The sequence below is a fragment of the Rhipicephalus microplus genome, chromosome 9, assembly GCF_043290135.1.
Source record: "Rhipicephalus microplus isolate Deutch F79 chromosome 9, USDA_Rmic, whole genome shotgun sequence".
Taxonomy (NCBI): domain Eukaryota; kingdom Metazoa; phylum Arthropoda; class Arachnida; order Ixodida; family Ixodidae; genus Rhipicephalus; species Rhipicephalus microplus.
In genome coordinates, this window is record NC_134708.1 from 60,966,084 (window position 1) to 61,110,262 (window position 144,179).

Genomic DNA, 144,179 nt, shown 5'->3' on the forward strand with positions numbered 1-144,179 from the left:
TATTTAGTGTTAGATGAAACAACTCCAACTTTAGGATTATGGTCAATTCGACATGATATGTACTGAGGTTGTAAAAGCAGTTCAGCATGGAGAGAAGCATGGTAATAAACCTTATGAAATAAAGTTAGGCGAAAAATGCGACGTCGTGACGCTAAAGATGGGAGGTCAATACTACTTTTCATTGCCGTTACACTTGCCGGTATACGCTCCCTGGATTTCGTGCCGACCGGTTGTGCGCCCGCGCGCTCCGCGCGCTCGCGACCTTCGGCGTCATCGTAGCGCTGGCCGACTGGGCTCGCCCTACGTCATCTCCTGTCGCCGACGACCTTCGACGACAGCGCAGCTCTGATTTACTGGTCCTGCTCTACGCCATCTACAGACGCCGACACCATCTCTCGCAAGTGTACCCCGTCCTCGGACTCCAGTGACCGTTCTTCCATCTTTCCTGTCTCTCCTATCCCCTCAGTTTGTTGTTGCTTCTTCTTCCTCTTTCCTATACCTTTACTTCTACCCTTTTATCCCTCCTTACCCCCATCCCTTTGTGAGCTCTGTGGCGGTGTCGCTCACTGAAGCAGACAATAACGGGGCTCACTTTTCTCTTCCTCTCTCTCAAGAACCACTTCAGTTATATTGTAATTTGATAGAATGAAACGGGCTGAATTATTCTTAACAATTGTGGTGAGTAAGTTGGTGAGTAAGTTGTCGTGGCAAGGATCCCATACTGGTGTTGCGTACTCTAGTTTTGATCTGATTAGTGTTTTGTATAGAAGAACTTTTAAAGACGACGGGGCTGAAAAAAGTTTTGACGTAAATAACCTAGCATGCGGTTTGCCTTGTTATTAATGTATTCGAAGTGTTTCGTTCAAGTTAAATTGTTGGTAATATGAACACCTAAGTACTTGTAATACTTGTTCAGGTAATATATAGGCATACAACTAGTAGTTCTCGATACACGCATTACTTTACATTTAGTGACATTAGGTTCCATTAACCATTCTTTGCACCAGTTGCTTACACTAATTAGATCTGATTGCAGAGTAGGAGTTGTTGTCAGCAGTTATTTCCCGAAAAACTACGCAGTCGTCGGCAAACAAATGAACATTAGAGGATATAAGAGATGGCAGATCGTTAATGTAAATAAGAAACAAAAGAGGTGCAAGAACAGATCCCTGGGGGACACCAGAGGAAACCTGGCTGAGTGAAGAGTTATGATTATTAGCTGAAACAAATTGCGAGCGATTTTTAAGGAAACATACAATCCACTTCATTATGGTGTCATCAAGTTGGAGTTTGCTTAGTTTGTGTAGTAGCAGCTTGTGGCATACGTCGTCAAAGGCTTTGGAAACGTCTAAATAAACACAGTCAGCTTTTGATGATTGGTCTAAAATGCGATGTAGCTTGTGAGTAAAAGATATTAACTGTGTTTCGCATGCGAGCGATTTGCGAAAACCGTGCTGTGCAGATGTAAAAAACGAATTTGATTCAAGGAAATTGACTAGATGTGAGAATATGATATGTTCCAGTAATTTACAGCAGGTACTAGTTAAAGATATAGGACGGTAATTTGCGGGGGATGTTTTTTGGCCAGATTTGAAGAGTGGAACCACCTTACCTATTTTCCATTGTATGGGTAGCGTAGATGTGTCAAGTGATTGCTGGAATATTTTTGTTAAAATAATAGAACTAAATGAACTTGTATTCTTCAAAAACTTCGAGTCTATTAAATCGTAACCTGGAGAAGAATGGTATTTAAGTCCAGCAATCAACTTAGCCACACCTGGCGCTTCAATACAGATGGAGGACATTACGGGAAAATTATGTCTGCACGCTAGGAGCATTAATTGTGGAAGGAACAGAAAAGTTTTTCGTGAATGTATCATTGAGCACAGCCGCACAATCACTCAAGGAAATGGAATTGCCCGATGCGTCTTGTAAGTAAATACTGTTATGTGGCGGATTTATGACTTTCCAAAACTTTCTAACGTTATTATTAAGCATTGATGGCAAGGTTTGGGATAAAAATGAATATTTAGCAGCTTTTAGTGCAGATATGTAAGCGTTCGATGCTAATCTGTAAGCTTCCCATCGGGAATCAGTTGGCGATTTCCTGGCAGAACGATAAAAGCGCTTCTTACAGTTAGACAGCCTTTTCAAGTGGGCGTTGTACCACGGGGCCCGATGATTACAGGTGATAGTGCGTTTCGGTATGAATTTTTCTGTTAGATCGTAAACTTTACACGCAAATATGTCCCAGTTAGTTTGAACAGGTTGATCATCGAAGTTTGCCAAAAAAGTATCAAGAAAGATGGATAACTCGTGATTAATAGCCTGAAAGTTCGCCTTTTTGTAGTCACGAATTACTTTTTTGTTGTTTGAAACTTTTGGGAATGATGCATTAAAAGAAAAACTGAGAAGAGAATGATCGCTGATTCCGGGCAAGTACGTTATGTCGGAAGTAAAATCGGGCCGCGTAGTTAGGTTTAAGTCAAGAGTGTTAGCTGCGTGAGATGATATTCTAGTTGAATGATCTACTAATTGCGTTAAAGAAAAGATAGAGCAAAAGTTAAAAAAATCAGAAGCTTGTGTCGAAAAAGGAGAAATGGAAGCTGGTTGTGTAGTCCAATTTATGTTCGGAAAGTTAAAGTCGCCGAGTAAAAATAAGGGATAACTGGGGAAACGTGTTACGATGTGCTTCATAACGTCGTGGAGTTCGTTAACAAATGTTGAGAACGACGAAGGGGAACGATAGCATGCGCCTAGGACAATTTTTTGATGGCCAATAGTGAGCAAAGCCCAGATAGTTTCAAGAGTGGTGGTAATGTGTATGGAAGAAGAAGATTTGTTTTTGGATATCGCTAACAGAACACCGCCACCCCGATGCGCAGTTCGATCACAATAAATTGCAAAATGACTCGCTTGATTAAAATTTCTGAGTCCTGGACATGCGCGCGAGCCACGTTTCCGTTAGCACAATTATTTGTGCATCGCAGGTATCTATTGCGGAAGATAAAGAATCATATTTGTTAAGAAGGCTTCTTATGTTCGTGAACAGAACAGAGATCCTTGGGTTAGATTTAGGGCCACTACCCCTCGCGCGTTCCTAGGAAGGGACACGTGCCTGGATGTTACTTTCTAAACCTCGACCAGGCCGTTCTACTTCAATAACTTGTCCAGCGTTAATATCAAGCATGTAGCATTTTTTGTTAACATATAGCTTGTTGTAACGTAAGTTAAATTGGGGGGATTTAGGCAGCTTCGCCCCTAAAACTCTGATTACAAGCCGCCTTTACGCATCGTGAGGTCATTGCAGTCTGCCTTGTGTTCCTTCTTTTGGTCTGGCGGCACTGAGTTGGTTTCTCGTGCGGTGTTAAGGCAGCAGCATTCCCAGGGAGGTTTTGCTTTCCCTTCGGTATCAATACGCTGCCGGCTATTGGGCCTGCGCTTCCTGTTGCGCCTCGTACAAGGAGAAGAATCCCCCGCGCGATCTCTGGCATATTATTTTCTAGGCACTCACCTTCGGTATTTATTGCCTAATGTGCGCCTTAATCAAGGCCCACAATCATTAGTACTTCCTTAGTTTTACGCAACAGCGGTCGCGTTTTTTCGTCATATCCAGTTGACTTGCCCTGATTTAGATGTGTTAGACAATTCTATCGTTGACACAACAGCCGCGTTGTTGCTCCCATTAGTTCCTCCAGCACGCCGCACCCGCTCTAGTCGTGTGTCTTGGAGCACGCTGACGGCATCATTTCTACCTGGCCACCTCCGGGACTTTATGTGGCGGCTTGGGTGGGGCGTTCTTCCTACCCTTGACCGCCTAGAAAGGTGGAGAATGGTCCAGTCATCAACATGTCCGAACTGCTCCTTACGGGAAACAAATCAGCATGTGTTAAGGCAATGTGTCGTTGCTCGTGTTTTCTGGAGGGCTGTGCATGCAGGATTTCGTGGCCTCGGAGTAAACCGCTTTGTTTCTTCTGGACGTTGTTCTCGAGGCCGCTTTGCCTGCCTTCTTATTGTTGCTGGTGCCTACTGTCTTTGGCGTAATTAACCGTTGTGAAGCTGTTGCAGCAGGTAGTCGCCGCCGGGCTCTCTTCCCGATTTTGGAGCGACTGTACAAAGAAATAATATCTGTGTTGTCGAAGGAACTCTTCTTTCTGGGTGAGGAGGAATTCCTTCGACACTGGTCCTGCCGTTTTCTGTTCATCTGTGAGAGACGTGTAATGCTTCTTTTCAGGCCTGCCTGGTATTGGTAGGTTATTCTTTGTTTAGTACTCGTACAAATACCTTGTAAATACTATGTAAATATCTGACATGTTGATCTCTACATTTCATTTGTGTGTTCTTCGTTTATCACGTATTGTGCATATGTAGACATTGTTTTTGTAACAATTCCTGTTTAGTTGGGCAAGTTGTGTATGTTGTGTTCCGTTTACATATGTACACATATCTTTTTGTAACAACTTTTGGTGTGTCTGTGGATGTTGTGTTCTGTCGCAATGTTCTGTTGGATTGTAATTGATGTTCACTGTCTGTGAGAATGAATTTCTTTAAACACAAGTGTTTTTCAGTGTTTATCAGCGTTTTTTTTTCAACGGGTAACATTTCCTTCGTGCTACGAGAAAAAAGGCACCACAAAAACGGTTGTTGGTGCCTTTATTATAGTGTTCTTCTCTCGCTTTTTGTTTTTTCTCTTTTCTCTGTATTTTTGTCTTTTTATGCGTTTGCAATCTTTTTTTTTCTTTTTCTCTCTTCTTGAAATTTCCGGAGCCCTCCACTACGCCATTTCTCATAACCATACGGTGGTTTTGGGACGTTAAACCCTACATATCAATCATTTCTTCTTTTTCTCTTTCTTTCCTGTACTTGTGTCACCCTGTCTATATATTTGTCACTTCCTTGCTTTTCTTGCTGTTCTATTTTTCTTTATTTTTCTTTCGCTTTCTCATTCTCTATACGCCATATTTACCTCTCTAGAGACCCTCCTCATTTCCCTCGACAATGAAGGCTACTTGGGCAACACTATATTCATCTCTAAGTGACTTGTATGACTACGCCCCCCTCCCCCCAGTGCTCGCTTTGACGCCAGCTTTCGCACTCCAGTGCAACAGCCTAGAAAGTCTGTGATTCTTCTCTCCATTGAAGATAACTACGCGGTACAGAGATAGAAGCCTGTGAAATCGGAGTGAAGCAGGCATTGAAGGATAAGAAAAAGAGAGCACTTGTCGGTTCATAATAATTGAAGGTTTGATTCCGTAAGCCGTCTTAGGCCGAGGCTAAAACAGCCTTGCTGTCAAATATCGTCTTTACCACCTTGAGGTTCGTGTTTCTCACCATCACAACCAAGGGGCAGTATTGGATAAGGGGTTGCGCAAGAGTTATCTTTTCCACTCTCTTTATCGACATGACATGGTTAGTAGAGAAAGATTTGTTTATAGACAGGGTTCTCCTTTTTGAAACTATAGGGCTCGCAGTCGATTGCGCTTTGCAGCTTCACAGCTTATGCGGGACCTCGGGTGTGCCAACTTACAGATAACGCTATATGCCACTTCGCATTGACCATTTTATTGTCTCTGCCAAACGAAATGAATTGGCATCCGCTCAACTGTACATTGAGCCCCGCCGATGCACCACTTTCAATCCTGACGCTTTCTTCAGTATGCCTCGTGCCGCAGGCCATTAGCACTATTCGTCACCCTGAGCGCGACCCGAATGCCCCATTACGGCTTCCGTAATCTGCGTGGCCGTTTCCACAAGCCTGCAGCCAAATAAACATTTGAAGCCCATCGCTGTGCTGCGTCTGCTAAGTATCCCGCTGTGGCGCCTGCCAGGGATCCTCAGTTGATTGGCCGCAGGCCCCATTACCAATTCGCGTATTACTTGAGTTTGTTTACTCGCTACTTCGCTCGTTCGTTTTTTTTTTTTTTTGTGGGGAGGGGCGGGGGTTAAATGGGGTACAACGGTCTCGTATTCGATGCACGCCGCTGAGCGTGTTAGGTCGGCCCCTCTACCCTTAATGGTCATTCCAAGCAGTGAATGTTGACTTGATAGGAGAGGATGGGCAACCCTGTCACATAGCAGTGAGCGTATCTATCTAGCCACCTACGGCTTTTAGCTCTCCTGGCTGTTTCTATAATGGTAATGAGACAAAACTTGCTATTGCATAACATGACCATATGAAGAACATAATTGACTAGTCATAACATAAATATCATGATATGTATGCCATGAATGTTTTGATTTACATTTCATAGTCCTGATGCTCTTGCGGTGGTTTCGTTCACATGGCATATTGCAAAACTCGTATAGTGTGATATGATTGCTTGACGAACACCAGCGACAGACCCTAACATGAAAATCATGACATGCGTGCCATGTAACATGACTACACACTACGCTCATAATGCGCTCGTGGCCGTTTCGCTAGCGTCACATATACCAAATTTGCTATTACCGTACGTGAAGGGATGTCGAAGGTTTGTGAGTGATGCAAACATGATAATTATGAGATTCGCGTCATGAGAGAACATGACTACATGTCACAGTCAAGGCGCAAATATATTTCATGACCCGGTGCGCGTGCTCACTGGCGTCCATTTCGTCGCATCACGCTGGCGTTGCCATGCACGTTGCGGCGCGTCCATCGTCCCTCCGCACCGAAAAGAGGGAGACGCAGTGTTGTCTAGATGACGCATTGACGCTAAATGCAGCATGTCGCATTTCGCGCCGATTGCCGTTGGGCCGCACCGACGCACGCTGCTCGCACCTGGTGTCAGACTATAGAGTGCTCGCGTTTTGCTCACGTAGCATTGCTGTGTCCAACGTGCGCGTGCGTCAACGTTACATTGGAGTATATTGGGCCCTTCATGATGCACTCACGGTCGTTTTGCTAGCTCCGCATATACCAAATGTGGTGTTACCGGACGTCAATCGATGACGAAATATGACTGGTGCAAACATGATAATCCTGACACGCGTGTCATGTAAGAACATAACATACCACGCTCATAGCATGCTCGCGGCCGTTTGGCTAGCTCCACATACACTAAATTTGGTATCACGGGACGTGAATAGATGACAAAGGTAAACGACACATCCAAACATGATATTCTTGAGATGGACGTCATGTACGGCATTAATTACCTCCACCTCGTAACATTGTGCTGAATTTAGTCAACATATCAGCATTTCTCATTCGTGCTTCGCATATCATCGATTCCCACTGTACGTGGGATCTGCTAATTTTTTTATATGGCGGTCTCATCCTTTGCCGGGGGCACTTAGCGTTTCACGATGATAGAGTTCACTGTTGTCTGCGTGTGAACGAAATATTTTTGATGCTGCCCGTAGCAACTGAAGCGTTGCGCCAGCACGTGTGTTTAAGGACCAATTCTACAAACGGAGGAAGGAAGCATTTAGGAGGGGGCATGGCGTAATTAGACAGAAAGAAAGAAAGAAAAAGAAAGAAAGAAAAAAGAAAGAGAAACAGAAATAAAGAACGAAAGAAAGAAAGAGAGAGAACGAGAGAAAGAAAGAAAGAAGATGGAAAGAAAGAATGAAGGAAAGAAAACTAGGTGAAGCGTCCGTGTGCCGAAGCTCTCTTGCTCCTTTGTTTGCAATATTCGAAGGGCTCCTGTATTGTTTTGCTTTAACTTTAGCTATGAAATTTGCTAGGAAAGTTAGTTGGCCCTTTGTTTGCATTGGCCTAACAAAGGCACTTAAGGAAACGTAAGGAAGACTTTTAATGACGAAGCCTAATGTCAAAAAGCAAGCGCGATGATATAATTCGAAAATTATAACACCATCTGGTGACTTTTTATGGCCAGAGTGTTACGCTGGTAAGAGCAAAGGCACGCTTTTGTATGCCGACCACAACACCCACATTTCAATCGGCGTGGAAGACAAAAACTCCCAAGCATTTCCCCGAGGGTGAACATGGTTATGTGCGAATACACGGGGTGATGCTATGAGGGGTATTTATTAATTCGCACTATTATATTTATTAATCACACTATGGTGCCTTTATGGTGTAATGGTTCCTGGGAATCGCAATTTGATCACACGGGGGAGTTTGATCACACGTTAACTCACTGGCGAATGCCAACGGATTTTAACTTTACTCCCCCTCACGACCCGCTCTTGACGGGAGACTGAGAGAGAAGGCAGGCGCGCGAGAGAGGAGGTGCGCGCGCAGCTGCAGCGAGCGAGGAGAGCGAAGGAGCGAGCGAAGGGGGGGGGGGGGGGTATAAGGCGCGTTACTGACACCGATATCAGCGTCGCGTCCGTGGCTTATTCGGTAGAGCGTCGCGCTGCGGCCCGCCAAGTTCTCTTTCTTTTAAAGATAGAGAGAAGACTGCGGACGCCGCCGACGGCAGTGGATGGTTTGGGGTCGCTTATAAAGTGTATTCACACTTAAAAGACTCCCGTATTCTTAAGATTCACACGCAGTTTACAGGTTCGTGGGCGTGCAGAATTGTTCTGGCGTTCACCAAAATAGCACGCTTCACATTCATGTCGTGTTTTGTGAGCGCATGATTTCGAAAACATCCACCAGTTACACAGTGAGCTAATATTATACACAAAACCCACTGTCACTACTTACCGAGAGTGCTCGCTTGGTTTGTTCCCGACGCCGAACTTAGGTGGAGCTGCACGACTCTCGGGAGTTGAGTTTTTCAAGCGTGATTGAACAAGCCCTCATCTTCCGTCTTCTCTGCAGGTTCAACTCAAAGAGCAGGTGATGACCACATAGCGAACCGACTGACTATTTTCTTTATTCATCTCAAGCTATTTCACAACCTTGGCGAGTTTTCAAAGAGAGCGCTTGTGTATGGCCTGCCATACACAATGAAACGCCGAGATCACTGTCAATCGATTGAATACAAAGCGTGGACTAGCGATACACATGCTGGAACGAATACTGAAAACTTTCCTCGGAGTCGGAGCCAACAATTAAAAGGCAGTCCGGAGGGCCCAAGAACTGGCGGAACGCTACCACGTTTCCGCCCTGACTCGGGAGTCTCCTACAGCAGCGGCTGTTGGCATGTCCCGCATGGACACCCTAGTGGCTTAGACTCCTCAGGATTATTTAGTAAAGTTCTTGACTGACTGAATCAGAATTGCAGCTGGACCATTTCCACTTGCACCACGTATTGTCGTCCCCTGCAGGAACTAAAATCAAGAGAGTTTGCATTGCATCAAGCATGAGAATATCAACCAAGTGCCGTAAAATAATAATATCCAAAATATCATACCTGCAACAAAATACATCAAGTTCGCTCAATTTGAAAGACATTTTGAGACTGCAACGCTTACATATATAGGTGTGTGATACTCAACCACGTCTACACAAAAATTGACGAAGTGTTCACAATGACGCGGATTCTGTAGTTTAATCGGATTATTCTGGTGTAGTTGAATCTGATGCAAGTAATAAAATATTTTTTGAGGTTGTACCTAGGTTGTTGCTAGGCATATGTAGGTAATGGAATGTTGTTTTTACTTTGCTTCTAGATTGTTGCCATACTGGTGATAGAAAGTTGTTTCTAGGTTGCTTCTATGTTTTTGTAAGGGGCTATGTAGGTGATATATTTTTGTTTCTATAGGTTACACCTAGGTGGTTCTTAGGCTTTGTGCAGATAATAAAATGTGATTCATAGGTTGCTTCTAGGTTGTTCTTAGGTTTTAGCTTCAGTGATGCTAATTTTTTGTAGGTTGCTTCTCAGTGCAGAGACGTTCAATTTAAGCCACAGAAATCGTGAGAGACATGGCATTCATGTCCTAACTATAAAGACAGAAACTTGAGCTCAAATCGAGTGTTCACACCTCCCATAGACCTACGGCTACGTTGTCGTTGCCATGAGATTTCATCGTTTCCGTGTCTTCTAGCCATTTCGGTGCCTTTTATCATTTCTGAGTATTTCTCTGGGTATTTTCTCGTTGTACTTCCCGCTGAAGCACTCCACAAGGATGCATGAGTGGGGCTGAAAAGTGTGGCAATCGTGTTTATCGGCGAGTTAATAACGGAATTAGAGCAGTTTATTTCTTTTTCAATTACCGGTTTCCTCTGTCTATATGTCTTTAATTATTGTTTGCTGACCATCTCTTGCCTACTTATACGATAGTTTTTTTTTGGGGGGGGGGGGGGGGTGACGACAGACACTTTACGGTGAGCTTGGACGGCTTGAACGGGTATTAGTCATTTGTTAATCTCTTTAGAGATACATTGTGCGTGGCACCGGTGCCGTGTCTCTGAGACCAAACCACATCCGGCGTATCTGCCAACATTTTCTGGCGTTGCGTTTCTCAGCGTCGTTCCATGAACTCTGCCAGAGTGCGTGACCGACATGTGAAGCGCTGAGGCCAGTGCCTGCGCGGTGTCACTTGATTGATATGTGGGGTTTAATGTCCGAAAACTACCATATGATTATGAGAGATGCCGTAGTGGAGGGCTCCGGAAATTTCGACCACGTGGGGTTCTTTGACGTGCACCCAAATGTGACCACACGGGCCTACAACATTTCCGCCTACATCGAAAATGCAGCCGACGCAGCCGGGATTTGATCCCGCGACCTGTGGGACAGCAGCCGAGTACCTTAGCCAATAGAGAACAGCGGCGGGGCTGCACGGCGTCACATATTGTGACCAGAAAGAATGAACCATACATCTCGCCAGGGGATGTGCATTTTTTTTTCGTCATGGAACCAACAACAAATATTCATGATTATAGCTTTGATGTCTACCTTGTGGTTTTGTAATGTGAAAAACAAGCTACACTGCAACCGAAAGGTTTGTCTTTTTTTAATTTAGTTGTAACGCCAGCTGCTAATATTAAGAACCACAAAATCTAAATATATGGTCCCTGATCATGCGGTCTCACATCTTTGAGGATGCGTATTCGGCCACGCACTCGTTCTTGCTAAGCGTATAACGATGACCTTGAGTGTCACTCTCGAAAACGCTCTCACGAGCGCTTTGCTGTCGGAGCTTCGAGGGAACAATATAGGTCAATCACAAGCAGAAAACTCTTACGTCACAAAGTGCACGACGCCATATAGATTCGAGGGGTGCGGTAGCCATTCCGGTAGCAGTGACGATACGATTACGTAGCAGCAAGTTGCTACCAGCCGCACGCTGATTGGATCTGCGTCTTCTGAACTGCTTCCAGCGTCGATGGCGACACTGTCGATGTGTGGGACTAGCTGAAGACCTGACCACACGTACGCACTGCAGTGCATCAGCGTGTGGCTTTAGAATGCAGTGCCGCGCCCTCTCCCTATATAAAAAGAGGACACGTGGCTATAGGCGAAGCTGTGCTCCCTTTCTTTTCATAGGGGAGAGGGTGCGGCACTTCGTTCTAAAGCAACACGCTGATGCAATGCAATGCGTACGTGTCGTCAGATGGTCGTTTCATGCACTGCTGGCAGTGGCGTCGACGCAGAGTTTCCCAGGAACGAAGCGTCGGAAAAACGTCGCAAAAGGCACTGCATGTGGTTCGGCCCTACACAGGACTGTCTGCACGTGCCTTTGGCTATGAAGAGAAGGCCAATGCATATCACTCCATTGAACATACGACGTGCAGGGCAATGTTAAAGGTTTGCTTTTTATGCGGAGCACGATTGCAGCAATGGGCCTCTAGTGTCAAAGCAAGGACTACACAACAAGAAGCTCTACATCACAACGGAGTACATTAAGGTATTATTTTGGCTGGAAGTGCTGAAGCGTGCTGGGGCCGCGTCGAAAATATACGCTTCACAACGTGATGATGCGTCGAATTGCAACGCAGAAGCTCTGATGAAGAAAAACGGTTAACTTCTTTATTACTGACGTATCAGAAAACGCTTTCGACCTGCTTCTGTAGAGCATAGAAAACGGCTGTGCACTTCAGTTCTTAGATCTTGTCTTGCTCGAGTATCCTACTCTTATCTCTCTGTCGTATCACGTACCCAATGAACAATGCAGGGCTGCTTCTGCATAATCGCTTTTAATAGTGAGCATAGCGTGTTTAAAGTGTAGCCTTCTCCTTCTCACAAACACTGTTCCTGTATATAGGACAGAAAACTAGACAAAATTAAGTTGACTAACATCAAGCTTGTAGCCACTGTTCATGAGAATTTTCGCATTGTGCTTTCCTTCTCTATACTTTTGTTCCCTCCCGCATGCCGAGTAGAGAACCGGACGATGGCCACAGTCAACGTTTCCGTTGCTCTCTCTGCTTCTCTCTTTCTTAGCAAGTACGATTTTTGACTTCTTGTGGTCATGATCTTTAAAGAACTACTTCGAATCGTTTGTCAGGAGATTAAGTCAATGTTGAGCAAAGACTTCATGCGAAGTCTCCAGCATGCAGTGTCATTTATTGTGGCGCTGCTCACCTTCAGTCAAACACGCTTCGCATATGAAGAAAACATCACACTGAGCTCATCAACTACAGTAAAAACTCCTTAATTCAAAGTTTGTGGGGTTTATAAAATTTTCCAAATAAAGCGGAGTTCCAATTTTATGCCGGACCCTACAATGAAGGGACATTACGCCCCACTGAGTGGGCAGAAACCAAAAAAGCCACCTTCGGCCTCGTTATTGCGAATAAGGCACACTAGACGTTTGTTACCGGTGATCTTGTGAATTACGTTCATGTAGCTCTAGCTATGAACAGAATTAATTGGCCAGACAGTGATACGTCAGAAATAAACACCGGCATGTCTTCAGTTTTATGACAGAGTTAACCCAATCAAAATTTAAAGTAATCCGTAAACTGCATTTGCTTCGTTTCTTCAGTCACGATTTAATGAGCGTTGTTTGCTCTACTTTCCCATGAGATCAAGCGCAACGTTCAATTTATGATATCCTGAGAAATGCTGTTGTTTTGTTGTTTTGAATTTCTAGTAAGCTTGATTTAGTTTCGTGACACGTTGTGATAATTATGTGCGGAATTCTGCCAGGAGCGGTAAAACTTAGGGGTTCCTAGTTTAAATTGATCGTTGTGAACACCGAAGCGTTCGAATTATCGTCAGTTTTTCCTCATAGAAATACACAGGACGAAACAGGGACCAAGGCGTCAGTTATGATGAAGTGTAAGTTCGAAGTAACGAAATTGTAATTAAAAAGGATTCACTGTAGTCGAATGACTGGCATGAAAATAATCGTGATTGGATTGGCGCTTCGCTTACTATTGTGAACGTGCAACACTGAAGAACCGCAATACTTGGTTCGTAAGATGTTCTTTTTTGCGTCTGAATTACAAAGACAGTGGCATTACACACACAAAAATGAACCATCTAAATGCCACAAAAACGTCTTACATTACTGTATACCGGTGGCTTGTATCGACGTCGCTGAAACCACCATGTTGGAACACTAACATGTAGAGACACGATGTTTGCGATGTCACAATAGTGTTATCAAAACATCCAATGCAGGTTCTTTTGTTATTTTCTCGCCCACTTTTTCTATCTATTTTCATGTGACCACCTCTTCCCAATGTAACTGCTGCCTCGCGCAAAGCGCACCCGTGTGACTGGGAACAATCGAAATCATTCGTAAACCTTCATTTGCTCACGTGCTCAACACGAACATTAGAGTTCATGCTCCAACTTATAACCCTGTCACACAACACCGGTAATGCCATTCGCTGCAAATGACTCTTGGTGTTAATGTCATCTTTCTTGCTGCTACATGGGCATATTGAATGACATTCACACTCAATGATATTCGCCCGTTGTATGTGTTCACTGAACTCATGGAAGTGCGGCATGTGTACTCTTGTCAACAGGCGCTTGACAAGAGATTACAAAATCTCTTGTCAAAACCTATGGCATCTCCCCCTTACAATCTCCCATCATTCCCGTTCTTCATAAGAAGGTAAAAAAAACAAAAAGGTTAAAAGAAAAGAAAAAGACATGGCATAGTCGAATGACCTTCCGCTCTCACCGAATCCACTTTGGTATTTAAAAAGTGTCCCTCAATTTATTTCTTTAAATTTTTGCCTGTGTTATTGTTTAGGTATGGTGATAATGGTGAGCAGCGTGAGCGTGGTAGTGCCGAACCCTTTTAGTCGCTTCACTTTTGTATCCTTTTACCTTTTTAAAAATTTCACTTCATTCCGAATACCATCGTAAGAACAGACTAAAAACTATCAGTCTGCCAGGGAATCATGGGGTGCTGCGAAACCGGTGGTGCGCACCTTTCACTGGTGACCACCGGACTGCGCTCACTGCACATTTGGTAATGCTTGGTTCGTAGGCTCCCCTGTCCGCGCTTCATTTGACCTCAATAGTACCATCATTGATTATCATAAGGCACACGACGTCATTTTCATTCCTCCCGAGTTTAGGATGGTGAGGCAAACGTGCGTTGCAGTTGCTCTTTCGCTTTGTCCCAGAAACGTGTCAAAACGCCGCTACACAAACTGTCCGTCAGAGTGGTACCGTGCAATAAGAAAAAAAAAAGATGAGTTCTATAGTGGCTTTGGTGCTTTGCGGCCGATCCAGATTTCGCGGATTTGATCCCAGCCGTGGTGGTCGAATTTAGGTGCACTATAGAAGTGCTAGAAAGCCGTGTATTGTGAGATGTCGCTGAACGAATATGGGCGCACCTTACGAAGCCGTCACCTATGGCGTGCCCCATATTAGCTATAGATAAGGGTTACCGTGGTAGAGGGGTTATCATCATTAGCCTGACTGAGCCCCTTGCAGGGCAAAGGCCTCTCTCATGTTCGGCCAATCAACCTGGTCCAGCGCTTTCTGCTCTCACGTTATAACTGGAAACTTAATCTCCTTTGCCCACCTAATTTGTGTCTCCTCCTCACTCACTTGCCTTCTCTGGGAATCCAGTCTGTTACCCTTAATGACCTGTGGTTATCCTGCCTATACTTGCTGCGTACCCTGCCCATGTCCATTTCCTCTTGATTTCAACTTTGATACCATTAACCCCCGTTTGTTCCCCGAGTTGCTTCCCTCTCTTCCTGTCTCATAAAGTTATACCTATCATGCTCCTTTGCATCTCTCGCCGAATGATCCTCAATTTAACATGAACCCTCTTTGTAAGCCTCCTGGTTTAAGCCGCGTAGGTCAGTACCAGTAATATGACGCTGTTATAAATCTTCTTGAATAATAGTGGTAGTATCATTCTTAATTTGCGAATGCTTGCTGAATGCCATCCGCCCCATCCTTATTCGACGAGTTATTCCAGTCTCATGGTTGGGCTCCATGGTTATCACCTGCCCTAAGTGAACATAATACTTTAGAGCTTACCGTGTGTCGCCATCCATCGCAAAGCGCTGTTCTCTGCCGAGACTGTTCCACATTGCTTTAGTTTTGTGTATACTAATTTTAGTACCTGCTCTTCTGCTTTCCGTGTTCAGTTCTGTAATCTTGAGCTGTTATTCATACCGTGAGTTACTGATGAGTTACTTCTGGGAGTAGTTTTACGATGATGTAAACGTTCATGGCAGACAGCACGTTTAAGTACAGCAGAATAGCTTTTACGTGCCCAAGCTTGCGTTAAAAAAGTTGAAAGAGAAAAACTGAGAATGCTTACCTGTATCCAACACACGCAAAACCACTATTCCAGCCATTAACAATAAAAGTAAATATATATGAACCGCACACAAAAGCGAATTTTTATGTTGCGGAGATGTTGAAACCGATCTTCTAGTTAGACCTAGGGAGGTCAGAAATCGGTACTTATCTCCAATATTTTATATACGCTGAGTTATCTGCAATACGCGGTTGTCGAAGCTACCTGAAGTATGATCCCCGATGGCAAGGGACCCTAAATTCATTTAGAAACAGGCGCTCAGAAACACCACCATGTTTCACGCATACTAAATTAGCCAAACAAACACAGTAACGCAAAATCTAAAAAATACGAGCGTACGGTAATTCCTACAGGATGTTTCAAGCACTGCTCAAGTGCATTTCAATCCCAATATTCCGCTCAGCCCGCTAAATTGTAACTGCTTTACATTACGCCACCAAACGTAGCATTTCAATAATCCTCTACTGCTTCTCAATATTTATAATAATTAGACTCTTTCCGTGGGAACCACCGAGTAGAGTTTAACCTTTCGTGCGCAACTTAAAAACGTGTTTTCGTCTGGTGAGATGTAAATTAGATGATGTAGTTACTCTAAATGTAGAATCACGACACGTTGCTCTTCACGTTACGCACTTCTTCGCAAACTATCACGTAATAGCAATTATTATTACTTTATTACGGTTAACAGTTCTCTGTGAACTATAGTTCTTCAATATACCTTACCTTCACAATATAGTCATTCATTCGTAATAGATCTTGGTCGCGAGAACTTCGCACCCCTTGTTCTGTCTCTAACTTCTCACAAATCCGCGAGGTAACAACACTGTCTATCGAGGGCGGGACTCGCCCCTTTTTCTTTCCTTTTTTTTTTCTTCCCGATTACCGGCTTAGCCTGCATGACCAAGACGGCAATATCGCAAACAGTAGCCTCCCAGCGACATCTAGCACCAATTAAGATTCATACGCGCAAACTACGTGACATGTTCAAAGCTTCTATGCGGTAATAGACAATCTCGAAAAAGAATGCCAGTGAAGTGTATGCCATACTTGTCAAATTAGTCTGCGTGGCAGCATCCTACTGAAATCTTCATTGGTAGCCTGCGGGAAAGCATTGATTGGACGGGTTTTGACACACAGTAACCAGCAGCTTCTGCTAGTAAGGACAAAAATTCACTTTTCTAGTTTTTGGCCGCAAGCTGATGGCAGTTCAATCGAAATAACAATCATACTTATATATAGCAAATTACTTCAGGTAAATGTTACTACAAATAACTGAAATAACAAGTTGATACCCAAAGCATGTAAGCTAGAGAAAAACCTTGCTAAGACGTGGGCTGTGTTGCTTGCCCAGTGCCTGATGTCTTTCATTCGCCACATGCTTATAAACTAAATTTAGTAGTTTGAACACAAAAACATGAGCTATTCACATTCATTTTGATTCAAAGTATATCCGAAATACATTACAAGACAATATGAAACTGAATCTGAATTAACAAATGAACCTCCTCGCTGCTGTGATGCAACTCTAGGGTGAAATACAGGGGGCAAACAACAAATATTTAGCAGCATTTGCGTAGGAACTCAATTTTATTACACAACATAAACTAAACAAAGTTTACAAGTTTAACGCCAGCGCTTATCCAAGACTGTACATGCAACGCTTGTAATTAAGAACACAGACACAATCAGTAAGAACATATGTTCGTGAAAATAAGCCAACAAAATAACGTGAAGAAACACATGAATTGTAGTCAGACACTTTAGGCCCAAAGGTAGCAATGCATGCTCACAATTGGCTTGTCTACTTGACAACAAAACTCAGAGCTTGTATGTTAAATTAAAGTAAGCGTTGTTTCCAAAAGGTGCCCAACCTTAGCACCAGTCTTTTTAAGTACCAGACATGTTGAGCACTCTTTTCTATGTACACGCTTCAAGACACATTGTCATAAATATTTGAGGCTCTCAGTTGGAGAAGTCTTACAGATAAGTGCCACTGCAGCCAGTGCAACTGGAAGCTAAAATGTATTCAAACTAACAAAAATATATCAAAGTAAAAGCAGTCCAGTGAAAGTTCAGTGCCTGGAGTGTTGTTTGTCTGCAAGGAGTTGAAATATTCCCAAAGAAAAGAATGCCCAACAAAGATAATTTTTAACTATACGAAGAATTGTGAAAAACTACAATGCCATGAAGGAGCACTGTTGTGCATTCTTACCAGAGTGTTTAACTTGAATCATATTTTGTTAATATTATAGACAAGCTGGGAATCTTTGTAGATAAGAACACACAAAAGATATCAATGGGTAGCTATTGTGCAATTTTTCGTTGCAACTATTCCCGACAAGAAAAGTGATGAGGTGCCAAGCTTCCGAGATCCTTGCTCTTGAGAGTAAGGACGGGTCATGTACACACACAGACCTTCAAGGCGTCTCAAGTAATGGCGAAAAGAACCAACCTGAATGAGAGAGCTATCGACAAGAATGGTGTATGAACGAATAAATACATGCGTGAATAAATAATACTATGAATACAACGACCATCTTGTTAAGGAGGCATAAATATAGTACAGATGTATTTGCATGACATGCGAAAAAAAAAGAAAAAGGTCAGGTTAAGTTTTTTCGTTGTGTACTTTCAAGTATCGTCACATGCTGTAAGGCTTGCACATGTGAAAAGGGTATGCTTCTGTCAAAGCATGCATCTTGTAGGCTGGGTTTAGTGGTAGCTGAGATTCGGTGCCATCTGGAATGAACCACTGAAGCTGGAGTGATTAATACAATGCCTGCTGCCATGTGGTCATTTCTCTTCGAATACCTTCGCAAAGAGGCTTTAGTCACAGTGGCACCGTCAATGTTGTCTCGCTAGTAGTTTTTTTATTGGAACTCCACTCAAGGTGAGCAAGGAAAGACTTCTCAGTCATTTGTGATGGCATGGCTTTACGGCCGATTTGGGTCTCTCCACCATTTCTCTCATGTAACCATGTTGTACGTATGATTGCCACGATGAAATCTCATCTTACTTGTGCCACCACATTAAAGGAAAAAAGACAGTAGCATTGTCATTTTACGCCTCATAGTGACTTCACCACACTCTCGCACTCTCTAACACACGCAATGTTCGAACAATCACGTTACACGACAAAAAAAAAAAGCTCTTTCGAAAGATGAGCAGCAATAGGACTTAAAAATTCAACATACATGCACACACAAACATGTAGACGACTTCACTTTCATACACAATGCGTAATTTGGGCACTTTAATGATTACACAAGAACACCTTAAAATACCTGATGTGCCTAAATTGAAACAAAAAATTAGGGGGCGATGGAGGGGGTACTAGAGCATGATAACTCGACAATTACTTAATTGTAATGTAATGTGTTCTACATAGTTCTCGACTTCACAAAACGGAATGCTTCGTTCGTGTTGTGTTACTGGAAGCCAAGCAGCCAATCGCCAATGTACAATTTGAAAGCCGAATGGCGCACTATTCCACTTCACACAATACGTTGACCGGCATGTCGTCACGTGTGAACTGCCAGTTCAAAAGTGAATAAAAAAAGAACAGCCACATGTAAAAGTTTCGCGAATACTGCGAATTTCCACTTGTTAACTATGTAACCTTATCGCAACAAGCAAGAGAACAATACCTCTGCGGAACAGTCTGCAGTGTAACGCATGTACTGAGAAGGCCATGTCCACATTGTACCCAGCCAACTTTTATCAAGCACTCAATTAAAACAGTTCAACATCGTGATTGAATGGAACACTCTTTCTGCATCAATCAATAAACGTTCATAAAGCTAGTGCTTTTCAAAAGACGCAGTACTCGATGAGCTTGATTACATGAACGTAAATAATTCAGTTTGATGCAATAGTGCTAAGAACTTCCACCCCGTGTGTCGTGTACAATATTACTTACACAAGTTCCATAATTATTTGTCAACTCAGACTACAACAGCATGGTTGTATCTTGCATGTCTTCTTCACCCGTTCAGCCACATTGCTTACTCTACTCAAGCTAACAAGACAATGGGTTGAGCGCCTTAATATATCAAAGCCGAGGTGTACGTACAAAGCAGAATTTCTCGAAGAGCTCAGATCCAAACTCGATTAAAAACCAACAACTATTACTGACACTTGGGACGTAAACGCGGTTAGGTAAGCAATTCCTTCTCACTCATTGATTTTTGTAGCGGTATATTAGCATTTTAGCAGCATTTTTTTTTTCTAAAATGACCTTCTTAGACAGCAACCAGTTCGTCGATCTTGTTCTCATGTTTTCTCTTATTTTCTGTTCTGAAACATGAGGCCAGCCTCAAAACTTTGACGCAATATCAGGTCACTGTACGTGCCCAGTATGTTTCTCAACAGGTTTTTGTTCACTCTTTCAACAATTCCTTCACATGTGAGCCAAAGTAGTTCTGTTGGATGGAGGATCACCTCTCAACAGCATTCAAGTAGCCAAGACTCGCTAGCAACAGCTACTGCAAGTTTGTTCCTTGAACACGTCTGCGAGTGCTTCACTTCTTCTACCACGGTGTTCATGTGCCAGCTTGAAATAATAACAGAATTTCAGTTCGTCCATCGACTTCTTAAAGAGACGCAACGATTAGGTCGATGTTGACAACTGAATTAGCGGTCCATAAACCTTAGTGTTACTTTTCTGCCAAGTAAGAGTTTACTTTAAAATACATTTAAGTTTTGGTGGTCCGAATCGGGTAAGCGCTCTTCAAATTACTCACCTGAAGAAATGGAACATCTTACGTTACTGTTGCCGTGCACAAAAGTGCCCAGCTTTACTGCCCGGCTGCCGACACTAGTAGCAGCAATTGAAAGCAGCGGAAGCCACAGCACTAAAAACGGCCTTTAATCAATTTTCTGCAATTGGCTCTGAGAAGGCAGACATATTTTGGTTCAACTGGGCAACTAGATGGCACGAACTGTCTGGTTTAACCACGTGGAAACTAAATTTTCGAACCTCTTGCATCATTCCCTATAATAACGTCCAGCGGTTCTTTTTTTTTTTTTCATGAATCGAACAGAAACGAATAAGCAGCATTTTATTGCATCTCTTGATGCACGGAAGGTTCTTGATTTAGTGCAGTTAGATTGTTCACTAGTGTGTAACTGCAGGCAGTTCGTCTGATGTCATTGGGATCATTTTCAGAATGTTCTACTTTGGCGCATGTATTCTTGTGCATAAATCTTAATTTCTCGGTAAATAAGGCACTGCTGTTGATAATATTATGCTTTTGTATGTTTTCACACATTGAGCTTTCAGTCTGAAGTAAACTGCTATTTGGATTTAGTGCCCTTTTAATATTTGCGTATGACGGGCCACAGGAAAAGTATACACAATAAGCAACACTGCAGTAACTCCTGACGATGCAGGCATAAGGTACGCAATGTGAATTAAATATTGAAGTTTACTGTGAGCGTTAAGCATTGATAGTGACATATGCGTTAAACCATAGCATCCGATTTTTCGTCTATGCCAAGAACACTGACACGACTAGAATTCAGTAGCATTCTAGCTGTATGAAGTTCCGCGAGATGTAACTACCAATTCTGATGCTGTGACCATCGGATCCAGTGAACCGGCATCTGCAGAAGTTAATGAGCTTACGACAGACTACAGCTTTATTTCTTGTTTGTCCAACTTTGTTCTTCTAAACTACCGCAGAGGTACCAAGAATCGGAAGATGCACACTTGTTGGACGCATCAAACACTAATCAAACGCCCTTACGCAAGAGGTGTTCACTCGCTTATGTAGATTTCCTGGCCTGCGGACTCATCGCGAAGCAGTTCACACCTTTAACACAAGTCTTTTCACGCGAGAATGAACATTCGAGTTCATAATGACTGTCAACCGGCCACACCACAATCACCTCCAGTGCGGCCGGCCATACAATGCTGCCACGTCATTCACGGTAATCTCGTTGGCCTCTCGATATCCCTCGAGAGTCCGAGACGCTGTCACGACGTGCGGGTGGTCTAGCGTCTCAATGCGCGGTGCCTTGTGGCCAGCGGCCCCGGCGTCGTAGCGCAGGTTCTCCCAGGCGCGCTTGTAGTGCCTCTGCAGTCCGTGCTCGGCGTAGGCGCCCACGGGAGAGTGCTCCAGAGACGAACAGCCACTCGATCCTCCCGGCGGCACCTTGGAACCGCGACAGCGGTCGACGCCGTCGCAGTCCCCTTGCCTCGCACTGTGGTGTGAAGGGATCGGCCCCGTGTTGGTTGGTTCGTCGCATTGTTGTGTGAACAGGGAGGGCGGGGTGGGGCCTAAACACCGATCTACCGAGACCTGTTAACGTGCAAAAGTGGAGAGGACGGGAAAAGGGAAAGGAGGAGGAGGGCACGCAGGCAAACCACGAAGGATTCAGTTCAGTGAGGGTTAATTCCACGAGCTCGCGAACGTGATGCTAGTATTATAATGTCTCTACACCAAGCCAAACGAGGTATAGGCACTAAGAAAGGGGCTAATGACTGGGTTACTGATTTTTGCACTGATGAAAGTTTGCAATTTCCCATTGTCGAAAAAGCTGTAGAGAATCTTGCAGATGCACGAAAGGAGGAGCCCTCTTAAAGATATCCATCAGTTCCTGAAATAGCATAACGTCGTTTTGCCGGAACTCTGATTTGGTGGTCGTGCTGGCCACAGGCTGTTTTGTGTCCTGCAGGTCTTTGTCGTGTTCTATGGTACACTTGCATTGTTTCAATGTTTAGTGAAAATAGGAACCTTGTGCATAGATGTGTTCAACAGATACCAAAACGTGCAAGATCTCGCATTTTATCTAGCTAGGCAAAAAAAGCCAAGAAAAGACAGAACGCCTTTCTTGACTTAGGTGCGAAATTTTCTACCTTTCACAACCGTCTATACAATCGATTGTTCAGAGAGATCACTGCATATCTGACCGATGAAGTGGTGTAATCTGTACTGATTTATTCTTCAACTGTAGAAAGGTATAGGCTTATTATTGAAGCCAAATTTCTGTGCATCTTGAGCTTATGCAAATCGCATAGTAATAGATGTTGGAGCTCGGATGGCTACATTGGTTCCCGACAATCTGCACTCTAAATTCGCGCCTAACTGCTTATATTAAAACAATCTTACCCAAAATGATTTCCCTAGTGATAAACTTTGTCAAAGCAGTCATTAGCAGGGACAGGTGCCTCGGTGAAAAAACTAGTTTATCTTATTCTCGATGAGTCTGCAGAAAGCTTACTATGCATTCAGGAAAATGAATTCGTTGCATGCCCCATACAATTTCAATATGGTGACCTAAGCTATCGGTGTGAAGTAAATGGAACATTTCAAAGTTAATATTTCCAGCTCTGCTCGAAGCCTATAGCTTGATTTTGATAAGTTCATTCATGCTTCTTTTCTGCAAACTAAAGAACAGGTGCATCGTCTAGTGAAGGGCATCAAATTAAAAGCGTGTTCCTTGATACTAATCAGTTAACACACAAAAATTATTCAGGAGAACAGATATGTAATAATCTTTTGCTTTTTGAATGTTCTGCCATGTCCAGGAACCATTATAAAATGTCTCAATGACACTTTAGTGTTACCACTAAGCTCGAACACCCCGATTCAAGCTAGATGAATTCTCACATATAGGCTCTTTCAATACGATGGGAATGGTAGAACATTTTTATGGACCCCCCTTTTCAGCCTGTCCTTCCTTTTTTTTTACCTCCCCACAATCTCGGATTATTTGCAGCTGTTGCATTGAATCTATCATACGTCACACACGGCGTTGCGCAAATAAAAGGTGTGGTAAAGGCTTCAACTTTTTTACGTGACTAAATCATACGGCTCATATGGCATCGTTTGAGCCATTACCAGTTTACATTGTAGCTGAGGTAGCTTCGAAGTAGATCATCTGGTTAAGACGAACGAGATGAGTCTAAATTTCTGATTCAGAGCAATAGTGTGCAAAAAAAGTGCAGAAAATTATTTGGCTCTGCAACAACGATCCATCTGATATGCAATGACTGCACCTGTGTAAAATTTATTTTAGCTCAAAAGCTGCTAGCTGTAAATGTGATCATTATACTACAAACCATAGAACTATGCAATATACCAGCAACACTAAATTCTTGAGACTGCAATGCACAATAAACAGCCGCTCTTTTTTTGTTGTTAACTGTTCACTATGGTGAATGGCTGCTGTATCTTAGCCAATTTTGTTAAGGTCCCCTTATCTCATCTTTAAGAAGCCATTTTTCGATGAGATACAAGACAATTCTCAGTGTGCTAGTTGATATACTTATATTTGCTCACGTTAATAAACACAAAATGAATCAAAATGCAGCACAGCACTTCACACTTCTCAAATTCACTGCCGCATCACCAGAACAAAAAGAAGACAGGCAACAGTGCCCATGACCGTGAAGAAGGACGTGCTGTGTCCTCCATTATTGTTGTTGTGTAGTCTGCCACCCATGCAAGAGGATGCAATAGGGCATGCAATTTTCTCCAGCATTGCCGTTTCCCATGTCACGCATCGTGCATCAAGTACTTGGCATTTTCACCAACACGTGCACACAAGTATGAGGAACCAACACTGTGATCAGCGGATCAACCTGCACTGACTGCTGAACACTACCACCGTGCGCATTCTTGGGGCACTGTCATGGCGACTAAAATGTGATGCCACAAATTGCTGAAATATCTGTCATCGTTACCTTTAAGCAATCGTGTTCATTTTATACAATGCTTCAGCAGTGACTTCCTCATTGGTGGTAGTGTTCTCAGCCAGTAAAAATCACTTTCAATCAAACTGAAAACTGCCCCACATATATTGACTCATTATAACTGTTATGAGCTTATTTTTTACTCATTGCACTGTGAAAGGCCTCTCCCAATGATCTCAGTCGATTCAGCTCCGTGCATAATTCCATTTTATTACTGCTGATTTCACCACTCTAACTAGCTGCTTTCATTGATGGCCTTTCCCAATCTTTCATAACCATTGCACTGCTAACTAAACTAATTGCCAGTTGTTTTTTCTATGCATTACAAGTTCGAACTAGAATATCAGCTACTTCCATTTGTTCTGTGCTATCTCCAGACTTGTTAACATTATGCCAAAGCATTTCCTCTTCATTCACACTCTGAGGCCTCATCTCCAGCGAATTCGTTGTCATGCAAGCAAATTTAACTTGCCGATACGTTAAGATTACATTGGTTTACAGTAGACCCTCAGTAAACTGAAGTCTATTAAATGAGAGTACTGCTTAAACGAAACTATGGCCTTTGCAATAGTACTTGGTTTCGGGCTTGTATTCTGCAAACATGTTCACTTCCCAGTAAGTGGAACTTCTGCTAAATAGAACATATTATCCGGTCCCTTCAGGCTCCCTTTACTGAGAGTCTACTGTATTTTGTCTTCTCAATAAAGCTCTTGATGAGCTGTAAATGGATGTGTCTGATCTTAAGCATCCTTCTCGTTACACACCCCATAAATCACCATGTGTATGACTATAAAATGAAACTAATTCAGAATCCGTGCTTACATTTAGCTCACCATATAGATCAGTATCGATATGTTTTTCAAATGCTGACGTCACATTTTCAGGAATGGGCTGGTATGAAGATGGGAGGTGCCTTCTTTCGAATGGCTTTTTTCGAAGTTTGTTCGAACATCTGTCTCCCCTGCTCTCGATTCAATCTTCGTTACCGTCCTGGCCTTAGTGAGATAAAATTTAGTGGGACGAAAAGTTAAGGCGAGTTTGAGACCCTTTCTATAGATACTGTTTCACGGAATCCAAAGTTTCTTTGCCCTAGAGCAGGCTATTTTTCTTTAGTGTATATAAGGTAACAAATTATACAAGTAGTGTAACCAGAGTATACGCATCTCCTGAATTCCAGATTATATCCTTCACACTTTCTGTATCAGCATCAGCACAGATATCTGATACTTTCTACCGGTTAAAGCACAATAATTAGTAATTAAACTGTAATTATTAGCTTTATGCGTCGGACAGCAAAACACTCGATGTAGTACTATCAGTTTGTGATTTGCTAAACCGCGTCTCAAACTTCTCATGAAGGTCTACAGAGCTGCCTTGGAGAGAAAATTGTATTTTCCTATTTTCTCCGTACAAGTGCTAGCTTGCACTTGAGAGTGTGGTTTAGTTAGCTAGACTTGCACCCATACGAAGAGTTTTCAATCTGAATAGCTCATCGAAACTAACCTTTGCCCTACAAAATGATGCGTACCACAGATACTGGTTTAATGTAAATGAGAACTAACAAGCCATCTAACAAATTTTTGATATCGTGTAATGGTTTACAGCCCAATATTTTCTAAACGATTCTCGAAGCACTTTTGCACTCTAGATGGCTGTTCAAAACAAGAAATAAGCATAATTTCCAGCACTATTATTTTTTTTTCTTAGATTTTTTTTCGAGTATGGTTTGGGCAGGCACGCTTACATCGGTGTGGCGAAACCTGTCATGAGCAAAATGTAAAGAATAAAAACTCTCATTCACTTCTGGGTTTCCGAATGCATGCTAGCGTAATCAGGTCGTAGCATCTGAGTGGAAGAGCGCCTGCCATTGACGCCCAGCAGACCGTACCGGCATTCACAGACGGAGAAGCCAAGAAGTTCCCCACGGTTCCCCGCTTTCCTTTGGTTCACTCGCACTCCCAACTCAGTCGCCGTGCCCACGTCACGGTATTGAGGCATGTGTGCAGTCATTGAGACGCCTGTCTATTGTCGCCACATACCCGCATCCGAATCCGCAAGAGGCGCAAAAAACAGAGCCCGGGCCCTCATCTCTGCATCAAGAATAATGCCCGATTTGCTCGGAATTCCGGGTAGCTTTGAGCCTTCTAATGAGTGATCAGAATTCAGCCTTGGTCTAGGCTGATCCTCATACCTAACACAGATCGCCTCCTCAACTGTCAACTGCCCACTAATTGCAGATAAATATTGCCCTGAGACCTCCAGTTGCTAGAATCATACACACTTCACCACAGTTTCCTAAGGCCTAATCAGTGACACTACAGGTTCCTTAGTCATGTACGACAAAATGACCAAACCATTCGATTGCTCATTCCACCTTCAATGTCAAGAAGGCACTCGTTCGTGTTCTGCACCGTCAGTTCATCTTAGTTTCATATTTGCTTTTGGCAACCATAATTTACATAGTCCAACAAGTAAGTAGCTCACGCAATATGCATATAGTGAGTTCCTCGAGCTAGCAAACTGTATTCATGTGTTACCATTAATTACGTGGTTATCCCAGCAATGCTCCACGTAGCACTTCTAGTTGGGCTGATAATTAGATGAACGTATATTCAGTGTGTAGATGGCACAATCGATATCCCAATATAGTTAAGCCCTGTCATTTTGCATGTTCACCAACACTCTCAACAAAAGCTTTTGTATGTTTTGCATAGATCTCTACTGTTTCATTAACAGGTGGGAAACTCTTGTGGCATTCATGAGCCCGTCTGGAGACACCATTCATATGGTCTAATTGCTCAACAGTATTTAGAGAAGTATGATATTCCTCAGAAATTTTGAGAGGCAGGTGCGCAAAGTGCAGTGAAGGGTGCCGTGAATCAGGTTCTTAGTGAGTGCTAGAGTGAGTCGCTAAAGTGCGAAATCCTGGTGCTGACAATGACACTTACCGTCTTATGAAGATGACGACCATTGCGACAATTGCAGCGACAACGACGAGACCTCCAAAGGCACCCAGTGCTATGAAACCCGCTGAAACAGAATAAAACGTGATTTGAGTCATTTAAAGTGCAGCATGGAATGAAACTTTTCCAAGGTCATGATAAAGCAAAGTGATAACCATAAGCGCCCATCTTCGACAGAGAAGACTAATCTATGAATAGGTAACAATGTCGCTATGCTGCACTGAAGTATTGCTGTTTCGTATTATTTAGAGGATTACTGACACGAAAGTTTTCAGTTGTCGCTATTCTCCATCAAAGAAAAAGCCAAGTCTTCAAGGTTCTAGACATGCTCTGCTAACCGTGAGTGCGTCAAAAAAAATTAATTACCGTATTTACTCGTGTAATGAACGCACTCGCTTAATATGCGCCCCCCGAACTTCAGTCATCGAAATTTCGAATTTTTTCCCACGTAATAAACGCACCTCCTACTTTCATCCGCTGCAGTTCTGCTAACCGACACTTTGCGCCTCCTCACCCATTGGATCTCTTCCGTTTTTTTTTAAATTATTATGACGACCCCCCCCCCCTCCCCTCGACCACCTCGGCTCGCTCCCTTCCCCCTCACTCATGTTTTTTTTCTATCTGTGCGTGGCACGTCCCCCATCTTTATATGGGTGCCCCAGCAGGGTTCACGAACGGTGCGAGTGTAGAGACATCACACCCGATAAGCACACAGCGAGCGGTCACGAAACTGCCCGCGCCAGCGACGGTCACTTCTTGCAAACACGAAAATTTTAGGCCTAACCGAGTGCACGCGATTTTCGAGTGACGACAACAGGATTTGTTATCACAAAGGGTCATTTGTTGCTATCGCGTCGAAGGTTTCTGTAAAACCAGAAAAAAAAATGGCCTGTCACCCAGAAAAGATCGTGAAGATTTCCACACAATGGTAGCACTCCCGATTCTCGCTTCCCTTGCTTTCCGCGCGTACAAGAACTTTTTATGTAGAAACAATGCGGCGGCCGTATTTTACGTTAACTTGTTGTCCATGGCTTGTTTTGATGTTTCGGTGGTAGCTTGCTGCAGTGTTAGTTACTTATTACAATGTCTACGGCGTCGTCGAGGTCGTCATGCGAGGCTGCCACGAAGATCGCAAAGTGCGTCGTAGAGATGTAGCGCACGCTTCTAAGCCCATCTCAAGATCAGAGCAGTTACCGATGTTGCGGTTAAGCAATTTCAAGAAAAAATAGCCCCAAAATGGTTTTATGGCGTCGAGGGATAGCTTGTAGAAGGTAGCACCGTCAACAACCAAAGATAAGTAAAGTGCAACATAGAAGCTGTTTCTAAACAGAGTACGCGTAAGTTAATTTCGAAACGCTAAGCGACCTAACTTTTTTTGCGTTACCGCATTTTTGCCACTCCCGAAAACTTTTTTTCTTGAAATTTGCCCCGTATAATAAACGCACCCTCAACTTTGCTTCAATTTTTTTAAGAAAAAAAATGCATTTATTACGAGAGTAAATAGAAGAGTGTTTTTAAAACCTAGTTTCGATTCCTACTGCACCTTGAAGTCACAAAACAGTATAATCAGTGTAAGCTTCTCGACACGGGCTCACGCAAGATGTCATGAAGTTAACTCAGCAGTTCCGCGCCGTGGCTACGTTGGTGACCCAGAAGTGACCATTCTTAATGTTTCGATGATTCAGGAGTGGTCATTTTAGAATTTTGGGTACCTGACGTTATATCAGCCAGAGTGCTGCGTGAAGTAAGCAGAATCAGTACTATCGTCTAACTAAGGTAACGTTGAAGTTTCTGGTGCTCTGACAATATCTTAAATATGAAAACAAAATATCTTACCCGCAGTTGCTAAGCTTCCAACTTGCTCAGAGCTGTCTCCACATAGAGATTTATATGTCAGGGTAAAATAAGCTCTAAAAATAAGTGTCAGTACCTCTTCAACCTAACGTGAACTCCACTCGTTCTTGATAATTGCATCTACTAGTCGCTACATAAAGCGACGTTTGGATGAATTGAATCTCCTGCAAGATAGATTTGCCTCAATTTAACATTTTGCCGTGCTCTCTTGCATGTGATCAATTTTCTGATAGCACTACCATGCTGCCCGAGTCGGTACACGTCCAGCTTCCCGCGAAGCCCGTGAAAAGTATGATTTCGAAGTGCTTTGCAAGCACTCAGTAATAAACCGGTTAGGCAAAACGGGCTTACCCTGGTTGAGCTTGGCTCCCGAACGTGCCGTCGATTCGTCTCCAAAGGTGTTATATAGGTCTGGCGGGGACAGCACTGACCGGTGTCCCGTTGATCCGGCCACGTCGTGGTCGAACGGCCGGAATGCCGGTATTCGTGGTGGCTGCGATGGTGTCGTGGGCTGAGGCCGCGGCCGCTGCGTCGGCCGGACTGTGGCCGTCGCACTCGGCCGAGGAGATGCCACCGTTGTCGTCACGAACGTGGGCCGCAGGTCGGGACGGTCGGGCATAAAGTCCGGATGGAACCTGTGCAGTCACGTGGAAAAAGACGAGATTTTCTAGCAAACTCTTCCTTAAAGGTTTAGCAAAAGTCGTAGTTTCGCTGTAAGGGCGAATCGATGAATGCGATAGCAACAACTTGGAATGCAATGCTGAGCACGACTAGTAGGTCGAAACGTGTAGCGCGCTGCTCACGCCCAAGTGACGCACGAAAACAACACACACAGGTCGACAGCTAACTAACAACGTTTACAGCTCGACGCTTGGCCCGCTGTTTAAACAAAAACCAGGCACGAAACGTAATCACACGTACAGATATGAGTGCGAGCTAACGAGTGTCCCAGTTGTTACTTCACTGTGTTTGAAAAGCACGCTCTTCTCGCGAATGGGTCCTGCCCAGCGGCCGAAGAGACCTTTGTGGCCCAGGCAACTATCGCAATCGTTCTGGTGAAAGGCCAAGGCGCACGATTCTCCCCACCGAAGGATAAGCGCGCGCACAAGCACCTAAACCCCCCGCCCCCATACGTGGGGCAAAGTGCGCGTTGGATATAAGCGCGCGTTGGCGCATTGCGACGAACTGGATGCCGAGCGTGGGCGGCTTTTTTTTAAAGACGATAGCCTTTCTTGGGGTACTTCAGTCAGTCTGTCTGTCTGTACATTAGTCTGTCTGCCGTTACAGTACCCCAAACGGCCAACCCCATCCGCAGCACTCACCAATATCGCTCAGGCCTCAGCGTTCATATTTGTGCGATTGTCAATTAAAAATCAATTATTGCACATATATGAGGTACCATAACAACACGACACTATTCTGTATGTGTGTCTTTATACTAGAAAAGGCATACATAAATTATTCTAAGGACCGTAGCGTTTATCACGCTGCGCTTACAATGCAACGCTATGCTCAAAAAGGCAAGTGTTTCCAACGCTTTGCTAAAACGACACGGTGGTGGCAGCTGTCCTTCACTTCGCGTTCTGCCCCTTATCGCCTCCGAGACAGGCGCGCACGCTTTCCTTCGTTTTAGAAGATAACTGCTAGACAGCACTCGTGTCTAACGTGTCTCGATGCACTCGGTCACTTTCGCAGCATGAATCAGGGCACTCTAACACAGCGCCTCCAGAGTACAATTCACCAATTTTCTCGCGCAAAACACCAAATAAACGTTTTATTCACTCTCTCCAGACAAAATACTTTCATCTTTCGACGACATTCACTGTAGAACCTGCAAATGTGGGCCAACCTATTTAATTGTTTGTCGTTTTAGAGATGTTAATGTCTTTGCATAGCACCAGCTACACATTTTCACCTAATCAATGTACTATACATATTATATAAGACAACCCCTACAGAGATTTAATATAACCTGAATAAACTACCAAGCCGAAAATCAACATACACTCAGCAGAGAACGCTGAACGCTACTTTTTTTTTTTCTGGTGGGTCGATAAACGGGCAGCACTGTTTAGAAATTGGAAAACATGAAAAAGTAAGAGCTGCGATTTTCATATTTATATATTGCTGACCCGCGATAGTGCACTTCAAACGCAACAAAATCGTGTTTAGGCATTTTTCAAGGGTGTGATACAATGTAAGCAGTTGTTTTAAGAAGGTCGTTTGGAGCCTATGGGACCCCTACCTTGTCGGCATGATCGCGGGGCCCTCGTTGCCACCCGCGCTGTGACCGTTGATCTGAGGTGGTAACGGCGGCTCCTCAGTCGTAGTGGTCGTTGTTGTCGTCGTAGTCGTCAAAACAGGTCTCGGCGTTGTCGGCCCTGCGTCGTCGAAATAGCCGTACTTAGAGGAGCACACCTTAACTTGCCACTGTGCACCGCTTCGTACAACACTCCGCTACCACGAGAGAGAACTGCAGTGGCAGTGATTCCTCGGATGGAACTATCTTTCGCTCTTGTGAAATTTTCCACAAGACACGCTATTTCGTAGCATCACAACCACATCTGATACCAACGTTATAGAAAGTCGAGCGCCTTTCGACGCGGTTGTGTGCGTAGCAATGGAGATTCTTCGTAACCATGCAATTAAGGTAGTTGAATTACGCCGAGACGCCTTTGCCCAAAGATATTTTTGGCGGTTCGTATTGCTTTGCCCGTAACGCAGATTATCCGCCGATTTCTAAACGATATTTATAAGTCCGCGTTTGTAAAATATATTCGAGTATTTCACTCTTCCGTCTTTCTCATCTAGTATCCTTTCTCAGCACAGAAGCACCCCTTTTCTCAAAGTCTTCTTCCTTTTTACCTTGGTTGCCTGAGGCCCTTCTGGCATTATTTCCATTCCTTGTCACTCTGATGGGGCTGCAATTTTTCGCAGTTTTGCACTCATGCTGATTGTTGGCCTAGTTGGTACTTGCTTACTGACATGCTTTGGCCGCAAATAACGCACACACAAAGTAAAGAAACACTCTTGTCGTGTAGTGTTCCTTTACTTTGTGTGCGTGTTATTTGCGGCCAAAACTTGCACTCATAGTTCCCGCTTCCTGCGCCAACACCACAAGCTGGGCTCAGAAGTTTGTCCGATTCAGTTACGGGCATGCACTCTTTTTGCACGGCGGCAAGATAGATGAAAACTGAAAAATAATAATAATTCTCCAGTAACTTAATGGCCCAAGCTTAAGTCTTCCATGTCGCAAGGAGCTTGCGAAAAGTTTCGAGCGCGTGTTGTAACGTGTGCCTGACTCTCGTGTTCTGGCTTCCATCTCTGAGCACACATTCTTCGCATAAGACGCTAGCTTTCTGGTCAGCGCTGCCCCCGAGCACGTGGTGTATCTAAGTCAGCGTATTTTATTTTTCTCGGGGTTCCCTCAAGCGAGATTCAAATCAAGTGTCCGTCTTTCTTTCCCGCGCTGCTGTATTCCGCTCGACGAGCAGGACCGAGTGTATACAGGCTAGAAGACGTCGCTGCCAACTGGAAGGCCGGAAGGAAGCGGCCCAAGACAGGAAGAGAATTGCGGAAGTGGCAACTCGTGAGCCTCGGGGTCTCACAGTCTCCCCCAGTTCGCATCTTCGCTGGGCCACCCCGCGGCATTTAATAGCGGCGCCCAGAAGCGACGAGCTTATCAGAGCGACGCCGGCCGCCTCTTCTTTTGAGACGGCCGCGCCAGACCGTGTAGCCGCTCCGAACCTGTCGCCTCGGGGCCTGTTGTGGTACAAGAGCTGCGCGACGCCGCCAAACGAGAATAAATGAAGACACTACGGACCGAAGTTGTACTTGTTTGGCACCAGGAATGTCCCGAGCCTGGAATATGACGCTCCGCTATTCGCCGGTAGTTTAAATGATGATGTGTGGCGACATTTCCTAGATCATCGGCGCGTTAGCCACGTGCCAGTGATTGCTGCCTGAGAATAACAACTCGACGAAAAATCGCCTAATACCCGATTAGGAACGCGTAAAACCACAAATAAGTAAGATGTGGTTTCGTGATCAAATAGAAAAGTGTGTGTGTGTGTGTGTGTGTGTGTGTGTGTGTGTGTGTGTGTGTGTGTGTGTGTGTGTGTGTGTGTGTGTGTGTGTGTGTGTGTGTGTGTGTGTGTGTGTGTGTGTGTGTGTGTGTGTGTGTGTGTGTGTGTGTGTGTTTTACAATTGATGCCCCAAGGCACCGGATTCTACGGTACTTCTCAAGTTTGGAAACCATATAACTCTTTATCCACCAGTAGTAACAGCGTATTAATACCATATTCTGTCCATATTAGTACGGCACAGTTCATCAACTGGATGGGGGACATGTTTATTATGGCGTCATGCTTCAGTTCAACATGAAAAAGTTTGCTCACAACGTTTTTTTTTTTTATTTCGTTGATTACCCTTGTTTGAATGCATCTAGATGTCGAGTGGCTGTGTCTGTTTTTAAATAGCGTGTTATGGCTATTTTCTCAAATACCAATATAAAATATGGACGATTGTTAGTAGAGCTCCGTTATAAGCCCAGACCTGGTACATACAACTTTGAAAGCACGTTTTTTTTTTTGCAAAGGTATTAGTATAACCCACCACCTGTAAGTTATTCACCTGCCAACACCCAAGTTCCGTGCAGAACTGGCACTGAACTCACTGAGGCATATACGGGCTCGTCTCCTGCCAGAAAGCCCATGGTTCCGCAGAGCAGATGGAGGTTGCCGCTGTCACAGTTTTTGATTGATTTCTTTAATGCATTTTGTTTTAATGCATCTGGATGCCGGGTTGATTTATCTGCTTTCAAAGTGAGTGCTTTAGTGTATGTTTTTTGTGCTCCTAGCTAAAACACAGTCTATTGTTGTTGATGCAAACCCTTTCTAAGCCAAGAACTACTGCGCTCGACTCTAAAAGCGCGTTTTTGTGCGATGGTATTAGCAACGCCTCCTCTAGAAAGATGCCTGAGGAATGGCTCGCACTCCCGGCGGAGTTAGCCTGTTTTCAGTTTTGAGCAAGCGCTGCGCGGTGGCGCTCGCAACCGACAGTAGACAGTTATAGTATACCGGACTTACCGGGATACCGGGCGTACCGTGATATCGAAATCAAGGTGCGCATGCGCAGATACGTACATTACCCTTGCCGCATACCGTACGCGCCGTATTTTTCATATTCAAGGTTACCGTGGTGGCGTAGGTGTACGTAGTGTACGTAAACATGGCGGCACTCTCGAACGCTCGCTTCGAATCGATTTAGGCTCAGTTGAAAAATTCACCTTGCTTGCAGCAAACGACTGTTTAAAGTGACTCTGCTTGCCTTCAGTTAGCTTCGATGACCGAGTATTACGGATAAGTTGGCGTAATTTTTGAGATAGCTTCCCATTTCGGACGCATCTAGGCCTAACTACAAGATCGATGTAAACAAATCAGCAACATACTTTTTTTTCGCGTTTGGTGCGTCGTTCATATTTGATTTTATTAGTAGTAAAACAAACTTGTGATAATGCTTTGCGCAGTGGCATAGGCAAATATTCTTGTTTTATTTTCTTTTTCACTGTCATTAACTTATCAACCGTTCGATAGGTGGCGCCACCATCTCAGCTGGGGCAAGTCAACCATGTAAACTATCCCGCTAAACTGTAAGACGCTGTCCACAACAAACGTTTCCTGCATCATAACGCCATTTCCTTAACCTCTGCTGTCACGTTAACCTTAAACCATAACTGTCTACTATCATCACTGCGGCGGGTGGCGCCAGCTAAGTACCACCTGCGGCCCATAGGGGCGCGTCAGTCGAGAATTGTTCGAGACCTGCAACTGTACACCACTATTTCGGAGGCTATGCAAAGTGTTGCGTGTTTGCACTGTTCACCACAGCTGACGCTAGCGACCGACAACATTCTAAAATGAAGGAGGGAAAGAGTGTGGCAGCTGTTTTCCTTCTCATGCGGCAGGCATCTAAATAGAGGAGGCGTTGGTATTAGTATACTCCACCTCCAGTAAGTTGATCACCCAGCCAACACCCAAGTTCCGTGCAGAACTGGCACTGAACTCACGGAGGCATACGGGCACTTCTCCCTGCCAGAAGCCCGTGGGTCCACAGAGCAGATGCGGGTTGCCGCTGAGCTGATAGCCCGGCTCACAGTCGTACTCGGCCACCGTGCCAAAGATGGTCGATGCAGCCGAGAGGTGAACGAGGCCATGTGCAACGGCTGGCGGAGGTCGGCACATGACCGCTGCGCAGCAGTTAGCCATTTAGTTTATTCAACCAGAGTGCGAGGACGTAGCGGGTGGGCATTAGCCTTAAAAGGGTGTTATTTTTTCAGCACTAAAAACACGGGCAACAGAATATAAAAAGTACAGGACGTGGACATCGGCTGGCAGAGGGGGGAGCAAAAGCGACACTTGAACCCTCCACAAGCGACACCAACACTTGCCCTCTACCCCAGTGTACACCCCTCACTTCGCCACTATGCAACACAGGTTCACACCCGCAAGACAAAATTCTTCCGACACTCATGATACCATTTGACACGAAAAGTACAGTTTCCTGTTGTCCATATTTGTAGCACTGATAAAATGAATCTTACACAAGGTGCTTGCAGAAGCCAATACGAATTGGCTGAGCATAACCGTCAGTTTGCGTACACTGAATGTGAATGCCTTTTTCGGTCGTCTCTATATAAGGTGAGTAAATAGACCATGGAGAGTAACTTTTTTTAGCCACTTACTTGACTTCTTTTCTTCAACTATGGGAAATATTCATCGGTGAAAACACGGCGATCTGCTGTGTTTATTGCACTAAATTGAGTTCTTCGCGTCTGGAGAGTGTGCATTAAATACGATTGGATTAATCTTTCAATGCTACGCATCGTACAAGCCAAGACAATGACTACGGTTCTTACGTTCAACGTAGGCCAGAGTTCGCCGTTCCACCTTCTACAGAAGGCACGTCTAGGTGAGCAAAAACAGTGCAGACGTGAATATCACTATAGTGCTGAGCTTGCGTCCATGCTTCCGTGTGAAGGAGTAACAATTTCAAACTAAAAGATCTATAAACAGTTTACTCAGTTTAATGCTAGTGCTTAGCAGCCTGGGTATTTGAAGGCTTGCGGCATCCCTCTAAAGCTGGCCAAAGGCCCTAAACGACGCATTTGGGCTAATTGGTGCATACTCGATCGTACCGAATAGGCTTTTCGTTCGCTCCTTTAAAGTCCCTTGCTCCTTTAGAGCTTTTCTGCTTAAGTTTCACAGCCTAAGAACGAGGCATCGCAACAGAATTCGAACATACGTTCGCATCTGGGCGGTGGTCCATTCCATCGCTGGTCGACGTCGCAGACCAGTAGGCTTCGGCCGATGAGAACGAATCCCTCCCGGCAGCGGTATTCGACAGCGCTCAGGTAGTGCCTGGTGCCGTTGATGAGATCCAGAGACCCATTGGGTATCGGAGCAGGTGGACCGCACTCGAGGTCTGCGTGCGTCCACGACGATATTTCACCTCACTATCATGCTTTACCTTGCACCCAATTACTTCTGGCATCGTTCTACCAGCTGGCTGTGTTACAAAACTAACGGGTCCAAAGCAGTTGCGTTGCTTCTAAGCAAACGTCGCAACAGCGTGCACATACTGCGGCTAGCTGCTGCGGGAACCCACCTCGACAACAGACCCTTGTCAGAACAGTCAGTTCTCGAATGCTGGCACGATCTGTCTTCGCATAGAAAATCAGTTGAGGCGTTATTCAACTTTTTGCCGGTTGTGGCCCTATTGAATAGGCTGTAGCACCACCGCTACTGTTCCTTCTTTCTTTTATTTGTGTGTCTACTTTTCTCCCCGTTTTCCTTCTCAACTTCATTACCCTTTATCCATTTTCCTTAGCGCTGGGTATCAAACCGGATGTTACGATTCTGTTTGATCTTCCTGCTTCTCTCTCAATTCATTCTCTCTCTCTCTCTCTAATTTCTTGCGAAGCTTTGTATCATTGACCTGTCCTGGTTACTCTACTTTGACTTATTTCTTTTTCACACACTTCTAAATGCTTTTCCCTGTCTATTCTTGGCAGGAAAATTTCTAATTTACAAAGATTCTGTTCATTTATTAACATACCGTGCTTCTAGCCAGTGCTGCGAATCATATAAAAATAAGCAATGTTTAATAGTGTGTTCATTGCTTACTGTAGGATTTCTCGAAACTCTTCGTCAGGACATTCATTAAGGGAGTGTCAAGCTTGTCATTGGTAATTAAACTCAAATGAATAGCTTCGTCGGGTACCATACAGTGCTGTCCATTATTTGAACACTTTCAGTGGTCCAACATCGCTGTTTATAACGTCTAGTTAGATCCTACATGTAAACAAAAAAAGAGAACAGCGTGTCAGCATAGCAACTTATCCAACGGCTAAAAAAACGTTATAATTTATTACATTTATTTCACTGTCTAATGAAACCTCTTCTGGTTTGGTTGAAAAATTGACGAGAACATCAATAGACGTAGACCAAATTAAAAATAATCATTGGCGTTTCAGATCCCACACGCTCGCAATAAAGGGCCTTCGTTTCCATGCCTTCATCGTCAACAAGGCTCCTATAAGTAGGCCGAAACGTATCTTAACATTTTTCGCCTTGGTCAGCGTCTATCAATAATTTCGCTAATACGTTTGGCATCTCCTTAAATTAGCTTTCGTTCCCACCAAGGTTAACTGAATGAATGGCTAACGTTTACTTTGATGGCTGCACTTACATCTGCATTTAGGCGCGAACTCGCTGTAGAACCCGTTGGCCAGGCAAGTCCTGATGTTAGGACCAACGAGAAGATGTCCCGGCGAGCAGCGGTACTCCACCACAGAACCCACATTGAAGTCCCTGGCTATCAGTGTCGAGTTGGGGGGACGTGAAGGCTTGCCGCATGTTGTTGGTCCTGCAAAGAACATTCGCGTGACTGTCATGCAACGAATTTACAACAGGAACTGGGCGTGTTTCAACTATTCAACTTCAATTCAACTATTCAATAATTCAGGCCTTTACAGCACAACCACCTCGCCTGTCCGCAATATAGATACAGGTTGACGACATTGCTAGTCCGAGAACAAGTGAGCAAAAACACTCTTCTATTACGCAGTCGTGCCTTCGCGTCTCCTGGCGGTTTTTGAAGTAACGTCTGCGGCGTTCATGTAGCCCGGATATGCGCACAACTAATGGTAGCTACAAACATCTCACAGTTGGCGTGCTGCATGACATGATTTTCCGGCGGAGATTTCTAAACGCCTGACCCCACGTTCGTGCTGCAGCCTGTCGGCTCATGGCTTTTTGACGTGGTCTACCGAAAGCGATATTCTTTATTGTGAAGTAAAAACAGCAAATTCTCAGGGATGCACCATATACATACAGCAGGCAATGCTAGCCCCGCCGCGGTGGTCTAGTGGCTAAGGTACTCGGCTGCTGACCCGCAGGTCGCGGGTTCGTATCCCGGTTGCGGCGGCTGAATTTCTGATGGAGGCGGAAATGTTGTAGGCCTGTGTACTCAGATTTGGGTGCACGTTAAAGAACCCCAGGTGGTCGAAATTTCCGGAGCCCTCCACTACGGCGTCTCTCATAATCATATGGTGGTTTTGGGACGTTAAACTCCACATATCAATCAGTCAAGCAGGCAATGCTAATTATAAAAGAAAATGAGCACGGCAGAGCCAAGTGAAATTTTGAGGGGGAAGGTTATGCAGGAAAAGCGGACTCCACCCCAAGTCGAACCGAGCAAAATAAACACTTGTGCTCTTCTACAATGTTGTTCTCGCCGGTAACATGTTTGGCCGAGTTTATTCTTCACTGACAAATTCTTGCGATGCGCAACTTAATGGGGCTGTCTGGGAGTTCTTGCTTTTCTTGTTTGTTGTGAAAGGAGGAGTTGCCTGTTGATTTAAACATCTCTTCTGGAATGAGCACGGCTATGCGAAAGAGCGCGCCATCTCTCGTTGGGCTACGCAGTAACGCCACGTCAAACACGCTCTGATGCTCTGCGATGGATACGGGGGATACACGCCACATCGCAGAGCGATAGTCACTGGCTCGATTCATCAAGGTTGCTATGCGTTCAAAGTGACCTTGTAGTTGTTATCGCCTTAAATCGAGAGCATTTCAGTTGCCTTGAACGTGCGCTGGAGAAACCGTTTGATGTGGTAACAAAAACAAAAAAAAATTACAGCACTCCTGCAAGTGGTTTAGCCCTTCCCACGTCTAGAAAATTAAAAAAAACAATTTAGAATATAAGATAGAATCACTACGGTGGACAGTGAAAGCAGAAGCTAGTTAAAATTTGTTGAGAAGAGATTGTGAGCGATTTAAAGTACCTACGCACCCAACTTAGGTAGAAGCAGTAAACCATACAGATATCCAAAATTAACATTTCGGGTCGTAACTTCGAAGAATTCTTGGATAATTCAGAGCATGGCCTCTTCTGTGTTTAGAAATAGCGTTTAACGATTCTGAGTACTTAGTACTCAACTATGTATAGCAGAGCTGTCCCTAAATCGAAAGAAACTGAGATATGTTTGCAACAACTATTGCAGGATTTACAGTACGATGTACTGTGCTATGGGAGAGCCACAAACTGTCCCAGTTTGTGTTTAAAAAACGTGGGTAACGATTTTGAGCACAATGTACTCTACTCTGGGAGAACTTAAAGCCATCCCGCGGATCTCGAAGTTGGAAGGGGGTAGAAAAAGTGGGTAACGATTTAGATCACTTGTTAGTCTACTATGAAAGTGCTTAAAGTCGTCCCGCTTGTTTAGAAAAAGTTGTTGACGGTTTCTAGCTCGAGGTACTCTACTATGGGAGAGCCTAAGCCGTCCCGTGGGCCGTTAAGAGGCTGACTTGACAAAAGCTACAGATACACGAAGCCCGCTTACAGGGCAAATTGGAACGAGAAATTTCTGTCGTTACGAAACAACGAATGCCGACACCCGCCCCTGGTCAAACGCAGAAGTACTAACCGCTCTACCAGAGCTTGCAGGTTTTTACAAACACTTCTTCAACACTTTATTAGTAACAATCGCCTAGGTAGTACTGCAATCTGTTTTCACACCGCAAATCACTCTTTTAAACAAATGTAGTCAGAAGTGGTTAAAGTGTTGGTGTAACGCTTCTTTGAAATATTCCTTTCCGAGCCGTTTCATGCCGTTCTGAGGCTCTGTAAGAGCCCGTTGTTTGACGCTAGGTAGTAAGCATTCTAAACCTTCACACACACACACACACACACACACACACACACACACACACACGCACGCACGCACGCACACACACACACACACACACACACACACACACACACACACACACACACCGCATATCCACGGAGTGAATGATGAGTGGGGCGAACCATTCGTCATTCCGTCCGCACGCTTCCGTCCGTCCGTTCGTTATTGCTTCCGTTCGAGCGTCCGTCCAAGCATCCGTGCATGCCTCCGTCTGTACGTGCGTCTGTCTCTACGCCCGTCCACGCGTCTGTCCATCCGTTCGTCTGCTTGTCTGTCTGTCCGCCCGTGCGTCTTTCTATGCATGCATTCGTCCACCCATCCAGTAAACACTCCAAGTACTGCCACCTCGCATCTTTTCATCGTGTATTTATCATATAGAAGAACCACCATCCAGCGGATATTTAAAAAACTAAACGAGAGGTGGCCACCTACTACAACAACTACTACAACTACTTTTACAACTACAACAACAACTACTACTACTACCACTACTACTACTACTACTACTACTACTACTACTACTACTACTACTACATACATTACGGACGCACGACGCACAGCTTAAGGAGCTTCGCCCCTAAAAACTGTAGCATGGCGTGCAAGCATGCGTACAGCTGGTTAATTGTGCATTTTAATATGGAAAACTGGGCGAAATTTTTCTTTTGTTCATACTACTATTACCAAGAATCAATTAGTCAAGTCTTAATGGAGAGATGTTTCCAAAAGCGAGGATGACTAATCGTGAACGCTGAACGTGAACGTGTGTAATATACTCCGAACCTACAATCAGCATACCGCCAATGAAACCCTGTTGCTGAACTTATTGTGCTGAAAATTATTTCTCACCGTTATTCATTAAAACTCCCCATAACACAAGGGGCGTAACGACTCATGTCCGGCACTTCGCACGAGCAAGCGAGACTGCTTTGAATAGAATAAAACTAAAACAGGTCTGCTTCGTTTTCTTCGCTTCGATAAGTAATTCGTGTAATTGCTATATTGTATCGATGAAATCGCGACAAGCTTGAAGTCTGTAATCTGCCACCGAATCGCGAAATTCGCTCTCTTTTTTGCACCCGTATCTTTCGATTTCTTTTTCTGTTAATGTATATTTCTATCCCAGTCTTTATTTCTTTCTATCTCTGTGCTCATTCCACCCACTTGCATATATATATATATATATATATATATATATATATATTATTTATTTATTTATTTATTTATTTATTTTCCATTTCTTCCGTCTGTTTGTACCTCTGTCACAATAGATCTCCCCTTTGTACTCTTTGTCTCGCCCATGAGAATTATCGCATGCCATTCCGGACAATTTCGTGCACGTGTTCTGCAGGCATGTTTTCATTATGCCACGACACGCGGCATAACGGAAAGCTAAAAAAGGACAGACATCCGCTCGTAACACTCCTTCAGTATTAGTACGTGGTGTTTTACGCCCTGAAACCGCGCTGCGATTATGAGGGCTCCGGAAATTTCGACCATGGTGACGTTCCCCCAACTTGCGCTGACCTCGCACAGCCCACACGGGCCCCCAATATTTTGGCTCCATATCGAAATGCGACCGCCAAGGCCGCGATCGAACCTCCGACATTCAAGTGAGCGGCCGACCACGTTATACATACACCGAGGCGGACCAGACTTCCTTTGATGAAGCCCTCGCAGGATGTGTGTTTAACTAGGTTTTACACGACATATGTGGGATATTTTGAGCTTTAGCTCATCGTTCACAGCTTCTGCCTAGTTGTGTTTTATACTGTCTTTCTTGTGAGGTTATGTATTTATAAAGTGAATTTATGTTTAAAAGTTTTACTTTAATATTATGTTTTGTTGCTTTTTCGTATTGTACAACCTGCATCACCCTCTTAGTAACGTGATGTTTAGTCTTTTTATAATGTTATTTATGTGTAGAGTGTTGATGTTATCTTTATTCCTACAGAATGTTTGTTGCTTTTCATGTTGTATATACTACCTGTATCTTTTGCTGTTTGTATCCCCCCCTCCCTACACTAATGTCCAGTGGGGCGCTGTAGGTATCTGAATAAATGAATAAATAACACGCCTTCAGATATCTCCACGAGTGGAAAGATCGTATGTTGTCGTCGGTCACAACGAACCTTGCGCTTTCTTAATAAGCGCGGATTGCTATTTTTATTCTCCCACAAAAACTGCAAAAAATTACTTTTGGCATCCCATGCATTCGAAAAGAAGAAGATGAACATTGCTTATATCTGAGCCACATCGTGGAACCTTTTGCTTGTGTACCCGGTTAATTATCTCTTGATTGATGTTGAAATAGCAATTTTTATGACAATCTTTAATAATAACTTGAACTTGCGGGTATGTGTTTTTGCGGACATGCATATAACCGTGGTGCTGCTTTAGGTTGACGTTTGATCCGATTCTCATAATCCGAAGCATGAAAATTGTTAGCCTAGGGCATAGCGACCCTTGCCGACACGTTAATTGGGGAAGTACGGGGAGCACTCATGGCTAGCGAGGCAGTAAAGGGACTTCACGTGACGTCAAGCGTTCGGAAAAGTTTTTCTGTTTCCACTTTTGTATTCAAAAAACGTTTGAAAATGTCAAAATTAATGTTGAATTGCAATGGCGGAGTCGGAGCAAGATTTTCTGCTCCTTTCAGAGCAAGTGTGTTCCAATGACAGAGTGAGAGCGAGAGTCAAAAGTTCCAATGAGAGAGCCGGAGGGGATTCAGAGCGGGAGTCCCTCCGTGGAGCAGGAAAAACTGCTCCGCCGAAATCGGTGGAGTGGACCGGAACTCGGCGTGGCGCATTCCCTTTAACACGTTTGCCTGCTTGGGGGCACGGCTATGGTGGCTACTATAGCGCGGCGCGAGTAGGCGCGAGTTGTGTTGATAATGGCGGACGGCATGGACGGCTCGGCTACCTCGGCAAAGCGTGCAGCAATGCTTCTGCTACTCGATAGCGACAGCAGACATCGTGGACAATAACTGTTGCACGCTTGGCGTGATATCCATTCCACACAGGTGAATAGCGCCGAACAAGCAAACGAACGATGCGGCGATGCTGGTAAACCACGTGGGAAACAGGCAGCAGAAAAGACCACGCGCAAGGTATCCTGGGTAACGCGGCAGCTTCCGCCTTGTTCCAGCAGGGCTGGTTGTGTTCCGATGGTGGATTTGGAGGATTTGCTCTACGCCAGAGTCGAGTGCTCGCTCGCGAAGTCGGTCGGCTGCACCGACTCCGCCATTGGAATTCAACATAAGCTGGTGAACAACAGTTGCGCACAGTCCTATGCAGGCAGAAGCTTGATAAAAAGCTTGTGAGGAGGGCCAACGGCATCACTACTGCTTCTCAGAGTTGCTGGAGGGGGGAAACTCGAACATTAATGGTTTCTCAGAAGCGAGAACTTTGCTAACAAAACATCCACGTGCTTCTGGAATCAACCGCGGCAGATTGAGGGGCATTTCGTAGCGCTGTCAAAAAAAATCTGCCTCGGGAAAAATTGGCTGTCAGTCCCTTCGATAGCACAACTCTCAAAGTTGTCCGCCAGCATTACTGCCACTTTCGTGAACACTTCAAGGCAAACGCGTTTCGTGACTAACGGCATATCGGAATGGCATAAAACAGACTCTCATTAGTGTACAATTGCATTCCGGTGCAACCAACCATAATTTTTAACAGTTAAGCGCAGCTGCTTAGGAAATCATTTCTTGTTCATCCCGCACCAAAAGCCGTCATAATCATAAAGGGGCATGAACCATAGAAATCGGGCGAATCCCACCACACGGTACTTTCACTAAAAAGAAAGAAGGCCACAGTTAAGCTAACGAATGGCTGCGAAGCGACGGCGGCGAGTCGGCGAGTACGTACAATGAGATAATACCAAGGGGAGAGGCAATGGCGTCAAGACCCCGCAGCGATGGAAGGCGGCATGCCAAAAGCGACGTGCCCGCCTCGTCTCTGTGATTGTCTGTAGCTTAACTTGAACTTCTCGGCGCCAATAATCAACGTAGAAACAACCTACAATCATCTAGCTAAAACCTAGCAACAACCTGTAAGCAGCCTATAGAACCTGCATCCCCTAAACAAGCCTGAAAGAAACCAGGTTAGTCTTCAAACTCGACCAATTTCACTGTTTCCAGCCTTGAGCGGCTTAGTGCAGATTTTGCCTTTACTTCTTTTTCGTATTTCGGTTCAATTGATGTCTCGCCTTGCTCGAACACACCGGCATGGTGTCACAAAAAAAAGTTCCTTCTGCCGAGCTCGTTAAATCTATCGGGCTTTACATCAGGCCAGATGATGTTCTCCCGCAAGAAACCAAATAATGGGAGTCAACTACGTCAAGTCAGGGAGAAAAAAAATTCCGCCATATCCACGAAGTGAATGATGATGAGTGGGCGAAGCTCCGGAGGTAAACCTGGTAAACCATGAATCCTCTGTACATTTTGCCCACTCGATTTTATTACATCGCTCCCCCTAGCGTACGTCGCCGCACTAAATCGAACGATTGCCTTCAATCAATGACACGCGCCATGTGTGACATCATTCCTATTTTATAAGATCTCGCGTCTTTCATCAACTACAAGTACCGCTTTCTAGTTTATAACATCTTGCATCTTTTCATCATCAGCTACAAGTACCACCATCTAGTAAACACTACAAGAACTAAACGAGAGGTGGCTACATACAAGAGACGGTACCGCCATCTAGTGAACACTGCAAGAACTAAACTAGAGGTGGCTACATACAGGCTACAGGGGACGCACAGCCCACGCCCTAAGGAGCTTCGCCCCTAAAAAATCTTGTGAAAAAGAGAATGCAGTCAATGCAACAACAAATGATTACTCACTGTGTTGGCAAATAAAGTTGAGTGGGTGGTCGCAGTTGGTGTCTGACCACAGCCATCCGCGGTTGCCGTCAAAGCGAGAGCAGTTGTTCTCCGGGGCTGAGCTGGTGGGAGAGTTCCAGAAGGAGATGGTCACCTCGCGACCGTTGATCCAGCGCCAGTTGGTCGGGTCACGCGGGTCTCTGCAATGATAGCCAGGAAGAAAAGGGTTCATGCAAAGCAGAGTTCAGTATACGTAGTATATCTAGCCACGCCCGTTTAGAAAAAAGAACGGTCAGGAAATCTCCGAGCAAAGTAGGGTAATGTTCTCAAACGACACGTTTGCTTTCTTATTTGTATGACCGGGGAGAACGTCTTGTGTAGGGGTGATCGGAACTGTGACACTATTAAAAAGACCAACAACTGCCCAGAATATGCAATTAATTGACTGCACGAATGGAAAGATTGTCCCTCATAGTTGCTCAAATCAACCGTGTTTTCGGGAAAAGTGTAGTCGCCCCTCCGTGGTGGTCTAGTGACTAAGGTACTCGGCTGTTGACCCACAGGTCGCGGGATTGAATCTCAGCTGCGGCGGTTGCATTTCCGATGGAGGCGGAAATGTTGTAGACCCGTGTGCTCAGATTTGGGTGCACGTTAAAGAATCCCAGGTGGTTGAAATTTTCGGAGCCCTCCACTACGGCGTCTCTCGTGATTATATGGTAGTTTTTGGCCGTTAAACCCCACATATCATCATTATCAAAAGGGTAGTTGTACTTATTGTTCATTGAAAATCGCTAAAACAGCCTGTGGCGCCACGTGGTTGCAGAAACTTCAATTATACGATGTGCCCTGTCCTCTTGTGACCGTGAACATGTGCGCGCGGGCAACAATTTTTCTGCTAGTATTGAAATATTGTGTGCTTTCCTACAGAAAGTATTATATAGTATTACTCTATAAAAATGCGTTCATAGTACACATTGTAGTTACGCGCCCTTCGCATGACGCAATGATCCCATGCTCCTCAGCGCGTCTTGAGAAAATTTTCTGCATGCTCATATTCCGTACACGCAGTTTTGGGGCCGCTGAAATTTCAGAGCGACGTGGTTTTTCCAACAATATGTATCAGAAATAACGTGTACTAGCTGCTACTCGGCATCGCCACGCTTATGCGCAGTGACTGTGAGAAACGAAGAAGGAGATTTCGGCCCGATCGTCTGGCTAAAACGAAAGTGAACGGAACAACTGAACGAGCCAGCTCCCGCAACCCGTGCTCGTGACCACCAACCCTTCTTTCTCCTTTATTTGCAACACACTCCCGCTGCCTGCAAACTCGCGGCAATGTTCGGGTGCAAAACGGCAGGAGTTGAGGCGGACATTTGCGAACAAGAGGCGAACGAGTGGAAGAAGATGTGAAACTAGCGAAGGGGGGTGTTTCACGGAGACAATAGAGTGCTTTGCCAAAAATGATGACGCTTGGAGAAACGGTGGCTTGTCTTGCGAAGAGGTCGATCACGCTCGCTGTAGTTTACGGATGAAATCGTGGTCACTTTCTGTGCCATCTCCAGGTCATATCGGGCACTTTTGCGCTTCTTGCATCACTTATAGTAGGATGAGTCGATGTTGGCCTGAGTTGACATCCGTAAGTTTCCCACTGTACGTCTCTGTAAATCGTGTTTCATACTTATTTCGTGAGTCCGGCTGAAAGCTAACGTCACCGATGCCTCAAGTCTATCTGCGAGAGATCTATTAGGATCCTGCTACTGACCGGTGCTGGCTTACTCTTTGAGGCAGCGATTCTTTATTTTCTGGTCTATTAAATTCTCAATATTCATGCCCCTTGAATGTGAGAACCCACGGCCACCAGCTTGTGTGTGTTCATCTCGGTCTACAGGTGTGCTCACCACTCGCAGTCAGACACTCAACCATACACGTGATTTTACCGGTGCCCTGCATCTACCTTGCCTACAGTTGCTCTCTGAAACAGCTCACGTGGGTCACTGATATAAAATGACCCCTACACACAGACGTCATGGAAATGCATGATTGTGTTTCGCGAAAATTTCGAAACAGTTTTGTTTTCATGACGTGTACATCATGCACTGAGCAAGACATGACAAACTCGGAGAGGACAACAAACTGACATGGAGGAACACACATGTGTGATGTGCTGCACAAAGGCCTAGAATAATGTAAGTGCGAAAAAAAGCTTGATTCGTGGTTCTAATCACCTCTGTTTTAGGCCATCGGCCATTGTAGGTTTGCAAAAAAAAAACGAAATCAACTCGGACTCACTAAAAAATATAACTGTTTTTTGCTTGGGGCTTATTTTTATTCTGTCTTACTAAAGGTATGTCGAACTTTTACTCAGCTGGGCTAACTAGGACTCACATTTAGATACGGAGTCCTCGTTATTCCACAAGCCCAGATGGTTCCAGGAGCTGGTACAGGTAGATCCCAGTCCGAGTTTGTCCATTGTATACGGTCAAGAAAATGGACACTCACCTGGTGGCGCCCATCCAGTACTGTCCGGAGTCGCCGTCATGCCTGTGACGTCGGTAGAGCTCCCAGCTCAGGAAGCCCTGCAGTGCGGGGCTCGTCTCGTCCACTAGTGAGCCCCCTCGTTGCTCGCAGAAACGCCGCGCTGTCTCGAATGGCGCCGGTTGGTTGTTGTAGAAGGCGTAGCACTTGCCGTGGTACGTGGCCGCCGAACCAAGAGGCTGATCGCGGAAGGACGGACACCGTTCCACGGGTAGCGCCTGGTCCGTATAGACGAACACCTCGCATAGTGACAGGGGGGCCGGACCTGTCGAGCGAGTCCGTGGTTGTAGGGGTGAATCTGTAACGCAAAGCTAAGCTAAGCTAGGCTAGAGTTGCTGCTTAACATTCTCATCAACCATCAGAAGTGTGTATGTCTTTGCAAAGGGAAGCAACGCCTTCGACGAATTATGCAAAGCCTACGTGTTAATCAAACAGCAACCGCATAGGGCATCTTGAGCAATCTCCGTCAAGAGCGTTAAGATGGTTTTATAGCTTTGGTCATATCACAATATGTCACTACGGCAAGAGGCACTTTTTGCCTCAGGCATCTAGCTGGAGCGTGATGTAGTGCCAGCAGTGTCATGAATGTAAGAGGACTGGCCCAACAACTTGCATTGCTAGTCATTATGTTTTCTCACTCGCAGTAGCAAAGGTGCTGATTTGTATTATCCTTCTTCCATTCAAGTGAACTTTTCAGTAGCTTGGCTCGCTAATACTCATGTCGATGCGACCAGCGCTACTTTCTGGAAGCGAAGCCGCCCACCAGCTCACCTTCGAGATCCATAGTCAAGAAAAGTGCAATATTCAACACAGACAAGCAAGGACACACAATGCATGCTCTGCAAACTAATTTGTTTCCAACAAAGCCGTTGACAGTCAATGTTAATCCTGTGTCCTTGTTTGTCCGTGTTTTATTCAGCGCTGTTTTTTTTTTTTTTGCAAAGCATACGTAACAAATAGGTCGCATTCAGAGCTGTTACGTTACCTTCGAGATGTATGCTGACGAAAGCGCCTGGCATGGGTGCTGCGCAGGGCAGGAACAGGGGTCTTCCTTCTTCGAGTGGTCCGGCAAATCGGTTGCACACCGGATTGGCGCCAAGGTCGGGTCGGTTGTTCCCTACCCGCACCACGACGGTGTTCGCGACGACGGAACCATCGGGATCCACTTGGGACGATCGGCCCCAGTCGATGCGCACCAGTTGCACGACGTACGGCTCGAGTAGGTTCACGTACCACCTAGTTTAACAAAAATAGTTTGCTGAGCGACGAGAAATAAAAAGCTGCGAGAAGCACGCGACATAAGAGATCAAGGAAATAAGGCAACAGAAAAGCAGAAGCCACGAAGTCAACCAGAAACACTTCTGGTCGACTACCCTTCTTTAGCGATTGGGGAAGGGAATCGAACGATGAGAAAGGGATAACACATTGAAACAACACGAGTGCGAGCCAAAACGGAAGCTTGAAGGAATGAGAAATTGTTATACAAGAAATGTACAGGAAACTACAGGACATGTGAGAACCAGCTGGAAGGCTGAAAACAAATGCAGGTGGAGGAGGCTTAACCAGAAGATATTCCGATCGGCTGCCCTACACCGGAAGATTGAAGAAGGTGAATAAAAGTATGAGTAAGATATGAAAATTTTAAACAACACATGAGTTCAGGAGACAATTGAAGCGTGAAAAAAGGATACGAGAAGGCAGAGAGCAGAGTGGTTAAAGGGGCCCTGCGACGCTTTTTCGTGTGCAGTCAGCAGCGCTGAAGTTCGAGTAGGGGCGAATACTGAGATGAACACAAAATGTATTTTCCAAAATCGGTATACGTTAATGGAAGCGAAATAGCCTCCAAACTTCAGAATCCCAGCAGGCGACGAGAACAAACGTCCCATTTCGCTTGTCCTTGTATCTTCTTGTCGTCCGTGTTTACTACCGCGCAGTTACATACGTCCCATTTCGCTTTCACTCTGCCACTGACGTCAAAGACCGATTCCAGCCACCGCAGAGACGCACCGGACGGCTCGCCTCATGGTAGCTAGAGATACTGTGTATGCTACCTTTATGTAGAGAGCACATACAGTAACTCTAGTGGTAGCCGTTGTGCAGCGCTCCTAGCGTCGTTTTGCAATTGTTTTGACATCTTAATTAGGAACAGGAACTCTGTATATTAGGAAGTATGAAAAGTGCAATTATAATTTTTAGCGAACAATATATAGTGTGGCCTACCTGGGACCATGTGAATATTATGGGCAACTTGTCGCATTCAGCCAATGAAAACGCACGCCCAAGTCCTCACTTCCACGAGGCGAAGACTCATGGCATCTTCGGGAAAGCGCACCGGTGCGCACCAAACGTCTTAGGTAACCAGGGCGCACCCTGTCGGGGCACTTTTTTGTTGTTGTTGTTGCTCTGAGGTGCTCCGTAAAAATCGGCGGGGCGAAACTGTGCAATCCCAGCATTCGTTGCGTGCCGCGCGAGCAGCAGATGATCAGCAGATGATCAGCAGACGATGCGCAATGACTGGTATTCCATTTGCCCCTCCACAGAACCGGGGCGTTCTGCCCCTTTTTGGTTTTGGTGAAATTCTAGACTGTTGCGCGACTGCTTCGGGGTACAATTACCGAAGATGGTATCAGTTCTTATCACTAAAATAGCCACTGAGTGTCACTTTATTCCGGGACAGTGTGGTTTCTTCGTACAAGTAATATAATAGCAACATTGTTTTTGGCATGACCACTTGCACAACGATATTGGTGCACGATGAAAACAAGAGGCCTAATATGTGTCACAGGGCCGCTTTAAAGGAACACTAAAGCCAACTATTAAGTCGACCTTTATTGTTGAAATGGCGGTCCAGGAACCTCGTAGCGTTACTCTCGTGCCAAGGAAGGGCCTATTTTGAAATATCACATTTTAGTGCTCCGATCGGGTTAGCGCACTTCAAATCAGCCGCCTCAAGAAGCGGACCGACCGGACCGTCTCCCGTCACTCGCCCTGACAACGTTGCCCGGCTTCACTGCACTAGTAGCAGCAGAGCAAAAGCAGTGGAAGCCACAGCAGCAACAAAGACCATTGATCAATTTTTCGCCATTGACTTCGAGATTGCAGATGCTTTTGTTTCAACGGCACCCCACTAGATGGTGCCACCTGTCCCGTATTACTACGCGAAAAATGAATATTTGAACCACTCGTGCCATTCCCCATAGTAATGTCCGGCAGTTATTTTTTCTATGAATCAAACAAAAGCGAACAAGTAGCACTTCATTCCGTCTCTTGATGCACGGAAGGTGATTTATTTAGTGCAGTTAGATTGAATACTAGCGATTAATTGTAGTACGCCCGTCTTAAGCCTACGGGATCATTTCAGAAATGTCCTAGTGCTGTGCTAGTGTTCTTGTGCATTTACCTTCATTTTTCGGGAAGTAGGGCATTGTTCTTGATAACATTGTCGTTTTAGAAAATGGTATACATTGAACTATCACTCTGGCGTAATTTGTTATTTGACTTTAGTGTCCATCTAAACAGTAAAGCTGCCCCTTGGCTACTGTACAGTGGGATATTGGGGAAGGGGAATAGAAAGACGAGAGAGAGAGAGATAAGAGGTGCGAACGGCACGGAAATTCAGGGCAAGTGAAACTTTACGGAATGAGAAATCTGTGTTCAAGATACGTCGCTGCAGCAAACACGTTTCCACACGCACGCGTACCCTCCAAAAGGCTGAGCTGTCGAAGACAAGTCTTGCCGATAGGTTCACTGGAGAGGCGTACTCTGTTCAACGATTCCTCTATCCTAATAGAATGAAGCTTAAGTGTAGAGGGAGACTAGGGAGAACTAGTATACGATTTATGAGTCTCTACCATGTCAATTTACTCAACGTGAACAGTGCTGGAGTAATATACAGCATGCGTTCTACCTTTTTTTAAGTGTACGAAAGAACATTGCACATAGTAAAGTGAAAATTAAGGTCAAAATAGAGGATTTCACAAATATCGCTGTATGAAAATCCTCAACCTACCATGGTGACAGTTCCGGTTCGGTCAGCGAGCAAGTGTCAGGTGTAAAGAAGGCGCTGGTGCTGCCATCAACGGCCTTCTGAGGCACTCCGCCGGCCACCGTTGAAGACTGCAAAGGGGCCTTGCCGGCGGCAACGTTTATCACTGCACAGAGAGCATGCGCCATGGTATAAGAAACGAAGATCGTGGGCATCTAAGGCTGTTTTTGAAAACGAACACTTGCTAAAGCTTCAGATAAAACAGAGAACTGTTCGCACGCATGAGCATCCGAAACGGCAATCAACAAACGCCCGTCGCAAAACGTCCTGCTTTCATCGCAGCGAGGTGCCTGGAATGAACCAGTGACGCGCACGGCAATGTTACCGGAAAACGTTTCTGGTGGCATGCATACTAAAATGGGAAACCAAAAGTTACCTTAACTCAACTCTCGAAGGTATAGCGTATCTATATAGTCACTTTGAATATCCACGCAATTTCCACACTAGCTACATTATTTACTTTTAATTGCACTATAACCTATGGATTTTCCCGAAAGGCAATAGTTAGGCTGTCGCACTGGCCCCTGTCCTCTTCAATTATATTGATGAGTGGCTGAACTTGAGGGGTGTGAGTTCGAGTATCGGCCTAGCCAACCGCCTTTTCATGCAAAGTGAATGAGCGCCATGTACTTTGATTTTGGCACACGTTCACGCATTAAAGTTGGTTAAAAAACATTCAAATCAACCTGCACAATGGCGTGCCACGTGACCGTAATACTATACCGGTGTTGCTCTCCGTTCATCATCATCATCAGCCTGACTACGTCCACTGCAGGACGAAGGCCTCTCCCATGTTCCGCCAGTTAACCCGGTCCTGTGCTTGCTGCTTCCAATTTATACCTGCAAACTTCTTAATCTCATCTGCCCACCTAACCTTCTGTCTCCCCCTAACCCGCTTCCCTTCTCTGGGAATCCAGTCAGTTACCCTTAATGACCAGCGGTTATCCTGTCTACGCGCTACATGCCCTGCCCATGTCCAATTCTTCTTCTTGATTTCAGCTATGATATCCTTAACCCCCGTTTGTTCCCTAATCCACTCTGCTCTCTTCTTGTCTCTTAAGGTTACACCTACCATTTTTCTTTCCATTGCTCGCTGCGTCCTCCTCAATTTAAGCTGAACCCTTTTTGTAAGTCTCCAGGTTTCTGCTCCGTAGCTAAGTACCGGCAAGATACAGCTGTTATATACCTTCCTCTTGAGGGATAGTGGCAATCTACCTGTCATACTTTGAGAGTGCTTGCCGAATGTGCTCCACCCCATTCTTATTCTTCTAATTACTTCAATCTCGTGGTTCCGCTCTGCGGTTATTACCTGCCCTAAGTAGACATAGTCTACTTAGGGCAGGTATACGCGCGTACAATACTGCGAAGGAGCTTTATCGCTGCAAACGAAAAGCGAGATAGATAGATAGATAGATAGATAGATAGATAGATAGATAGATAGATAGATAGATAGATAGATAGATAGATAGATAGATAGATAGATAGATAGATAGATAGATAGATAGATAGATAGATAGATAGATAGATAGATAGATAGATAGATAGATAGATAGATAGATAGATAGATAGATAGATAGATAGATAGATAGATAGAAGTTGATAACAATTTTAGAAAGGCAAAAATTAAGACAAAAAAAGAAAAAAAGAGGGAGGAAGCAAAGAAAGCGTTGCTCTTGCGTGGTGTGAAATTCCAAGTCCATGGATTCTTTAATTACGCGGAAGCTAATTTAAGTGTCGGTCGTCGTCGGTGTATACCATCCATCATTGCTATCAAGACGCGGAAGTGAAAAATACCAGCGTAATCATGGAAGCCACCTGGACGTAAATGACCGATTCCTCTGTACGCGACGGGAGTATACGAAAGCGCGCGGGATCAGCGCTGAAGCTCTCTTCCCCGCACGAAAAGGACACGGAGGCCTTTATATGCCACTAGGCCGCCTATTTGTAGTTTTTCTTCTTTTTCAACGTGCGAATTGCGATAAGGATGCATTAGCGTCGTAAAGAGGCCACTTATTATATTGGGGTTGTTTGACCGGATCCACTCAACTTCGCCTCGCGGGAAGTGGAATCCTTGATATTTGACTATGTGAAGTGTTGCATAAATGTGGACAGTAGGTCAAGTATAAACGCCTCCCCACATATATTGATATTTATTTATATATTTGAAAGTGTCATGCAGGCCCTATGAGGGGGGAGGGGTCAATACAGAAAATATACGTATATGTACAGTACAATACACTATTAAAGGGAACACTAGAAGGAGCACCGATCATATTGTCGGGCCATCTGACGTCAAGTGGAGAAGAAAACATTGTTTATGCATGGCTCTAGACTGTCAAAAGAAATTATAACTGCCAATCACCGGTAGTATTATAAAATTCTAAGCCACTATCACTGTCACAAACACTCCTACTTCATTCTTTTACGCCTTTTTTTTTCCTCTTCCCTAGTACTGAGTGATAAACCGGGGTTTTCACTTAGTTAACCTCCCCGCCTGTCCTTTATTTTGCTGTCTCTCTGTGTCAAATTGAAACATGCAGTGCACGCAAGTGCCTTGTTAAACAGTGCATTATACGAAATCGAAAAACAGTACACTATATATGCTGATTGGCAGATTTACGCTCGAGTCCAGCTTGTTCGGTATATTTTGACACTTAAAAAACTCACTTGGTTCGTTTCTAGATTCGCTCAAGGCGGCTGTATAGAGCGAAAACCCTCTCCTTTTTGTTTCTGAGACGACGTATTCGTCCTTCAGTACTCCTTTCTCCAAACGTCTTCTGCCCCTAACGCGGTATTGTACAGGCTTCAAGACGGTCTCCGCAACTGGCCTACTTTCGACATTTCTTTTTGGCCCACCCATGCATTTGGAACAATTTCTGGCCAATCTGGTTGCACAGCCTTCTTGATTGGCCCACCTTTGTTCAATTAGCGATTCGATATCAAGACAAAATCATGGGACGTCACGGTATTTGAATTCATGCTAGTCATGCACGGGCCAGCGTATTGGACTCCAGTATTGATGAATAAATAAATAAAATAAAATTGTGCCCCAACTTTTGGCGCAGTGTGACGCAATAACGAATTGCATGGCGACGTCATCACATGATGATGATTTGTTGCATCGCTCACGCCAACGCTCACTTTGCGTGTTTGATGATGCATCTGAAGCTTTTGCCTCACAAGGCCAGCAGAGAATAATGCGACATAGTATACATTTCTTTCACAAGCACCATAATAATATTCCGGGATCAAAAGGCACCCCCCGCCCCCCCCCCCTTAAAAAAAGGAGGGCAGATAATAAGCAGCAGCAGGAGGAGCATTCCGGTATAGACCAGTGCCAACACACTAACATGAAATTCGTATCTAAGGGAACGTTCATGAACTGGGTTCGATTACCAGAGCCGCAATACACACATGATCGTAGGTAGAGTAAAAAGCCAGTTATGAAGGCCACTATATGTTGTGGCTACTCATTTCTCCAAAAGGTATAACGTCCCCTCACTGCAACTTCTTTCCCTTCTATACCTCCTCTTTCCAATGACCCTTAAACGTGATCCCATGTAGGCCGCATCGATAAGTGCATTTCCAAACTTCAAACCACTTAATATCATGCTTGTCCTTAGGCAGTAAAACTTGTAAGAGCGCCGTTACAACGCCCAGATTGCGGTTCCTGGAAAGCTGTATTGTGATTTTTAAAATTATCGCTCTTCCTCTGAGCGTTAGCTTGATGTCCCCTTATCTGTAACAACCCAACGTAAAGTTGTTCACTCTAGCATTCTTCTTTTCATCATTGTCTTCAAAGATCGATTCCCCGGCCATGATGGTCTGTGGTTGCGAAAGCGTAATTCACGTTGCCCTGGGCTGTAGTCATGACCTGCACTAGTTTTACTTTTTCTTCTCTCCCTCCTTCTCCTCTCTTTCTTTTTTTTTCTCCCTCTTTTCTAGGCGACAGTGACCATGACCGCTAGCGGGCTCGCCCTGTTTCGTCTCGAAGTCAAAAGAAATAATTTCTTTTCTCTGCGAACGTTCAGGGGAAAACGATGTGAGCGCCGCTAGTGGCAGGAAACATCGCGGCGAGGTCGCAGCGGACCTCCTCCGTAATTGGCATTTGCGTTTCACTTGTATTTGTTTCGCGTACATGCTGCGTAGAGGTCATCGTCGAGGCAACCGAGGGGAACCTCGCGAGAAATATTTGCGGCTTGTTCCGCTGATGTTTTCGTTTCATTCGCCGCGGGGTGGCGTTCCAGTAGCGCGGTTTCGAGGGTCATCGGTGTTCTTTAGCTGTTTGGTTTTGCGCACCTATAGTTGTACTGCTTTCTAAAATTAGAATGCTTCTAATGACATCATTGTACTTTAATGTGATGTGCGTTTATTAATAAATGAAAACTATAATATAGTTAACAATGATGTACAGCGTACTAATGAGTGATCGGCAACTTTTTCTAATACGTGCAGTATTTACAGCCGATCGCATGTGTCCACCGCCATTACGCAACGGACACTGAAAGCTTAGCGTTATTTGAAGCTATGTAATTTAATCAAGATGTTTTTATCCGTTCTGCAAACTTATATAAGACGTTTGTTTACATCTATGCGTCCGAAACTTTGGGAACCGTAACAGCACGAGCTTTCCTAACTCTGAAATCGCTGAAGTAACTTGCGCGCCGACGGTAAAAGGTTGTGATGAATAAGTAACACCGTTTTATCGGACACAATTTCATTGAACATTATTGTGTGAAAAGCGCGTTCAAGGTAGCCATCGAAAGTCATCTCTTTGAAAACATGAATAACGCTCATCTGTCTCTTGTGTGTTTCGTGCGCGCTAAAAAAGTTATAATACAAGTTTTTAGTTTCCTAACTCGACCATAAATAAATATCATCTCACTAAATACGCACAGTTTGCATTTGCGGATAGCATATAGCGGCCGACCACGCGATGTATTTAATATACATAACACATTGCTAAGCACTGTAAGCCGTAGAAGAAACGATCACCTGTTTTTGATTAGGAATAAAATGAGAACTCGCTGAACATTTGCTAACTCCAACTTTGTTTTTTCAAATACATGCAAAGGGCGGGAATTCTCCCATGAGATAACTATGATGGTGAGCAGAAAGTTTTTTTTCCTCTTGAAAAACTAGAAAAGGAAAGCAATTCTAATGAGTTCATAGCAGAAATTAGAATCCTGACTTAGACGTTCTACCCCCATTCGCGCACAATCAATTTGCCATGAAAAGGTGAATCCTGAAGTTTACAAAGTAGCAATGCTAAAAGCCTAAGTTGTTAGAGGATATAAAGCAGATAAATATGGTAAATAATTTTACAATTAACATGACCTCTGCAAGAAGCACCAAAAAAACAATAGTAAAGTGACTATCTGGGAACGATTTCAATGAGCTGCTATTGACTGTAATACCGCAAATTATTCAGTTTTACGGAGATTCACTTATACCCCTGTCACACGGCAAATCTAATATCATTTACAACGAGTGACATCAAGGGGATCTGATGCCATTATGCGTGCGGACTGTCATACGACGAAAACAAATGTCATTCCGAAATTACGACCATGATCTTAGCACTGCTGAGCCATGGCTTAAAGAAATGAAAGTGCATTAAAACTCGTATGTAGCATGCATGTATCCACAAAAATAATTACTATGGGTGAAAAGGTGCTCCTAGAATATAAGCGCGTTCGCTTTACACAACTTGCCATAGCTGCACGGCACAAACACTAAAATGACCGAAGATATGACAGGGCGTGAGTACACTGTACTGAAGCGGGGAGCACGATTAACTTTCGCGTTAGTACATTGCCCGCATTTTTGCATTTGAAGTACTGTAATAAAAGGGTTGTTTTATTTATTGTGACATGAATTTAAATATGCTCAAGCTTGAATGAGGTCACCTGTGACATTGCAGGGACTCACAATGAGGCAATAGAGATTCAGTCAGCCTGAGCTGTAACAATGCTTATGCGCAATGCAAATATGACAAGAAACAAGAAAGGACAGTCCGCACAAGGCCCGCGATTGCACACAGCACGCAATATCAAGGTTGCGCTCCATTGGAACAAATCTTACTTTTCGCGAAACCACACGCTCGAACGCTAGCCACAATGTCCAAAATATTATTCTATCCAGGTGTGCTGTATACATTAGGCCCACTTGCTGTATACTTCGTGCAGATGGCACTGCAGACGTGTGCTGCGGCGTTAAGCGCTCTATAACGGCTTCGGAGGGAGGAGAATGAAGGTAGAGCATAGTTAATATGATAAAAGAGAAGCAAGCAAACGAAGAAAACGACGCAGGAAGCGATTTGACAGCCGGGAAAGAAGACAAGAACTCCGTCGACGTGCTTCGCGTGAGAATCACGGTTACATGGATTCCCCTCACCCTCTTCACCTTCTTCTCTTCACCGCGCTGCCCAGCTTACAGATGGAACACCGAGATTGCCACGGTGTCAAGGCCAGTGCAGATAGTGCGCTCGGACTACGGCAGACACGTCTGACGCGGTGTGTGTACACCGGCCACTGCTTTACTTTATTTTTTTTTAGTAATCTCTCACCGCAACGCGAACCGGAAAAAGACTTCCAGGTCGTCGGTCTCTAGTGGCCGCCATAGCTGCTCTTTCACTTTGTGATAAAAGCTTTAAACATTTTGGAACTCGTTTCTGTGTATAGCTGCCGGTTATTAAGAGAGGGCCCTTAGCGGATGTTTGGAGCTGAGCTTTCAAAATATATATATGTGTAAGTCCTCGAATTGGATTCGGCAGAACGGTGGTGGTGGACTGGGTGAGCCGGACACGAATGCGGTCACTGGGACGCAAGGTATGCTCGTGGATGATCCTGAGGTGCTATAGCTCATGTTGACATAAGCAGAATTGTCGACCTCAGCTGCGACATGAGAGAAATATTTAACTAAGTATATCTGGGTAGTTGCCAGGCGGGCTGCATAGGAACAACCCGAGTTATGTGCTGTTAGTCAGTGTAAGCATATCTTTGAAGCGGCCTTGACGCGATCATCCGAGAAATAGCAGATTGCAGTGAAATGTAGCCTTCTCAACAGACGGCTGAACGCCACTATAATACTTTCCGGGATTCGCTGAATACGTGCAAGCAGCTCAGCAAGCAGCTCGCTACAGCCCGATTCGCCAGTGCGATAGTGTTCCCAGACTATCACACAGCTCCAGTGTTTATAAAGACGTGCAATTGCTAATTAAATACTGGGCCAAACGCTCTAAAACTTCGCCAGCAGCTTGAAAATACAAGTCACACTCAAACCGCGAAACCAATGATCGAATTTGTGTCTTAGAAGGGTGGCGGATCAGGCTAATTGGTATGGTTAACCACCCTGCTTTTCCTCTTCTTGTTTTCTCTTTCTATCATGGTCAGAAACGTAATAGTGCGCCAGCAAACACGAGGAACCAGAAAAAAAAAAGGGGGGGGGGGGGGGACAGACAAGCGATAACTTTCAACCAAGTTTCATTTTTCATTTTGAAACGAGATGCATATAATATAGCTGTAGGCTTTGCTTTCAGTGACAGACAGAACGAGTAAAGGCAGATACGTGTCAATCACGCATCAACAGAATGATCAGTGCGTGTACGAACACAAAAAAAAAGCTTACACCAACGCTCACTTCAATATAAGCGCTTGTCTGCGTCTCTTTAACTTGTTTCTCGTGTTTCTTCCCGGCTGTTATGGTTCTGATCAATTCCACGAATTGTAATTAGCAATCTTTGCACTTCTACTACTTTCTTGTGACTCGTTCGGCGCCGACAGATAGTCCATTTTACGCGACCAGCCAAAAGTATGAAAAATGGACCACGCGAGTTCCAACGTGAGCTTATTTGAACACAACCATCAAACGTGTACATGCATGCCAAATAGGCTACTTTTTTAGCATATCGGAAAAGAGGATTCCGTACGAAAATTATTAAAAATGATACCTGTACGCACACCATCGGGTCACAAGCTGTTACGCCATTAAACTGAGTGAAGCGTAGTGCGTATAGCAAGCCCGGCAAATCACGCTTCCCATTAATCGCGGTACGGCTTGTTCAACCACCGTCGACAACTGCCTCCGAGCTTTCGGTTTCAGTTTATTGCTTTCAAAACAAAATGTTACAACATCAGCATATATACAGGCAAGGGTCCCAAAGTAAGAAACTGCAGTGTGACCCTCGGTTGGTTGTACAAATACAGAGCGTAATGACTAATATAGCAAGTGAACGATATAGAGAGCAAAATCAAAACAAATGAGATAAAGCGTCTACAATTGCATCAGTGGAACATGAAAAAGCGCATCAAAGAAAACCAAAGGTACAAGTAAAGAAAAAAAAGTTGATTTAAAAAAAGATATCACATGAGACAGTTCAGATAGTGAGGTTTGAAGGCCATTTCTGTAGGTTGCCAGGAAAGCACGAGATTTGATTGCTGTAGGCAAATCATTCCAGTGAAATCGCAGTGAATGCAGATGTTTTTTACCGCAATTACAATGAACTGTGCGTAACAAATATTATTTATTAGCTGACTTTGTGTGTATAAGAGCCATGCCATTTAAAGTGTAATCACAGCCTATAAACGAAGCTGACGCAAGTGATACGATTGTTCTAAACTAGAAGTTCATTGCTTCCGAGTGAAATGTTACCTCTTTTTCTAAAGCAACTCAGTGAGAGTGCCCGGCAAGTTTGCCGCAGTGGTCCTAATTCAGACTAAAACCAGTAGCGGAAGAACATATCTGCATTTTTTAATGTTGTGTAAAACAGGTTAAAATGTCTTGTAACAAGTGTCAAAGTCTCACTTCATTTTTTTCAAAACAGTACCAAGTACTCAACATCGTTAACCTCTTTTTCTAAACACACATCACTGTTCATTATATTCGTAGATTACACCACGGGACTCCTTTAAGCTCTCCCGTAGTAATTGGGTACTCTAAATCATTAACCACTTTTTCTAAAAATGTCCACTGTCTGTGAATAAATTTTTCAAAACTGTCCTCCCATCCATCTGGTCTTGTGGTCCCATGGCCTAGCAGCTTGACATGCGAGAGCTTATTGCTCCCATGCTAAACTATATTGTATGTTAAATCGTCGAACATTTGTGCAAAACACATGTTAGTGTGATGCGTAGACTGAAGAGATTAGTGCAACAAGTACGGCAGCGATCGGGACACTCACAAGTAACTTACACACATCTCGCACGTTGCCGCTTTCTGTGATAAATGTCCCCTGAAAGGGCTGCCACGCGTTTTGCGGTGAAGTGGCAGCTCTTTGCGGTGAAGTTTTGCGGTGAAGTGGCAGCCCCAAAGGAATGTAGAGTGCATTTTGAAGGCCAACTTCAAAAAATTACTCTGTTTCTTAAAACAAAAAAAAATTATTTGATTGAACTCTCTTCATAACTTAACCATTAAGTGGCCTATGAAAAAGGCGCCTCATGAAAGTTTACTAGTACCACATCAGTACAAAAAATACGATCATATATTGCACATACCTTATGTTTCTGCTGATTTCAATTTTTTGGGGGGAAGATGTGAAGTTTATTTCGGCCCTAAACTTTTTTTTACAAAAATAAACTTTCCTGAGAAGCACAATATTATTCCGATTGCTTAAAGAAAGTCTCAGCTACCATGAGTAAAAAGGGGCAAACTCTGAAACTTTTTACGGTTTTTGAAAAGGCCTATAGCTGCAAGGTAAACTCAAGAATTTGGGAACGGTTCAGTAGCACAACTAAACAAAACTTCTTCAGTAGCTCAAGCACTAATTTGAAGTTCCGCAAACAAATATCAATTTCATATAAAGTTTTCTATTGTACACCCTTTGGCAAAATAAAATGAAATTGGAGGATCGCCACGGTCTTGGAAAACTTTTTTCGAGCTAAAATGTTTGACTGCACTACTCCATGGGGTATGCGCAAAGGGTGTAAATTGTATCGGCAGAATCAGCGATGTTGAAGCGCCACGTCTGGGGCACTTGACAAGGAATGACCCTTAAATATATGCTGCCACAAAACAAATGGGGGACCCTCAAGCTTCGCCTTTAGCAGTTCAACGTGATAGCGAATCCGGCCCCTAGTGCACCCTTCAACCGCTGAGTGCATACTTATTCATATGTGTTGTTACACACACACGCACGCACACATGCAGTAGATTGAACTAGCGCGTGCTATTATCGCCGAATGGGATCGTTGTCGTGGTGACACCCGTTGAACTAAATGCATTAAGGGGGCCCTGAAACACTGTTTCATGTAACCATAGAATGAATTCACTAGAAGAACCTATCGCCTCACGAATTCAATGGCACAAAAATGTCAAGAATCCGTCCAGTGCGAGTGGAGTTACAAAAGTTTGTCGCGTGCTGCAATTACATTATCTCTTCTCTCCACCCGACGAAGGCGCTGGAAGCTAAGCAGGGAGAGGGCGCAGGGCAAAGAAACTACCGTGCTTCGGGACCTTGAACACTTTTTTCTTTCTTCGAATGCGTGGCTTTTTCGGTGTGATCGCGCGCGCAAGCGTGCACAAGTAGCGGCCTCCCATGGCTATCTCGCTAACTTGATTTTTCGGTCACAGACGCACAGACGATTTTTCACTCACAACCAACGGGGCCGACGCCGGCGGCGGGTTTTCTGCGACACGAGCTCTTTAACGCTATCGCATTAGAACTTTCAGCGCTTGAGTGCTGCGCACACCACTCTGTGCGCTGCAGGCGCCGCAAACCGGGCGATACGTTCACAAGTGAAGCCAGTCGTAGTGTACAGTCGACCACAAATGTTTACGGACCACGAGAGCACATGGCAAACGTCTTCTTGGGGATATTCCCGCTACCGAAGCGGCGATCGACAGCAGCTCAACGCCCAAGACGCGTCGGTTCCTTTATCAAAGGCATGTCTATTTTATTATCTTTTTTTTACACTGGGCATGAATATCTTCCCCCTTTCATTTTCTAACGTGGCGTGCTCTTCAGCAGCTTCGGCGTCGGCGTTATTCTGCCTCGAGAGCGGTCAGTCTGCATGGCTCATCAGTCGCGATCTTCATAAAGTGATGCCCTACACCCAACGGCACACTGTTAGAAGCACGCAGTCGTAACTTCTATTCTGCTATAAGACTAGAAGTGTTATGCTCATACAGCGGATAACCGCTTTGCGTGAAAGCAACGAACTAACAATGCGCTACGTGGCAGAAGAAAATGGAAAGACTAGTGAATAACAAGAAGTCCCGTTTCAGGCCTCGAGCTTCGGTCGATGGTAAGTGGTACACCGCTAGGTGCCGCGGACTGGCAGTTTGGTACGTGCTCGCATGGTCCGTAAACTTTTGTGGCTGACTGTACATGCCAGCCCTGTATTCGCAAGAGCTACGACCGAGATTTCAGCGTGCTTGGCGGATGAAGGAAGTGAGGTTAGAGGCCAGTGGCACTGCCGTGGTACTACTATCCCAATTAAAAGGATCTCGAGCAGCAATGGCATACGTCGCTTTCGGGGCAACCTTACGTCGGTCGCCTTGTCCGAAAGTGGTACGCCTACAACTCTGAAATGCCTTGACAGACGTGACATCTGCGGGGCGACGGGTATATAACTCGCACGCAGGTGGGAACGTTAGCCGCGTAGTCAATGCTAGGTCTCCAGTCGCAAATAGTCGCACGACCAGCGCTAGTCACGGGTGTGAATGAGTCGTAAGTGTTTCAATTTGCTTGGCGAATCTGTGCAATCATTCGGATGTTTGTAAGCCGCGGTAGGCGCCGTATGACATATACTGAGACGCTTCTAGTGGTGTCGCGGTGTTCAGGCTCCGCCACGCCCCAAGCTCGCCACCGCCCTATATGATCACGTGACAACTGGCTGAGCAATTGCACAACTGCCTCCGAGTGCAACACGTCGAGGCTGCCGCCGTGTTTAGCTCGCTTCGGCCGAAATTTTAGCACCGCGTATGTGTCGCTAGTGTGATTCATGACAAGCAGATGACTAGAATACGCGTTGCGATATCGTATTCTTTTTTTTTTATAGTCATATTGTCACACGGCGTATTTATTTGGGGATCTTCAGTCGGTATACGAGCAAGATCACATTGCACAGGGCGCACAGAATAGAAGTCAACAGGGCAACCCTGACTGATCCCCACTGCAATAACGTTGTCGTCATGTTCCATTCGAAGCCATTGAAGCTGCTCTGCCGGAGTAACATTTTCATACCGGTGACAAATGTTACCATCGCTCCTTCCACTACCTCGACAGTGTCAAATGACGCCTAACCACTCCGCGTGCGAATACGAGGGAGGCGTTTCCTTCTCGCTTTCGTATACCCTTCTTACAAGAAGTGTCTCCTCCTCACCACTTCATTGTACGTAAATGTACGTGTACATTCTCAGCACTAAGCATTGGGAAGAATTATCGCTTGTCGGCTTACTCGCTATGTTTTACGGTTGCGCAGAGGGAAAACAAACCAGCTGATCGCGTACGGTAGTCATGTGAGACAGAAGAAGGGGTGGTTGGTTGATTGATTGATTGATTGATTAATTGATTGATTGATTGATTGATTGATATGTGGGGTTTAACAGAAGGGGTGGGCGGCTGCACGACAATGCAGTGCAGGAGACCATTCACAACAGATATTTCACCTGCATGGTCCAATCGAGGCTGTGACGTAAGGTGAATCATCGCTCTTGCACCACGAAAGGTGCAGAGAGAATAACGCGCTATTTGATTTTTGCGTATTTTCAGAGCCTAGTGAGGGGCCCTTTAACGTTCTCGTCTGCTTACCACACCGTCTTTGTCCACCGCGGCGTGGGACAATCGAGAACAAATGATCTTGGGCGTGCTATTTACCAACTCGAAGACGGCAGCAACTTGGCCCTGCATGCAGGTTCCATTGCGCGAACGAAACAGGTAAGCTGTGTAACTCTTACCATTCACATTTTTATAGGAAGATGAACTGCAGTTATACCCGTGCCACACGGGCATAGAAAATGACATTTGGTGGCGACGGCCTTCAGTTCCCGAATGACATTCGTTTCGCCAGCGCTGCTACACGTCCAAAGCGAATGACATTTGACTTGATGATGTCGATCACAGCACCTTCCAAGTGAGCATTGAGTGAATAGCAATAAAAAAATTAAGAAGCACTTACAAGCTTCAAACACATCAGATAATCATCAAATGTAGAAATAAGCGTATTACGCTGTCCTAAGTTTTAGTTTCTTGCTTTGTTTTACAACGTTGCAGCCGACCGTAGCAACCTAAGCCAACACTAGTCAGATCCACAGCGTAAATAGACACTAAAATTGACAAGCGTTTTATTATCAATACTTTATTTTGTTCGTATAACGTTCAAAGCATCTTTTTAAGACTGTAGTGCAAATAAAAGACGGGAAATTTCACTTTTAGCTCAATATGATTTGTTTTATATACTTTCAGGTAAATCGCACTTCGCGAGCTGTGTCGTCGAGAGTAGGCATTTCTCAGTCAACTGAGTTCTGGCGAAGGCAGTTGGTGGCGAATGGCATTCGAATGGCATTCGGATGAATGCCATTTTGTTCCCCCGTGTGGCACCACGCGAATGGCAATAAATCTGAAGGCATTCGGGGGTAAATGCCATTTTTTCTGCCCGTGTGGCACGGGTATTATAGGAAGCTGAACCGTAGTGAACAGATTATGGTTGTTACGCAGCACACCAGTCATATACAGCGTAACAGGCATAATTTGTATGGCGTACTACGCTGTACAAATTATGGCTGTTTAGCGAGAAGAAAGAACAAGAGAACACATCAAGGGCAGTGCTGTTGTCACTGCGAAACAGGCCAATCACATACACTGAGTTGAGGTGTTTTGTTGAAAACTGGCCAATCGCTTTATCCCAAGCGCACCACGTTCGCTTACTCAAAACTTCTCGATCTCGGTCTTACTCGAAACTTCCGGATTGTTTGTTTTAGCTGTGAAAAAATCAAAGGGGGCTATATTATTGCTAGCTTCAATAGTGTGCAACACTGTCGAAATTTGGGCTTGTTGGTGCATTGTGGTGACTGAAAATTGCGCTAAGAAACGGGGACGCAAAAAGAGGACCCCTGTGTCGTGTGTCCTCTTGTTGTGTCCCCGTTTCTTGGCGCTATTGTAAGTCGTCGGAGTGTGCAACGTTCTAGAGCTCTAGGTCCTTATGTAGAACCAATGCATTGCCTTTTTTTTACGCTTGTATCACTTTGTCTCATGTGGAATTTTTTCTTTACCAGTCGCCTTGCGTTTAAATTGTACATATACGCAGCCATGACTGTGAATTCATAACTTTCGCCTGGAATAGCAAATATTACGCAGATTTTGCACGCGGCATACGCCTTGTGCCGCTTTTATGTTAACTTTGTGTGTAACGGAACAAGTGGATTCAGTCTTCTCGCGATCGCTTCCACCTAAGGTTATCACCATTAAGGTGGTTTATGGTCTCATCAATTTGTTCTATCAGCGAACATTTCTTGGGTGTGACTGCATAAAAAAATTTGTGTGCAGTGGTTCCACAAAAACAATTTGCCGGCGCCCCACTAAAAATAGTCGGCGCGTAAAGCAGCATGGCGACTACAGTTTCTGCAAGTCCACTCTCATGAATTACCAAATTTGTTCGCTAACTCCCAGCAGGAGTTAAAAACCGCCAGGTCTGCGCGAAACGTGCAGTACAGTCACAACGAAAGCTGGAAGAGGGGCCTTTTAGAGTCAGTTTTTTAAACACTCTTTGAGTAACCATTACAACAACACTTCTAGGGTACCCACTACGCTTTTAAGCATCCTAATTTTTGTGCAGTATGGAGGCATAATTTCTATGTCATCCTTCGTCATTTTTTGAAGAAGCGTGATACCCACTACACTCCTGCAAGGAATTTCGCGTAATCTTTTTCATACTGTGACTGACGACGGTGAAGGATTGTGTCTGAAGCTTTTGCACATTATTTTTATAAAACCACTCAATTCTTGACCAATCCCCCACAGTTGGTATGCGCCACGAGCAGCGGGTGAACAAGAGCAAACTTTCACAATGGGTTACAGCATTTGACGACCCGCTCGTTACGCAATTCGCAGTGTGTGACGCCTGGCTATTCTTTTTTCCGGTCGAGAACGCTTTATTACTCCCATCACTCCTATTCACGTGATTACTTTGACGCCATCAAGCCTGCGTAAGGCCCCGCCGCGGTGGTCTAGTGGCCAAGGTACTCGGCTGCTGACCCACAGGTCGCGGGTTCAAATCCCGGCTGCGGCGGCTGCATTTCCGATGGAGGCGGAAATTTTGCAGGCCCGTGTGCTCAGGTTTGGGTGCACGTTAAAGAACCCCAGGTGGTCTAAATTTCCGGAGCCCTCCACTACGGCGTCTCTCATAATCATATGGTGGTTTTGGGACGTTAAACCCGACAAATCAATCAAGCCTGCGTAAGGCCAGTTTGTGACATAGTTTCCAGCACTGGCGTGGTTCAGTGAAACTCAAGGTCACCTGAGGCTCCAGTCGTGGAAGACATACTGGTGGCTCCGGTGCCGCTTTATAAATCTCAAAGAACCAGCGAATGCTGTATAGTACCGAAATCAGCACCATCCTGGTTGTCTGTTATGTCATCATGTAAATATTGTACATTTCATACTTTTCTTACCAGTGTCACTTGTATTATGTGGTTGGTACCAAAGCAGGTAATAAAGAAAAAAAACTGGCGTGGTTCAGTGGTAGAATACTGGGCTGGCTCGCTGGGGACCCGGGTTCAAATCCCAATGTGTTTTTATTTACTTATTTTTTTTCATTTTGCGCAATAGTGGTTACGGACACCGGCGGCGGCGGACAACTACGGCACCGCACGTGACCCTTGTCGTGATGATCCCATTACAGCTCTCGCTGTAAAACTGCATATTATTAAATTGGAACTGACCAGATTGTGCCCGAATAGGCCAGTGCTAGCTAATGGACGTTACATTATGACTCATCACCACTACTGCCGGTAAATGGCTAAAGCAAGGCGAATTATGGCAAGTTCGACGTAGTGCTGCACTGCCTATTGCGCGCAATTAAACATCGTGATAAGCGACTTTTTAACAATGAGAGCGCAGAATCTATGCCTCTTTCGTTATTACCATTTACTTATTTTTCCATGGCCAAGCTGTTCGGAAGATGTTGTCACGTATATGCCCACGTGCTTGTTATCAAATCTAAAAAGAACAAAATGTGCGTTGGTGCCCGAGAACTATAGCTTTGAAACTCGAGGGTTGCGATTGTGGTCTAGAAGTTACAATTTCGATGTCTTAATCAAACAGTAGCCGTGCCACTGCTGCCTTTTCAGCCGTAATTTATAGCGTATTCGTTTCATTTCGCCCCACATTACGCCTGCGCGTCATTGGAGGTCAGCGAGATGTTTGTTGTAACGTGTAAGGTAGAGCAGTGTTGGTATAGTGTTTACTTAGAGTAACTCTTTCATGGAAGGAGACGGCGTTCTGCTGTCCCCTAGTAGAGTAGGTGCTCTAACTCATTATATACCCTTTCTGAATACATAATTGTTTTCCTAAGGTTTGGCCACTGTTTGTTATTTGTTCTATTCCACAATGCACTATTTTTTTTTCTAAACGCAATTTTGTAGGCCACTCATATTTGCCCCTGATAGCAACTACGGGCTGAGAAAAAGCAAGATATATAGAAATTTGGATGGATATAACGTCCTACTTAATTAATCCGTCTTCATTCAACATCGTTTTGCAGTGTACTGTTGCATATGATAACTTTGCTGAAGGCTCTACCACGTTCGACGTGCCACATTCTGCAAGTCATGTGGAAAGCACATTTTCTTAAGATTGACATGACAGAAAATGTACTCGTATTTCTAGCCCTAGATATTATTATATTTATGCCCGAACAGAACGTCAGGGACTTCAATATATATATATATATATATATATATATATATATATATATATATATATATATATATTGAATTAACCTGAAGATAGCACATAAGAAAAGGATCGTATTTACTAACGTTTCGGCCGTGGCACGGCCTTCGTCAGAGTAAGTAGGTATGATACAATGCAGCCGCTTTTATAGGCTCACGTGATGAACTCTCGGTATAGCAGCTAGGACAATCAAAGTAAAAAATGGTAATCTGTCAGAACCTTGTGTTGACATGACTGACATGTGACGGGTGCATGGATATAAAAGTTTCAAATTTCCTTGCGCATCGACACGTGGGGCACAGTATGGTTGGCAGGACATGTAAAAGAACTCAGAAGTGAAGAAACCACGGTTGACTAATATACAATTTAATATACACTAAAATATTTTACTAATCTAAGAAGTCGTGTTGTTATAGTGCGAGGCAGGTGAGCTTTCCTACGTTTTCATTGATACCTGAACGAATGGTGTTAAATTTGTGGATCAAGAAGGATTCCCTCACTTCCCTATCGTGATTTGTCTTAAAACCGGACTGAATAATCGTGGCCCTAATTTTGTCGAAACCATGGCCAGGCATACTGACGTGCTTCGACAGCGGTAGATTAGGGAGGCTTACGGCATGTGCACGGTGATTATTAAAACGAATTCTGAAACTTGTCTCTGTTTGACCTATGTACTGAGCACCGCAAGTTGAACACTCGAGAAGATAGATGACGTTGATACTATCACACGTGTAGTTCCCATTTATCTTTAAAGAAAAACTGGACGATGTACTTGACTCTTTTAGATGTCGTCATGTGCGCGCACACTTTGCAACGTGGTTTGTTGCAGGGATGACAGCCTTCATGATGTGAACACGTGGTTTTAGATGAGGTTAGTAAATCACGAAGGTTCCGCGATCGTCGGTAGACCACGCGTGGTTGTTCTGCAAAGATTCCTTTGAGCCGCTCGCTCTGTATTAAAATGTTAAAATGTTTCTTTAAGATATGGTTCACATTTGGAGCTGAGGCCACATGTGTCAAAATTAGATTAGTCCGCGAACAATCTTTGGGTCTTTTGTTAGTACTCAGCAGGTCTGAACGGTCAAGCTCTTCTGCACGTTTGATGGCGTCTGTGATTATGCTGGCCGGATAGCTCTGTTTTTCGAGCGCGCTCCGAAGTTGTTCGCAGTGGCGGGAAAATTCGCTGCTATCAGAGCATATTCTTTTAAAACGGACTGCTTGGCTGTAGGGAATACTAGTTTTGTTGTGTTTCACGTGACTACTACTAAAGTGAAGATATTGCTGCCTATCCGTGGGTTTCCTATAAAGATTAGTTATCAGCTTCCCGTTACGTAGAGTGACCATGACATCAAGGAAGCTTATGTTCACAGGCGAATATGAGTGCGAAAAAGAAATCGCCGGATGAGCGTTGTTAAGATCTGCTATGAAAGAAAGAAGTTGCGATTCACTATGGTGCCAGATTAGGAAAATCTGGCACCATAGTGAGTCCTTAAATCGGGCGTCTGTTGAACTAACCAGCATACTTATTAGCCATTATGAATCATCAGAAAAAAATCTGCGGAATCAGGAAAAACAGCTTGTGTAATCCTCTCAGTTTACGACTGAAGAATTAAAAACTCTCGAATTATATCGGTCACAGAAGTTAGCCGAGCTGGATGCTAAAAAGTCAAAGAAGGTCGCGCGTGACAACTTAGAAAAAAAGGAATGCTCCCGACGAGGAAACATTCTTACTACAGCTGAAATGCGCGAGCCCGAGCTGGAAAGTAAATCTTCTGGACAGGATAACATTATAAATTTGTCATGTTACGATCTATCAATTGAGGAACGTAGTGTGTTATCTCGAGGACTTAATTTTTGCCCTGCTACAGGAGGCTATAGTGAATTTCAGTTGGTGAAGGATCTTCACAATTTCGAACGTAACATGCGCCTCCGTGAGTACTTTTATGATCGGTCCTCGTCTCACAATACCGATAGCTCATCATTGCCATCTTACAAGCATTGGACACCCCCCTCCCAAAGAGACAAATGTCTGGACCTTTATATCAGAGCTGTGCAACGCGATGTCATGCAGGCATATAAAGAACGTACACCATTGCACCGCAACCTTACTGACAGAGAGCAACAAGCAATTGAATCCCTCGCTGGTCGTAATGACATAATTATAAAACCTGCAGATAAAGGAGGCGCCATTGTTGTAATGGACAGAAGCAAATATATCAGCGAAGGCCATAGGCAGCTCAGTGATGCATCATATTACAAGCGGAAAGATCATGACCCAACAAACGAGTTCAAAGATATTGTTCGTGATACCTTGACTGCGCTCTTTAATGATAAAGAAATAAGCTATGGCACTCTGAAATCCCTAATACCGTTGAGCCCAGTAGCTGGCAGGTTTTACCTTCTTCCCAAAATTCATAAGAGAGATAATCCCGGTAGACCGATAATTTCTGGAATTGGAACAGTGACTGAGAACCTTTCCCGTTATGTAGATGGCCTCATCAACACCATTCCGTCCAGCTTTTCGTCTTACATTAAAGATACCAATCACTTTCTATCAGATATTGTTGACCTACAGGTTCCTCAAAATTCGTTTCTCATTACGTTAGATGTCACGTCACTGTATACTAATATCCCTCACTCAGATGGCATCGAGGCAGTTATCTGCGCGTACAACGATTGCCACGCCAACAAACCAGTTTCCGCATCTACGTTAGCTACGTTGCGTAAGCTCATTCTTGAACTTAACAATTTCGAATTTGATGGGACACATTATGTTCAAGTTAGCGGTACATCTATGGGCACAAGAATCGGACCAAACTACGCAAACATATTTATGGGGCTCCTTGAAAACAAATTTCTTGCAAATTGTGAATATAAGCCATTTTACTATAAGCGGTTCATCGACGACATTTTCCTAATCTGGCACCATAGTGAATCGCAACTTCTTTCTTTCATAGCAGATCTTAACAACGCTCATCCGGCGATTTCTTTTTGGCACTCATATTCACCTGTGAACATAAGCTTCCTTGATGTCATGGTCACTCTACGTAACGGGAAGCTGATAACTAATCTTTATAGGAAACCCACGGATAGGCAGCAATATCTTCACTTTAGTAGTAGTCACGTGAAACACAACAAAACTAGTATTCCCTACAGCCAAGCAGTCCGTTTTAAAAGAATATGCTCTGATAGCAGCGAATTTTCCCGCCACTGCGAACAACTTCGGAGCGCGCTCGAAAAACAGAGCTATCCGGCCAGCATAATCACAGACGCCATCAAACATGCAGAAGAGCTTGACCGTTCAGACCTGCTGAGTACTAACAAAAGACCCAAAGATTGTTCGCGGACTAATCTAATTTTGACACGTGGCCTCAGCTCCAAATGTGAACCATATCTTAAAGAAACATTTTAACATTTTAATACAGAGCGAGCGGCTCAAAGGAATCTTTGCAGAACAACCACGCGTGGTCTACCGACGATCGCGGAACCTTCGCGGAACCTCATCTAAAACCACGTGTTCACATCATGAAGGCTGTCATCCCTGCAACAAACCACGTTGCAAAGTGTGCGCGCACATGACGACATCTAAAAGAGTCAAGTACATCGTCCAGTTTTTCTTTAAAGATAAATGGGAACTACACGTGTGATAGTATCAACGTCATCTATCTTCTCGAGTGTTCAACTTGCGGTGCTCAGTACATAGGTCAAACAGAGACAAGTTTCAGAATTCGTTTTAATAATCACCGTGCACATGCCGTAAGCCTCCCTAATCTACCGCTGTCGAAGCACGTCAGTATGCCTGGCCATGGTTTCGACAAAATTAGGGCCACGATTATTCAGTCCGGTTTTAAGACAAATCACGATAGGGAAGTGAGGGAATCCTTCTTGATCCACAAATTTAACACCATTCGTTCAGGTATCAATGAAAACGTAGGAAAGCTCACCTGCCTCGCACTATAACAACACGACTTCTTAGATTAGTAAAATATTTTAGTGTATATTAAATTGTATATTAGTCAACCGTGGTTTCTTCACTTCTGAGTTCTTTTACATGTCCTGCCAACCATACTGTGCCCCACGTGTCGATGCGCAAGGAAATTTGAAACTTTTATATCCATGCACCCGTCACATGTCAGTCATGTCAACACAAGGTTCTGACAGATTACCATTTTTTACTTTGATTGTCCTAGCTGCTATACCGAGAGTTCATCACGTGAGCCTATAAAAGCGGCTGCATTGTATCATACCTACTTACTCTGACGAAGGCCGTGCCACGGCCGAAACGTTAGTAAATACGATCCTTTTCTTATGTGCTATCTTCAGGTTAATTCAATATAGAAAATACCCGGACCTGTCGTGCCTTCCCTTGAAGTTCTATATATATATATATATATATATATATATATATATATATATATATATACTCTTATTAGAGCTTAAATAGGATTAGTTACTATAACACACACAAATCAACATAATATGATATTATTTACGTTGAAATAGACTAATGAGTGCCTTGAAATAAAGTTTCATAGATTTGACATATTTAGACAGTTCTTCACAGCTGGCGTCTGAACCGAATAATACTTAAGTAGTTCGCTTTTCGTCCTGAGCACACAAGGTAGCAAAAGCTGCAAATTTCTGAATCAAGTGGACCTTTCTACTAACATTACTCTTTATTTAGCTCTAGAAAAGGAGTGCACTGAAGACATTTGGGCTCTGTTACTACATGTGCTCTAAAAGTAGAACGAAGCACGGGAGTTGTGGCCAAGCTAAGTGAAAGTAAATGCCAGCGTGCTTTATCACAGAATTGTTTTTTTTTTTAGATTCAGGAAAGACGACACTACCTTCTGGCACATTTCCTTGTAAAAAGTAGAGCGCAATGAGCACAATTCCAGTGGCTGTGGGTCAACACCTTCGCATTGGTCACTCTACACAAGGCCTTGTGACAAACCTATGCAAAATTGATGTAATTATTTTTTTTAGTTTCATGACGTTGAGTAACATTCTTGAAATGGTCTGGCGGCGTTCACTTAATTGTGTATTAGGTTATAGAAATATACTAGGCCTATAACATCGATTGCTTATCTTGCTAAATATCTGCTCACTGGCTGTACTCTTCCCGGAGGTGCGTGTTAAATGTATGCCGCGTGTATTGATTGTTGATCTCTGTGTAATTCTCCGGTGCTGCGTCATAATGCTGCTTTTAGAGAATGTGACTGTTATGTACGATGCCTCAATGAATGCCGTGACACTAAAGAACATTTTACGACCAATTGATGTGCTTTGACCTTATTGAGATAAGCGGTTAGTATAGCCACCGAAAGTTGACATTGTACATACGTTTAACCAGCCCATGTCGCGTTATGTGCCACATTGTGTATTGCTTCCTGCGTGAACTATTTTAGTATGTGTCCCCGAGAAATTATAGAGTGACAATCACCTGTTTGTATTGCCAAGTTAAAGGGAAAATATATTCGTGTTGCTCACAAAAAATAGACACGTTTAATTGAAAGAAAATTCGTCCTTGTCCACCAGAGACCGAAAATTGGGACCAAGGTCCGGTCATTCAACCGATTCAGCTAACCAGGTTGTTAGCAATGGAAGCTTGAGGGCGATTTAGTATGGAAACTACCGAACTTAGTCAGGTTTCCCGTATAAATGTTAACCGTGCATCTGCCTCGAATAAGGTCGCTTTATAGAAGCATTGCAATGCATATTTTCCGACTAAAGTCCATAATTGTTCACGGCAAGCTCATTTCGCCCATACTAAATAAATATCAATGTTGTAGGCAGCACAAATGCACCTGCCTGTACGAAAAATGTGCGAAAATAAACTATTAAACGGGATTAGGTTCAGGGGCATTTTTGAGGCTTCCGCAATCGTCCGCGAAGGCGATCTCCCGGTCAAGTAGTTAGTAAGCCCGTCCCACCACAGCATTCACAAAAAAACCGCATCGGATCCACAATTTTGATTCGGGCCTGTGTGCATGTACAATTCTTCAAAAAAAAAAAACCTTTAGGCTACTGAACGCGCACCAGTGATTACAATACTGCGCTGTTCCCTTTTAGTCAAGTCTTGCACCGCTTCCTATTACGCCTGCTGTTTTGTGCTCTTGTGCGTAGTCACAATGAACCGTAATAAATACCAAGAAATGTTAACAAAACTGCTATCAAGCCCCACAAAACGGTGTTCTAAAGTGGTTATCATGTCGCATTCCGCGATGCAACAATGCACGCGACTTCGTAATAAAAAATGCGGTAATAGAGTCGACGTGCAAACACTGCGCGATTCGCTTAAGAAACGCTTGTTCAATCGTGCGGTGAATACGCATTCCAGAAACGGCGACGATTAACAGGACATAGAACGCGCCTATAAGGCGTCCGGCGTATCGGAAACGCGAATTTATACGGTACTTGTATTGCGCGAGGACGAGTGTCTGAGCGCGAATTCCTGGCAGAACAGGTATTTCGTGCCGGGTGTGTGCGTGTCCAAGGTATGGGGGGGCCAGAGTGGTGTAGAGGAGGAGGAGAGAAAGAAACACGGCTACTTGATGTGGAGGTGAGGGTAAGCAGGGTAAACGAGCGGCGATAAAAGAGTGCACGTACAAACAAAAACGAGACGCTTATAAGCGGCCATTGGAAAGAGGAGAAGAGTGGTGGGAGAGGAGGGTGGCGCAACATCTGCGCAGCCCGGCTTCAAGATGTTGTAGTATGTGACCCGGAACGGCAGAACGGCTCGTTTCCTCTGGAGCCTATCTTTCCTACCCGCTTATTTTTTTAAACCTCTCGCTCGCATTTTTGCTTCTTCCCGTTGCTCCTCCCAGCTTACCTTATTGTTTCTTGTTTGTTTTTTTTTCCTTTAAGCTAGCCTTTCACGTCCTCCGCCTGTCATTGTTGAGCTTGGTAAATCGTTTCCTGTGGGGTGGGGGCAGGTGCGTTTGCTTCTTCGAACGAATCCCGAAAAAGTCAGGTTCTTAAATTTTTTTCCTTGAATTCTTTTTTTTTCACCATGTACAAAGAAATTTGTTGAACATGTGTACGCAGCCACGCAACTCGGTATTCCTAAGTCGGGCTAGATGGGGGGAAATGAACACACGCAAATACAAATAAGCGTTATTCTTCGTGTAGGCTCAAGTTATCGGCTCTCCGAAGAGCTAGATACCAACAAAAGAAAGAATCCAATGACCTAAACAGACGAAACAGAGACAGACAATCAGACTGGCATTGTTGCTTCGTTGTTTACCTGCTTCGCAGTGTGAGACGCGCACGCTTCGCTTCTTGGGCTTTGCCGCCACATTCGCTTACGACCGATGCCCTTCTATTCATTGCACAACGTGCGCCCGAGGGTTTAACAGAAAACTCGAGTCGAACAGCATAGCTCTTGCTTCCCCCCCCCCCCCCCCCCCCGCACACAAAGGTTGTTCAGGAAAGAAAGATCGTTGTAACGCAACTCTACGAAGTGATTTCCAACGTTGCAAACCTTGCCTCGGAGCTTTTGCAGTTCTGCGGCTCCATTTTCGGTGTTACCGAGCAACGCAACGATGTTGGTGGGGCTTCTCAGCCCAAAGCTAAAAGAGGCTCAAGCTGTGCCGCGGGAACTTTTCTTTCTTTCTGTTAATGCGGCCGAAAAAAAAATGAACAGCAAATGTTTACAAATCCGTGGTTTGTGCTTCTCCATCAAGAAATACACGCGTTAGAAAGTTCTCGAGCCTTTTTTTTTTTTTTGCTTTGCAGAATTGAAGCGAGATGGCGTTGGGATAAAACGTTGAGCCGGCCTGGCTCTGTATTCTTGCTGCATGTTTGCAGTACGTCGCTGAAAAAAACCCTGCTCTGCGTTTTCCTCCCACAGCGCCTTGCACATGAAAGCTTCCGATGGTGCCTCGACTGCAAACAGTTGAATGGGCAATGCGAAAGAACCGTCTGAAATAAATTTCTATACCAATATACTCTTACAAGAAGAAAACGAAGAAATCTCATTAGAAATGTTGTGCGTGACTTCAACGATTCCAAAGTTATTTTCCCTTAAAATGGTGACCACTTGTGTTTTTTTTTTCACTTTGTGCTTACCTTCACTCCTAAACCATAAGGCTAACCTTGAAAACATAGCATGACCTATACTGTAACCGATCCTGCTAGAAATTAGTTACTCATGGTGCACACGCACAACTTGAAAACTTTCCGTGACTCGTATAGCTACTGTACAATGAAGTGGACATCGGGAGGATCGAAGCGCGGACTCAAAAGTGTTGACGTGCTGTAAATATTCACTAACAATCGACTAAAGATTGGCAAAGAACAGCGTATTTAGGACACAAGCCAATCAAGCATTGACAACTTAGCCCCGCATACGACCGCCAACGTATTGATGATGCGTTCAATTTGGCGTGCCTGAACCCCGATGTGACAAGAAGGCCCGCCGCGGTGGAGTATACTGCGGAAATTTTGACCATCTGGGTGTTCTTTAAGGTGTAATGGCATCGCACATACACAGGCATCTAGAAACATTGCGCCTCCATTGAAATGAAACCAGCCACGGCTGGTATCGCACCCACAACCTTCTGTTCAGCAGTCGAGCACCATAACTACCGCAGTACTATGAAACTATAGAACTTACAATATACAGGCATTACAAAAACCAGTATTCTCGGCACCAATTCAACAGCGAGGCCGGTTACACGACAGGAAAGTCACTCAAAGATCTGGTTATAAGGCTAAGTCCAATCCAGCGACAGTACGCGCATAGATGACGGAACACAAGGGCATCAATGCATACGTGACATTTAGCCCTGTCGCAACGCACACGATCCTTCGTAAAAGCACTGTCGGAAAGTCGTTGCCGACATGCTCACACAGGCAGATTCTCAATGCATATGCGCTCGTATATTTCGGGCACACCCCGCGGATATTATTTTTTTGTCTATCTTTTGCAGCAACTCAACTGAAAGATAGTTCCTGCGTGCACACAAGCTGATCTCTAATGCACATGCCCTCATATATTTCGGGCTCACCTTCAGTCACCCCTCCTTCTATCGCATTGCCTTTGTTTGGGCTAATTTACCGCCCCCCCTCTTCACATACACACTATATACCAGATCCTTCCACCTGATGTTATGTCAAATGCGTGCGCTCGGGGTCCGAGCGTAACAGCTTTGTTTGCTCGAGCTACGCGAGCCTGCGACAAGCGGAGTGTAATCTGCCCCAAGCATCGTCGTTGTGGCGGCTTGTCTAGTCGAGCGGGAAAAAAGCCGTTTCGCTCGACCAGCGCACGACAGACACGGCGAATGGTCGCTGTCTGCCGGGGGAGGCTCACCACGCTCGGATGGGCCTCGGACGAGACCAGCAGCCTTTCCACCACGTGCTGACCACCGGATAATGAAAAAAAAAGAACGAGGAAAGACGACGAAAAAGCACGATCGGTGCAAAGCAAAACGCAAAAAGATGGGCCGACCCCTCAGACATTAGCGTTGGTCGGAAGAGAGTTTGCGATGGCGCACACCTCTTCTTTCTTCTAGTTATTTACCTTTTGTGTGACGAGGCGTCTGTCAACCCCTCTCCCTCTTTTCTGTCTCTTCGTACGAACGAGTCCACACTGGAGTATCTCCTGGTCATAATGTGTATGTGTGTGAGCTTCGCTGTTGCACTTTGTCGTCCGCTCAATGTCAGTCGGAGTGCCTCGTTTCTCCAGTGTTACAACGCGGGTACGTCGTCTTCTGATTCCCTGTAATTCTTTTTTTTTTCTGGTCATCGCATGCCTGTCTGCGACGCAGGGAGTGCCGTTGCGGTCGTCGTGACTGCGCGTCGCTGACGGAAGCATCAACTAGGGTGCCTCGTGACGCGTTAACGCAATGGCTTGCAGTGACTACGTCCGTGGACGTGTATCGACTCTCGGTCAGTGTCCGTTAGTTACAGTCATTGAACACACACACACACGCGCGCGCGCGCGCGCGCGCGCGTGTGTGTGTGTGTGTGTGTGTGTGTGTGTGTGTGTGTGTGTGTGTGTGTGTGTGTGTGTGTGTGTGTGTGTGTGTGTGTGTGTGTGTGTGTGTGTGTGTGTGTGTGTGTGTGTGTGTGTGTGTGTGTGTGTGTGTGTGTGTGTGTGTGTGTGTGTGTGTGTGTGTGTGTTGCCCATGAGGGGCAATATTTGCCTGCGCTGGTTTTGGATTTCGTGACCTCCGACATCGGGAACCTGTAATATTGGCGGAAACGGGAATGAAAGGAAACAGCCAAACAATGACTAAACACGTGGACTTTTCTGATGTATACGCGGAGCGCCGGGTCCATGGACCGAGACGATACGGCTTGCGGTGAAAATGATATGGTCGATGTGAGATCCCAACAGATTTCGACAGCCTTCTGTTCTTTTGAGGTGGTTCATCTAATGTGTCTGTTCTGGATATATTTGGCTTTTTTTTCTCAGCCCTCTTGATGAGAGCCGTCTGAAATGCGTCTTTCTCAACGAGATTGAATTTTTTTTTTTTGAAGTTAGAAAAATTTCGTTGAAGTAGCCGATGAAAAATAAAATGCAAAGAGGCAAAGAGTCGTTTGCATTCGCAGAATTTTAAACGGAAATGTTAGTTTTGTTGAATGCAAGAAATGAAAATTCTACACTACGTACAACACTGCATGACGCGCGTCGCAGCTGCTCCTGTGTAGCTGAATACCACATACCCACGACACTAACTTGTCGCTTACAATGTCCTCTAAAAAGCTACCTTGGAACAGAAATTTAACGGAATGGGCTTAAACAGCTCCTCTCGCAGAAATGCTTGTATCGGTGTCGCTGTTGCGAGTGAAAATTCGAAAATTCACGCAAATAAATATGAAAAGTATCCGATTCGATTGTAAATTGAATTCCGGGTTTGTACGTGTCAAGCAGGTGTTCTTACACAGTGCCAGGCCCACGATTGAAACTCGTTACATGGAGCAGTGAAACACGAATAGAACCGAGAGAGGAAAAGGAACAGCAGGGAAGTCCCTCTCTTGTTGCCTTGCTCCATGTAATTAATCCCTAACAGAAAGCCTTGCAACGAGCCCTTGCTTGAAACTGTTTCGGAAGACAACGCTATATGGCTGTCATTCAGTATGAACAGTGCGTGAAGAGGGGGCTGGGGGGTGTGGCTCCATTTCGCCTCTTCAGTCGGAAAGGTGGAGCCTCCTGGCGCTACTGTCACATTGACCATCTGGTGACTATCACCTCTCGTGCGTGTGTCTCATTTTCTTCTTGCCCCTAGTGGCCAGTGCATGCTACACTGGGCCGTTGAAAGAGAACCACGTGGCGCCCTCTGTACAGCGCACGGTGCCCTTAGCTCCAGTATGTGTATACGCGCGCACAGTCTTCCCAATGACCCGAGCTTTTAAGGAAGTATTTATGTGTTTTTAGGTGCGTTTACTGTTTCTTTAGCTTTTGTTATGAAAGCGGCCAGACGCATCTCGAGCACTTCCGCGATCTTGCTGGGGCATCACGAAACCAGACGTTTAATTCGTCAACTTCGGACGGCATCATCAGCGGCACCGGGTCGACTGAAGGCCGTCCACGCGGAAGACCGATAGTCCGCTGTACCTCGACGTGGCAGGCACTGTTGCTTTGATTGACAGCTGCTCGTCCTTGGCAGTGAGTATCCCAACAACGGTCCGTCGCCGTCGCCGCCCTCGTGATCTTCGTAGTCACGAAACCCGTTTCGGCTCGGCGAATGTCAAGTTCGACGGTGAGGGAGTGGACTTGTTTAAGATTAAATTGCAAAGCGGAGCATTAAATGTGTTTGAAACGGGTCACTCAGGCGCGCTCTATGGGTCAGCATAAAAAAATAAGAGACCACTGTTCGAGCTAAAACTGCTAATTTCTAACAATGAGACGTAGACAGAAAAAACTACCGTATCTAATTCTAGTCTACAATAAAAAATAAAAAAAATAGGTGACCAATTCAGATGCGCATTTGTATAGTTTCTGCATGATACCCGTACTGTTTATAGTAGGCTATTGTCTATTAGAAAAAAATAAAATACAACGATACCTGGATATGCCACCTTTCTTAGCAATTTTTAAAGGCACGAAGCGTATTGTTTGTGTCGAATGGCTCAAAGTGATCGCATATGCCAGTGTTTTTTTTTTTATTTCTGTACATCTCTCTCACTATCTGCTGCCAGAAGTATTACCAATGCTCCACTGTTTGCCATTCTAAATCATATTAGGAAGATTTGTGAACTCTGCGAAACGGGTTCGTTTGCTCGAAGACACAAGACACTATTTGATCTGGCATTCAAGAGCTTTATATGTTCACATACATTTGTAATATATTTGTTATATTACTTTCCCGACACTCTCGGGAAAGTACCATACAGCTATAGCTCCCACGTTCCGTCTTTCGGAGAGACCGAATGTCGGAGCTGTAGAGAGGGCAGGCAATGAAGCACCTGTTCACAGTGTAAGCAAAGCTTGACCGAGTTCGTGATTTTCCCCGCTAATGAACTCCGAAACCTTCCTTGCTTCATAAATTTACTGTGTCGCATTAAACTAAACGCAATGTATCAAGAGGTTTTTCGGTGGTATAACACTTACCGCAATAAGGAACTCCCTCTGGCACCCAGGTTCCGTTCACGGTGCAGACTCTCCGTGACGGACCCAGGAGCTCGTACCCTGGATCACAGACGTACGTCGCCACAGTGCTGGGAGTCATGTCGTCTCGCGAGAACGCAACGGTGGCGTGAGCCGGACATCCCGGGTACCCACAGGAATTATCTGTATAAGAAAAAAAAAGAGGGCTCAAAAGAGGGGACAAGGAGCTCATAAACTTTCCTGCTCAAGGAGAAACGTTATCATTGCACTTCTCATTTCTTTATAACGAAAGAGTTTTATATGCTGAGTTCCGGCAAGACTTCACCGACATCATTTCCGTCACGGAAATGACGTGTGTGAAATCCTCACGAACAGATGAGAAAAAAAAACCTGAAGTGTTGTTGATTTGGATGACCTTAGTTAGAATCGAACCCATGACCTCTCGGTCCGTGACGACAGCTGCCCTGCGCTGCGCCCAATGCACCACATGTAGACGCGCATACGCGAGACATAAAAGCTTGCTTCAAATTTCTCACGCCTCCATCTAAGACTGATCGTTGCTGGAGCGGTGCCACCGTCTAGAAGCAGCCAAGTGAAGCGCTGCATCATGAGATAAACCAGGACGGACAGAGAATACTTCAATAGCTTCAGAGCAACGGAGGCATTCAATGCATAATTATGGGGAAGTATACAATGGGTGCGATTCTTCATATGCGATCATTCGATTTGTGTGACAACACAGTACAAGTTCCGCCTTTCGTGTCGTGTTAGCCAGACGGCTTGTTGACAAAGTAGTGCAGCTTCCACAAGCACGAACGGCGTTTGTATAGGCCAGCTATTGCTTTGAGTGATTGCAGTGACATAGCACCGGCTAATAAAACTACTGCATTAAGTGCTGCAAAGAAAAATGCTAACTGCAACGTTGGCAAGCATTGGACGAACACCATTAGGTGAAAACCACATATTGTCAGCAATGAACGACCAAACTGTCAAAAACTGCTACAAAGGCTGTTCTAGACTTTATAAAAACCACTGTACTAGAAACTAGACTGTATGGTACTATGCTAAGTGGCTACTGTACATACGCACCACCTCTTGTCCCCATCATCACCCTTCATCCCTCTTTCCTTCCCTTTTCCCTTACCCCCTGTGTAGAGTAGCAGGCTAGAGCGAACTAGCTCAGGCCGACCTCTCTGCCTTCAAATAAATTCTCACTATACTATACTATATATTAAGCGGCACAGAAAGGCGATGGCGTTGAAGGGCAAATCTCGCGCAGTGAGTGATTCCGTGCCGTGAAAGATGCTCGGTGGTTTGTGGAACCACAATCATTGCTCCCTGTACGAGCTCTGCTTTTCGTGTTCCTGAAGTGGTGTGTGGTATTACTGTGGATCGCACTCCTTGTCGTTTGTACCTTCAGATGACGACGCTTTGATTCAGTGCATACTGAGTACCAGTATTCATTACGAGCTTCTTAAAAAGCATTGACACAAAAACTTTGGGCTTGCGTTCTTCTGCTGCAATGTGTTGCGGTGGGCCTCTAAGTCATGACACGACACATTGTTTGCTGCAGCACGCACGCAGCAGACAAATGACTACAGGCCCCTTATTATCGATCAGCTTTAGTTTCGGTTTGAGAGAGCTCCAAAAATTGGGTGCAACTGTCGTCACCTAGCGTGTGCAGATTTTGACTACGTCCCCACACAGAACTGTGACACACTTCCGCATGGTCCGCATCATGAATTACTTTCGAATAAAAAATGGGACTGCAGTGTCGCCAAACACAAATCTTTCCAAGCGTGCGCTACGGCCACACACTCGCAACCAGCCGCCAAAAAGTATACAGACTGCGAGAACAAACGCGGCAAAAAAAAGAGGGGGGGGGGGGCTACTGCGTCATCATAACTTGTTTTGTTGACTGCAGCGTGGTGACATGAGGGAAGTAGGTCACCTTAGGGTTCCCTTCGAGGGTGTCAATGGCGCGATGAAATCGAGGGCTCACACAAACTTCAAAATTCTTATAAAATCCTTTCCCAGCTATATTCCCTGTTGATGTTTTGCAGATGATATCAGAATGTTCTTGGGAATCAGCCCGACAGACTATCTCGGCCGCGAAATTTTGTGTCAGTGCCCCTTTAATGTCATCTTTCCGCTTGATTCGGCCTATACTGTTTTAGAGAGCACGTTAATTCCTTGAGCGGCCGCGAGATTTAAGTCAAGATACGGGACATTGTTTGTAGGGATGGGTTTGTGCCACTAGGCGTCAACGATGTATGAGGGCTTCTTACATGTTGATTAAACAGTCAACTACTCCTGTTAAAACACGGTTCGCGGTCGTGTTATACTGATCTCTGTAACAGAAGTGTCACCCATGCATGTTTTTTAGAGCACAGCTCTCTGGGACCCGTTCCTGCATTGAGCGCCGCTGGTATAACCGGCAGAGAAAGGAAGGACAAAAAAGAGCGGACATCGAGAATTACAGACTGCGAGAGCGAAGAGAGCACGAGGAGAGAACAGAAGCGACATGACAGGTTCGGCGGCGTCACACTACTGTGCATCGTCGTGAGGTCACCATATGACGTCATCACGACGTAACACAATCACTAAAATTTGTGTCATTGAGGCGTCCTCGCATGTAGCTTTAGAACTTGGTAAAGGTTGGGCCGACCATAGTCTGTAGAAAACCAAATTAAATACCTCCGATCTTGGAGGCAGCAGAGAGCCACATTATGTGCAGAAAGCTTTCGGAAGATGGCGGATAAAGATCGATATAGCATCGCCTGAGAAGAAAAAGGTGGCTTTTCCTTTCCATTCGTCTTAGGTGAGTGAATAAGAAAACCGGCGAGTGTTTTTACCTGTCTTCACTGCAGGAGCACATCTGTCCAATGCGGGATGAGCGGCATTGTTTCAGCAGACAAAGCGGCTCGTATACATGTCATGAATGAGAGTAAACTATTCCAAGTCATCTTTCTGGGACAGAAGTTTCCAGGCGGCTGCGTCACCTGGCTCGTAGTATATGTTCGGCGGAGTGAAACTCGCCAAGAGACACAAGACTCCACCAAAGAGACCGTAAACGCTAGAAGTCCTACCTCCATCCGGAGTTCGTCAATTAACGTGAACCTTCACTTCTTTGTCGGTTTTGGTTGGGGGTTGCCTTTGGGAAGGCATACCCAATATTCATCATAGTGACCAAAAGTGCGGCATGCGAGGTCTGCGGCCCTGAGGAAGACATTGATCAACTGCTATGCCGCTGCCCCCAATTTGCCTCTCAAAGACGAACGTTTTCTTGTGTGATGCGACGATTGGACGATTGGTCACATCCGCGCACATGGTGCTGCATGGAGCACCTTCCCCACCGCTCGTCGGCCAACAAGGCAGTTATAGCTCTATTGTGTTTTTTTCAGTACTACGGACGTTTGTGAACGTCTGTGACTATTTTGCCGTACCAATGCCAATGATTGTCAGCGCACTTGTGAATCATTTCCTTTCATTTTCTTTTTTTGCGCTTCCTTCTTTCTGTCTCTCGTCTTCCACTCCTCTTTCGCTTTTCCCCCGACGTTGGGCAGACAACCGGACTGCTGTCTGGCTAACCTGTTGGCCTTCTCCCCTTTGTATTCTATTCTTCCTTCACCAGGAACACTTGTCAAACACGCAGTAAAATGCATGCCTCTATTATACGCAGTTGCGGTTGTACAAAGCGTCACAGGATGTCACAATCATGGCCTACCAACGCAGTGTTTCGTAAAGCACATTGCGTATAGCAGAACAGCGTAAACACTAAAACTCCATTCGGGGAGCCCCTGCATGAAACCAAGAAACAAACTTGATTATAGCCTTGTTTCAGTTCAAGCAATATTTCGTAGCACATCCCCCTAAATACTTGGCAAGTTTGCGGTTCGAGAACAGTAAAGAAAGCGTAGTTCAGAAGACCGCATTGCGATAACCATGACGACGCGACGAGATCTCGATGTCATCGTAAGCGTGTGCACGGTGGTACTAAGCAACTTCTGTGAGCAGACGTTTTTCTTTCCTGTTACACCGATTCCTATAACGGAGGAATCAAGCATGTTTTCTCATGCCATTAGGAAGCACGTGTTTTGGGCTCAACAAAGGGAGTTTATGGGTGGGGAGACGGGATGGGGAGCTGCAATGAAACCTTGCCACCACCTCCTTTTCCCCACGATGTGAAGTGATGCGGCTCCGTGGTTGACTTTTTCGAGTGATGCACATTTCAGACCCACTCGGTTAGTCATCACGATGCAATATGAGGAAAGTGAGCCGATGCAGGAACAAGCATTAAGTAGAGGGGATGTGCAGTTTTAAGTCGGCCTCAAAAAGTTCCTGACAGCGTATAGTGAACAGTGAGGTCAAGCGTTTTGTTTGAGAATACAAAGAAATGAAATCTTCCGCAAGTGGCAAGAGCTAACAACGAAGTGATAGATAGGTCCTGCATCTTCTTTGGAAGTCGTTACAGTACACACACTCGTCGCCATCTGCGTTCGCCACAACTAGCTCTCCATGTGTCGAGAAAGTTTCTGGGCGTTCCCAGCATCGCTCAAAGCCTGACCAGTCGAACACATCATCAGGAAGTTTCGTGGTTGGTACCAGTGCCGAGACACTCGCAAACTTCAGTTCGTTTACGATAAGAGGAAGCCTCGCTTCGTCACCATGTTTTGTAGACGATATAACTTACTTTTGATTGGCTGGCTTACGTCAACGCGAGCTGTAGTCGAGAGGAACGAAGGGCAGGTAAATCAAAATAAGTATATCTTGCAAAATGGTTTATGCGCATGCTCGACAATGTTCATTTAAACCGCATAGTCTCGGCCACAGACTAACCAGCAAATAATTTTTTCCATTAACCTTTACCCTCTGTCTTTACATTATTTCATTTATTCCTGCCTCTTGTTGCACGCGAGAAACATAAAGTGAGTGAGTGAGTAAAATAGTTTTTGTTTGGTTCAGCGAAACGCGATAAAATGCGCACCCGGCTGATCCCAAGACGAGACCGGCAGGTCTACCCTATCAGCCCGATCATGAGCACGCTGGACAGTCAGGATCGGTCTTCGAATGAATGAATGAACAACTTTATTTATCCCTTGTTAAAGGGAAGGGGGCAACAGGAAAGGGTGTGGTGGGGATGAACTACTTGAAGTAGTCCTCCTCTACCCTCTCAGCCCACTCCAGGATGGCCTCCTGGATAGCGGGCCTCGAGCTGCGCAAGGCAGCCTCCCACTGCTCCTCACTAGAAATTAGGCGTTTCAGGAATGGGGGAAGAGGGTGCTTAGGGCAGCGCCACATGATGTGGTTCAAGTCTGCTGTGGAGGAGGCACAAAATTTACATGAGGGGGAAGGATAACAGGATGGATGAATGCGGTGTAGGAGGTAAGGCGAAAGAAAGGTGCGAGTCTGCAGCTGTCGCCACAGAATTTCGCACCTGCGTGAAGATTTGCGCGTGAGTGGCGGGAAGGTTAATCGCTCTAAACGGTAGTGTGTGCAAATATCGTGGAATGAAATAAGGCGATCCCGCGCTGTAAATGGCGCCTCATTCGTAGCGAATTGCGACACATCGGATGCGTGTGCCCGGACTGTGAATCCTCGGGCACTCGCATGAGCCGCCTCGTTTCCGGCAAGGCCCGCATGCGCGGGAGTCCAGATTAGTGCTACAAGTCGATCAAGGGGATGATGCAAAAGTAGGGAAAGGGCTGGCTTAGAAACCCTGCCCGCTCCGAAATTATATATAGCTGTTTTGGAGTCACTGATTATAACGGATGAACTAGGTATTGTCAGGGCCAGGGCTATGGCCGCCTCTTCCGCTTCCTCCGAAGAAGAAGCAAGAACGGAGGCGGCCGCAGCGACCTGGCCGTGAGAGTTGATTACCGATATTGCATAATGATGCCTGTTTCCGTAATCGGCGGCGTCAACATAGAGCACATCATTGGAGGAGGAGAATTGTTTTTTGAGGGCCCTCGCGCGCTGCATCCTGCGCTGTTTCTGGTGCTCAGGGTGCATGTTTTTTGGAAGTGGTGGAATGTATAGGTTCTCGTGTATGTGGTGTGGAATGGTGTACTTGACCTTAGTGATGGATGCCGGAGTGACAGAAAGGGTTTGTAGAATGTGTCGGCCTGTCACGGTGTTAGAAAGTCTGTTATACTGAGATGCAATATGGGCTTCTCCTAGTTCAGCAAGGGTGTTGAAGGTGCCAGTACGCATAAGCCTTTCAGTGGAGGTCCGTATAGGCACCCCTAAAGCGAACTTATACGCTTTGCGTAAAAGGATGTCTATCTGGTCGGATTCTGATTTAAGAAAGTGTAGGTAAGGCGTTGTAAAAGTTATTTTACTGATAACGAAGGCTTGGACCAAGCGGAGGAGTTCGGCCTCCTTTAGTCCGCCATGTTTATTACTGACCCGACCCAAAAGTCGCAAGGTATGATCAACGGTGGTGTGAAGTGTCTTCGAAGACGGGACTTCGCTCGCTCCGCCTTTCTGAACATAGAACGGGGCAAGACACTCCTGCATTGTGCTCTGAGAATAAAACTTTCTATCGGGCTAGTTGGTCTTGTATCCCGTGCGCGGGGGCGAGAGCTCTGCTTGCAAGTGTGCACCGTGTCTAAACAAGATCGGTATTGTAGAGGTGGCGATACCCTGGAAGGCTTTTCATATGAAGAGCCAGAGCACAGAGTGTATTAGTGACACGTCCATTCATTTTTTCGGCAACGAGTTAAGATTTTTCATGTTCATGATAAATTGGTTATGCGGAGGCTGCGCCAATGTGCTTTAGGTGGTTTCTTTGTTCCATGGTTTCCTGAAATAAAGCCGGTTGATGTTTGGCGCTTGCCCTGTGCACTGTCTGCTCTCCTCAGCCATTTCTCCCTGTTTGCGCTAAGAAATATTACGTCCGGGGTGCTTTGAAAAGCGTCGGTGGTGGTCCCGCTCTTCCACTGGAATGTGGTGGGGGTGAATGTCCTCGGAGCTAGAAAAGTAGCCTGGGAACGAGAGTTCTGGTTGTAAAACATTCCTGCAGGAAAAGCCAGCTTACATGTTTCTGAAAGGGACGAGTCATAGTATGGTATTCAATAGACGATACGAAGCCGTCTGAGCTGCCCGCGAGCCATGACGTCACATTCACTAAGACGCATGTAGGGAGTGCGTGTTCCTGCCCTTCCTTTCTTTTTCTACACCACTCCTTCATTCCACTATTCGCTTTCCACAGAAACGCTCATACTTTAGCCCATCCGAAGGTATTGCTCACTGCCGGGGCTGTTCGTAGGGGTTCTAAAAACCGCAGTGAGAGCTAAGAGGATTGAGAGACGCCGGCGACGACTGGTATTTCTGGCATAACATTAGGGATCGTTCTCACAGCCGTCAAACAACCCGTCCTGTCACCATGAGGTGACCAGTTTTTGTCAGTGAATAGGATTTCTAGCCCGTTTTCTCTTCGAAAACGGTGGTGGTGGTATAGTGGTTAGAAGATGAGAAAAGGCACCTAATTTCTGCAACCCAGTCGGGAGCACGGCGCAGTGCCTGTCAAAAACGGGGTGACGGTGACCTAGAGCGATGCTCTAAGGCTTCCTTCTCACAGCCGTCAAAGGACCCGTCGCGTTATGTGCCGTCAAAAAAAAAAAAACGTAGAGATTACGCGACGGAGCTGTGTACGGACAGATGACGGTGTTTGCAAGGCTGACAGCAGCACATTTTTTAACATGATAATCCCTTTCTCTATGACCATGCAAACACCCAGTCGTTTTATTCCCGCGTTTTTTTTTTATGCTCATGGTGATGGTGACGTCATGGTGATGGGACGGGTCGTTTTATGCTTAGCCTCTATGACCTCTTCCAGAATCGCGCAGCAAGAAATTATTACGGGGGTCACGATACGCAAATAAAGCAACGTATTGACAATTTCGTTCGCAACCGTGTTTATTTCTCAAGGCACGAAGCATTTTCATTTATTACCCGGTTGTGAAACGACACAAAAAAGGAAATTACGATAAGGGTTGAGGTCTCCGAACTATTTCTTGGTCCACAGGCGCCTATAGCAAAGGTCTCGCTAGCTTTCATTGTGTTGCACCTGATGTTGAAACGGACTATAGTTTTGCCTGAAATGCAGGTTTTCCATCGATTTCCGCAGCCAATCTTTATATTTGGCGGAACGTCTTGGCAGCAAAAATGTTGATAGTATCCCTTAAAACAACGATCGTGAAACGATGAGCGGCACCGTATTGAGTAACTTCTTAAAAAAAACGCCCACTCATCAAGCTTCATTCAATTTGAAATGCATGCCATCACTGGAGATTTGCCTAGCAAATGCGGTGTCGTGCTTTATTCGCCGTACAACACGAGTGCAGGCTCCTTAGTTGGAGTGGCTTGAAGCTGCGCTGCGATGAACACTGCACGTAACTTAGCAGAACGCGTACAAAGGTTGTACACATGCGAGCAAAGGAAGTTAGAGGTGGGAGAGGGGTGATTCTGGCGTAAAGGTGAATGGGAGGTGCCACCTCTTCGTGAACCGCTATTGTCTGCGGCTAATTCAATGATACTGCCTTGTGCGCGTGCATGCGCTCCGGCCGGGACCGGTTCGGCTGCCGACCGCCCACTACTTAGCTCAATGGTTCTGCGAGTACAAAGAAGTTTTGCGGCCCTGCTTATTTCGCTGGATTGTCAGCTGCGACCGCTCGTGTTTAAGTACTGTCAAACAAGGACCTCATCTGGCGTCTTCAATGCCTAGCAATAGAAGCGAGGATAGGAGGGGTGGGGCAGCGCACGTGCCCAAAAACAGTGTAATCGGTTTCCCAGGAAGCACGTGGCGACGATCATGCAAACAAGATCTATTAGCGTTGTCCGCGTCCTGAAGTGGCTTTGAGGATTGAGAAGACGCTGTTCCTGAAGGCGGGCCTTTGCGGGTGAGAAGAGGCAGTGGGGAGAGAAACACCAGAAGAAAGTATTGAAACCGAAGTGCATAGGCTCTTTTTATTGAAGACGATAGTCTCCCTTGGGGGCCTTCGACGCCGAAATTTTGGTCTGTCTGTATTTCTGTCTCTCTGTACGTCTGTCTGTTTGTCCGCGGTAACGATACCTCAAACGGCACAGACGAGACCTCAAACGGCCAACCCCATCCGCAGCGCCCACCAATATTGATCAAGATGCAGCGTTCATACTTCTGCGATTGTCAAATAAATGGCAATTCTTGCACGTATCTGAGGCAACATAACAACACGTCGATGTTTGGTGTGTGTGCCTCTATACCAGAGAATGCACACACAAGTACTTCTAAGGACCATAGCGTTTATCACGCTGTGATAAACAGTGCAACGCGATGCTCAAAAAGGCAAGTGTTTCCAACGCTTTGCTAAGACGATACGGTTGTGGCCCCTGCCCGTCGCTTTGAGTTCTACTCCTTATCGCCTCCGAGACAGGCACGCATCTTTCTCCACGGGCACGCACGCCTTCCTTCGTCTTCGAAAATAACTGCCAGATGGCGCTCTTGTCTAACGTGCCTTGATGCGCTCGTTCGCCTTCGCTGCGCGGATCGACTCTCTAACGCAACGCTTCCACAATACAATTCATCAATTTTTTTTTTGTGCAGGACATCAAATAAACATTTTGTTGACTCTACGGGTGGATCCACACGTAAGACTATCGTATTTCAAGACATTTGCAGTGAAACATGCAGATACGGTGCCAATGTTTCGCGTAAGCTCTTTGGGTATCCCCCCCCCCCCCCCCCCGCTGTCTTCATCTTAGCCGTGTTGCCTGGCCCCCACAAAAACATCATACCAACGCAGTAACGTCAGCCTTTGGACTTCACCCGCCACAATTGTAGTGGTTATAGTGCTCGACCACTGGCGCGAAGGTTCCAGCCTCGGCTGCCGCATTTTCGATTGAGGTGAAAGGCGTGTGGCCAGAAATCACAGGGGAGCGAAATGTCCGGAGCTCTCCGCTACAGTGACTCTCATAATCAGATCGTGGTTTTCAGACGCTAAACCCCAAACAGCTCATAATTAAACGCCCTTGCACTTTTACAGTCCTGAAGAAGCTCTGCTTGGGTGTACGGATACCATGTGCACCAACGGAAAGGGTGCTTTTTAATCCATTTAAACTAACTGCAATTTATGGCTTGATTACAGAACAATAGCTAAAGCAAAAAATAATGTCCATTATGCTTTCCACCATTTTACTGTATGTTGGTTTCATATGGTTGAGCCCAGCGAGTAGCTCTGTCTTCTCTCCTGTGCAAAAGTCTCTCGATTTATATGCATGCAGAATAAAATTACCTGATTACATGGTTCTAAGTAGTCTGCAGTTTTTGTTGCACTTTATTGTTGCATTTTTTTTCAAGTGAAATTGTTTCACTCAAGTCCAGAAAATATTCGACGGCTTTCTTTTTTTTTAATGTCAGGCCGTTATAATCTGGTAAATTGTTTTTGGCACGTAGAGTATTTTTTTTGTTTTACTGGGGTAGTTTTTTATTATTAGGATTTGGAAAGATATTAGCATAAATATTTATCGGGAAGAAAACAGCACAATAATAAAGCGTTATCTTGAGCCTCTGGCTGAAAGTTCAGCGGCAAAGGCGAAGGAATTCGTCAAGATCCAGAACAGTAAAGACGGTAGATGAGTAGTTATAATAGTGTCTCGTTTTTCACGTACAAAAAACCACCATATGATTATGAGAAACCGCGTAGTAGGGGGCTGCGGAAACTTCGACTAACTGGCATCATACAGTACGCGGGCTTCTGCCATTTCAATAGTTATAAGAAAACTTCTTTCGCGTGAACAATACGGAAAAACAAAGGCAGGTGACGAAAGAGACATAGTGGTGCCAAACTAACAAATGCTTTGTTCCAACAACGTTGAATACATCCCAATACCAACATGCATTGCATGCGCAGCTTGATATACCATAACGCGCCGTGGTATATTATCTGTTGTTACATATTCAGAACGAAGCTTCATGTAAGCATGCAATGTATGTGGTTTTCAGCATATGTGTGCGATCTACGGGAACGTGAGCTGGGAAACCTAAATGCGCTGTTTAAACTATTCAGTGAGCCCAGGCGAATAAGTTAGTCGAGGTATGGTATCAAATGGATGGTCAGGATTCTGAATACAGACGTAGTTGAACATATTTAGAAATTGATTGATATGTGGAGTTTAACGTCCCCAAACCACCATATAAGATAATGAGAGACGCCGTAGTGAACTTCGGAAATTTCGACCACCTGGGGTTCTTTCATCATCATCATCAGCCTGACTACGTCCACTGCAGGACAAAGGCCTCTCCCATGTTCCGCCAGTTAACCCGGTCCTGTGCTTGCTGCTGCCAATTTATACCCGCAAACTTCTTAATCTCATCTGCCCACCTAACCTTCTGTCTCCCCATAACCCGCTTCCCTTCTCTGGGAATCCAGTTAGTTACCCTTAATGACCAGCGGTTATCCTGTCTACGCGCTACATGCCCGGCCCATGTCCATTTCCTCTTCTTTATTTCAACTATGATATCCTTAACCCCCGTTTGTCCCCTAATCCACTCTGCTCTCTTCTTGTCTCTTAAGTTTACACCTACCATTTTTCTTTCCATTGCTCGCTGCGTCGTCCTCAACTTAAGCTGAACCCTCTTTGTAAGTCTCCAGGTTTCTGCTCCGTAGCTAAGTACCGGCAAGATACAACTGTTATATACCTTCCTCTTGAGGGATAGTGGCAATCTACCTGTCATAATTTGAGAGTGCTTGCCGAATGTGCTCCACCCCATTCTTATTCTTCTAGTTACTTCAATCTCGTGGTTAGGCTCAGCGGTTATTACCTGCCCTAAGTAGACATAGTCTTTTACAACTTCAAGTGCACTATTACCTATCTCGAAGCGCTGCTCCTTTCCGAGGTTGTTGTACATTACTTTCGTTTTCTGCAGATTAATTTTAAGACCCACCTTTCTGCTCTCCTTGTCTAACTCCGTAATCATGAGTTGCAATTCGTCCCCTGAGTCACTCAGCAATGCAATGTCATCGGCGAAGCGCAGGTTACTAAGGTATTCTCCATTAACTCTTATCCCTAACTGTTCCCATTCTAGGCTTCTGAAAACCTCCTGTAAGCATGCGGTAAATAGCATTGGGGAGATTGTGTCCCCCTGCCTTACACCCTTCTTGATTGGTATTCTGTTGCTTTCTTTATGAAGCACTATGGTAGCAGTTGATCCCCTGTAGATTTCTTCCAGAATGTTTATATATACTTCATCTACGCCCTGATTCCGCATTGTCTGCATGACGGCTGATATTTCTACTGAATCAAACGCCTTCTCGTAATCTATGAAGGCTATGTACAGTGGTTGGTTATACTCTGAGCATTTCTCTATTACCTGATTGATAGTATGAATGTGGTCAATTGTTGAGTAGCCTGTTCGAAATCCTGCTTGTTCCTTTGGTTGATTGAATTCTAATGTTTTCTTTACTCTGTTAGCAATTACCTTTGTAAATAGCTTGTATACTACAGAGAGCAAGCTGATCGGCCTGTAATTCTTCAAGTCCTTGTCATCTCCTTTCTTATGTATTAAGATGATTTCAAGACTCTTCCAAGACTCTGGTACCCTTCCCGTCAGGAGACACCTCGTAAACAGGGTGGCTAGTTTTTCTAACACAATCTGTCCTCCATCTTTCAGCCGATCTGATGTTACCTGATCCTCACCAGCAGCTTTGCCTCTTTGCATGCGCTCCAAAGCTTTTCTCCCCGCCGCAGTGGTCTAGTGGCTAAGGTACTCGGCTGCTGACCCGCAGGGCGCGGGTTCGAATCCCGGCTGCGGCGGCTGCATTTCCGATGGAGGCGGAAATGTTGTAGGCCCGTGTTCTCAGATTTGGGTGCACGTTAAAGAACCCCAGGTGGTCGAAATTTCCGGAGCCCTCCACTACGGCGTCTCTCATAATCATATAGTGGTTTTGGGACGTTAAACCCCACATATCAATCAATCCAAAGCTTTTCTGACTTCTTTTATCATTACTGGTGAGGTGTCATCTGGGTTACTGCTAGTTCTTATAGTATTAAGGTCGTGGTTGTCTCGGCTACTGTACAGATCTCTGTAAAACTCCTCCGCTATTTCAACTATCCTATCCATATTGGTAGTTATTTTGCCTTCTTTGTCCCTTAGTGCATACATCCGACTTTTGCCTATCCCAAGTTTCCTCTTCACTGCTTTGACGCTTCTTCCGTTTTTCAGAGCGTGTTCAATTCTCTCCATGTTATACCTTCCTACATCGCATACTTTACGTCTATTAATCAACTTCGAAAGCTCTGCCAGTTCTATTTTGTCTGTTGTACTTGACACTTTCATGGTTTGACGCTTCTTAATTAGGTTCTTTGTTCCCAGGGAAAGCTTGCCAGTGTCCTGTCTAACTACCCTGCCTCCAACTTCCACTGCACACTCCGTAATGATACTCGTCAGATTATCATTCATTGTATCTACGCTAAGGTTGGTTTCCTCACTAAGAGCCGAGTACCTGTTCTGCAGTGACACTCTGAATTCCTGTACTTTCCCTCTCAGTGATAGCTCATTGATTGGCTTCTTGCGTATCAGTTTCTGTCGTTCCTTCTTCAAGTCTAGGCGAATTCGAGACCGCACCATTCTATGGTCACTGCATCGTACCTTGCCAACCACTTCCACATCCTGCACGATTCCTGGGTGTGCAGTCATTATAAAGTCTATTTCGTTCTTATTTTCGCCATTAGGGCTCCTCCATATCCACTTGCGGTTTTCTCGTTTTCGGTAGAAGGTATTCAAAATCCGCAAATTATTGCGTTCTGCGAATTCTACTAGTAGCTCTCCTCTGGCGTTTCTAGTGCCGATGCCATAATCTCCTACTGCCTGGTCTCCAGCCTGCTTCTTCCCTACCTTTGCATTAAAGTCGCCCATAACTATAGTATACTGTGTTTTTACCTTACTCATTGCCAATTCCACGTCTTCATAGAAGTTTTCAACTGAAGCGTCATCATGGCTGGATGTAGGCGCGTAAGCCTGTACTACTTTCATCTTGTATCTTTTATTCAGTTTAATTACAATACTTATCACCCTTTAATTATTGCTATAGTATTCCTCTATGTTGCCAGCTATGTTTCTGTGAATTAGGAACCCCATTCCCAGTTCTCTTCTGTCTGCCAAGCCCCGATAGCAAAGGACGTGCCCATTCTGTAGCACAGTATAGGCCTCATCTGTCCTCCTGACCTCACTGAGCCCTATTATATCCCATTTAACACCCTCTAGCTCCTCGAATAGTACAGCTAGACTTCCCTCACTAGATAAGGTTCTAGCGTTAAACGTTGCCAAGTTCAGGTTCCAATGGCGGCCTGTCCGGATCCAGAGATTTTTAGCACCCTCTGCTGCGTTGCAGATCTGACCGCCGTCGTGGTCAGTTGCTTCGCAGCTGCTGGGGACTGAGGGCCGTGAGTTATTTGACGTATGCATGTGGGAGGTAGTGGCCAGATACTGCACCAGGGTGGCCAATCCTTCTCTGGTGAGGGAGTGCGTTCCCGGCGGTGGTTACCGGTGAGGCCGCACCCCAGGCCTCTTAATGCAGTTCCATCAACACGCGGTTTTTTTTTTTTTTTAAGTCCGGTTGGGAACTGCGCGGCACCGGGATTTTAACCACGGACCTCTTGCATGCGAGGCGGATGCTCTAACCACTACGCCATCACCGCTTCCCTTTAACGTGCACCAAAATCTGAACACACGGGCCTACAGCATTTTCACCTTCATCGAAAATGCAGCCGCCGCAACCGGGATTCGATTCCGCGACCTGTGGGTCAGCAGTCGAGTATCTTAGTTGATAGACCACCTCTGCGGGGTGAAAATTTTTGGTAAACGTTTCACGACATCCCTTTAACTTATGTGGAGTTTATGAACAACACACGCTCAACAATGTCACACGAGTTTACTAAACGTCGCAAGAGCCATGCGAAATGCTAAGGTCCCGAAAGGCGCGTTACAGGGTTCAAGGCTGACGGGATTATCACGTAATTCCTCACAATGGAGCCCCTCATAAAGGGCTATATCATTGATTGCTTGCCGCTGTGTGGATATCAGTGAACGCCGATAACACATTTGTTTCTCCTCCATTCATGTATCCACACCCCTGTTGTAATACTGTAGTTCTTTAAGGTAACTTCTAAATAAATAAATATATAGACCACCATGGCTTCGGAAGGTGGGGTGGGGGGGGGGGGGGGCACTAGATAGGTTCAATCACCGGGCGCGCTACCCGTAATCTATACGCTCTCATTGAAGGTAATACGCGTGTCTAGGCGGCCGAGATTTCTGGGGACTCATTGTATGCAATACGTTGCATATGCAAACACCCTCTCAGGTTTCTAAGATGTTAGCCAGCCCCATAATTTTGTACAACAATGGCCACCCAAATTGCCCCTCCGAATCATGCAGTCCGTTCGGTTGTGTACTCCACCTATTTGGGTCCTACAACTGGCACGCACTGATGTCTTGTTCAGGGCAGCCGTGCTCGTGGTACAATAATATGAAGAGAGTGTAGGAATGTCACAGACCTTAGCGTAATTCTGTGTGTTCACGCAAGTCTACCATCGGCATGAAGCTTAAATTCTAAATTGCCTTAGAAAGTGGAGCAACAGCGCGAATTCTCGTAGCCAGGATCCACGCAGTGGTCGTGTTGTTTTGCATACAATGTAAACTTCAGAAGTACGAACACTACTGTTTGCGGATGGAGAAAAAATGGGGTTGTTGCTGTTGGATTAAGTTCATTATGGTCTAGAGATTACAACGAATAATTAGAATACTTCTATCTGTGACCTGCTCTCAACGTTATCACGGACCCTCTATCTTGACAACTCTTGTTCGATTCTCTCTTTTTTTGTTGTTCTTTCAGACTGACGTCAAATGACATTACCACTAGTGTTCGCGTTTCCACCTGCGTCACAATCCAGCGTCAATCGTTGAACAACACGACTCAGGAATTCATGGTAGATTTATACACATCAACGATAAAATGGGAATGCAGCCACACCTAACGCAATACCACTTCGTTTAAACTAGTGAACTTCGTACTTATTCATTTCATCATAAATTAATCTGAACTTGAGTTTATCTCATACTGAGAGACATCACCTCTCGAAAATTATGAAGGCGCCTCGTAAGACACAATTACTACAAATTACATTGACGACGCGCATATCGCTCTGGCGTTACGTTGTGATGGCACTGCATTTTCGCAACGCGCCACTCTAAACAAGGGGGAGATTTCATCGCGAAATTTTTTAAACAACTCAAGGGACGCTTATATTCCCCTGACTGCGATGCAATCGCATTCTTTCAAAGAACAGTCGCTTAAACAGCCAATTCGACATGGGGCTGCATACATATGCAGGCAATATTCTTTTTGTCTAAGTAAAATGAATAAACGAATACATTAAATGATTCGTTTAGTGCTCTCTGCCTCAACAGCGGGCCTTTGTAGTTCAGATTTACGCTGCAAACAAGCGTTCGTATAGTACCGCAGTTCTTCGAGTGAACAGCCCATTGCGCGTATCAAACGTGATACACCAACCCCACAATGCCCCGCGAGCCATCACGGTGTTAGTAGAGCGCGCGTAACATTCGAAGCGGACGACGTAACGGCGTCTTCTCAGTGTCTTCTCCCCCCTCCCCTTTCTCTCTCGCATACACGCAAGCCTACAAGCCGTCGCCGCAAAGCCCCGAATCCTTCTACGCCCATGCGAACTCAATGATCCCTGTACCGTGAACAGACATCGGGAGCCGTTGTTGCTGCTCGATGACACCGTTTCGAGGGCACGGCTGTGACGCGTTCGTCCCGCCATTGTTTGCTCTCGGTGCGGCGTCGTGCAAACCGAAATGTTCTCGCACCCTCGAGCGTGATGCACGTCGCCGGGGGCGATGTCGTTGTTTGCCTATGCGTACAGCACGTGTAACGAGTATGTGTGTGTTGTGTCCGCATGAATGTTCCTCCCGAATGAAAGAAGCAGTTGAGAGTGAGCGAGAGAGAGAGAGAGAGAGAAGTGATACGGCGTACATAGCTATCGGGGTCAATGGCACTCGCTCGCGCTAACTTCGACACTTAGCGCTATCGGTGACACAACATTGCGAGTGACGCAATTTGTGATAGCTGCTGCCAGTTTGAAGCTAGCCTGTTTCTATGATTCTTCAGGGGCTGTAGGGACTCTGTTAGGAAATAGTACGCTGGGTTGCTGCCATGTTGAGGTGTTAACCGGCTGTTCATCGCGACGTGAGTTAACAAAGTCATTACACATCACCTACACCAGTAGAACCGTTTTCATGCGTGTGCATCTACCGTAACATTATCCGTTTATTCCTTAAAGACACACATGAACATATTTTCGGCTTATCTGAACTCCGACTTCAAGGCTTGTGACTCATATAATATTCGACTGTACAGTATTTTCGCATCTTCCATGCAACTGTATACTGGCAGGCGAGTATTCTACCACTGAACCACCGACGCAACTGTATACTATTTTGTGTCATTTTTTAAATTAGTTTTTCATAGCTTATTTCATCTGCTAAGCAAAAAAAAAATAGGTACCGGTGCCAACACAAAGGCCTCAATATCTCCTGTTATTCCTTTCAATAAGTAAAAAGTACAAGGGCAATCATACGGGTAACTTTCGTCAGAGATCCTGCCTTTGACGAAGGCAGAAAGCTCGTGCCGAAACGTTAGCAAAACTTGTGTTTTCTACGTTTGTCGTCTTCTTTTCCAACTCATTATATATATATATATATATATATATATATATATATATATATATATATATATATATATATATATATATATATATATATATATATATGGGAAAGAAGTGTATACCTAAGAGCTCGTTTTTCCGTGTTTTGACACAATAATAATGAGATTTAACAGACAGTAATGCCAAGGAATATATAGAAGTTATTAGAACCAATGGAATGTAAATAAGAAGAAAGGGAAGTGGGTGAAAAACTAACCAGCCGTGAGCAGGAATCGAACCTACAACCTTCGAATAGCGCGTTTGATGCTCCGATCGGTGCTCGCTCGCTCAGTTGCCGCTCGTCGGTTGGTTTGTACGGCGCGTCGACGTCCGAGGTCGCAATGATCGACGTCCCTTCGACCAGCGCCGGCCAAAGTGTTGGCGGAACCACAACCAAGTCGTCGTCCGAAGACAAGGCAGCGCGGAGAAGAGCTCGCGACGCCGAACGTAAACGTCGGCGTCGAGCGGAAGATTCTCAACTTAGAGAACGTGAAGCCGCTGAGAGACGTCAGCGTCGAGCAGCAGCACCGGATTCGGCCGCTTTGAAACGTAAGCGTCGACAAGAGGACCCGGACTTTCGAAAACGGGAAGCCGAGTGCAAGCGTCGGCATTTGGCCCGTATATATATAAGGGAAAGAAGTGTGTACCTAAGGGCTTGTTTTTTCCGTGTTTTGACACAGTAAAGAGATCTAAAAAACAGTATATATATATATATATATATATATATATATATATATATATATATATATATATATATATATATATATATATATATATATATATATATATATATATATATATATATATGCGCGGTGGCGTTTTGCATTGACATGGTTTCATTCGTTTTGTTTGTGCGTGTTGCGTTTGTTCGGCTGCCGCTGTTGTTCCTGGGAAGGTTGAGGTCCTAGAAAGACCGCGATAAGCGGGTATTGCGGCGCGCGTGACCCTTTTGCACTTTGAGGTCTCGAAATGCGTCGCTTCGCTGCGCGTAAGGAACGGCATGCGGAATGCATTGATTTGTATCGCCGTTCGCGGCGATGACGTTTAGGACACGATGGAAAAGAAGTCGCTCGATTGCCGCGTGTGAAAGATGAACCGGACGCAAGCCGAATTCATATCGCTGCGTTCTTCGCCGCTCAATAGCAGAATGCGTTAGATTTAATGGCGCACTGAAGTAAACTATTTAATTCGTCTAGATATATAAAGCGTAATATGAAAGCACTGGCACAATCAATATTACCATAATAGCTTTATTATAAGGAATGAGAAAATCAAGATCAAAGTTTTGTTCTTAAATTTCCTCACGAGACGTCGCTGATTTCAGAGTGAACTTGTTAATTTTTTGGGGACATCAGCCAAACAAAATTCAATGAAACGTCCTTTGTGAAATCAGTCGCGCCCTCAGAGAACGATAAAATTAATTTCTACCGTACAGGAATTACGTATACAACGTAATAGATTTTCTGTGACCTCACGGCGTTTGGTGCGGGAATTTCCAGCTGGCGTCGCCACCCGCGTTTTGCGCCTCTTCTATGGTTAACCAAGTGTTTCCTCGCTACAAGCGTGGATATTCTTGTATTGTGAAAGACCAAGTTACTACTGCCGGAAAAAAATACTTTTCTCTTTAGTGCCGCATTAAAGATAAACATGCCATCGCTTACGTCATGTACATGCGATGTAGTGTATACATCCGTGTACGCGCATGTACAAATATACCCAGACTGCAACGTATAAGGCAATACACAATGCATTACATATTTCCGGACTGCCATGAGGCACCACGTTTATGCGCCGTCTCTCAAAACTACGCCGAACAAGAGGAACTACACAAAAACAGTTTATTGCACAGTAAGCTCATCCGTGCTCTCGAAAAAATGAACACCCTTTTTATTCGTTCGTTATGGCTCATCAGATGACGCTTTATCTTGTTTTTTTTTTTACTTTTGTCATTTTTCACTAGGGGGAGTGCGCATCTTCTGTGTTATCGTGAAAAAGGAGGTCGATCTTTTTATGTTCAGTAATCTAGATTATAAAGTTTCGAGAGTGTGTATTCTCTGCATGGCAGTCTGGCGTGCACGTGATTTTTGCGAAATGATACACAACGTCAAATCATTTAGCTTTGCTGAATGTGCGTCTGAAAGCTTGTTTGAATATTGACTATAATTTGCGTGTTTTTACTGGTCGCCATGTTTTTCGACATGCGAGACCTCCGTCGCGAAGCAAAGCGATCATTCAACGCCAGTGTTATCGCTGCCTGAAGGTCGCATGATTGAATACCAACCATGGCAACCACATTTTCGATGTATACCATTATGCTACCTCTGTGGTATTTTTTGATGTATACTACGCGAACATTCTTGAGGCCCGTGTATTAGACGCACGTTCAAGAACCCCAGCTGGTCGAAATTTCCGAAGCCCTGAAGTACGGCCTCATAACGATATCATGGTTTTCAAGAATTTCGAGGCATTCAAAGTTAACGGTTATTATTATTGTTAAAATTGCCAGTGAAATCGCCGCCTTCAATCACCACTAAGCTGGAACAGCCCACCGTCAAATGGTATCGCCAGTTTAGCCATTCTGGTATTGACAGCTTATGATGAGCAGGAAGCAGTGTGCATTGAATCATAATTTGTGGCTTTCTATTTTGCTCCGGTAAAATTTTAGTTCTGTCGTATATGTTTCGATTGACGGGTGGCTAAACGTTGGTTCTTTTACAGTGTTCTGGCTTTCTATTTTGTTTGCTTGGGTTAACCACCTTTTGATTACTTTTTTGTTGTTGTCAGATGTTTAGATTCGTTCGCATAGACCCGCACGTACGTCTGATGTAGACGCCGGATATGGTGGTTTACGGACGTTAGGTGGTCTTAAAAGGCCCTTAGACTATATTCGGCGTTCATACTGCAATCTGGAGATCACCATGGATATGTTTGGCTTCAAATCCACTTCAGGAATGGTCCATACATGAGATATTGGAAACAGCTTCTCGCTTATGGCAACGTTGGTTATGTCGTTTTGTTCCGGGTAGCCCTGCCTGCCAGCTCCAACTCTGAGATTTCCCACTGTGCCGGCCCACCAAATTTCGTGATTGTGGCCCACTATATAGTTGAGGTGAGTTTAGGACCTTTGAGCTACCCCTCTCGCTTTCGACTTTATATGTTTTTTTTTATTTATACCAGGATTGCGGGAAATTTAATGTTCATCCACCAGTTTAGCTGCGATACACCTCACTTGATATACAGGCAAGAACGATAAAAACGAGAAAGAAGACGACCACCCGTTTGTTGTTGAGCCGCATCACACGCATACCCCGGACCAGGACGAATTTTTCGGCAACTAAGAGGCTTTTCTCTCTGAGAGATCCGTGCGGATTTCATTGTGGCTTCGTGCTACAAACGAGTGCTTTACTTGTTTCAATTTCTTAACATTTCTACCACCTTGCTGGTTTCGCAGAACTCGTTTGCAAGCAAGACAATGTTCGTGCGTTGAGTCCCAGGCAACCATAAAAAAAAAACTTCCCAAGCATTCAATTCGCACCTAAAAACGTGTTCTACGAATAATGTATATTGGTAGCGCACATTCATACTAAGAGGAACTGTTGCTGCCAAGTTTTGTGTCCGTAGGCAGCTCTCGCAAAACGTTCTTTTCATCGCGATATTCAGAATCAGCAGAGTTACGTGAAGTACAAACAGGACTCAACCACGCCCACAGGTTGTTCGACTGTGTAACAGCACTTTTATTCCTCAGAACATATCGCAATGTTAAAAATTGCACTCCATATTTCAAGCTTACTGAAAATGATTAATTTCTAAGGCAGTAGAACCACCACGTTCATTGCGTAACTTTTGATGCCCCTCGTAAATAGCAAAGTGTCCAGACGCTTTATTAAAACGGTAATGCCCTTTTAACATTGCTGTACAAACACGCAAAACTGCAACTTTGTGGAGGGGCTGTGAACGCAAGCTGATTCCTTGTTCACTCGTTCCGGAGCTGCATCATCGATTACGGAACAAAAGATCGATCGATTGCTGCCATTTCACTAGGAGTCCCAAATGAATAGTTATGCTGTTGCTATCCAAATGGGTTTCGTTATTGGCAACGTATTGTACTCGTCACGAAATGATTGGTGCGCCCGTAGATGGGCTACAGGGACAAGCGTTCGGGACAGTTACAGGCAATTTAGTTAGGCTATAGCTCTTAGGAAATGGCATTGTGTACGGAAACTGCCGTAGTATGATATGGTCTACGAGAAAACGTCCCTGATGTGCCCAAGTTGCACGATCCTGAGTTGCTTAAGGGGCGAGCTTGGAAGCAAGCGTTACTGCGAAACAGCTTTGGACTGACGAGAATCGCAGAAAAAACTGCCCTGTTGCGTTACGGTGCATGTGAGAGGCTTTTAGATTTATGGTGAAAATATTGAGAAGAAAAATTTCACAACAAAAGTTTACCCGAGATGTATGTTCGTCAAAGCAGTGTAGCAATACACTGGCATTTTGGTCGATGCTACCTGAATTCACAAATATGAAGGCCAACGCTGGGAATGCGTAGAAAAAAAAATTGCCCGCGCGTCTTTCTTTTTTTTTCTGCAGTGTTTTCCTGAGACTTTCTTAGTCATAACATGACACATTGTTCGCTGCAGCTCTAGAGGGATAATTAACTATGAGCTCCTGATAATCAACCAGTCTATGTTTCGGTTTGAGTGATACCTAAAAACGGCAAGCCAATGCACACTTAGCGTGTGCAACACTGGACCACGTCAGCACACAGAACTGAGACGCACTTCCGCATGGTACACCTGAAGAAGTCCGCTAGAACGGTAAACGGGACAGCATTGTCGCCAAACGAAACTCAACACACGTGCCGCTTCCACGGTCTCTCGAGCTGCCGCAGCGTCTGCTAGAGCACACGGGACGAAAGTAAATATAGCGGCTATGGTGTCACCATAATCTGTATTGACTGCAGTTAGGTGACATGAGGAAAATGAGGAAGCCACCATATATTCACCTTTGAGGAGACTGCTCAATAGCGCACGCCAGCTTCCAAATTCATGCAAAATACTTTCCAAGCTATGTTCGCTGTGGATGTCTTGCAGATGACAAACGCATGTCCGCGTGAGTTGGTCCCGCAGGAATGAAATTTTATGTTTGTGCCCTTTCAAAATGGCACTAAAAAGAAATGCCACCACCGCTGTGCAACAGTGGCTGCTCTTCCGAAGATCACCTGTTCGATCCCAGCCGCCGCAGCTATTTTTCGACGTAGGCAAAATGCCTACGTCGAAAAATAGCCACAGTGCGATGCTGGAGCACGTTAAAGAACGCCATGTGGTCAAGATTTCCCGAGCCCTCCACTAAGGCGTCTCTCATAATCGTATCGTGGCTTCGGGGCATGAAACCCCAGATATCATTATTAAAGCGAAAACCAATTTTTTTTCTTCAAGTAAAATACTCTTTAACCGTACCAAAACACCAAGCTTAATTGCGGCGTGAAGACCCATGGTAAGCGCGAAAACAAAAAAGGTAGTAAATGTGGTAGATGACGTCATAGATTACCCCGAAAATGAAGTACTTTGTCTTCTGAGGGCGCCAGACACTTAACGTACCAACATTCGGAAAACTTGCTTGTGCCAATGTGGATAAAGTATGAAAAAGTCACTTTGAAATCCACACGTCGCTATCGCTGATTTTAGGGGTATATTTGAATGATACTTAGCCCACGGTAGGGAAATTGATAATGCCACGTTTTTCATAGTAAATTTATTCAAAAAAAAATAAACTAATTCGGTGTTTTAGATTACAAAGCGAATGAAATAATTCTTGTTACTCTTCACAATATTAAAAAAGAAAGAAAACAGCGTCCGAGTGTTGGATGAAAACAAATTTTAATCGTTGGTATAGGAAGGTTATTTTGTTTGGAAACACATTTGGTCGTGCATGTAAAGGAACACCTTTGAAACCAGGTAATTAGATCTATTTCTTGTTATTGTTGACTTATTTACAGAACATGTTCATTACCTGTTGAAGTATTGTCTAAACCTAAGTGCCAAATACTAGATTCGCAAAACCTAACATCATATGGCTGAATGCTCGTATCCACGCATACGAAGAAAAGGCCGATATGAAATAATTTAGCGCGAACATGAACTCTTGAGTGTTTTTTAATTGTGTAATTAATGCCACTGTCATCTTTGCAAGTCAACTCTACATTGCGTCGACAATACTTTGCTGGATCTAATGTTGCAGTGACAATAGTGATTGACCGAACTGGTTAGCTTTTTTATTTTTAGCTTGAGTTACGTCGTTGGAATTGAAATTTTATTGCTCATATTTTATTTCATAAAGTTTGCACACACTTTGTGGGCCCTAGCCATGGGATAGTTTGGGTCCAAAAAGATACATTTTATAAGGGCACTTCGAGAAAGCTTAACTAAAGAAGTTATATAATATGAATAAAGAGAAAAGAAGCAGAACAGTACATGAAATAACCACAAAGCGCAAAAAAGAAAGAAACACAACGACATTTACTTGCATATAAAATTAGGACATGCATAATATTAAAATAACTCGCTAATAATAAATCAGAACATTCCTCTAAATAGTGTTTTTCTAGTGTCTTAGTGAAATTTGAACACACTTTTTTTTGAAAAGGTACATTATTACAGATCTTAATAATAATGTTCGTACAGACAGGCTGCAAGACATGACGATTTACTGCATATCGCTTTTATATCCCCCAAAAAGGCATTTAATTTAATAAACTTCCCGATATCGAAGGCCCCAATGCAGGTGCACGATATCGAAAGTGAGCGCGTCGAATGCGCACAAAATGCCGGGGTTGTGTTACGTCCTATCAAACGCTCACGTCCTGAAATTTCAATGAAAGGCTCTTTGCGGGAGAATACGGAGCACGGTCGAGAGAAAGCGGCAAGCAGTGTGAAATACACCAGTATACCGCTTATTAATTGCTTGCGATATCTCGTGCTGATACGACAACAATGCTATTTTTATTATCTTTTGTTTTAATTGTACAGCGTAAATGTAGGAACAGCCACTGCACCGCCGCTCAATAATTTCTGCCGTTCTCCGTACTAAAACCACGATATAATAACGACGGACGCCGTAGTGAAGAGCTCCGGAAATTTTGAGCACGTGGTGTTTTTAAAGGGGCCCTGATAGAAGCACCTGGCAATGCAGTTTACAAGAACTGATGGTAGCGCCAGAACGCACGGCCTAGCGAGTGGGCGCAGCAAAACCGAGTCTTTCAATGCGTAGCCTACAGAGAGTAGACGCGGCAATGCTGGACTTGTCAGTGCATATTATTTTCTTTTTTTAGTTGTGAGCAGGGGGGTCACGGCTGATTAAAGGCTGGTGCACACCGGCGACTAGCAGCGGTCGCGCGACCATTCGCGACTGGCGACCAAAAAGCGACTGATGTTCACACCCACAGAGGCTGCATGCGAGCGACCGGAAGTCGCAAAACCGGAGAGTCACGTCCGGATCTCGTTATGAGCGAGAACTCCTGAGACCGGCGCGATCAGCTGATCGCCGCCAGCTGAGTCCGTTCTCGCACAGCGTTCCCAACAGCGTCAAGTTCGATTCAAGCGAAGAACAAGACAATTTCATGGTGCTGATGCACTGTGCCATGGTGTCAGCGCTGGCATCACAGATGCCTCCAAAGAAAAAAAAAAGCCGGTAGTGGATGTGACCATCCTTCCTATCGCGGGAATTGACCGGCCATGCAAGCCGCCTGCCTTCAGAGCTGCGCTGACACGACGAGGAGTATTTCCGAGAGTCGTACGTATTCAGAAACCATCCTTAAATTTCCCTTGACTTGCCACAGCCTACAATGCAGCACAAATGCGTCTCGAACGTGGAGTCTTAAGTCGTTGCCAAGGCATGAAGTACAAACGTCTTCCAAACACGCTGCGTTGAATGCGCTGACAAGTCAAGTTCAAGACGAAAAAAAGTTTCCGAGTACGGGGAAAAGACAGTGCACAATTTATTTTCTCTTTACTTTGACGGTGTTTAGCTTCTTGCGAATGCCACCACGTAAATTCGACAATTTGCTCGAGTTGCTGCGCCCCGCCATCTCCAAGCCAAGTATTCCGTGGTGGCCATGGTGCCACAGACCTAGAGGAACGCACTCGTTTGTATCTGGCGGCAGGAAGCCAGCGCAATGAAAAAAAAAAAACTGAGCATCGCTGATTGGTTAAGCAGCTTTGCGACTGCAGTCGCGCGACTGAAAAATCGGTCAAGAAGCGACTGGCCAACGCAGTCGCTTTGCGACCGTTTGCGACCGTTCGCGACTGGTTGCGACCAGTCGCAAATGGTCGCGCGACCGCTGCTAGTCGCCGGTGTGCACCAGCCTTAAGTAAGCGCCCAGGAAACGTTCTTTGAAAATGCGCCAAAAAGCGCATCGACACATCAGCGTATCATGTGTTCAGCGAGAGCTTTACTTTTTTGGTATCCCTGGCGGTCGGTACCTAGAATGATGACGCGGCCCAAAAGGCTTCGTCGCGCCTTCTGGTCCACTATCGGGTGCCTATTGCACAGCAGCAAGGGCACTGGCAGGATTTTGTAGTCGGAGGTGCACACACGCTTTGCGTCTGGGGAGGAACATGGGGCTTTGGTAGAGGGGAGGGCCCTTTTTGTAGCACCCCGCTGAGGCCCATGCACAGTACAAAGGACTAGAGCATTCTGTCTCCTTCGGAATGCGACGGCGTAGATCGAACCAATGACCTTCGCGTCAGCAACCGAGTAATCACCGTGGCGGACACTGCACGGCTTCTTCACGCATACCACCGAAAGAGTTCACGAAGCGTTCAGCTGAAGCCGACCAGCTCGTATAGGGAGCGGCGAAACGAGTCGAGCCCACCATATCGAGTTGACGGTTCGCAAAAGTCTGCGAGTTTGCTTCGTGGCAAGAACGTCTTTCCATTCAACGACTGTCGTTCAGTGAATGTGTTTCGAGCTGTGAGTGCGTCGATATCTACCAATACTATCCAGGAGAGCGGGCGTGAAGACCAGAAAGATTTTTTTCAAAAGTTACTTGCATGTATAGAGTCATAGTCGCCACGGCCTGCAACTACGACTCTGTAGTTCCTTAGAACGCGAATAAAATTGGTTGTACGCAGAAAATGACAGCGAGAAGAGTTCACTGTGAAGAACATTTCCGAAGAGTAGACTGTTGGGGCGAGTTGGTATTCGCTGCTGACGTGCATGTTTCGGGATGAAATCTCGGACCCGGCAGCCGCGTTTTCGATGAAGGTGAAAAAGCCGCGTTTTCGTTGAAGTGGTCCAAAACATTCAGAGCCCTCCACTGCAGCGTTACTTATGATCATAATGTTACGGGGGAGTACTTATTTAGGGGCATTCAGTCAGAACCAGATGACACTGCACAGAGCGCACAAAATAAATGTCAACAGGGGTAACCCAGACTCGGCGCCAAGCAACCGCTTTGTCGTCTTCATTCATTCGGCGCCATGTGAGCGGCTCTGCTAAAGTGGTATTTGCATACCCGTGCCATTATTGTCACGTGTGACATTATTGTGAAATTATTGAGAATATTGTATTTGCATTATAGTGACATTATTGTGACCATGTGCTGGCTGGTGCACAGACGAGTAGAGAGGCATACTGCGACAGCAATACAATTAAGGTAATTTACTGGGCTGACTTGCACCCAAAAACAAGCTAATACGCACTGCTCTGTGACGGCGAAAAATAAAAAGCAAACAAAACAGCGTGCCCGCACGATGGCTACCAGACTGCCCGCCGGCATATGCGATGGTCACATCTATTTGTTGCGTCACCACACATTTGGGCATCAGGTAGGCGTGCGGCTACATTCGATCACATGCGAGACGCGGGAGGCGATAAGGTAGCCCAGTATGCTTCTTTTTTTATTAAACGCACGTAAGATTATTGAAGTTCTCGGAATTTAAATCAAGAAAATTTCTAGTATTAGTTGCAATCCCATTATCAAAGAAACTGCGCGAACCGACGTAGACACCAGAAACGGGCAGCCCATGCGGATTAGTAGTAGCTAATAAGGAAACATTCTTTGTGTTGATGGCAAGACAAGCAGTTTTTGAATAAGTGAAGACGACAGTAAAGATGAGCTTCTGATGCTGCTGCTCTCTTTATGCACGCAGTTCTCCGAATAATTAAAAGTTTGTTGTGCTAGTATTTGGTCGAGGCAGTTTGGACAATATGCATTTGTGCATGCGCACTAACTATTCTGCAAAGTGTCAGTTCACACAAATGCTGCTCACGGGGGATTGAGCGAATGCATCGGAATGAACATAAGCAATGAAATAATGTTTTTCTTGTCATCTGATAGGTGTATCTGATGGGGGAAAAAAGCATGAAAAGCCCACTCAATGTTACTCCTTCCTTTCGTTCAGGCTCGTGCAAAATTATTGCAACACCATGAGGAGGATTGAAAAGCAGCATAGTAATATTCGGGTCACCCAGTGTAGGGCTTCGGAAATTCGGACCATTCGGTGTTCTTTTACCTGCACTGACACATCACAAGTACATGGGCATCTGCCATTTCGCTACACCCAAATGCGGCCATGCACCGTGCCTGGGATCAAACACGTGACCTTCGGGTCGGCAGCGGCGCACCTTAACCACTGATCCACCGTGGCGAGCTTAAAGAAAAAAACAGAACATAAAGCTGCAACGAAAGGCTACGTTTCCTGCTCCACAGAGTCCCATGGTAAAATATCTCTGCCGCTCTCTGGAAAAACCAGTGGTTCCCCTACAGGAACAGAGATCGAACACAGCAGTACATCCACTGAATGCGGAATGCCTGCTTCCCCACCACTGCGGTCTGAGTAGAGGACGGTGCAGCACGTGCTGGTAGCAGCAGCAGCCTCATTCTCAGTACAAGTAACTATTATAGTAACTTTTCGCGCGAAGAAGCCGAACACACAATTAGCTCATCGTGTTGAACCTGTTGAACCCTCTCCTACACTGATGGTAAACACTCACGTGCCTTCTGTGAATGCTCGCTTGCACTGCATCGTGCTCCCTAAAGGGCTGCAGAAATTTGGTGCCTTCTTTTTTCTCAAATATTACTCCCACCACCCACAAAATAAATATAAAATAAAAAGAACGCTTTTTTTTTACCACGAACTCTTCACGACAGTTTCGATGTCGTTCGGTAGGCACAACCCAAATGACAGTCAGGATGGTAGAAGGCAACAAGCAACTGCGCGCGCTGTTGTGTACGTTTCGCGCCATGTTAAACCTTCAAAACTTGTTTACTTGGCAGCAACGCGTTAGTAAACCCATGCGAAGCACGACCTGTTGCCTTTCGCGCCAATTCCAAGCGCGCTGCACTCATTGTGTCACCGGAGAAGTTCAGAAATTCCTGACTGCTATTGACAACTGCACCAACAATAGAAGCGCTCAGGTGACGAACGACCTCAAGAATGATGCCCCAACGTAGATCACAGCGAAGTAAAAAAAAAAAAACAGCTTTGCTAACGCTGCGAGAACTCATTCACTAATTCTTAGGAGTCACGTGACCTTGCTCATTTGCAGAACGCGTTGCTGGCCGCTCGGTCTTTTTTTTTTCTTTTCTGAGGTATATGCGCTTTGCCGCGCCTACAGGCTCAATACCTGCTGAAGCTCCTTGCTCCTTAGCACCTTTTAGGTGTAGTTTGGCAGCACACTATGCAATCTTCAGAGAAAGAAAAGAAAACGGCGGCACGTGTGGTTTATTTGGCACGTGTCTTGCAGTTTACCAAGCAAAAATCATCCAGCCGCCACGTGGATATATTATCACTGATTGTGATGTCCTTACCATGGTGAACAAATTGAACCCGACCAGGAAAGATGAAGTTTTGCGCAATTACTGGAATTTTGTACGGGCGCTGCAGTTTCCTAATTTCCACCAAATCGCAGCAGCTATTCAAACCGAAATCTTTGCTGGCAGATGGTCTAGACAAATCGTGGTTGTTCAAATTGAAAAGGAATTTTCAAATGGCCTTATTCCCCCACGTGACGCGGTGCCCTTATATCGATTTGTTATTGCAGTAAACTTAAACTGCGGTCATAGCTCATGTCGTCCACTCTTTAGCCCCCCTTTTCTGTTGCTGTACGCATATGAGTAATAAAAAATGTTGAAATACCAACTCTGCTCACTTGTTATCTTGATTGGAACCTCTTGCCTCATTGGTCCTAGTTAGAGTGGCCTCGACTATACGCGCCGAAGTGGTTGACATCATAAAAGCTGTTTATATTGACAATAGCACGCATGCGCGTGTGAACAATGACGAGCGTGTTCACGTGTCTGAACACTAGCATTCGCTTGAGCGCGCGTGTGCAACCACACAAAACTCGCATAATTAAGACACATCCGGTCTCCGTGCACCTGCCGGCCCCCGGTGTCGAGTGAGCAGAACGTCCTCGTTTCTGGACGGTGACCAGAAACACAATGCTTCTTGGAGCACCACATGCACCACGTGAACACCTCAATGCACTGGATTACATCTTTCCGTTGTATAGTTAAGTTTGCTCTAAAGTGCAAGAAAACAGAACCGTAATAACGAACACTTGAAGTTGTCCTGTCCTCTTACGCCTTAAAACAGATATCAACCTACACCAGCAGGTCAAACAAAACATTGCCTTAAGCCATAGACTGCCGCCTGGGAGCTGAGCAAGGCGTCGAATATCATAACATCGGCAAATGCTTATACGAGTCGCCAAAGCTCCGTCACCGCGAACGCGACAGGTGGTTCCGCGCGCCGGCCAGTGAACAGGCTTCGTTTGCCTATAGCAAGCTGAAAGCACGGCTCACCTGGAGTTGCGGATGTGGTGAGCCCCGCGACGCCGATGAGCAACACGGCAACGGTGAGTGTTATCCGAGACGGTGCGGTGCCCGTAGCCATGACGGCCCTGTAGCACACGGACGGACGTCCACCGGTTTCTGGAGAAGCACGGGGCCGACAAGGCGGCTGCGACGATCAGCACCGTTGCGTCGCTGTAGCCGAGGCTCCTCCGTAAGAATTCGTGACCTGCTCCCCGCACCGCTGACGCTTCTTTCTTGCGAATGTTTTTTTCTTCGCTTGTTTTCTTGTCCCGGAGTGGGACCCTCCTCCACTTTACCGTTGCTTCCTCCAGGAACTGGTCTACCGCTCTCCTTCTACCTCCGCGCGTGGCTCCCGCCGGCTACTCTTCACCGCGAGGGGGCTCTACAGGTGTGTCGCGGAGGTAAACGTCACGACTGACGTCACCGGTGACGTAGTGGGAGGAACTAGCGCACCCCATTTAGTTGAGAGGAGGTTGTTCCCATGGGAGAGTAAGCGTATTTACGATGGGTGGCGAGGGTGGTGATTTCTTTTTTTTTTTTTGGGGGGGGGGGGGGGGTAAGCGATGCGACTCGTTTCGGTGCAGCGCGCCGCCTCCCTACGTTTGGGGCGGAAGAGCAAAAGAGGACGTTTCGGATCTCGCATTGCTGCCTCGCCGGAGCAGCCCCGCAGTTTCGGGGGTATCGAGCGCTTTAGTCTTCTGAAACGCGGTCGCATTTGAGTTCACATTCGAAGGCTTAAAACGCTGAGTTCAGCATGTGACTCGGCGGACTTGCTTTAGCAGCAGGTAGCTTTGCGCAAGACGTCATGGACGGAACTTCTGAACGCAGCTATAGTTCCACGATGGGGTCTTCGATAATGAACAAGTTGAGGCTAACCGGCTTCAGTGTGATGAGATGGCAACTTGGCAGGAACGCTTCTGTGCGTGAATAGGATGCATGCGATGATTTGCTAACATTAATGTGACATCGCAAAACTCGCGTCCCAGGATGCTTCTGCTCTGGTTCCAGTGACGTCAGTACATGTTCGGGCCGCGCCATTCGCACTGCTTCGTGGGCGCTGCACGCAACTAAGGTGGACGGGACGCGCGAGTCCGGGTTGCCCGGGTTTGTCGTTGCTCTGTGGTTGTTTCTTGAGGGCCGGGAGGAAGCACGCTCGTTCCTGACCCACATCTTGAAGCCCGTATGGAGGACAACAACCTCGACGGCCGCCGGTTACTTCTCTTGCTCTTTATTTTTTTCTCGTTTTCTCTCTCGCCCTCGAAACTGTCTTCTTCTCAGTTGGGTCGGGGCTGTTACCTTCAACTTGGCCTTTTCGCCCGACTGTCGCTCGTTCGGGTCGCTCGCTGCGCTGCCCATGACCGGAGCGTGGCGCTTTCTCAACTCGCGGTGACCGATGACCTCCTCTGTATTCTTCGAAGATCCTCGGCGGAATGTGTATGCGCTTCAAGTGAAAACGTCGTGAAAGGTGGCGGTCTCCGAAGTGTTTTTAAAAAGAGAGCAATGATTGACGCGTTCTCTGCTATGGACGCAAACAAAAAAAAAGGAGGGGGGGGGGGGGGGGTACGGTGCAAAAGGAAATATGAATGTAGCGTGGTTGTGTTCTTTTTCGTGTTCCAGAGAGGTGATGAAACGGGGTCGTCCAGTTCGGCCGAGTTTCCACTTTTGATGGGAGAAATGTGGGAGATGCGGCTGCTCATTCAAATCACTTACGAGCCGCTTTTCCTCCTTCTTCTTCTTATGTGAGTCTCTAAAAGAAAGAAATGGCCTATCTGGCCACAATGAAACTAGCGAGTGTTTCGGCACTTTGGTCGCCAAAGGGTGGTGGTTTCTTCGTCACAAGTCTCCAGGTTTATGGCTTCCCTGAGGTTTTGTTAACTTCGCGAGCATTTATGCTCCGAAATATGACTCGACCTCTTTCATTACAATGCCATTGCCTCGTAGCGTGCTAAATATATTTTACTCTTTATCTTTTTTACTGAAAAGTGCGCTTGAGGAAGCCGTGAGCTCTCGTCACAGATGCTCTGTCTTGGCAAAAAGAAACAGTGAAAATAAATATTAAGGTTTGTTAACCTGCTAAATCGTCGTTTTAATTTCTTATGAAAACATGATACTCCAAATTAGGCAAGTTCAACTACGTTACAATTAACATACTAGCTTTGGAACTATTTATTCCTTATTGGAAATTTATGCTTCATTGCAAATATTCTTGGTTTACATATCTACCAATTTATTTCAATTTTTTCACTTAGAGTAATGTTCAGTCACTTTGAATTTCGCCAAGGTAGAACTTAGTGAAGAAGTCTGCATTTTGTTTGGTTCCTTCGTCGCTTTTTGGTGACATATTATAAGTTCAATTTTTCAAGTTTTCCTTACCCACTTTTTTTCGCATTAACAATTACTTCTAATAACTTTCCATATACTTTTATTGGCGTTACCATCTGTTAGATATCATTAATATTGTATTCACCGAAAACAAAAACGAGCTCTTGAATGTATTCTTTTTTTATTCGGTGTACTATGCACGAAAAAGAGAGAGGGAACAACTTTATTAAAAATAAAATCCCATTCCAATTCCACTAATAAAAGTACAGCAAGTCCAGACCATCAGAAAGGCCTATAGAAGTGTCCAATTCTTTAGTAGTGCCTTCATTTTGTATGGGGAGAAGACTGCCACTCATTCGCCCAGGGTCACTGGTCTAAGCTTTGTAGGTATGTGCTTGACGCTCTCACCCATGGCTACACGACCAGCCGGAGCGTCCCACAGAACGTGATCGTCATGCGGGAAGCCACCGAAGGCCACGCAGGCGGGATGCCCGTTCTTGCCTTGTATGTAGTGCTGAATATGGGGCGTCATTAAAGAGTTAATTCGAGCACGCCTCGCTGGGACTGCCTCGCGTCTCGTCGTTGTGTGAGGTGGATGCTATGTACGAGAAAATTTGCTTTCTGCTCTATGATCGCGGGAAACATTTATCGCCAACGAAGGGAAGATAGATATAGTGCGAGAACAAAACGACGACAAAGAGACAAGAAGGACACGAGCGCTCGTGTCCTTCTTGTCTCTTTGTGGTTGTGCTGTTCTCGCGCTATAACTATCGTCTTGTCATGCCAACTAGCCCAAGCTGCCGCACTTCTAACGAACGGAAGGTTACGGAGCCATAGTAAAAAAAACGTAAACAAAAAATACATTACTGTATCTTATACTACATATAAAGAGACACAGCACTTGCGGCGGATCCAGCCACTCATTTTCAGGGGGCGGGGAGAGTTGATCATTTTAACGAAAAATGGTGAGGGGGGGAGTGGTCTCGACATTTTCCTTTTCGGTGATTGTTTTAACAAGAAGCCCATAATAGCATAAGTAATGTTAATTTGTGCTCAAAGTGGTCCCTTTCATTTGTCCTAATTGGTTAAAGGAGGTGGCCCCGCCACGGTGGTCTAGTGGCTAAGGTACTCGGCTGCTGACCCGCAGGTCGCGGGATCAAATCCCGGCTGTGTCGGCTGCATCTCCGATGGAGGCGGAAATGTTGTAGGCCCGCGTACTCAGATTTGGGTGCACGTTAAAGAACCCCAGGTGGTCAAAATTTCCGGAGCCCTCCACTACGGCGTCTCTCGTAATCAAATAGTGGTTTTGGGGCATTAAACCCCACAAAATCAATCAATGGTTGAAGGAGGTGGGCAGCAAGCACTGGAGTGATGTGGGTGCAACGTTACTTGTGGGTTGGGAGTGCAGACATAGACTTTAGAGAGGGCGATGGCCTCGACCCACGCCCTCTTGATCCGCCACTGCACAGCACTCACACAGAAGGTATTCATATTTATTTCACTTAATGCAGTGTCATATCGCGTTTTGCACGCCTGAGGCGGCGTAGCACGTTTTACATGCACTTCAGTAAAAATAGCGTCTTCATCTTCAGGCGAGTGCTATCGTTGCCCTCCAGCTATTTCGAAGGCTTGCCGATGGAGCCTGTGACGAATTTCACTCGCACATTGATCTCTGAGCAGACGTAACAATATGTACGCTGTTCTTATTCAAGAACCCGTGGAGTAGCTCCGTCCTCGCAGCTTTCCCTTCATTGTCAAGAAAAGTACGTAAATGTTGCAAGGAATGAATACTACTATTATGAATGAGTAGCGATATCTATAGGGTGTCACGCGCCACGAAAAAACCACGATATGCCATTACGATGGACGCTGTAGAGGAAGGCATCGCAAATTGCCGACTATCTGGTGTTATTTCATGTTCGCGACACGGCACAGTACACGGGCTTCTGAAATTTCGCCTCCATTGACGCGTGACCGCCGCGGTAGCAATCGAACCCGCGACCTTCGGGTTGAGCAGTCGAGCCCCATATCAATTGTTCCATCGTGCTACGCGGTAATTGTAGGAATGTTTTTGCGAAGCATGACGTCAGCGTGCGACCCTGCAATTTGTACCCGGTTCGCTGACCATGGTAGGAAATAACTCACACTCTCGCCCCAAAAATGCAGCTGTACAAACAGCCTGTTCAGGTATAGTTCTCCTCCTGACACTCCTTTTTTTTTCCTCCTCCGCTTACCACTCACCCAGTCCCCCTTCCCCTTTTTTGCTGGTCGTATATTTTTTTCTCTTTTAAAATCGTTTTACCTTTACATTGCTTCGTGATCTACCTATAAGCAGTTCTGCGGAATGGGCGTCCATATTCCAATTACATTGAATTTTATTGAAAATTCCATGAATAGGGTTAGCCCTTTCCCACTCCGGGAACGGCCGGGCATGTGAATTTCATTCCTACGATTGCTAAACGTAGGGAAGGCATGTCTTGATAGCTTTATCAAGCTAAGAATGTTTGTAAAAAACATAAAGCTAATTTCATCGGATGCATAAAAAACAGAAAAATTGCGTAACTTGCGTAGTTTTGCAGTTCTTTATGCATCCGACTACTGTCCTTCGACAGTAGCATGCACGACATAAGTAACCAAGCTACTGTCTCTCGACCGTGGTAACGTGTTACCACGTCAAGGGACGGTCGAGAGACGGTAGCTTGGTAACGTGATAACGTGTTCAACACGTTACCACGGTCGAGAAACAGTGGCTTGGTTACTTATGTCGTGCATACAGTACAACAACACTACTTTAGTTCCCGTAGGAGTAGTTCTCCCGCTACTTTTAGTATTTGCATGGTCAACGCAATCTTAAAAAAATAAAAAAAAACATTTGGCGATGCATGTATATACTTGTTCTCAAAGTGCATTCACAAGGTGTAATGGTATACAGTTTCTCACGATGGATACCATGGCATAGAACCGCTGTCATGCGACGAATCGAGAAAAAATTCGGCGCAGTACAGTGTATATAAAGACAACTATAGTAGACATGCTGCTTATAAATGTACCGTGCTCGCAATGAACCAAACATTTTTAAAAACTGCTTTGTTGGCAAATTCGAGCGTCTTATTTACTAATGTTTCAAGATTGAAGGGCAGCAGGTCGATGAAAATGTGCTCTATTTTCGGAAAAAGACATGATTCCATTCTCATTCTATTCCGCACCAAATGTACTTCATTTTAGTCCGATTGCATTCCTCCGAGCTTTGTCGCCATTCTATTCCTATTCCATTCCGGGGTCATGTGGAATTATTCTCGATTCATTTCGATTCCGGAGTGGCAACACTGCTATCAACTAGGCGACAGATTCATCGCTTGCTCTCCACCAACGAGCGATCCCATTCGCCAAGAGCAGTGTAGTTTTTGCGTCCACCTGTGCACCTGCACGCATTTGTCGGCTGACGAGTGAGGAGCAGGTCATCGTTTCCTTTGGTCGCTTCTCCGACAGAAAGTCTTTAGATTACCACAAGCGGCTGTTGAAAATATCTTGGCGATTCATCATAAGCGCTCCATGCAATACATCCATAGACTGGGGCACATAATAGTGACAGAATGCGCTTTCGGACAGAGGTCGTTTTCGGAATCCACCCTTGTGTGCGGTGTCTGAAGTCCTTAGAAAAAACTCTAGGGACTTTGTAGTTGCAACAAGTTTATAAAAAAGAAACTCCTTTCTTTGGGCGTAGGCTGTGTCAGAAAATAAATCGGATAATACTGAAAGCACATTTACAACCCACAATTGGCAGCTCTCTCCTATCTGACGTCTTTTCAGAAACGTCCTGCGCAGGCTCTACAGGCTATCTCTTTACAGGCTTCAACAGTACGATCAGAGTGACTTCACTCTCATCGGATTTATCCTGGGTATTACACGGGCGGGTTTTCCATCGCTTTCGCTACACCTCCGCCACGCACACGAAAAAAAGGGGTCGTTGTACTCTCTAAACGCCGTCGCGGGGCATTGCATGGTGTGACGAAAAATCGAAACTCCTCCCTGGTCGCCTGCGATCGCCGTCATGCCGTGGCAGGTCGCCTTGCCACAAATAGGTAGTGCGTGTGCAGGTCTCGGTGTGTTTTTCTTTCTGCCAACCCCTTTCTCTATCCGTGTTTCCCGCGGATGCGTCGCAGTGGGTCAGGCGTGCCGGGGCCTTTCGGAAAGCCCCGAGACTTGAAGTGTGCGAATCGGGGCCACCGCTCGACAAACAAAATCGGCGGGTCCCTGCGTAAACGTTTTCTTTTTGTTTTCCCGCGCTCTTCATCCTGACGTCATGTGCGCAGATTCGTCGTTTCGGCAACTTCGCTGTGTCTATGCGGCCTTTTATATCTGGATTACGAGGTGGGCGATCCTGCAAGAAGGCACCATATCCTGGTTACGCCCGCGTAGAGGACTGGAATGTGTTCTGTAACATTTTCCTTTTTTTTTTTCACCATGGGTGATGTGACTGTCGTGACTGGTGAAACCTGCAAAGCCGATTGGCTGGATTCAAATGGCATTGCACTTTGTTTTGCGTTAAATACCTTTATTTTTTTGTTATGAAGTTCATCATTATCATCATTCTTGGCCTGTGTTAATTCACTGTAGGACGAAGGGTCATCCTAATGACCTCGAGTTTACCCCATCCTGTGTGAGCCGATTCAGCTTTATGCCTATAGAGCATTCTAACTTCGTCACTCCCCCTGATTCTCTGCCTTTCCTGGCTGCGTTTTCCATTTTTTGGTAACCATTCTGTTGTTCTTATGGTCCACCGGTTGTCTGTCCTACTCATCACGGGCCCCTCACGGGTCTTTTTTTTATTTTTGCTTGATGCCAGCTAAGGTATATATCCGCAATTCCAGTCTGTTCACTTACCCATTCTACTTCCTCCAATCTCTGAGTGTTGTTCCTATCATTCAACTCTGCATTGAACGCTGCTTGGTCCTCAAATTTTGCTCCAGTTGTTTTGTTAATCTCCATGTTTCAGCCATATACGTCAGAACTAGCAATATACATTTAAAGGGCCAGTCAACAGGCTCCGAAATGCGCAGAAAAAGTTCGCGCATTTTTCCTGCGCGTGACCAACCTCCTTCTACGCGCAGTGATGTCAACTTGGCGATTGGCGACGTGTCGTAGCACGCACCTCGTTGATGTGTCTAAAGCAGGTCTCAACAAACAGAAAGTCAATGTCGCCGATCCGCCGAGTTTAAGTCATCGCGCGTAGAAGGAGGTTGGTCTTTCCTGCGCGTTACGGAGCCTGATTGATTGGCCCTTTAATGATTTTTGGAATGCGAGATATACGAGCCCATTGAAACAGTGCGATGTTCAAGAAATCACGATCGGAGTTTGCATTCGACCAGTGGAGGGGGTGGGAAGGGTTTTCCTATGAAGCGAGCGCCACATTAACTGAGCATTGAAAATGAGATGCCCAAACTATGTATGCCATTTTTCCTATCCAGATTAATAATTTGCTTCGTGCAAGGTTCATTACAGCATTATACTACATGTCGTGGCCAAACTGCAGCCGCAACTTGTAGGTGCGCTATGATATGCAGCTTGGGAGGCAGCTTAATTTGGACCACGATACCGAAGCAACCGAACCACTCATCACCTTTCACGACATCACGCAGAACTACGAGCTACCAAGGCAAACCAGACCACTTCCACGCCCGCAACTAAATAAAGCTCAACAAATCACATGATGGCTTCAAACAAACTCATTCCTTTCCCCGTACATATACAGACACATATAACCAGCCTTATTCAAATCTACGTGCACCCTTTGCAAGAAACAGGCGGCAACTTTGGATCACATCATCTGGGAATGTAGCAAGGACCCTCCCGCACCAAGTCAGGACAGTCACCTTCAAGGGAGGCCTGGGAGAGAATCCTCACGGCTACAAGCCTGGATACCCAGCTCCGGGCCACCAAACGCGCGGACGAGGTGGCGACCAGGCATGGCCCGACAGCCCTCGCCACTTAGGAAACTGTAAGCTGCCTTAATAAAGTTCTTTACTACTTGCACTTTATGGCTGCGAAGGCATGTACCTCCATGCTTCTCCTCTCTTCCCTTCACGCATTTAAACTTACACCGGTGCCACGTACAGTAAGTACATGCTACACTGACGCACGCATGATGCGCCATAGCTTCAAGCATAGAGTTTCCTCAAATTAACTATACAGAGGGAACTCTGTCGCTGCGGTTGTTCAGCCACCATTGGAATTATGGCTATAGTATAAGGATTTGCCTATAGTATTTGTGCTTGCAGCCTTCGAACGCAGTTGGGGCTTTCTTTGTTGCGGTGTTAAGGTTTTGTTTCGAATAAAAGAAAGGACCTTTTCGAACTTAGTGACTTCATTTGAAATGTTGAGCCTAAAACGTTAAGGTGGTCAAGTGCAACTCCTCAACATATGCTGATTGTCGTTTTGTGATGAAGTGGCTCCACGCCACGTGAAGCTAAACGAAGTCAAAAGTACGAAAAAAAGGCAAATTTGTCCGCTACCAATCGTTCCCACGCTCACTGAGGCGTCGTGTGTTCAGCTCCCATAGACACTAGCGCCAGAACTCTCTCTAGTGTAACCATAAAAAAAAGTGCCACCATATCCACGAAGTGAATGATGATGAGTGGGCGAAGCTCCGGAGGTAAACCTGGTAAACCATGGATCCTCCGTACATTTTGCCCACCTAATTTCATTACAACGCTCCCGCTAGCGTACGTTGCTCCACTAAATCGAACGATTGCCTTCCACCAATGATATGCGCCATATGTGACATCATTCCTATTTTATAACATCTCGCCTCTTTCATCATCGACTACAAGTACCGCCATCTAGTTTATTACATCTTGCATCTTTTCATCATCAGCTACAAGAACCGCCATATATTGAACACTGCATGGACTAAACGAGAGGTGGCTACATACAGGAGACGCACAGCCCACGCCTTAAGGAGTTTTGCCCCTAAATCTTTATGGCTTCAAGTGCAATTTTAAATTATACAAAGCTTAGATTCGGAGAGTGCTAATAAGTAAACGCTGCTCCTTCTGTGTTTGCCGTAGAGTTGCTTGTACACTTACACCTACCTGTAACCCCGATGGGTATATATATGCAGGTAGATCGCTTTCTGATCCAAATGCCCGCTCAGCCCCAGACGCTGTCCACCGACGCGAGACGATGAGGCGTCGCGCGTTCCGAAGAAGGCGTCGCCTCGATCCACTCTTCTACAGGGACGGCTTGCTCCATCAGCGCATTCCTTCCTCTATTCGTGAGACATGCTTATGAAACGAAGGGCGGTGCGATAAACGTTGCGTCACTGCTTCAGCCTGCTCCGGCAGCTCTACTTTGATATCCTCCTTGCCTAAATATGAAGTCCTCACGTCCATGCTCGATTAGCAGCTTGCATGGAGATTTAGATCAAGCCCACTGCCTTGCTCTTTTCTTACGAAGTGTAATTGCGACCAAGCCTACGCTTACAGCGTTTTTTCCTGTTACAAGAGCTTTATGTTTGAAGAGCGTTTTGGCAGTCGAGGCAGTGACGAGAGCATGCAGTCGTTGAAAGACCAGCCAAGAAACATGAAAGTAATAGTGAGAATGGGGGAATGGCGCTTTAATTAAGTGAAAGTTCAGATTACTCACATGCCTAACGAGCATAAGGTAAAGGAAACAATTACCTTTTTTTATTGACAAAAGTAAGCGAGTCTGTTGGCGCTGCAGTCAGCTATGATTTGAGAGCCATGAAAGTATCTCTCACATCTATACGACGTCACGAGAGGGTGGTATTCATGCCACCAGCTATTATTCTGAATAAATAGCATCTGTTGTCACCTCCGCAGGTGAGGTGTCTTCCGCAAGTCACAGGTGACACACGCCACAGGTGACCTCCACATGTCACTTCCACAGGTGGGTGTTGTCACCTCCACATGTCAGCTATAGGTAGCGCCAACCTTTCCTCATGTAACTGATATTTTTATTCGAGCACACCTGATGCCACATTTCCAGAACAGTTACTATCCCTCAAAGCTGGGGAACAGTATGCATGGTGTTGTGAGACGTGCGTCATCGGTTCTTTTGCATGTTCTCTTCCATGGCATATTGTTTTCTTTCTGACTCGAGACGACGCTTTTTCTTGGCTATTGGCGCTACAGTTTGCCTGTGTTGACCAATACCTGTAGAACCAGCATTCGGACTCTCGAAACCATCCAGGCTATGGCTCTGCGAGTTTGTCTGGGGCTACCGCGATGTTCACCAACAGCTGAGACAATCGAGATCGCTATTGACTACCCGCTCAAGACGCATATCATAATGGAAGTGGAAATGTGACACCTGATGTCACATTTCCAGAACAGTTAACTACCCCTCAAAGCTGGGGAACAGTATGCATGGTGTTGTGAGACGTGCGTCATCGCTTCTTTTCCATTTTCTCGTCCATGGCATATTGTTTTCTTTCTGACTCGAGACGACGCTTTTTCTTGGCTATTTGCGCTACAGTTTGCCTGTGTTGACCAATACCTGTAGAACCAGCATTCGGACTCTCGAAACCATCCAGGCTATGGCTCTGCGAGTTTGTCTGGGGCTACCGCGATGTTCACCAACAGCTGAGACAATCGAGATCGCTATTGACTACCCGCTCAAGACACATATCATAATGGAAGTGGAAATGTGACACCTGATGTCACATTTCCAGAACAGTTAACTACCCCTCAAAGCTGGGGAACAGTATGCATGGTGTTGTGAGACGTGCGTCATCGCTTCTTTTACATTTTCTCGTCCATGGCATATTGTTTTCTTTCTGACTCGAGACGACGCTTTTTCTTGGCTATTGGCGCTACAGTTTGCCTGTGTTGACCAATACCTGTAGAACCAGCATTCGGACTCTCGAAACCATCCAGGCTATGGCTCTGCGAGTTTGTCTGGGGCTACCGCGATGTTCACCAACAGCTGAGACAATCGAGATCGCTATTGACTACCCGCTCAAGACGCATATCATAATGGAAGTGGAAATGTGACACCTGATGTCACATTTCCAGAACAGTTAACTACCCCTCAAAGCTGGGGAACAGTATGCATGGTGTTGTGAGACGTGCGTCATCGCTTCTTTTTCATTTTCTCGTCCATGGCATATTGTTTTCTTTCTGACTCGAGACGACGCTTTTTCTTGGCTATTGGCGCTACAGTTTGCCTGTGTTGACCAATACCTGTAGAACCAGCATTCGGACTCTCGAAACCATCCAGGCTATGGCTCTGCGAGTTTGTCTGGGGCTACCGCGATGTTCACCAACAGCTGAGACAATCGAGATCGCTATTGACTACCCGCTCAAGACACATATCATAATGGAAGTGGAAATGTGACACCTGATGTCACATTTCCAGAACAGTTACTATCCCTCAAAGCTGGGGAACAGTATGCATGGTGTTGTGAGACGTGCGTCATCGGTTCTTTTGCATGTTCTCTTCCGTGGCATATTGTTTTCTTTCTGACTCGAGACGACGCTTTTTCTTGGCTATTTGCGCTACAGTTTGCCTGTGTTGACCAATACCTGTAGAACCAGCATTCGGACTCTCGAAACCATCCAGGCTATGGCTCTGCGAGTTTGTCTGGGGCTACCGCAATGTTCACCAACAGCTGAGACAATCGAGATCGCTATTGACTACCCGCTCAAGACGCATATCATAATGGAAGTGGAAATGTGACACCTGATGTCACATTTCCAGAACAGTTAACTACCCCTCAAAGCTGGGGAACAGTATGCATGGTGTTGTGAGACGTGCGTCATCGCTTCTTTTCCATTTTCTCGTCCATGGCATATTGTTTTCTTTCTGACTCGAGACGACGCTTTTTCTTGGCTATTTGCGCTACAGTTTGCCTGTGTTGACCAATACCTGTAGAACCAGCATTCGGACTCTCGAAACCATCCAGGCTATGGCTCTGCGAGTTTGTCTGGGGCTACCGCGATGTTCACCAACAGCTGAGACAATCGAGATCGCTATTGACTACCCGCTCAAGACGCATATCATAATGGAAGTGGAAATGTGACACCTGATGTCACATTTCCAGAACAGTTAACTACCCCTCAAAGCTGGGGAACAGTATGCATGGTGTTGTGAGACGTGCGTCATCGCTTCTTTTCCATTTTCTCGTCCATGGCATATTGTTTTCTTTCTGACTCGAGACGACGCTTTTTCTTGGCTATTTGCGCTACAGTTTGCCTGTGTTGACCAATACCTGTAGAACCAGCATTCGGACTCTCGAAACCATCCAGGCTATGGCTCTGCGAGTTTGTCTGGGGCTACCGCGATGTTCACCAACAGCTGAGACAATCGAGATCGCTATTGACTACCCGCTCAAGACGCATATCATAATGGAAGTGGAAATGTGACACCTGATGTCACATTTCCAGAACAGTTAACTACCCCTCAAAGCTGGGGAACAGTATGCATGGTGTTGTGAGACGTGCGTCATCGCTTCTTTTCCATTTTCTCGTCCATGGCATATTGTTTTCTTTCTGACTCGAGACGACGCTTTTTCTTGGCTATTTGCGCTACAGTTTGCCTGTGTTGACCAATACCTTTAGAACCAGCATTCGGACTCTCGAAACCATCCAGGCTATGGCTCTGCGAGTTTGTCTGGGGCTACCGCGATGTTCACCAACAGCTGAGACAATCGAGATCGCTATTGACTACCCGCTCAAGACACATATCATAATGGAAGTGGAAATGTGACACCTGATGTCACATTTCCAGAACAGTTAACTACCCCTCAAAGCTGGGGAACAGTATGCATGGTGTTGTGAGACGTGCGTCATCGCTTCTTTTCCATTTTCTCGTCCATGGCATATTGTTTTCTTTCTGACTCGAGACGACGCTTTTTCTTGGCTATTGGCGCTACAGTTTGCCTGTGTTGACCAATACCTGTAGAACCAGCATTCGGACTCTCGAAACCATCCAGGCTATGGCTCTGCGAGTTTGTCTGGGGCTACCGCGATGTTCACCAACAGCTGAGACAATCGAGATCGCTATTGACTACCCGCTCAAGACACATATCATAATGGAAGTGGAAATGTGACACCTGATGTCACATTTCCAGAACAGTTACTATCCCTCAAAGCTGGGGAACAGTATGCATGGTGTTGTGAGACGTGCGTCATCGGTTCTTTTGCATGTTCTCTTCCATGGCATATTGTTTTCTTTCTGACTCGAGACGACGCTTTTTCTTGGCTATTTTCGCTACAGTTTGCCTGTGTTGACCAATACCTGTAGAACCAGCATTCGGACTCTCGAAACCATCCAGGCTATGGCTCTGCGAGTTTGTCTGGGGCTACCGCGATGTTCACCAACAGCTGAGACAATCGAGATCGCTATTGACTACCCGCTCAAGACGCATATCATAATGGAAGTGGAAATGTGACACCTGATGTCACATTTCCAGAACAGTTAACTACCCCTCAAAGCTGGGGAACAGTATGCATGGTGTTGTGAGACGTGCGTCATCGCTTCTTTTCCATTTTCTCGTTCATGGCATATTGTTTTCTTTCTGACTCGAGACGACGCTTTTTCTTGGCTATTTGCGCTACAGTTTGCCTGTGTTGACCAATACCTGTAGAACCAGCATTCGGACTCTCGAAACCATCCAGGCTATGGCTCTGCGAGTTTGTCTGGGGCTACCGCGATGTTCACCAACAGCTGAGACAATCGAGATCGCTATTGACTACCCGCTCAAGACACATATCATAATGGAAGTGGAAATGTGACACCTGATGTCACATTTCCAGAACAGTTAACTACCCCTCAAAGCTGGGGAACAGTATGCATGGTGTTGTGAGACGTGCGTCATCGCTTCTTTTCCATTTTCTCGTCCATGGCATATTGTTTTCTTTCTGACTCGAGACGACGCTTTTTCTTGGCTATTTGCGCTACAGTTTGCCTGTGTTGACCAATACCTGTAGAACCAGCATTCGGACTCTCGAAACCATCCAGGCTATGGCTCTGCGAGTTTGTCTGGGGCTACCGCGATGTTCACCAACAGCTGAGACAATCGAGATCGCTATTGACTACCCGCTCAAGACGCATATCATAATGGAAGTGGAAATGTGACACCTGATGTCACATTTCCAGAACAGTTAACTACCCCTCAAAGCTGGGGAACAGTATGCATGGTGTTGTGAGACGTGCGTCATCGCTTCTTTTCCCTTTTCTCGTCCATGGCATATTGTTTTCTTTCTGACTCGAGACGACGCTTTTTCTTGGCTATTTGCGCTACAGTTTGCCTGTGTTGACCAATACCTGTAGAACCAGCATTCGGACTCTCGAAACCATCCAGGCTATGGCTCTGCGAGTTTGTCTGGGGCTACCGCGATGTTCACCAACAGCTGAGACAATCGAGATCGCTATTGACTACCCGCTCAAGACGCATATCATAATGGAAGTGGAAATGTGACACCTGATGTCACATTTCCAGAACAGTTAACTACCCCTCAAAGCTGGGGAACAGTATGCATGGTGTTGTGAGACGTGCGTCATCGCTTCTTTTCCATTTTCTCGTCCATGGCATATTGTTTTCTTTCTGACTCGAGACGACGCTTTTTCTTGGCTATTTGCGCTACAGTTTGCCTGTGTTGACCAATACCTGTAGAACCAGCATTCGGACTCTCGAAACCATCCAGGCTATGGCTCTGCGAGTTTGTCTGGGGCTACCGCGATGTTCACCAACAGCTGAGACAATCGAGATCGCTATTGACTACCCGCTCAAGACACATATCATAATGGAAGTGGAAATGTGACACCTGATGTCACATTTCCAGAACAGTTAACTACCCCTCAAAGCTGGGGAACAGTATGCATGGTGTTGTGAGACGTGCGTCATCGCTTCTTTTCCATTTTCTCGTCCATGGCATATTGTTTTCTTTCTGACTCGAGACGACGCTTTTTCTTGGCTATTTGCGCTACAGTTTGCCTGTGTTGACCAATACCTGTAGAACCAGCATTCGGACTCTCGAAACCATCCAGGCTATGGCTCTGCGAGTTTGTCTGGGGCTACCGCGATGTTCACCAACAGCTGAGACAATCGAGATCGCTATTGACTACCCGCTCAAGACACATATCATAATGGAAGTGGAAATGTGACACCTGATGTCACATTTCCAGAACAGTTAACTACCCCTCAAAGCTGGGGAACAGTATGCATGGTGTTGTGAGACGTGCGTCATCGGTTCTTTTGCATGTTCTCTTCCATGGCATATTGTTTTCTTTCTGACTCGAGACGACGCTTTTTCTTGGCCATTTGCGCTACAGTTTGCCTGTGTTGACCAATACCTGTAGAACCAGCATTCGGACTCTCGAAACCATCCAGGCTATGGCTCTGCGAGTTTGTCTGGGGCTACCGCGATGTTCACCAACAGCTGAGACAATCGAGATCGCTATTGACTACCCGCTCAAGACGCATATCATAATGGAAGTGGAAATGTGACACCTGATGTCACATTTCCAGAACAGTTAACTACCCCTCAAAGCTGGGGAACAGTATGCATGGTGTTGTGAGACGTGCGTCATCGCTTCTTTTCCATTTTCTCGTCCATGGCATATTGTTTTCTTTCTGACTCGAGACGACGCTTTTTCTTGGCTATTTGCGCTACAGTTTGCCTGTGTTGACCAATACCTGTAGAACCAGCATTCGGACTCTCGAAACCATCCAGGCTATGGCTCTGCGAGTTTGTCTGGGGCTACCGCGATGTTCACCAACAGCTGAGACAATCGAGATCGCTATTGACTACCCGCTCAAGACACGTATCATAATGGAAGTGGAAATGTGACACCTGATGTCACATTTCCAGAACAGTTAACTACCCCTCAAAGCTGGGGAACAGTATGCATGGTGTTGTGAGACGTGCGTCATCGCTTCTTTTCCATTTTCTCGTCCATGGCATATTGTTTTCTTTCTGACTCGAGACGACGCTTTTTCTTGGCTATTTGCGCTACAGTTTGCCTGTGTTGACCAATACCTGTAGAACCAGCATTCGGACTCTCGAAAACATCCAGGCTATGGCTCTGCGAGTTTGTCTGGGGCTACCGCGATGTTCACCAACAGCTGAGACAATCGAGATCGCTATTGACTACCCGCTCAAGACGCATATCATAATGGAAGTGGAAATGTGACACCTGATGTCACATTTCCAGAACAGTTAACTACCCCTCAAAGCTGGGGAACAGTATGCATGGTGTTGTGAGACGTGCGTCATCGCTTCTTTTCCATTTTCTCGTCCATGGCATATTGTTTTCTTTCTGACTCGAGACGACGCTTTTTCTTGGCTATTTGCGCTACAGTTTGCCTGTGTTGACCAATACCTGTAGAACCAGCATTCGGACTCTCGAAAACATCCAGGCTATGGCTCTGCGAGTTTGTCTGGGGCTACCGCGATGTTCACCAACAGCTGAGACAATCGAGATCGCTATTGACTACCCGCTCAAGACGCATATCATAATGGAAGTGGAAATGTGACACCTGATGTCACATTTCCAGAACAGTTAACTACCCCTCAAAGCTGGGGAACAGTATGCATGGTGTTGTGAGACGTGCGTCATCGCTTCTTTTCCATTTTCTCGTCCATGGCATATTATTTTCTTTCTGACTCGAGATGACGCTTTTTCTTGGCTATTTGCGCTACAGTTTGCCTGTGTTGACCAATACCTGTAGAACCAGCATTCGGACTCTCGAAACCATCCAGGCTATGGCTCTGCGAGTTTGTCTGGGGCTACCGCGATGTTCATCAACAGCTGAGACAATCGAGATCGCTAATGACTACCCGCTCAAGACGCATATCATAATGGCAGTGGTCAGAGCACACCTGAGGCATCTTACTCGCGCCCCTGCCCATCATCTAGCTTCACTGCCAGAAAACCGACTTCGTGTCTCATTTTGCCAGATAGTCTTGTCATATCGCACACGCATTCCTACGGGATATACAACTCCATCCAGAATTTCAACTCCCCCATGGAGTATGACCTATGCACATGTTGAACTCACGGTTCTACGCATAGGGTCAAAAGCCTGGCTCTCGTCTCCAGCGCTAAAGCAGCTTTCTCTTCTCTTGTTATATGAGAAGTACAGTGAGCATACTCATCTATATACTGACGCTTCAACTAAAGTGGATGGGTCTGCAGGGTCGATGATCTTTCCTGTAACAGCGACAACGGTGAAGTTTCGATTATCGTGCCAGACATCATCGACAACTGCGGAACTTGCTGCTCTACGTAGCGCAGTTAAAGTCTATAAACACCAAGAAGCCAAGAAATGGAGGAGCGTGTTCATGGACTCGAAGGCAGCACTATAGTGTTTGATATTCGTCTTACGCCGGGGACCTCATGAACAACTAGTGCTGGAAATTAGAGAGCTACTTCACCACCTCTTCGACGAAGGACACAGAATCACGTTTCAGTGGCTTCCAAGTCACTGCGGCTTATTGGGCAACAAACATGCCGATGCAGCTGCTCGATCAGCACACGAAGATGGTGAAGAAAAATTTATACCATTTTCAAGGACTGATGCTGCAATGACAATCCGAAAAATCGCTAATGCAGAATTAAAATCCCTGTGGAACGCCGAGGGCTTACGGCACACGTGACTGCTTAGACTGGACACGTCTCGTCGACTCCGCCCTCCGTCTGGACTCTCTCGACTCGAGACAACGGTGCTTTGCCGACTATGGCTTGGTATCGCCTTCACCGACGCTTTCGCCTTCCGAATCGGCATGGAAGACAGTGCTGCTTGCGGTCATTGCGGCAGCGATGAAACTATAGAGCCTGTTCTCTGTCACTGCCCTCGTTACAGCGTGCAAAGACAACTAGCTGCCGCGTTAGCTCGCCTTGACGACAGACCTTTGTCTGAACAATCAGTGCTTGAAAGGCGACATGATTTGTGTGCTCACAGAAAATCAGTGAAGGCCTTACTGAACTTTTTGCGTGGCAGTGGCCTATTGTATAGACTGTAGCACCCAAGCCCCCCTTTCTTTCTTTTCTTTTTTCTTGCGCGCGTCTATTTCCCTCTTCGCTTTCTTTCCCATCTTTCTTCCCCATCCCTCCTTTCCCTAGTGCAGGGTAGCAAACCGGACGCTCCATTTTTGGTTAACCTCCCTGCCTTTCCCTCATTTTATTCTCTCTCTCTCTCTGTCTTCTGACTTGAGCATTGGCGCGCGGGGCTGAGGCATTCATGCCATCGGAAATGGGTAAAAATTTTGACCATCTGGATTACTCAACGTGCGCTGACATCACCCAGTACGCGGGTCTCAAGCATTTCACATCTGTCGAGAGAAAGAGACAGAGATATAAAAAGAAGAGCAAGGCTGGGAGGTTAACCAGATGCTATAGGATCTGGTATGCTACCCTGCCCTGGGGTTGGGGAAAAGGGGGCTGCAAGAGAGGGAGAGTAAGAAATAGAAAATAAATGATACAACAAATGAATGGCATTCACACTCATACACACACATGACAGCGTTCCACTCAAGCCTAAATCAAAATGTGACTGCCACGGTGGGGATTGAACCCACTACCTTCGTGTGAGCTACCTAGCCACGTAACCGCAACACCCACAATATGGATGTTTTCTCGTAATATGATTGGGAACGTCGGGCCTCAGTATCATAACCAGCACTATAGTTGATGACTAACAAAAACTTGACATTCGACGGCACGAACAAGGCCTCATTAGTGTTCACCACGCTACACTGCTTCGCCTTCGCAGCCCCGCATGCGGTACTAGCGCAAACACGCGCAATGATGCCACATCACCATCGTGGTTGCCTCTGCGCGGAGGCGTCACCTTGACCTTGGGGCTACCGTCTCAACTCGGCGTGCCGGCGTCTCGGCACCGCGGACGTGGGGGTGGCTTCTTTTCCGAGATCCGCGTCGCCGCCTCGTAACGACACGCTGGTTCCTGGTTTTCTATGCCCCGTCATGCGGACGCTGCCGACGTGAAGAAGCCTGTGCTGGCGACTCCGTGTGCGTGGAAGTCATGAGCGTGGAAATGTCACGGATGTGGGCGCATTGTTGCGATTCCGCCAGCACTTCTCTCCCGCCTCTCTTACGCCCCGCGTTCTTTAAACCTCCTCTCCTGGCGTCTTTTATGCATCTTGGGGGCATAACGAGAATCGTCACGAACAAAGTATTACAATAGAAATGGCGGCACCCAGAACGAAACTTCGACCCAGAGCTCTCCATGCACCATCCGTGCTTCTTTCTTTCTTTCTTTCTTTCTTTCTTTCTTTCTTTCTTTCTTTCTTTCTTTCTTTCTTCCTTTCTTTCTTTCGTTCTTTCTTTCTTTCTTTCTTTCGGTGTTTCCTCCTCGCATCTCATTTCATCTCGTTACACAGAGGCAGTGTTGTGTGCTCTGGTTGCTGCAAGTACAACATGGCACGTGGCATCACTCACAGCTCAAGCGCGCGAGGACCTTGTTCGTCCGACGGGCCTGTCAAGCTGGGTGTTGGCCTTGTTAGCGTCGGCATTGATATGCCTTCTTAAACACATTGTCTTCATGATTTTTTTTCTCTCATGCGAAGCTGTGTTAGTGTAACGCCCCTGTGAGGTGCAGCTGATTCACGTCCGGTCCAAGCGTAATCTGAACGTACGATAGCATGGCACGCAGTAAAAACAGTAAAGATACAGCAGTATTTTTTCGCCCATTGTTGCATGTGATGCATTTAGGAAGACGGATGGGTCACACAGATGTATAGTTGTTTTGCTTTCATGAAAGCGGTCAGATGGTGATTAACCCCCGTATTCTAGAACGCCCCTTCACTCCACGCTCCACCTTCACTTGAGAAAGCCGAGGGGAGCGCCATCTTTAGGCAGGACAAGTCACTGCATATCAGTGATAATTTTCTGCTATTCACGAGTAGCGCAGCGTCATTTTCAGCCTAGCAGCGGCGCAGTGCTCAACTCTGTCAAGTGAAGGGTGAATGTCGAGTCGAGGAGCGTTTGTGAATACGGGAGTAAATCACAGAAAGTCAAGGTTGATTGGGAGCCTCCTTCTTTACTAAACGTTGGACCCAATATTATAATTAACTGATGATACCATTGTTCGTTTATTATAAAAATATTGCGTCCAACAGAGAAAGAAACGAACCCTTAATTTTTCATTTCTTTCCTGCAGCTATATGTGGCATTCACTGATTCCCCGGTTATATGTTCATGAATTTAATCATCTGTATTCAGTTTACTTCGACTAGGCATCGCCAAACTTGCTGGTTCATCGTCTATCACACGCGTTGAGCCAAATGAGGAGTTACAAAATTTCACAAAACAGCGTTTTAGAGCGCGTTGGTAGAGATTCAAGCTTACTTGAGCAATAAAAACCTAATAAACAGTTATGGCAGAGGAGGATGAAAAGAGTAATACGAAAAAAGGATTGCCGCTAATTTTCAACTTGTTGACAGTTGAATGCTGATCAGCACCGCGGCTATATCACGTGTCTCTCTCTGACCTCATCGCCTCCTAGCACTGAAAGTTTTCTTTACCACGAACCAACTATAGCCAACAAACTCCGCCTTCAGCTTAACTTCGAAGGCCATTCTTAGACCTTATGCAAGCAGCCCTGTTTATGGTGGCCCCACTGTTCCAGCTTGTCGATACGAAGGAGGCGTTCAGCGTCCCCGCCTGGGCTTCCATATAACCAGTGTCCGCGCATAGCGAGCAGCTGTTGTCGGAACAAATCTTCGCAGTCTGGGACACGCGAAGCGCGAAGGCATTCGCGCATCGCGTTTCGGCAGTGGCCCACATTCCAGGGGAGGGGGGCGGGGGGAAGAAGACGTGACGCTTGACAGCACCCGGGCATACCAGAACGCCTGATCGGGCTTTTGATCTTACCGCGATCCTCCTGAGGCGCGGCGTTCTTTTGTATATGATCCTCAGGATAGCGCACGCGGAAGTTTTTGCGTCGCGTGTTTTGTATTCTTGCTAAGCGAATTCGTGAAAAGCTCGCGGGGCAAAAAAAAAAAGCAAAATACTCTGGAAGGAAAGGTCGTGCGTTTGTGCTTATATAGATTCTACCATGATTAACCAGCAGTGTTTTCGTAAAAGTCACTGGATAAAATTCTTCAGCGAATAATTTATATCTGGGCACTAAAGATCTTGCCACTGTTACGGGCGTTTAAGGAGAGTTTTTTACAGTCCCATGAATAGAACCAGACTGTTTAAGAGGCAGCATTTATAGAGTCGAAGGTGTAAACGATCTCAAGTTTTGGATTTCAATGACAGTAAGAACCAACATGTCTAAGCTGCTTTCCTGAAAGCCTGTCTAGCTCTCCAGACGGGTTCTAAAAGTGCAGCAAAAAATATCCATAGCACTCACTTTCAAGTAATCGTATCACATATTTCTAAGCACACCATATGGTCAAATACTTTTTCAGTGACGCATTTTTTCATTGTACGGGTGGTAAAGTTGACAGTGTAATGAACGGCAGTTTTCCTATAGCCTTAAAGGGGTCATGCAACACTTTTTGAGCATAGTCAGGATATGCTGCCGGGCACTAGTAGAGGCTCTCAACAACAAGTGAGCCAACTATTATAGCGCCCCACGCGGCCTCGATTCACAAAAAAATTATCAAATTCTGCTAAGCATTGCTTGCTCTTCTCTCAACTAATCATGAAAGATGCCCAAAAATCACTCATAAAAAATGCATCTGTCACCCATTGACTGATTTGAACATGGCGCGCTCGGTCCTTACAAAAATCGCCGCGTGAGGTCGTGACTCGTCCACGCGTGTACGATTCCGAAGTGGCACTAATATCTAAGATAGGTAGAGTCCGGGGCATAAATAGACGTAGCCACGAGCGCCGAGCCAATTCAGACATAGGGTATATTAACATGCAGTGTGGTAGGAACAGGCTGAAGTGGGAAGAGATAGAAGAACAGCTAAGGGAAGAGAGGCCGATGGTGTACGGTTTTGTAGAAACACATCTCAGGGACATGGAACAACCTCCGAACAATCCGGACTACGCGTGGGAATATTGTAATAGAACAGAAGGCAGCAGAAAGGGGGGTGGTATTGGGGCATTCATTCATAAAAGTACAGACTGGCAAAGGGTCAAGCAGGAGTGCAAGGAACATTTATGGCTAAAAGGGAAAGTGGCAGGTCAAATGACACTCCTTGGTTTCGTGTACTTGTGGACGGGAGCAAAGGCCAGAGAGGAAAACCAGGCAATGGTAGAGTGTATATCAAAGGACATTCAGGAGTTAGGAAGAGAGTGCGAGATAATTATACTAGGTGACATGAATGCGCACATAGAAGATATAGATGGGTATACCGACCCGACAGGCAAAATGATCGTGGATATGTGTGAAAGGCTTGATTTGATCATTTGCAACAGTACCGAGAAGTGTGAAGGGCAAATAACATGGGAGGTAGGAAGGCTTCAGTCGACGATAGATTATGCACTGATGTCACATAGGATGTATGATAAGCTCAGGGGAATGCACATAGATGAAGGTGGCTCCAGAAGTCTGGGTAGCGATCACAAACGTATCAAGCTAAGTTTTGGAAGAGCAGTGAAAGTGGGAAGGAGACAAGATGAGCAACTACAGGAAAATTTTTATCCAGAAAGGCAAATTGAAATAGCCACTAAACAAATTGAGAAAGTAATCACGGAGGATAATAGGACAGTGTGGACATACACGAATCTAATTAGACTCTTTGAGCTAGAGCATGCTAAGACGCGTGACATGTCACCCGGAAAAGAAGACACAAACCCAAAAGTTGGTGGAATGAGGAAGTTAAGAGAGCCATAGCAAAACGTCAAGAAGCCTCTAGGGAACACAGACATGCAAAGCAGCGGGGTGAACCGACAGATGATGTTGAAAGAAAATGGGCAAGCTTTCTAAGCTGTAAAAGGGATGCATCCCTTCTTATCAATGAAAAGATTAGAAGGAAGAAAGCTCAGTGGCTGGCAGAAGTACATAAAAAAGATAAAAAGGCAGCTGCGAAATTTTGGAACCATCTGAACTCCCTAAGAAATGAGACGAGCCTAGAGCAGAGTTTTATAATTACAGCCCAAGGTGCTAGGCTAGAAGGGGACGAAGCTATTGAATATATAAGAACAAGGTGACAGAAAAATTTCAACAAAGAAGTACTTTATGCACCACAATAGACAAGGACGAATCAAGTGGTGCAATGGCTCCATTTTCACAACAAGAGTGGGAATGGGCTGAGAAAAGGGTTCCTAGTAGTACATCAACAGGCTCAGATGGCATTCCAACTAGGCTGATAAAGACATTAGGTCCGAAGTCTAAGCAGGCTTTGAGAGAGGCAGTGAGCACAATATTAATCGATGGTGAAGTTCCCGATGGATGGAAACTTAGCAGGATGAGCATGATCTATAAAGGAAAGGGGGACAAAGCTGACATAAACAACTACCGTCCTATAACAGTGACATCAGTGGTCTACAGGCTGGCGATGCAGATTATAAAGGAAAGACTGCAGGCGTGGATAGAGGATGAGGGGGTGCTGGGGGAACTGCAGAATGGGTTTCGGAAACACGGGAGGTTGGAAGACAATCTGTTCTCACTGACGCAGTGCATCGAAATAGCAGAAAAGGAACACAGGCCCCTGTGGCTAGCATTTTTGGATATCAAGGGAGCGTACGATAGCGTGATTCAAGTAGAATTGTGGATAATACTGGACACACTAGGCGTGGAACATGTAGTCACTAATATTTTAAAGGGTATCTATAAAGGTAACAAGGTAGTTTTAAAGTGGGAAAAACGGGTATCCAAGCCTGCAGAGGTAAAACGGCGGCTTAGGCAGGGGTGCCCCCTGTCACCCTTATTATTCATGCTGGACCTGCAAGGATTAGAGGCAAAATTAGAGTCAAGTGGACTGGGCTTCAACCTCTCTTTAGTCAAACAAGGAAAAATTATTGATCAGGCACTACCATCATTAATGTACGCAGATGATATAGTGCTAATGGCCAACAACAAGGGAGATTTGCAGAGATTGATGGACATCTGCGGTAATGAGGGAGATAGGTTAGATTTTAGATTCAGTAAGGAAAAATCAGCAGTCATGATTTTTAATGACAACGAAGGTAGTGAGCTTAGAATACAGGAGGTCACGCTAGAGATAACAGATAAATACAAATATCTGGGCGTATGGATAAGCAATGGAACCGAGTATCTGAGGGAACACGAAATATACGTGACGACTAAAGGTAACAGGAATGCAGCAGTCATGAAAAATAGGGCACTGTGGAATTACTATAGGTATGATGTTGTGAGAGGAATATGGAAAGGGGTCGTGGTTCCTGGGCTGACGTTCGGCAATGCGGTCTTGTGCATGAGATCAGAAGTTAAAGCAAGATTAGAAATTAAGCAACGTGGAATAGGTAGGCTTGCTTTAGGAGCTCACGGGAATACACCAAATCAGGGAGTACAAGGGGATATGAGATGGACATCATTTGAGGGCAGGGAAGCTAGCAGCAAGATAAAATTTGAGAAGCGATTGAGAGAAATGGGGGAAGAGCGTTGGGCTAGGAAGGTTTTCAGCTACTTGTACATGAAGAATGTCGATACAAAATGGAGGAAGCGAACCAGGAAGTTGACTGGTAAATACTTAGAAAACAGCAGGTGGCCAAACCAAAAAGAACTATCGGTTAAGAAGAAAGTGAAGGAAACGGAGACTGACATGTGGAGAATGGGCATGATTAAAAAGTCCGCACTTGAGATCTATCGAACTTTTAAGCAGGAAATTGCCAAGGAAAGGATCTATGATAATACTCGGGGTAGTTCTCTACTGTTTGAGGCCAGGACGGGAGTACTGCAAACCAAGACATATCGGGCCAAATACGAAGGGGTAGACACAGTATGCAGTGTGAGTGGAGAGGAAGAAGAAACTGCCGAACACTTGATAACGTTCTGTAAAGGGCTTCACCCTATAGCTCAGGATGATGGCGCAGAGTTTTTCAAAGCACTGGGGTTTAGGGACCGGGAGGGCAAAATAAACTTTAAGCGGGTAGACTTAACTAGAAGGAGGTTATCTGATTGGTGGCTAAAGTCAAGGCACGAGTGAAAATTAAACTCTTCACTGCAAAGTATGAATCCTCAAACTCACTCTTTAAGGAAAATAAATAAATATAGTTTTTGGTTCATTAGGTATTACGGCTTGGTGGCGCTAGCCACCGCCCGATCTAAAGGGTACAGCCATATCCATCTGTGATTAGTGAAGAAAACGACAACGACGGAAGTGCGGGGCAAGGCGCGTGTAATGTGCGCGTGAGTGTCAGCGAATCAGCTGATGACCTGTGGTGGCCCATAGAGGTGGCGTGCCACAATTGTGCCACGGGCGACCATCACGTGGCAGTGGGCTTTGTGGCTGGGGACGAGCCGAAGCAGCGGCAGACGGGAGACAGCGGGCCGAAGCGTCGGACGCAGGCGATCCAGGTTCCGGCCAGGGAACGCAGCCGTCCACGCTCCTGCCGTCCAACCACCAGCTGGGGCGACATTGCCGGCACGAGTACTGCATCTCGGGGCACGGCCTGGCCTGCTGTTCTCTTCCTTGCCGAGGGCATCGCGGATCTCGGCGAGGCGTCTCCACGGTCAGCCGTTCGACACAGCGATGATTGTGGCCTGGCTAATGGTCACGGTTGCGTCGAGCATCGCGTCTCGGCGCACGCTCTTCGCTGGACGGGCTGGCCATTCCCCGCATGGAGCATCGCGTCACCGATGCGGGTTGACTGCTCAGTAGTCGCACCCATGCCAACAAGCGCCGGTGTCACCTGAGCGTCGCACATCGGCAAGAGACGAGCGAGACGTTCTGCCAGGCGAGACGTGGGTGTGTGCACGGACCACGGAGCCTTGCAAGGTCCAGGGTGGCCGAGGATCCAGGTGCCAGGGGTGGCATTGCCGGCGGAATCGAGGATCGCCGAGCGGTGCCGAGCCGTACCGAGCGACGCGCCAGACTCGGACGTGGGCCGCGAGCTCATGAGCTGCAGTGTGCACCCGAGGGTACCTGGCGGTGCCTGGCCAAGGCGAGGAGAAGAAGGAACGTGCGAAAAGGAGCTAGAGGGTTGAGGCAACGAAGGCAGAGGAAGCGATGCGCCGCTCGAGAAGACGAGTTCCTGGCAGCGTTCCTGAGCCGGACGTGAGACCCGTACGTGTCGGCCAGGTCGAGCTCCGGTGTGTCTGTTCAAGGTCCAAGGCCGAGACCTGCTGAATGGCTCCTGTCTGAGTGCAGTGGCTGGGAGCGGGTTCGTGGACGAGGCCTACCGGGTGTGGTCCTCGTGAGCCGTGGCCTGATCTTGGACCTCCGGAGTTGCGACCCTGACTGCTGGGTTGGCCGCGACGTCCGACTCGACGGCGCTGCACACGGTAGCATATCCGTGCGCCGTCAGCCGTTCCACTCATGCCATGAAATAAAAAGTTCATGTTAATCCTTTCTCGTCCGCTATCAACAAACATAGTGACGAACGTTCTTTAACCATCACACCATCCATCCATCCATCCATCTATGTGCGCGCGATCACACTGACAAAGCTGCGCATTCGAAAAAAAATCAATGTCACGAGGGGCACGTGACTTTTTTTTTTCCTGCCATGACTTTCTGTTTAACTTCCAGTGCTTTCGTCGGGCCGAGAGAACAGAAAATGCTGCAATTGAGCATGGAATGAAATGAAAAAACTTTATTTCAGTCCTGCAGGACGCGCTTAGCGCGTAGCGGGCGTCTCCCACGTAGGGACCGACAGGGAGTACCTGGCAGCCGCTTCGTGGGCCTGCTGGACGGCCCATTGCTGGTCGGCGAGAAGTGAGCTGCTGAGGGACCTCTCCCAGTTGCTTGAGGTAGAGTCGGGAGGAGTTGTTCTACACTCCCAGAGCATGTGTGCGAGTGTCGCTGTGTGTCCACATGATGGGCATGTGTTGCCGGGGTATGCATCGGGATAATAAACGTGAAGCGTGGCAAGGTTTGGGTACTTGCTTGTCTGTAATAAGCGTAGGGTTAACGCCTGTGGTCAATTAAGTTTCGGATATGGAGGTGGAAAAATGCGGTGTTCCAGGTAAAAGTGCTTTGTAATTTCATTGTACGTAATTGGTGCATCCCGATTGGTATCTAACCCAGCAAGATGAGGTTGCCCTGTGGCAGTGCGGTCGGTAAGTGCGCGTGCTGCATCATGGGCGATCTAGCGTGTTATGTACTCCAACGTTACTTCTAGCGTACTTCTAGCCTTCAAGAAGTGCACTTCTAGCGTGTTATGTACTCCAAGCTCGAGGAGTTTGTAAGTTGGAGTGGTGATAGGGAGGCCAAGGGCTCGTTTGACCACCTTGCGAATAAGTGCATTCAGTTGATCGCGCTCAGCATGTAGCCATTTGTGTATAGCGACAACGTAGGTAAAATGGCACAAAACAAGCGCGTGTACGAGACGCAGCAGGTTCTCATCTTTGAGGCCATGGTGCCTGTTGACTACCCTACGTACGAGTCGTATGGCATTCTCAGTCTTAGTCTTGAGCGTGTGTACTGTTTGGGTGTTGGTTCCGCGGGACTCGATTATCATGCCGAGGACCTTGATGGTTTCTACCCTGGGTATAGTACGACCATCTCTGGTGTGGAGGGAGATATTGCGTTCCGCCGGAGGTTTCCACCCTTTGGGCTTGGCACCCCGGCGTTTGGGCAAATATATCAACAGCTCCGACTTCGCAGGTGAGCACCTGAGACCGGTGTGGTCGAGGTAAGACTGGGTGATGTCGATAGCCTCTTGAAGGGCGGACTCAATGAAGCCATCCGACCCTGTGGAGCACCATATGGTTACATCATCCGCATAGATAGTGTGGTTTAGCCCGTCTATTTTTGAAAGTCGTTCGGAAAGCCCGATCATCACGAGGTTGAAGAGCGTGGGTGAGAGGACGGATCCTTGAGGAGTGCCCCGCTGTCCGAGCTCCACTTCTTCCGACACTAAGTCTCCTACGCGGAGGATGGCTCGGCGTCGAGTGACAAAAGAGCAGATAAAGTAGTAAAATCGATGACCTAGGCCGAGGGCTGCGATCGCTTTCAAAATTGACGAGTGCGTTATTCTATCGAAGGCCTTTTCTAAATCGAGACCGAGTATTGCACGAGTGTCCTGAGTGTTTCCGCCATCTAGAATTTGATGCTTTAGGAGTAACATGGCGTCTTGAGGGGATAACCCTGGTCGGAAGCCAATCATGTGGTGCGGGATGCAGTAGTTATCTTCGAGGTATCGTCCAACCCTGTTGAAGACGATGTGCTCAGCCACTTTGTCTACGCACGACGTGAGAGATATGGGGCGTAGGTTATCTAGGCTAGGCACCTTTCCCGGTTTGTGTATGAGAACCGTGTGAGCTAGTTTCCAAGCATCGGGTATCTCACGCTTTTTTCCATATCTCGTTGATAGTGTCGGTGAGGTAAGTGACAGAGGAATCGTCCAGGTTACGTAGGAGCTTGTTGGTGGTGCCATCGGGGCCAGGGGTGGAGCGGCCATTGAGCTCATGGAGAGCTCGGCGCACATCTTCAATAGAGAAGTCGGCGTCTAAGTGTTGTCGCTGCCAGAGTAATCAGGGTGAGGGGTCACAGGGCCCATGGAAAGCGGGAGATATTTTTCCACGAGGTTCTTGACAACATCTTCCGGTGACACTGTCCGTTTAGCCTGATGAAGTATCTTCACGATCGAATGACGCTGATTTGTGCGGGTGTTGGTTTCATTGAGGAGGTGTTTAAGTTCCACGTTTTGCCATTTTGAACCAGACCATCAATCGAATTACAAATTTTGTCCCACTGCTGGTTTGAAAGAATGCGGTAGTGATCCATCATGGTCTTGTTCAGTTGAGATATGCGTTTGCGTAACCTCCGATTAAGGCGCTGGCCCTTCCACCGGGCCAATAGAGACTGTTTGGCCTCTAGTAGGTGGGCGAGACAACTGTCCATCTTTTCGATTGGAAGGTCTGTGCTGATAGTTTTGGTTGCCTTGTTTACATCAGTTTTGAGCTGGGCCGTCCATGTCTCGAGGCTTGGTGGGGTATCGGGAGGAGCTCGTTCTGCGCGGGTCTTACGAAGGAGGTCCCAGTCAACCCACGTGTACGACTTGGTCTTCCTGCTTACTGTGGGGAGGTGTACAGCCAATATGAAGTGGTCGCTACCGAGATCTACCGCGAGGTTGAACCAGCTGGCGTTGGAGTTATTCTTGACGACGCATAGATCCGGCGTAGTATCTCTTTGCGTGGGCGTGCCAGTGCGAGTGGGGAAGGCCTTGTCTGTAATGAGAATAAGGCCCATGTCATTCGCATTTTTCCAAAGCTCATTACCTTTGGGTGAGTCGTACGTATAGCCCCAGACGCTATGCGCGGCGTTAAAATTGCCTGCAATTACTAGCGGGTTAGGCCCCGCGAGACGGACAGCTTTCTGGAACAAGCGTGTGAATCTTTGTTTCATGGTGGCAGGGACTACTGTATACATTGAGCATGTATACGCTTTGTTGTGATATGTTGCCAGGGAGAATTTCGACCATAACGTGCTCAATTTCGGGCACATTGAGACTGTGCGCTGTGCAGGTAATCTTGTTAGCGACCAGGGTGGCGATACCGCGTCCTCCCGAGGGGCCGGGCAACCACTGGTATCCGGAAAACGTGGCGGTTGGTACTACACTCTCTTGTAATAGCATGATGTGAGGTTTGGCTTCGGCAATTGCAGCATGAGAAAAATTTTTGTGCCTCCACTCACACCGGACGAATTCTTAAAATTTTTGTCGCGTTGAATTCGTAAAGCGATATGCTCTTACAGTGAATTCATTCCGTGGTTACTTGAAAAAGTGTTTCAGGGCCCCTTAAGAATAAGGGCGTCACCTACGGGACACAATAACATCTCCAGAATTTAAGTGTTTTCAGCGTGTGTACGGCACGAAATTCTGGGGCGTTACGTAGTTTGATATTGTCGTGGTACAACGCGAATAAAACACAGGTACACCTTGAGGCAACGAAAGCAGCGTGTTTTTAACAGCTGAGCCACAAGATCGTCTTCTTCGGTCTCGAGTGAAGCTAGAGGCCCACTACCTCGTGTCCACTAAATCCCCCATCATTGTTTTCGTCCACATGTAGACACGCGTCATTTGCCTTCCTCTCAAAGAGCATCGCCCCGATGCAAAGTCTGTAATGAAATTTTTTTTCCTCAATAAAAGTCTCACATCACTCGCTGACGTAAGGCTTCATGCGAACTACGTGAACGAGTTCAGGATGGTGCTGGCGACGCCTTGTACTATGCGAACTGTCGGGAACAACTTCGTAAGTGACGTCACTCAGTCTTCGCAGCACTAGGTACGGTCCAAAAAATCTTAAGAGTTTTTCGGAAAGTCCTTGTTTCCGTACTGGCCTCCAAACCCATACTTTGTCGCTAGTTTGGTAGACGACTGTTCTGCGGTGAGCATTGTAATGGCCTGCATCATACTCTTGCTGCTGGCTGATGCGTAAAATTGCAAGTTGCCTATCTTCTTCCGCGCGTTCGGTAAACGTGTCGGCATCCGGGACGACGTGGTCGCCTTCGTGCGGTAATATTGCATTTAACATGGTTCGTACTTCCCGTCCATAAACGAGGCTGAACGGTGTCATGCGGGTCGTTTCTTGCTTGGCCGTGTTGTATGCAAACGTTATGTACGGCAAGATTTTATCCCAATTTTTGTGTTCAACGTCTACGTACATTGAAAGCATGTATTCAATGGTGTTGTTTAGACGCTCTGTCAGCCCGTTTGTTTGCGGGTGGTAGGTGGTGGTCTTACAATGCTTTGTTCCACTCAACATCAAGACATGGTCTAAAAGAGCTGCCGTAAATGCGGTACCTCTGTCTGTGAATACGACGGTTGGTGCACCATGCCTCAGTACAATATTCTCAATGAAAAATCTTGCCACCTCCGCTGCTGTACCTCTCTGGATAGCCCTTGTCTCGGCATAACGGGTCAGATAATCCGTCGCGACGATAACCCATCGGTTGCCGGCAGTAGAAGTAGGGACTGGGCCCAAAATGTTCATGCCAATCTGGGGGAATGGAGTCACTGGGATCTGTACGGGTTGCAGGAGGCCAGCTGGTTTAGTTAGTGACTTGCGTCGCTGGAAGTCGAGACAGGTACGAACGTGGTTCTTCACGGCTGTGGTTAGTCTTGGCGAGTAATACCTTTGCTGTACCCTGGCCAATGTTCTTGTGTAACCCAAGTGGCCAGAGGTAACCTCGTTGTGGCGTGCTTTCAGTACTTCGGTGCGAAGGGCTGCTGGGATGACGAGTAAATAAGCAGATCCCGTCGACAAAAAATTTCTTTTATAGAGTACTCCGCCACGTAAACAAAATGATGACAACGCTCCTGCGAAAACTCTTGGCGCCTTCCGAGATCTGCCATCCAAGTAGGTAATTAAGCCAAGCAACTCAGCGTCGTCTCGTTGTTTCTACGCAATGGTGGTCGTGTCGGGGACACCTAGAAATGATGTTTTTTCCTCCTCGCGTACGGTTGCCAACTCAATGGGTGAACGGGACAAACAGTCGGCGTCCATATGTCGCTTCGCTGACTTATGTACGACTGCCATATTGAATTCCTGCAGCCTGAGACTCCAACGCGCTAATCGGCCGGTAGGGTCTTTAAGATTTGTTAACCAACACAGTGAGTGGTGATCGCTAATTACATTGAAGGAGCGACCATATAAATACGGATGAAATTTTGTAACCACCCATACCTCGGTGTGACATTCCTTCTCAGTCGTGGAGTAATTAGCCTCAGCGCGTGTTAACGTTCTGCTTGCGTAAGCGATTGCCCTTTCTGTGTTTTCTTGCTGCTGCACAAGCACAGCTCCCAGACCAACATTGCTAGCATTGGTGTGAAGCATCGTAGGGGCTCTCTCGTCGAAGGGGGCAAGGACTGGAGGTGTTTGTAGTCGCTGGCGAAGATCGTTAAAAGCAGCTTCCTCTTCGTTATTCCATTCAAAGGTGACGTCTTCTCTCGTGAGGCGAGTTAACGGTGATGCTATGCGTGCGAAGTCGGCGATAAATCGGCGATAATATGCACAGAGGCCGAGAAAGCGTCTGACAGTCTTTTTATCGGTCGGCATAGGGAACTGTTCTACGGCTGCGATTTTTTCAGGATCGGGACGAACACCTGCAT

The 144,179-nt window shown here is 45.7% G+C and overlaps 1 protein-coding gene across 4 annotated transcripts; it reads right to left on the minus strand.

The window, feature by feature from the left end:
• Positions 1-20,827: 20,827 nt before the first annotated feature.
• LOC119164801 (sushi, von Willebrand factor type A, EGF and pentraxin domain-containing protein 1) lies at positions 20,828-112,029 on the minus strand. Of its 4 annotated transcripts, none has more exons than XM_075873717.1 (13): positions 111,723-112,028; positions 81,155-81,334; positions 51,669-51,810; positions 48,645-48,895; positions 47,624-47,957; positions 45,146-45,324; positions 37,795-37,971; positions 36,349-36,528; positions 35,114-35,293; positions 31,292-31,427; positions 29,398-29,681; positions 27,178-27,259; positions 20,828-21,735 (listed from the first exon to the last, which is right to left on the minus strand). In XM_075873717.1, the coding sequence occupies exons 1-13, from the start codon at positions 111,811-111,813 to the stop codon at positions 21,417-21,419; spliced, it is 2,535 nt and encodes an 844-aa protein (XP_075729832.1). In that variant the 5' UTR covers positions 111,814-112,028; the 3' UTR covers positions 20,828-21,416. The 4 variants fall into 4 exon arrangements, with proteins under 4 accessions (XP_075729832.1, XP_075729833.1, XP_075729834.1 ...); XM_075873718.1 differs by having other exon boundaries at positions 47,624-47,924; positions 111,723-112,027; XM_075873720.1 differs by having other exon boundaries at positions 21,597-21,833; positions 111,723-112,027.
• Between the last annotated feature and the right edge of the window lie 32,150 nt (positions 112,030-144,179).

Coding starts and splice junctions, on each gene's coding strand:
- LOC119164801 (XM_075873717.1), bottom strand. CDS start 111,813: ATGGCTACGGGCACCGCACCGTCTCGGATAACACTCACCGTTGCCGTG. Junction 45,325..47,623: donor TACTGGATGGGCGCCACCAG/GTGAGTGTCCAT, acceptor CTATCATTGCAG/AGACCCGCGTGACCCGACCA. Junction 21,736..27,177: donor GTCGTCATCTTCATAAGACG/GTAAGTGTCATT, acceptor TTCACACCACAG/TGCGAGGCAAGGGGACTGCG.